The sequence below is a fragment of the Esox lucius genome, chromosome 17, assembly GCF_011004845.1.
Source record: "Esox lucius isolate fEsoLuc1 chromosome 17, fEsoLuc1.pri, whole genome shotgun sequence".
Lineage (NCBI taxonomy): Eukaryota > Metazoa > Chordata > Actinopteri > Esociformes > Esocidae > Esox > Esox lucius.
Window position 1 is genome coordinate 5,098,253 of NC_047585.1, and position 144,179 is coordinate 5,242,431.

Below are 144,179 nucleotides of genomic sequence, written 5' to 3' on the forward strand. Positions count from 1 at the left end.
TCGACACCTGTGCATTAAGGGGTTGGTGCCCTGTCCTGCTGTTACTAGCCACTGCCTCCTGCTGCTCATCACCATGCCAGCCAGGATGCCTAGAGGTCCTGGGTTCCCTTGGTTTTTAACTATGTCCAGTACAGACAGGGAGGGTACCAGTTGTTCTGGCTCAGGTTCAAGGAATCATGCCATGCCTGTAAACCTGCCTCAGAGACCGTTCATCAACCACTGAAGATCCCCTGTGGGTTCTATGGACAGAGTGTTATAGTCATCAGCCATGTACATCTCCACAGACTGCACATTGTTAGAAGTTGATGGCCTTTTCCATTCACAGTGCATGTCTGTTTGTTTACATCCTGCGTTATCCCAACAACTAAACAGGGACCCTTTCGAAAGGGTGGGCAGGATAGAATAAAGCAAGGGTTGGGCCCCATACTGTGTAAAACCATTCATTTTATGGTGTTTCTCATTTGATAATTTGTAGTGGTTACCCTTTATGCTTGTTTGCAGTGTATGCCATACAATATTGTGTGTAGAGTGCATAGTTTGTCATTTCTATGCCTTATTAGCTCATGGGAGGGTAGCCACGTTTGGAAATCTCTGTTGTGCCCACATTGACCGGGGAATATACAAGGATGGCAGTTGTGGAAGGTGGAACATGGGCCTTATGAATTGTTGTACTGTTCTAGTCTAGGACCCATTGGTAATACAATGCATTTTTCTATCACTTGTCATGGTATTGGAGTTGCGTGCCGGAAATAAAGTAATCTGTGTGGTGAAGTCAAGGTTAATCTAAGGGTTAATCTAAGAGTTAATCTAAGAGTTCTTTTGACACATGTTCATTTGATGTTGTGCAGCTCATAAATAGCCAGTGCACCTACATGGACAGATTAATGAGCTTGGCAATTTAACACAATTTCCCAAACCTCTAATTTGATCTGGTCATACAATACAAACTAGATGGGTAAACAGAAAATTTTATTCAGAATATAAATAATGACAGCATTGGAAATGATAATGTTGTCCAAGGTAGTATCCTGGATAATATGTTTATTGGTAATATATCAATTCTGTGTTTGTTTCTTTCTCTTGTTAGCTACACTCACCAATACAGGATAAACTTGTAAACTTTACTATGAGCTTTCTCCGCAGGGTGGCTGGGCGATCCCTTAGAGATAGGGTGAGAAGCTCGGTCACCCGGGAGGAGCTCAGAGTAGAGCCGCTGCTCCTCCACATCGAGAGGGGTCAGCTGAGGTGGCTTGGGCATCTGTTTCGGATGCCTCCGGAACACCTTCCTGGGAAGGTGTTCCGGTCTCGTCCCACCAGGAGGAGACCCCGGGGAAGACCTAGGACACGCTGGAGGGACTATGTCTCCCGGCTGGCCTGGGAACGCCCTCGGTGTCCCCCCGGAAGAGCTGGAGGAAGTGTCTGGGGAGAGGGAAGTTCTTCTGCCCTTTTAATGCTCATCCATAAAAATGACATATGGAAGAAAGAGGACAGAAGATATGTATACAAGATACCTGATGATTCCTAAATTTTGGCTCCTCTTAGGGAGTTTTTCCTAACCACTGTGCTTCAACATTGTTGTTGCTTGCTCCTTGCGGAGGCCAGATTAGACTTTGCCAAAAAACATCTAAAAAAGCCAGCCCAGTTGAAACTAACATCAACTTGTATGGAGAAGGTTTGGAACGGCTCATGATCCGAAGCATACCACATCATCTGTAAAACACGGTGGAGGTAGTGTGATGGCATGGGCACACATGGCTTCCAATGGCACTGGCTCACTAGTGTTTATTGATGCAGCCGGATGAATTCTGCAGTGTATAGAGATATATTGTCTGCTCAGATTCAGCCAAATTCAGTGAAGTTGATCGGATGGTGCTTCACTTTACAGATGCACAATGACCCAAAACATAATCTGAAAGCAACCCAGGAATTTTTTAAGGCAAAGAAGTGGAATATTCTGCAATGGCCATGTCAATCACTTGATCTTAACCCAAGCAAGCATGCATTTCACTTTCTGAAGACAAAACCTAAGGCAGAAAGACCCACAAACAAAGATAGCTGCAGTAAAGGCCTTGCAAAGTATCACAGAGGAGGAAACCCAGCGTTTGGTGATGTCCATGCATTCCAGACTTCAAGCAGTCATTGCTTACAAAGGATTCTCAACAAAGTATTAAAAATTAAAATTGTATTAATGATTGTGTTAATTCGTCCAATTACCTTTGAACCCCTGAAATAAGGGGACTGTGTATGAAAATGGTTGGAATTCATAAACATTTCATACAATTATTTTGTTCAACCCCTTGAATTAAAGCTGAAAGTCTGATCTACAATTGCATCTTGGTTGTTTAATTTCAAATCCATTGTGGTGGCATACAGAATCAGAATTATGAAAATTGTCTGTGTCTAAATATTTCTGGACCTAACTGTATATGCTCTTCCTCCTGCAACCATTAAATCAAGCTTAATCAGCAAACCCTCCTTCCACATCATGTCATAGCTAGTTGACTTCGTAGGGTCCTTCCCTGGCTTCCAGACAGGTACCACCACTGCCCCTTCCAGGATCCGGGTAATTTCTCCTCCTCCCACTCTATTATACAGGCCCAGAACCTTGTCCAGTGCCTCATCACCTAGATTGGCCAACATACTGTAGCACACCTGGTCTTTTCCTGGAGATGTTAACTCGTCTTATCTGAGACTCTCTTCTCCTCAGCCATAGTAAATTGAGCATTCAGAGCTCATGCCCTCACAGTGGTATAATAAAACTGTGTAGTTCTTCTTAACAGGGCCTGAGCCTGTTTATACTTGATCATAAACTGGAAATTGTGTGTCCTTTTCAATAACCTGAAAGCCCTATTCCTTACCTTTACAGCTTTTCCACATTCCTGTCCACCATGGGACTGCTTTCCTCCCTTCTTAGGTATAGCCTCTCTAACTGCCTCCACCAATGCTGCTCTCACCCAATCATGCATCCTATCTACGTCCCCTCCCGTACTACTCAACACTACTCATCATCTGCTCATTTAACCCCTGGAACAGCTTCCACTCCGCCCTTCCGAGCACCCACCTCCCTAACCCATTCACCAAAACCTACCTCTGTTCTCGCCTCAAACATGGTCCACTGACCATTGTTAAGGCACACCAAGTCAGCCACTTCCATTAACTTTTCCATAACCCACCCATTGCCATCCGTCTGTAACTCCCCCAAAGCGTACTGTGTGCATTTAAATCTTCACATCACAACATCTTTCATTTGTCCTGACCCTCCACACTCTCCAGTTTCTCCTGTTCCAGTCTCAGACTTGGGTTGTAAAAATATAGAACCACTAGCACCCTGTCCCTCACCCAAACCTCAACAACAATATATTTCTTACCCGTTTACCAATCATAGTCAAAGTCTAGTTTTTTGTCAAATGCACAAAATTACATAGTTTCATTTGGAGCAGTGAAATTCTTAGGACATGGCAAGCGACATCTACACAGTAGCATTAATTAAAATTAAAAGAAAAAAATAGATAGTGTAGAAAAGGGGTATATGCACAATATGAAATAATTATAAAATATTATAAATATAAAAATAAGTATAAAAAAATAAGTGTAATAGTTGCTATGAATGTGTTAATGTACATTGAATGTGCATAGAAAGTCATCATTGCATTTTGAAGTGTTCATGTGATCAATATGATCATAGATCAATACAATACAACGCCCTTCTTGCTTCAATCCCAAGGCCCTGTCCCTCTGCTCCATATCCCTACATATTATCAGAAAATCTCCGCCTCATAGCACTTTATCACTTCCCCAACCTCTTTATGAATGGCAGCCTTCAATTTCATCGGACTCATCCCACCAACTCTCCCTCCCTCCAAAAACATCAATGTCACTTTGTTCTTACCTAACTTACTTATATATGCCCATTTTCAAGTAAGATGTCCTTAAGTGTTTTGAAAGGCATCCCCCAAATAAGATGTATTATTATTATTATTACCTAATTCATCCAACCCCGGTCCTTCCTTCCAGCTACTCCCTCCATCCCACCTGTGTCACTTTTAACTTCACTGTCAACCTTGTTTAACTCTGCCTTCATTGCCACTCCTTTTCCCACCCCTGTCGCCCTGCCTTCTTTTTGTCTTTGTTTTTACCTTTTTTCTCCTTACCTGCTCCACTATGGTCCATATTTCTGTCACTCTCCTCACCCAGAGATGGATTACTGAATGGGCACATGCCCAGGGGCCAAAGATTTTAGTGGGTTTGTGTGTCTACATCCACACATTGCTGGCACAAACTATGTGGAGATTCAAGTGCTGATCTGAGACTCAAGTCACTGTCCACAACATGCTGGAGCTGCCGTTCAGATTCCACTAGATCACAATGGCAAAAAGGGTTACTACAAGCAGAAAAAAGGGACACACACTCAGAAGCGACTGGATTCGCAATTGAAGTTGGAGATGGGATTTCTGACCACATTTTAGGACACAATATTATCAAGGTTTCAAGCAACTACCACAACTCTGAAGCGAAGTGAAATAGACCTTAATACTAATAATAACTAATACAGTTTGTTGAGTGATTTTGTGGTAAAGCAAAGTTCTTTATGACAGCTTTTAATTTGACCTGGGATTGGCCAGGTGTACAGACCTGACAATATTCAAAGGAAAAAACTCAAAATATTTGCTCATGAGAGTAGATAACAGGATGTTGTGTTTGATGGAATACAACAGTTTCAAGTAGATATTGTTAGATTCTGTCTATTTTTGATCCACAATCAAAATTAATGCAAGTCAGGGCAGAGACATCTTTATTCAGCATGAGTCTACGATGTTGACCTTCCATAGTTCTTACATGTTCTCCAATGATTACAAAGTTAACACAGTCTTTTATCCCAGGACACATGGGAGGTAGTCAGTGGTCATAGCCTACCAATACACAGTCTAGTATCCTCCAATAAGAAATGTTTATCCTACAAAAGACCCTTATGTTCCCATATGTTCCAACCTATGGCCAATGGGCCTTTCCATAGAGCCTATGACAGTCACATGGACAGGAGGTATGGACAGGATGTGTGGGGTCCATCTGTAACAGGCATCACATCCTATGTAGGCATCACATCCTATGTATTGTCGTTTGTTAGTCAGCACATATGCGTTGTGTTAAGTTTCTCATGCCCATTTCCTCTCAAATAATCATTACATGTTGATAAAACAATCCAATTTCTAATGAACTGAAAACGTCCAATTTTTAAATAAAGAAAATTTATTTTTTTTAAATAAAGAAAAATAATAAAAAATAATTATCTGGCCTATGAGGCTTTATTGTTCCTGAAATGAAATGAAAATAACTGACACACCTTGCCCTGACACATAGCACTGTAGTCGTAGTGACCATCGTGATAGATCTTTACCAAACACATCAAGTCCCAGGCTACTATCAGTCTAACCTGTGTGCAACAGAAACAGACCTAACATGACATATTAATGAAATGCATTTTTCATTCCCCAATAAACCCTTTAAACAATCAAAGTCCCACCTTGTCCATATCACGAGTCATGCATCAACATCATACTAATGATCCAACATATCCTGAATGTAACACAACACAAAAAACAAAAAAGATCTCAATGACCAATGTTTGGGTAGTGATCATATGTAGTTCTCTACCTGCCTTGTGAGGAATGAACATACATAAGATATCAAAACACCAGTCAAGTTAGGAAAACTATTGACTGTTAGGAATGAAGCTAGATTTCCATCAAATGTCCTGATGTTCTAGTCTTCAGTCTTCTCTGTCTTGTATCAGTGATGTAAAGTTCCAAAATCAGTTATTGCTGTCAGTGTGATGTGGACCGAGCAAATTGCCTGGTTTTCCTAACAAGTCAGTGTATGTGTGTAGTGGAGTATTTCCAACACGTCATTAATTCAAGATTAACACCACAACAATGTCTTCCACTATGTTGGGACCATGTGACCTTTCCAGTCAAACAGGCCCGTGGTACTCTGACCTGTAGTATGTGGAGTCCTTCAGGACTCAGATGGATTTTCCTCTCATCTCGCTGTTGAAGATTCATCTAGAAATGGAGTGTGAAGCCAGGTGATCTGACCCTGGCATCATTCTGCCATGTGAGTGGTCAGGAAAATGTGGAAAAGATGCAACCAGTGTAGTTGTAGAAATCCTTTTTGAAACATGTTGCTGTTACTCACACACTCAGTTTTCTGTGTCCAGTCAGTGACGTGATATATCATCAGAAAATGGGTTGTGATGTCCTGATCTGTTGAAAGTATAATGGCAAAACAATGATTAGTGTGGTTCAACAGTCCATCAAACTTTCATCCCCGGGGTATAGTTCTGTCAACTGCCAACAATGAAGGCAATAGATCAGTCCTGAAAACTTGTGGATCTCAGAAGTTCCATCATTAAAATTATAGACCTTACGTCAAACAACAGTTTCCATATAAACAAATTAACAACCAAACTACCTTGTGACAATGTCTTGATTAACCTTCTATATTTAAGGAAAATTCTTCAACTTTCATTTTGACCACATCTGTCCATGATTCTATTGACATTAAAATTACTATATCATCAACAATGGGGGATGACATTTGGTCTCTATCCTCACTGCAGTTGGTTTAAAAAAAAGACATTTCAATGTTAAAGCTATTGAGAGGAAAATATATTTAGCTTTTACTTAATGTTTGATTATCCCAAATCTGAATATGCTTATGTTGAGGAAATTACCACAGTTGAGACCAGTCTGAACACTCAACGTTAACCCTTAGTAATAGGCTACCCTGATTTAATGGGAAAGGTTGTTTGGGGTCATCCTAGGGTCATCCTAGAGCCCTTGGCTTTACCCACTTGGGCCCTACTGACATCACACATAAAAAGACAAAACAGGCTGTTTCTTGAATTTCTATTAAAACATGTCATTTACCATCAAAAGTTATTTTCAAATTAATATTCAATTGGATAAGCTTGGTCATTATCAAGGGAAGTGATCAGATTTCCAGAAGTTCCAGCTCCACTCAATATTTAGATACAATACATTTTTGGAAACACATTTTAAACTCTTAATCAATGATTATATAAGCTCACGTCAGTTCCAGGTATTGCCAGGAAATCCTCCATCTTTGATTCCTGAATTCCATACATGGGAAATCTTTTGCTTACCGCTGCTCGGCATGTGGGCAGAATGTCGTGTTCCAACTGTCCGTGCATCCTGTCTTTTTCCTTTGGTTCTTCTTCTTGTGACACTAATTCTGCCAATGGCCAGGGATTCCACAATAATAACATGATCCTGGTTTCTTTTTCAATGGGCTTTGAGTGTCTTTAGATGTTGTTCCTGCTTTCAACTTGTCCAGTTTAGCCTCTCAATAGGTTTAATGCTGCTTTTGACACGTTTTCTCAGAGGCTTGGACCCCACCTGAGGCCTATACTACGAAGCAAGTTCAACATGCTCAGGATTTGTTTTCGTTAGCTGGCTTCACTAAGCCTAACAACTGCTATCCCACATAAGTGATTGTTAAATCAACGCAGGTTTTCTCAATCTACCCACAAGCAGGTTCAAATAAAAGGCTTGGTGTTTGCACCATATCAGCATTCTAATTTCTTTATTGTCATTGTACAAGGTATATAATGAAATTTAGGTGCACTACCTGAGCGGGCTCGTATGAACAAATAAAAATAAGTAATACAATAAATATACATTTATGCAAAAGGTTATATAACAACTAAACCAACGCACATACACCCACACTCACACACACTATATGCACAGGCCTACATATGCACGTCTTGTATTCCATGGAAACATTTTGTTAAATTATAGAATAGATGTAGGCTAGAGGATATACTGTAGGCACAGAGGTAGCTATTGCACAGAGGAAATATTGCACAGAATGATATTGCTTATGAGGGATGTTCAGTCTGGTGATGGCCTTAGGGTAAAAACTTCTCAGTAGTCTTGTGGTGCATGCTTTGATGGACTTGTAGCCCTTTCCTGAGGGCAGGAGAGCAAACAAGTGACGGTCTTTCAAGATGCAGAGTGCTTCCCGCAGGCAGCAGGAGCTGTGAAACCTTCCAGATCAGGCAGGAGTGTATTGGTGATCTAACAGGTCTGGCAGGAGTGTATTGGTGATCTTACAGGTCTGGCAGGAGTGTATTGGTGATCTTACAGGTCAGGCAGGTGTGTATTGGTGACCTAACAGGTCTGGCAGGTGTGTATTGGTGACCTAACAGGTCTGGCAGGTGTGTATTGGTGATCTAACAGGTCTGGCAGGAGTGTATTGGTGATCTAACAGGTGTGGCAGGACACACTCAATGAAGCAGCGGTAGAAGGACTCTAGCAGCGGTTGTGGCAGGTTGGCTTTCCTAAGTATCCATAGGAAATAAAGCCTTCTTAACCAGAGAGTTTATCTTTGTTGACCACATGAGATCTTCAGAAATGTGGGTGCCTAGGAACCTGAAGCAGGAGATTCTGTCCACTCTTTCTCCAATTATATACAATGGGGGGTAGTCATCCTGTTTCTTCCTGAAGTCAGTTACTATTTCTTTCGATGATGGTGTTAAATGCAGAACTGGAATCTATGAACAGCAGCCATGCATACGCCCCACATTGTTCTAGGTGATGCAGAACCGTGTGGAGGGCAATGGCAATTAGGCATTACTGCTAGTTGAAAGGTTGGAGTAGTCCTTACACTTTGTAATGTGCCAAATACCTTGCCATGCATGATGTGGGTCTGAGTTGTTAAAATTACTTTCAATCCTCTGCTTGTAGGCTGCTTTGGCGTCTCTGATGCCTCTCTTCAGGTTGGACCTAGCCGCACTCTGCAGCTCTTTGTTACCTGACCAGAAAGCCATGTTGCGGTCCTTTAGCAAGAGTTGGGAACCTCTGGTCATCCATGGTTTATTATTAGGAAAAACACGAATGCGTTTTGTAGTAGCAAGCAAGTTTATTTATATAGCACAATTCATACATCGAAGCAATTCAATGTGCTTTACAAAGAAAAATATATGAAAACAATAACATAAAACAAATACTAAAATGAAAACATCAAAGCAAATGAATACATCATAATATATTTTTTAAAAACACTGCCAGGGTAGTGATATTGTCAACCCAGCATTTTATGTAAAACAATACAGTAGAGGTGTAGATGTTTGTGTCCTCATCCTCAAATAGAGCCCAGTCAGTGCTGTTAAAACAGTTGTACTGTAGCTGCTCAGAAGCTCCCTCAGGCCCTACTTGCACATTCCTAGCAGCTGGTTTAACTGTGTTGAAAAGGTCTACATGCCGGGCTTAGAAACAGGGAGAGGTGGTCAGATTGGCCCAAGTGTGGGAGGGGTGGCGCTTTGTACCTGTGTTTTTGAGTTGTATGTTTGTTCCCCTCATTCCCCAATGCAAATATTGATAGAATTTTGGGAGAACAGTCTTAAGATTTGCTTTGTTGAAGTCACCTGCTATTATAAATACTCCATCAGGATGAGCACTCTGTTGTTTGCTGTTAGCAGTTAGCAGATAGCTCAAAGCTGCTTTAGTATTTGCATTTGGTGGTATGTATACAGCAATAACTAGAACAACCGTAAATTCTCTCTGCATTTAAAAAGGGCCACATTTTATTGTTAAATATTCCAAGTCCGGAGAGCAATGTTTCTCAATGACATTTCCATTTTTGCACCAGTTATCATTCGTGTATACACAAAGTCCACCTCCTCTGCCCTTACCAGAGTCTCTATTCCCATCGTATCGATGTACAGTGCGGCCTGCTAACCTAATAGCCACCTCCGGAATTTTTGGATTGAGCCATGTTTCAGAAATAATTAGAACACTGCAATTCTGTATGGTTTTCTGCATAGATATGGTAAGTTCCAACTCATAACTTTTCTGGGCAAGTGATCTTGCATTCGAGATTAATGCAAGATCACTCTCTTTAGCCTTTCCCGGCTCGGCAGCTTTTCTTTTGCTTCCTCTCTCTGCACCGCCTTCGTCGCATCACCAATCGCAAACATGGACTACTAAAGCTGCATATTTCACTCAAGAGGAGCAAACAATCATTTTAGAGAAATATGAAGAAATTAAATTATTATCCAAGCTAAAAGCAACACAGTTGTTGCTGCCAAAAGTAGGAAGGAAAGCTGTCCAAAATATTTTTTGCAGACTGTGTAAATGCATAAGTTACAAGGCTTATCAATATCACTGCCCCATCATTAAGGTACAACTAGATCTGACTATAATTACGGTTGTGTACTCCATTAAATTAATGTGTTGCTTATATAAATTCTTATGGTGTGTAAGACAATTTTTCCCATTTTCTTATAGTTGCAACCCTGGCAGTGTTAAGCGGTCTTGGGAGCAAATAAAAATATAAACATCTTAAAAAAAGGTAAGTAGGCTTACTTGCAAATCTTTTAAGGACAACAAATACAATGCTTTAGTGCTCAAGTCAGTCTCTGTTTGGGCACGATATAGGAGTATGCTGCTTTTAATATAACACAGTAAATGTCATAGGATCAACAGTAGGGAGAACAAATATTTGATACACTGCAGATTTTGCAAGTTTCCCTACTTACAAAGCATGTAGAGGTCTGTAATTTTTATCATAGGTACACTTCAACGTTGCCTCTAATTGGGGACCCTATTTATGTTCTATGTGTGGCCACACCCGGTGTGGTTTATTTTGGTTTTGTCTCGTACTGAATGCCCTACGTCAAAATGGTTGCGGCTAATGTTTTGTTTCTTTTTTTTTTTTTGGATTAAAACCATGGATTACTTCCACCATTTTGACTATGGGCCTGTGTCCTACCACAAACACAATCGTGACAGCCTTCCTGTTCTCCACTCATTACCTGTATTAACTGCACCTGTTTGAAGGGATAAAATTGTAGACCTGCACAAGGCTGGGATGGGCTACAGGACAATAGGCAAGCAGCTTGGTGAGAAGGCAACAAATGTTGGCGCAATTATTAGAAAATGGAAGAAGTTCAAGATGACGGTCAATCTCCCTCGGTCTGGGGCTCCATGCAAGATCTCACCTCGTGGGGCATCAATGATCATGAGGAAGTTGAGGGATCAGCCCAGAACTACATGGCAGGAGCTGGTCAATGACCTGAAGAGAGCTGGGACCACAGTCTCAAAGAAAACCATTAGTAACACATTACGCCATCATGGATTAAAATCCTGCAGCGCACGCAAGGTCCCCCTGCTTAAGCCAGCGCATGTCCAGGCCTGTCTGAAGTTTGCCAATGACCACCTGGATGATCCAGAGGAGGAATGGGAGAAGGTCATGTGGTCTGATGAGACAATAATAGAGCTTTTTGGTCTAAACTTCACTCGCCGTGTTGTGAGGAAGAAGAAGGATGAGTACAACCCCAAGAACACCATCCCAAGCATGGAGGTGGAAACATCATTCTTTGGGGATGCTTTTCTGCAAAGGGGACAGGACGACTGCACCGTACTGAGGGGAGGATGGATGGGGCCATGTATTGCGAGATCTTAGCCAACAACCTTCTTCCCTCAGTAAGAGCATTGAAGATGGGTCGTGGCTGGGTCTTTCCGCATGACAACGACCAACCTGAAAAGGGGCATCAACATGGCTAAAAATTACCACAAAATGTGGATTGAGAAGCACTTCAACAACAACTCTGAACCCCAATGCATATGGCATGGGCATCCGAGCCATCACAGACTACCAGCCAAAGAACTCTACCCCGACAGCCAGCGGCATCTCCTTCACCGATGACTTAAAGCAGGGTGAATGCATGCAAGGCTGCTGGTCCTGATGGCGTCTCCGGGCTTGTGCTCAGAGCATGTGGTGGGCTGCTGGACAAGGACTTTACTGACATTTTCAACCTGTCACTGGCCCAGGCAGGTGTCCCAATGTGCTTCAAGACTGCAACCCTTGTGCCAGTGCTGAAGCAGTTTACTGCGTCCAGCCTGAATTACTTTCAACGTGTCGCACTCAACACCATGATCATGAAGTGCTTTGAAAGACTAGTTCTGGACCAACTAGTTCTGGCCCTGCCTCCTCCCAACACTGGATCCCTACCAGTTTGCCTACCAGTCTAACAGAGGATGCCATCTCCACAGCTTTACACTCTGACCTGATCGACCTGGACAAAACCAACACCTGTGAGAATGCTATTTATAGACTTTAGCTCAGCATTCAACACAGTCATCCCCCCTAGGCTGGTCAACAAACTCCATGACCTGGGGATCAGCCCCTCTCTCTGTAACTGGACTTTATACTTCCTAACCAACTGACCCCAGTCTGTCAGGTTAGACAACTTCACCTCCTCCACCCTGATCCTGAACACTGGTGTTCCACAAGGCTGTGTGCTGAGCCTTCTACTGTACACCCTCTTCACCCAAGACTGCGTTCCTGTACACAGTTCCAACACCATCGTCAAGTTCAAAGACGACACCACGGTGGTAGGCCTGATCAGTGACAATGACAAGTCCGACTGCAGAGAGGAGGTCAAGCACCTAGTGGCATGGTGCGCTGACAACAACCTGGCCCTCAATGCAAAGAAAACCAAGGAGTTCATTGTGGATTACAGGAAGTGTAAAGGCTGCAGTCATGCCCTAGTTATAATCGATGGCACTGAGTTTGAGCGTGTGCCCAGCTTCAAATTCCTCAGTGTCCACATCTCCTCTAAGGACCTCTCCTGGACACTCAACACCTCAACAGTGGTCAGAAAGCACAGCAGCACCTGCACTTTTTGAGGAAGCTGAAGAAAGCCCGCCTGTCCTCCAAGATCCTTGTGAACTTTTACCGCTGCACAATTGAGAGAATCCTGACTAACTGCGCCACAGTGTGGTTTAGCGTTTGGTCTGCAGTCGATTGAAAGGCCCTGCAACAGGTGGTGAAAACCACCCAGGACATTACTGGTGCCCAGCTTCCTGCCATTGTAAACCTCCAGCACAACACCAATTGTAACAGTTGTACACTGATCAGCAATAACACTATGACCACTTGCCTAATATTGTGTAAGTCCCTCATTTGCCGCCTAAAGAGCCCTGACCCATCGAGGCTTGGACTCCACTAGACCTCTGATAATGCACCATTTTGCTTTGTGGCAGGGTGCATTATCTTGCTGAAAGAGGCCAATGCCATCAGGGAATACCGTTGCCATGAAAGGTTGCACATGGTCTGCAACAATGCTTAGGTAGGTTGTACGTGTCAAAGGAACATCCACATGAGCTGTAATGAATACATTAACTACTTTGATGAAAAGATCATCACCATTAGAAAACAAATAACTGCAACCTGTTGTGGAAATGTCTCTAACCAGTGTATTCTCATTGATTAAAGGACTGAGAGCCCCTTATACAAATTAGAAAAGGAATGTGGGGGATCTGGTATTTGCCTAGGGGGCATCTATTGTCTGTCCAGATTCTGTAAGAACTCTTAGAATTGAAGAAGTTACCTATGGCAGGAAGGATAAGGTGGGGGGACAGCCCGCCCTTTGGGTAAAGCCTTTGCGACACAAGACAGATGGGCAACAACTTACCACACCCCTTTTCACTGTAATAAATACGGATTGTGCATGTATGGAGTCAGAGACTCCTCAGACGATTATGTTGGTAAGCGTTTGACGCGTCTCTCTTATTTGCAAATAATATTAAAATGGTTAACTTGTGCTTAGAGAATTTTGTCTCTGTACTTCCTTATTTAAGAGTGTCAATCGATAGAATTACCATCACAATTTGGGGGCTCGTCCTCGGTTACTGATCCTGGGGTCTCCTACTTAAATCTTGGCTGGTAATCCGTGCCAGGCCAGATAACCAGGTTGGATGGCTCGTTCTCCTCTGACCACCCGTCACCCTATCCCTTGGAGTTCTGCTGGGCCCCCTTGGAGGCCCACTCGGTGACCCGGCATCTTTGGAGGACATTTCCCTATATTTGATGTAGCCAACCCCACTGGAGGCCATGCTCTATGGACCTTTTCGTTGTTCGAGTCAAGAAAAGTTCCGAAAGTGGGGAGTTGGACACACCAGTTGTACACATCCGTATTCTCCATTGTTTGCAGCGACTGTGACCACAGGAAGGCTACAGGCCTGGGGTTGAGGAAGAGACTTTGCTAACCGCTACGTTTAAATTTATGAAGCTACCACTAGACATACGACTGGACATTGGATTTGAGAAGATACCAGTGGGAATCAAGTCAACGGCTGTACATATGTATTGTTCCTGCAAGAATAGAGACGGGTACACAGGAACACGCAGGAACGCTGAACCGCCTGAGGGAGGGGTGCGGACGGTCAAACAGAAGACGGACCAGAGGGAGCATCGACCGGTGAGATTGTTCCTTAATACGGCTTTCATATGCTTTAGTAAACTATGTGTTTGGGTTATTTTTTAGGGTATTTTAGTTATAGCACCTGTAGTTAGAAGAATATCTGTTCTGTTCCATGTGTTGACGACCATTCCCATGCAGCTAACCTATTGCGGGGCGATTTCGTGCAGGATAACAGTTGGACTGCGGCAGTTGGACTGCGGCAGTTGGACTGCGGCAGTTGGACTGCGGCAGTTGGACTGCGGCAGTTGGACTGCGGCAGTTGGACTGCGGCAGTTGGACTGCGGCAGTTGGACTGCGGCAGTTGGACTGCGGCAGTTGGACTGCGGCAGTTGGACTGCGGCAGTTGGACTGCGGCAGTTGGACTGCGGCAGTTGGACTGCGGCAGTTGGACTGCGGCAGTTGGACTGCGGCAGTTGGACTGCGGCAGTTGGACTGCGGCAGTTGGACTGCGGCAGTTGGACTGCGGCAGTTGGACTGCGGCAGTTGGACTGCGGCAGTTGGACTGCGGCAGTTGGACTGCGGCAGTTGGACTGCGGCAGTTGGACTGCTGGAAAATCTTCAATTTAGGTTGGACTTAAATATGCAGTTGAGGTTGGACCTCATCCTTTAAATATCAGAGACTGTAGGAGGGAGTAGGGATTGCTCCTGTAAATTGCCAATATTGGTTTAAATTAGTTGTTATACTGATGAAGTTGTATATGCGCGCGCCTATTGTGTTTGTTCTGTATGTGGTTGTGGCCCATGTCAGGGGCCTTTGTCCATATTTGGTTATGGTCGACCTCGTAAATGCATTTGTCCATTTTGGTATTCCCTGTGCACGAGGGATTCGATTGGCTGCATTGTATATTCCTTGATATAATTTTTATCTCGTGTACTGAGGTTTGTGTTAACTTGGAAGTTTTGTAATCGCAATGTTTTGTCTTGTTTGGTGTACATTTGGGCAAACACATTCATTGCGTCGTTGTTGTGGGGAGGCCTACTCTTTTGGCTTTTGCCTTTGTGCTGCAATTGCGAAATTGAACTTTGCCTTCCGGTGTTGTGCTGGTGGCTGGCACACATGGAAGTGTTAGCCTGCTAACTTAGGGTTGTATACGACCATGAGGTCCTAAATTTCATTAGAGGGATAGATTGGAAATTGGTATAATGGTGCTTCTCTAATTTGGTTATATATGTTCTTGTGGTTTCGTAATGAGGGGTTAAAATAGTGTTTTCTCTCTCCTTGTATGGGGTAGTTTGGCCAATGTCTTTAATTTTAAGATAACACTCTGTTTTCCATGAAGACTGGATTCGCAGCCAATATAATCATAGCCTGCTTAATAGGGTAAAATGGCCACGGCCCGTTTCTTCCCTGACTAAATAAATCCGTAACATTCGATATCCTATTTAAAATGTTCAATTGGGTTTGGTTAATTGATGTAGTTTCACTTTGTATTTCCAATGGTACCTGGGTTAATACTTGTGTTTTCGGGCCTATGCCTGATGCTTCTTGCTGGCGTTTTAAATTCTAGCCTGGTAAACTGAAGAATGGGGTTGATTGATGTGACTGCGTTTAGAGATCTAGCCTGGGGTATCATGGGGTTCACTCACTGATTGTTCCTTGATTTTAGTGACTTCATGCATCTGTTTTCTGTTAACTTGTCTTTATTTTGAGAGTTTTTCCCCCTACTGTTGCTGTGTTGATAGGATAAGCGATTTATTTTTTTTGCGAACAGCAACGATATTGGATGGGTGGAGCTAGAACTCTGGACTTTTACTTACCGTAGGATATCGGCTAGGTTGTAGGCATGACGTCTTTTACTCCAGGCAGTCTGAAGACCATGTCACATTTTTTGTGTTGGACCTTTCATTGGATCCAGGAAGGGGGGCACACCCCCTGGGGTGGCCTTTGCACTAATGGTTCCATTAGAGTTTTCTGCCTGTCCTCACCTGTGGTAATTTCCCCTACATTACTATGTTTCGTTTTGGGATAATCCAACATTAAGTGGAAGCTACATACATTTTCCTCTCCCTAGCCTTAATGTTGACATTTATGTTTTGAGACAAATTGTTGTGAGGGAGGAGACCTTAAGTCATCCAACATTGTTAATTGCTTGTACAATCTTGATGTCTTTGCATGACATATACATGGAACTAGCGATTTTGGCTGTCCGCCACTATTTAGTATAACATAGACATACATCTAAGTTGAGAAAATTCCCTAGACTTTAGGAGGTGAATTGAGTCATGATGCTTGTGTTGTTTCACCTTGGTTTGGCCGTTGCCTGTGGAAAGGCTAATTTTGATATGCTAATTTGGGAGTTGTTTCGATGTGTTTCCTTCACACAAGCGACCGTGTGGCACAGTTGTTATTTTTGATTTTTTTTGTGGATGTTTTTCACGTTTTCACGTTTGTTTTTGTTATGTGTTCAGTTAGCGACTTTTACTGAATAAATGTTGGATTCCTCCCAACTATCGATTTTCTTTTCATGTCGGTCCTGTAATGGTTTTGCTTTCAAGCTTGGAGTCATTTTCCGTTGACTCTGTCGTGAAAGCAGGGGGGGATTGTATGAAATTATTATCTATGATGAAAAAGACTTGAACTTAGAGTTCAAAGCGAATTAAATAGATATTTAAAGAGTTACGTGAAGAATTTAGTTTTTCTGTTTCCAAAAGTTATAGCAGAAAATTGGCATCTGTTAAAATCAACATCCCTTCACAGTGTTTGTCTAATTGGGTTTTTTGAGAAATTTGTTTTATACAAAATCTAACATGGTTATGGTTGAGTAGAACACATCTTACCATTTTGAAATGGTTTAGCAAAAATAACTAATTTGATGGGATTGTTCAGTTTGTTTGATATTTGATTAGAAGTAATCCTTTTAACCTCATGCATTATGGAATAAGTGGGTAAAAACGTGCAGGGAGCACATTTTGTTATTCCTTACATGTTTACAAAATGTTGCCATGTTTTAATTGATATTGAGAAAATAAGTTATATTTCTAGAAAACCAAGTTGAGAAGTCTTACATAGTCTAAATTGCATAAAGAGAGGTACAGACCCCCTGGAGCGCTCAACTCACTGACACAAAAACTAGTGTGTTGGGTGGGGGGGGGCTGTTTGAGATGGGTTTTTAATTTGTTTGAACTCACTGGAAGAGAGACTTGCTGGTGACATTATCAAAATTGGGTATTCTAATTTAATTTCTGTCCTATTAAAGAATCATTGGAATGTTAATGGTTAACAGATGCTTCTGAGGTGTAAGGTTGCTTGCTATTGTCTGGCCTCAAGATAACACCGCTCTGTCCTATGATGTTGGACTTATTCTTAGGTTAATAGACCACCCCCCACTCCAGGGAGAGCCCTGAGGTGATAAGAAAAAAAAGGGGGGGTCATGATTTATGACAGCATTACAGAGTGTCTTTGATGTGCTAGGATAATAAGAAGAGACTTGGAGAATTCACACTGAGTTTTCATCTTGTAGAGAAATTAGGTTAACAGTTATGTTAGCTGACCTTCAAGATGGTGCGACATGTTTTGGTTTGCAATAAGGTATTTGATCATTTATGTGAAACAATGGTGAATTTGATTGTAGTTCCGATACAACACAATCAGATGTAAATTATATAGGTGAACTGAGAATTGTTCATGGACTACTCTTTGAGAGTGGTACTTCAATGTAAGCAAACTATCTTAACTGATGAGTAATTGAAACAGTAATGGGAAATGGGAAATTGTGTTCTTCTGTTCTTTGTGTTGGTTGTTAAACCAACTATAGAAAAGAGTGGAATTGTTATTTTGCTACACTAGCAGAACAGAAGCACAAGAAATGTTAATGTTTTAACAATACTGTTATTGATTACAACTGTTCTAATCTATTTAGACAAACGAAATAGACATAGGAAATATAGGGTTTGAGTGTTTGATAGTGTTTGGCTCTACTGCATCAGCGAGATGCAACAAGCTAATGTAATGGACATATTTGTGATGATGTACTGTGCAGTTGGAACTAATCTTCTCAAGGATAATTCACACTTCAGGTACAGGACACTTGAAAGCGATTCGGCAATAGAGGACTTGTTGGAGCCCAGATAGAGACTGAGTTTGACTTAAAGGACAACTGTGAGCTACGAGTGGAGTCTACTCTGGGGGCGCCGCACGTCTAGACGCCGCACGTCTACAGGATGCCAGGTTGCTGTGAGCTGGACTAATTCTAGTCCTGACGAATCTGCCATGTGATGGAGAAGGCAACCTCCAACTGAGAGGATGGAGGCAAAGGGAAGCTCAGGTTCTGGACAACGTTTACGGGGGCGCGGAAAGACCAACTGCACGACATCTTGCCATGCTGATTGTGTCCATACCAGGTACATCTCATCTGCTGTCCAGGTAGCTGAGAGAGGAACCTGGGGTCGACGACACACCCAACAGGAGGACTTCTGTGTTTAAAGGTTAGGCACAGTGAATTGAAGTCACTGAGGGAAAAGTGAATTTTCTGGTGCTAGTAACCAGTCACTTTTTACCTGGCCTGCAGCTATAGAGCCTTTATCTAAAATTGGTCATCTTGGCATTCACAAAGGAGAACACACAGATTCTCCTGACCTGATAAAGCAGCTAGAATGAAAACAACAAGAGCTGTGTCTGCATTTGAGAAAGAAGGACAACACCTTGGAATATACATCTGACTTTTACATTCTGTTAAAGCGGCCTGCCAAGACATGGTTCATAACTGACTGTCTGACGTTTGGAGGAGCAGAACATTTGTGATGACTTTGGAAGTATATCTAATTGGAACCATGGAGAGGACTTTTCAGTGAATCAAGTAATTGGCATGAAAGGACTTTGTAACAGCGATAAATTGAAGGATGTATTCAGTGATAGGTGTTTATAATGATGTTAACATAAATGGTTGTGCTGTACTATGTTATAATTCTGTATAATGACCATGTGTGATCTTGGAGTTAATATGAAGGTAATGATGTAGAAGAATGTAAAGGAGGATCCAGACATTTCAGATTTGTTCCGTTCTCTAATCAGTAAGGGTAATGATATTGTCTGGGTCATGTTGTAAAAGAGTACTGCTTTGTTGCAGTCTACGTCCTAATGAGTGAACTGTTTAAGGTTTGATACCAAGGTTTGACATGGTATCAAGAGGATGGATTGTTGTGGAAATGTCTCTAACCAGTGTATTCTCATTGATTAAAGGACTGAGAGCTCCTTATTCAAATTAGAAAAGGAATGTGGGGAATCTGGTATTGACCTAGGGGGCATCTATTGTCTGTCCAGATGCTGTAAGAACTCTTAGAATTGAAGAAGTTACCTATGGCAGGAAGGATAAGGTGGGGGGACAGCCCACCCTTTGGGTAAAGCCTTTGTGACACAAGAAAGATGGGCAACAACTTACCAAACCCCTTTTCACTGTAATAAATACGGATTGTGCATGTATGGAGTCAGAGACTCCTCAGACGATTATGTTGGTAAGCGTTTAACGCGTCTCTCTTATTTGCAAATAATATTAGAATGGTTAACTTGTGCTCAGAGAATTTCATCTCTGTACTTCCTTATTTAAGAGTGTCAATCGATAGAATTACCATCACACTCCTTAAATAGTTATAGTCCCCAAAATCTCAGTTGTCCAGAGAATGTCCTGAACCTCCCTGACAAGGTGTCAATGGGGACACTTGAATTTTTTGATACCACATCGCTCGACACATTCACTAAATTTATAGAGTTCTAAACTCACAAATTGTCAGCTAGACCCAATTCTAACAAAACTACTTAAGGAGCTATTTCCTGTGCTAGGTCAGCCAATGTTGAACATAATAAATTGCTCCCTTTCCTCCAGATGTGTACCAAACTCACAGAAATTAACCCTCTTCTAAAAAAATCTAATCTAAATAATATTAGAAAAATGTGTTTCCCAACAACTGAATGCCTTCCTGAAGACAAGTAACATTTATGAAATGCTCCAGTCCGGTTTCAGACCCCATCGTAGTACTGACACTGCACTCGTGAAGGTAACAAATGACCTTCTAATGGCCTCAGACAAAGGTTCCATATCCGTTCTGTTGCTTCTTGATCTTAGTGCTGCTTTTGACACTATTGATCACTCCCTTCTCATAGAGAGACTTGAAACCCATATTGGGCTACGTGGACAAGTTCTAGCCTGGTTTAAATCTTATCTGAAAGATATCAGTTTGTTATTGTGGATGGCATTTCCTCTGAAAAGTCAAAGCCTCTGGGTGATGTAATCTGGAATCACAATGTCATCTTTCACTGTTATGCTGATGACACACAGTTATACATTTCAATGAAGCATGGAGAAGCCCCAAAATTAGCTACTTTGGAAACATGCGTTTCAGATATTAGGAAGTAGATGACAGAGAATGTCTTGCTTTAAACAAAGAAAGACTTGTTTTAGGACCCAAGAAACAAAGAGCTTTGTCAGCAGATCTTACTGTGAACCTCAAGGGCTGCATGGTCGTATCCCAAAAAACTGTAAGAAACCTCTGCGTTACCCTTGACCCTGACCTCTCCTATGATGAATATATAAAATATCTCTCCAGAGTTGCTTATTTTCATCTTCTAGACTAGATTACTGCAATGTTTACTTTCCAGTTACCCTGAAAATCAATAAATAAACTTAGTGCTGCACACGGCTGCTAGAATCCTAACTAGAACAAAAACATTTGAACACATTACTCCAGTACTAGCCTCTCAACACTGGCTGCCTGTTAGGGTTAGGGCTGATTTTAAGGTTTTATTGTTAACCTATAAAACAATACATGGACTTGCTCCTACTTACCTGGCTGAAATGATCCAGCCATACATTCCTACACGTACCCTTAGATTGCAAGATGCAGGCCTTTCAATTGTAATTAGAAAAATCTTGAATGAATTGTGCTTAGAGATCCACTACTGTGGAATTATTTGCCAATTAAGGTTAGAAATGCAAACTCAGTGCAAACTTTCAAGTGTCAACTAAAGACATCTCTACAGCATGGTCTATGATTAAGTGTAGTCTGGCCCAGGGGCATGAAGGTGACCAGAAAAGCTTGATACTGTCCACCCTTGCTGTCTTGCCAGTTGGGCTCTCATCACCACTGGGATGCCCTCCCGCCAATGTCATTCGGGGCGGGGTCTCTGGCTCGTTGTTGCGCACATGGTGCAATTGGGCTGTACTCTGCTGGCAATACTCAGCCCTCATTCAGGGTGGTTGCGGTTGGTGGGTGTCCCTTTGGTTAATGCTTGGCAATGTGGGTGGATTGATTTACTGCCCGGGGCCTCCCCCAGATAGGACCACAGTATCGCTGGACCCCCGTCTCAGTCCCAAAGTCTTACGCTGCTATATTATTGTGCTGGGGGAGTAGGGTCAGTTCTCCTTCTCCAATATAAATCCTTGTTGATATGAGGAATTTATTTTCCTCCTGTTTTGAACTTGGCTGGGGGACTCTTTGACTTAAAGAGTCCCCTGTCCAGAGTCTGGTTGTGTTGCAGATCAAGACGATGCCTGTCGATTTCAGCTGCCACTGTACTGACCCCTCCCCCGTGTTGTCCCTTTCCTTGTCCATCTGGTCATGCTTCCGACCTGGACTAAGTTTAAATAGACTCAGCCCACATGCATTTATTAATTATTACAATTGTAATCTTAATATGTTCACCTGGCACAGCCAGAAGAGGACTGGTCACCCCTCTGAGCCTGGGTCCTCTCTAGGTTTCTTCCTAAATGTTGGCTTTCTTAGAAAGTTTTTCCTAGCCACTGAAATTCAACACTACTGTTGTTTGCTCCTTGGGGTTTAAGGCCAGGTGTTTTGTAAAAGCTCTTTGTGACATCTGCTGATGTAAAAAGGGCTTTATAAATACATTTGATTGATGAATGGCAGGACCCAAGGTTTCCCAGCAGAACACTGCCCAAGGCATCACACTTCCTCCTCTGGCTTGTTTCCTTCCCATAGTGCATTGTGGTGCCATGTGTTCTCCAGGTAAGCGACGCACAGGCCGTCCACGTGATGTAAAAGGAAATATGATTAATCAGATTAGGTCACATTCTTCCATTGCTCCGTGGTCCGCTTTCGGCAATGGACGGGTCAGCAGGGACACCAACTGTTCTGCGGCTACGCAGACCCATACATAACAAACTGTGTGTTCTGACACCTTTATATCAGAACCAGCATTAACTTTTACAGCAACTTGAGCTATGGTAACTCGTCTGTTGGATCGAACCACACAGCTTTCGCTCCCCACATATATAAATGAACCTTGGCCACCCATGACCCTGTCGCCGGTTCACCGCTTTTCATTCCTTGGACCACTTTTGATAGGTACTGACCACTGCAGTCTGGGAACACCCCACAAGGGCTGCAGTTTTGGAGATGCTCCAGTTGTCTAGCCATCACAATTTGACCTCTGTCAAAGTCGCTCAGATCCTTACACATTTTTCCTGCTTCTAACACATCAACTTTGAGGACAGAATGTTCACTTGCTGCCTAACATATCCCACCCACTGACAGTTGCCATGATAACGAGATTATCAGTTTTAAAAATGTCACCTGTCAGCAAAAGCACACTTATTATCACAATAGCATGGCTCCATATTAAGAGTCTGGGTGCTAAACTGGCCTGCTTACAGTCTAGACCTGTCACCCATTGAAAACATTTGGCGCATTATGAAACAGGAAATACAACAAAGGAAACCCTGAACTGTTTAACAGCTGCAATCCTATATCAAGCAAGAATTGGAATACATTTCACTTTCAAAACTACAGCAATTGGTCTCCTCACTTCTCAAATGCTCACAGAATGTTTTGTGTTCAAAATTTGATATTATTTTCAAATAAGTACAGGGACACATGATTTGCACATAATTGCTTTCTGTTTTTATTTGCATTTTACACAGTGTGCCAACTTTTTGGGAAACGGTATTGTATTAGTGTTAATGTTATTAGTATTATCATATGCACTGCACCATCATGTGATGGCAGTGACTTACTCCAGAGGAACATGACCTAACGCCAAGACATTGTATGTGTATAGTTCCCTAATAATGGTTAAACAAAGAACGTGCCATTTCCTGTCTGAGCTAGAAGGCCAAAGACTGTAATTGCTGGAATTGCTGGAAATGAAGGACAAAAGAAGAACGACATAATTATTATTCCAATTCAAAATAATTATTTCTAACCTTGTCAATTACTATATTTTCTATTAATTTTGCTATATTTCCTCTTCAAACTTTCATTAATGTTTTAATAGAAATCAAGGGCATTTCTATGTGACCCCAAACGTTTGAACAGCAGTGTAGATATAAATATGATGAGATCAGCACACACCTAATTGAAAAACAAGAAACGCACATTTTCTATAATTCCCCCAAACCTCCCCCAAACTATATATACTAGTCTGTTAAATCAAAATGCTTACTGATTAATTGTAACAAATAGATAACTACCAGGGAAGAAAGACAGTAATTTTTCATTATAAGCAATCTATCTTAATTTGTCAGTGAATCACAACACCTGAAGTAATGTCATATTTTGAAGTAAAAAAAAAATAATTATTCAGAGACATATCTTTTTTAGAATGACCATACTGATACTTTGAAAATAACTGGCTAGTATTTGTTGACAGCCAGAAAATGTGCTAGGAGACACAAAAACTGTCAAATCAGTTGATCTAACTTATTTAAGAAATTACCACAAATTCTAAGTTTGTGAATGGATATTGATTTTATAGCCAACACCCATATAAAAACACAGAAAGAGCTTGAGAATGAATTCCCCACAAAAAGTATTTTTGGATAAGAAAAGACAAATTCTTATTTAGTTAATGTGGGACAAAAAATTTAAATTTAGTTATCAAAATCTAAAAACTGCATTCATTAAAAATGTGGAGACGGAGGCACATAAGTGAAAACAAATTGCTTCAAAGATTTCGGGGCCTCCAACTCCGGCCCACAGGATTTGGAAAGAAGCATGAAAAAAATGTCAGGAATTTTCTAGCTTAACCAAAAAGGGAAATGTTGTCCAGAGGGGGAGACTGGAGGAAGCCGTGCTTCTTGTCATCCAGGGGACAACATTGGCGGATAGGATCTTTTTAATCTGCATTAATGTTTGGAACTGTTCAGGAATAAAATGCCTCACTAACAACGCCCCACTGCTCAATAGCACAAGTTTGTTAAATGCTGTACATCACATTTAGTGTCAATTTGCTCCAGGTTGTCTTGCTGAGAGAGACACAAGCTTGAGCATTTCCTTTATTGTGTCTGAAACAGGCTCAGTATGTTTGAGAATTTAGAAAGGTAGACACACCAAATAGCCTGCTAGCCTAACTAACCACATGCCAGTGGTTATGTTGGAGAGGCACAATTTGTTGTATAGCAACCAGGGTTTGTTGTTCTGCAAACCTCAGACAATGGCTTGGCGTTTGTAGTGTTCCATTCCAGGTGTTTTCCATTAGTACCGAATAAGATTCAGCTGTAGATGATAGTAACTATACAAATATTATGATTAGAACCTATACATTACCTGAAATTGTATAATCATGCCCATTCACACAAAACCTTTTACATAGAAATATATATTTTGAGTTAATGCAAAAGCCAAGCCAAGGCCACCTTGGCCACTCTGACAGATCTGGATCCATTGTGTGGATCCAAATGTTTTTAGAACCATGTTACAACTTAATGCTTTGCACAATGACCTGTCTACTAAAGATATATTATAAGATGGTCCTTAAAATGATGTTAACATTTCAAAGGTTAGAAGAAACATGGCTTAGACCTGAATCATATCCAAACACTTTGGCAGATGTAAACAGCAGTTGGTGAAAAGCATCCTTCAAACCTTGATTGATTAGCAGTTTGCAGCCAAAACAGAAACCTCCAACAGAAAGGTGCAACAAGGTCAGTGATAGTAACAGGAAGTGTTTATCTGCAGTTATCTTTCAATTACTAATTTTAACTACTCATATACATTGAGGAAGCATGTAAAACTGTCTGTTGGACAGATTGAGCGGTCATGTCAGCTGAGTCCTCATTTTCCCCATGATAAGAATCTGTGAACGCACCATTAGGCCAATCATTGTCTATCTTCCATTTACTATTACAAACTCTCCTCAGCACAATACGATTCCTGTTAACCAATTAATGTGGGCACCGCAAGGATATTAACCAAATGCATGTCTGTTAAAGCCAGTGATTTACTTGGAATGAAATTTGATCGGAAGTTACCTTTTTCCAAGTTAATCCAATAAACCGAGGTGTAACAGCTGGTCTCAATGACACTGTCATTACTGTATACTTTCAGGAAAGCTGGAATTGCATTTTTTAATGGTTGATGCTATATCTAAAATGATACAAATATTGCACTATATGCAACACATTCTTCAACAATCTTACTAATGCATCATGCAAGCCAATGTGTGACAATTAAATACCATTAACTTTATATCTTTTGGTGATTTCTAACCAACACTTTCCATTCATCTAACAGCATGTGTGCAATTTGTATGCTGGAATTGTAAGTGGAGTGTACATGCATTTCACACATAAAAGATAATGGCTATATTGAAGTGTTAGGCTTTTGGTTGCAGAACAACTGCATGGATTGGAAAGAAGCAGAACACTTTCTCTCCTGAATAACTGGACCTGCTGGGTACAGACTTATGTGGATTCCATCATACACTCCAACTATATATACAGCCAACAGTAAACTTATACTCAATAGACAAAAAATATATATGGTAGGCTAGTCTAAAAAACATGGTAGGTTACTGTAGATGGTAGGATAGTTTAAAAATTATAAATAGGGGACCTTTTAGCACTTTGTCATGTATTTACTGTCCAATATTGCAATATTAGTAATTCCACAGTGTATCAGCTCTTCCTCAATGTTCTTGTGGCTTTATATAGAACATTTGCCAGGGTGATGGACAGCTGGGCAACCATGTCTGTGGGGTTTTTTTCTGGTGTTTTCAAGTGTTGGCTGGGTACTGTCATGTGAGAAAGTAATTACACCCCCGTGCCTTCCATCCAGCAGATAAGGAATCTGGTCTAGACTTCCTGGTTGAGTAAGCATTGTGATAAGAACTGCATCTACATACCTGGGTCATTGCAGGTTCAATATAGTTGAGGATAGTGGCAAGACTTTTTCCCTCCAAGGCATCTGCCAAGCCATTCTACATCTGGAGAGCTGATGGGCTTTTCAAGGTCTTGTCCTGTAGCTGATGTTTACACTCCAATGTGGTTAGAGTGGGGCGCAAAGAATTCACACAGTAATTCTTGTTGTGGATGGTTGGCGACCCTTGATAGAAAATACTACAACATTATAACTTAGAGCTTGTATGTCTTTACAAAACCATTCCCTAATTCAGGAATCAAATAGGTTACTTAAAAGTGAGATGGCTAAGACCTGTTTAGGGCTATCCACAAACTTTCATTGGGGAAGCTTTACAAACACTGCATGCTAGTTATTTCTCAAAGTATACTGTTATTATCCATGTATTTGAGATTGCAATGGTGTCAGATTTATTGCTCAATAGTGGAAGACTGTTTACTTAGGCTAACTGAACAATGAACTAACTAACTTACTAGTTACTAGCTAAATTACTGAAGTATGTTAACGACTAACTCATTTTGCAGGTTAGAGACCTACCTGTGGCTGAAATCACTGAGGTTTAAGTAGTCAATTAACAGTAGTGTTGGCAAAAGAAGTTGAAATGGGAAGTAAATACACCAGAGGTTCCCAAACTTTTTTGGCCGACGACACCATTTTGATATCTAAAAATTCTCACGACCCCAACCATGTGAAGACAAATTATATAATCGTAATATTTTTATTTGAGGCTATGAAAGTCAATTTTGAAACTTTCTCCCCCGACCCCATTTTCATATCAGGTAACCCCACATGGGGTCGCGACCCCTAGTTTGGGAACCTCTGATATACACTCTTCATTGCAGATACTGCAATTACACATCTATTTCTGTGTAAGAGTAGTAACAATGAATAACATTTTTGGATAGTGAACATTTAATATTTGATCCCATAGATTTTTGTAAGTTTATAGCAACAGAGCACCTTCAAAGCCAGGGAAGATCACAAACCTTCAGAGATCACAAGTATTCTGATATCTGAAGCCTTGGCAACATTGTTACAAACATCTTCTTTGTATAGCCCTAAAGCCCTTGAGAGGTTACCACTGTAAAATAGTAAAAAGAAATCATACAAAAATGCATTCTGCAATGTTGAAAATCTAACAGAATGGAGGTCTTATACAACAGAAGTTATTACAGAAAAGTGTAAGGGGGACAAACATTTGGCAGGAACTGTACATAACACTCTTAGTGTGACGTTCATGTTTAGTGCCCAGACACTGGGAGAGATATCATTTCCCATGATTAAATCCTACAACACATGGCCAGATCTACAATAGAGTGGCTTACCAAGAAAACAGTGAATGTTCCTGAGTGGCAAAGTTCCATCAATCGACTTGAGTATCTATGACAGGGGGACCTTGAACGGTGCAGTGGTAAAGTCACTCCCAGTTAAACTCATCATTGCCAGGGATTGAATCCTGCTCATGGATTAGCCCAGGGTCCCCACTGAGAGCAGTGCAATTGGCCAGCAGCATCTGGGTTAGAAGACTCACAGCTGAAATGGCTATGATAAGTATTTCACAGATGTATCGATTCTTTTCATATATCATGTATTATTGATTTCTGTAATTCTTATTTTTGCGTTGAATGTGTGGCTACATTGTGTAGCAATTTCCACTACAAAGAGTCATGACCTAAAGGCAACCAAATGTACAAACCTCAACAAGCACCTCTTCAAAATGATAAAATAACTATTTGTACACTGCATACTTGGGTGCCATTCTACTAAATGTGATATAAATAATGCTTGAGCTAACGGGACCGTCTACAGCCGGGTGAAGACAGCATCATGAGATTAACTACCCACAGTGTTGCAGAACGGCCACAAAGAAAAATCACCATTGGCCTCAGCTACCAAAGCCTGTTCACACTGCTACCTAGGAGACAGAGATGGTTCAGGAGAATCATAACCAGAACAGAAAATATTTAGAAAAAGCTTACCCTCCACCCCCAAAGAAATCCACCTGTTGAACTGTCTGATTTACAATCTGATCTGAACACTCAATCACACATGCTCTATGGCAGGGCTGCCCAACTCTGTTCCTGGAGATCAACTCTCCTGCAGGTCCTTTTCAACCCCATTTGTGACTAACCTGGTTTAGCTTTTTACATCTTGCTGATTATTAGAATCAGGTGTGCTGAATTAGAGTTGGAGAGAAAACCTACAGGACAGTAGATCTCCAGATACGGGGTTGGGCAGGCCTGCTCTACGGAATTGCTTGCTTGCTCACACTCCCACATTTCTCTCTCTCTCTCTCTCTCTCTCTCTCTCTCTCTCTCTCTCTCTCTCTCTCTCTCTCTCTCTCTCTCTCTCTCTCTCTCTCTCTCTCTCTCTCTCTCTCTCTCTCTCTCTCTCTCTCTCTCTCTCTCTCTCTCTCTCTCTCTCTCTCTCTCTCTCTCTCTCTCTCTCTCTCTCTCTCTCTCTCTCTCTCTCTCTCTCTCTCTCTCTCTCTCTCTCTCTCTCTCTCTCTCTCTCTCTCTCTCTCTCTCTCTCTCTCTCTCTCTCTCTCTCTCTCTCTCTCTCTCTCTCTCTCTCTCTCTCTCTCTCTCTCTCTCTCTCTCTCTCTCTCTCTCTCTCTCTCTCTCTCTCTCTCTCTCTCTCTCTCTCTCTCTCTCTCTCTCTCTCTCTCTCTCTCTCTCTCTCTCTCTCTCTCTCTCTCTCTCTCTCTCTCTCTCTCTCTCTCTCTCTCTCTCTCTCTCTCTCTCTCTCGAAACACTGGTCATTTACACATGGTCCATTTATTTTATTTGAGTTTAGATTGCATTTGTAAATGTGTTGGTACTAGTATGGTCCATCTATTATATTGGTTACTTTATTAAAAAGCCTAGGGTTTAGGGGCAAATACACAAGCATTTTACAATGCCCGCAACATCTACAATAACGTGTACGTGAAAAAAGTTAACATTTAAACCAGTTTGATAGCAGCTTTCGATGACAACCAAAACAGCATTGCACAGATCAAAGTCAGTAATGAGCTAGGCTGTAAATGACCAGGCCAAGCCAGTACAAGTCATAAACATGAGGAGCCAAAACACATCAATAGGAGTGACACTTTGGTTACCACAGGCTGCAGCTGTTTCCCATTCACAGGCAAAAGAAAATAATCTTTGAAAATGGTCAATTGTGCAGTTAGGAGCCTCAGGAGAAAACCTAGGCAGCTATGTTAACGTTTCAGCATGTCTAATGACTCACAGGGGGTTTCTTTTGTGTACTTAGTTTATTCCCATCAAATCATCAATACACCCCAAAAGTAAAACAATCACGCCTACTCCCTCATTGCGTCTCGGTATACCAGAAGTACTTTCATATCCACAGTTTTTACCTTGCAGCGTAACACCCCAAAGCGATCGGTACAGTGCATACTTCATATGTTTCAAGGTTTGTCAAATGCACCAAACAACACAGCATCATCCTGCACAATGACATTTTTGTGACATAGCACCCCACAACTACATAGTAAGAGTTAAAAAGAACATACAAGCAAAAGTTTATCAAGTGGCTTGACAGAAGTGACAAGGCGTAAGTTGTTGCACAGAATAGGCTCGCATACAACTTAGGAGCTGTAGAAAAACATATCCCACACTTTTTTTACACTAAATCTGGAAATCTTACAGGTTTCCTTTAATGCATAAGAGCTCAAAATAAACATTGCAAGCTGAATAAATCCAAGCTATTTTTAGATTTGGGGTGTCCGTTCTATTTGAAATGTTGGGGCACATAGTAACTCATGCAATGCATGTGTATACAAATCCTATTCATTGTTCTCCATCCACCAAAAATATTTTTCCCTCTCAGAGATATCCATTTGTGAAAAACAACTGCACACAGCCAGTCTGATAAAATGAGGGAAGGGTTCAGAAGTGAAATTGATAAGTACAGAATATGCATGATTCATACATGGCATGACAGATACAAAGACTATCCAGCTATTAATACCGTTTTAGGACACTAGGGCAATCCTTGACACTAGATTCAGCTACAGGGTCATTTTGGACAAAGGATTAGCGAATGTCAAGAACAAAATAATATACCAACGAACAACCTAAATGCCATAATAACAATTACAATTGGTGTCTCTACATGCTATCTTGCAATTGTTTGCCCAAGTTGTTACTGTAAATGAAACTTCACAATTTCGCTCACCTGGTTAAACAAAATAAAAACATTTATTCATCTGAACATTTGGAAATAGATAATTTTTTGGACAGAATCCTTGAGTTTACTGTAATATAAAAATGTGCTAAGTGTCAATGTCAACTTTTAAATTAGACGAGTGTGAAAAATAGGAATGTTTAAAATACATTAAAAAGGAATAGGGATGTTAGAAAAACAAAGATCATTAGGCAATAATTGTATATGGCCTGTGTAGAAATTAACACCATGGTTTTTTTTAACTCGCCTGCCTGATGTAGTGCCAACCACTGTTGAAACAGGCATGCATGCACTCCTGAGAGTCGTATCCTTCTGTAATGGGGTCATCATATTTGGCAGCTTAAACAGTTCAGGAAAACAAAACGGCTGTCTATATTACAACGGCATTAAATCAGATTTGATTGTCTCAGTAAATAGCAGAACCAAGGTAAGTCAGAACAGGCAATGGTGAATTCAACCCAGCTTTGGAGTGAAGCATGTCAGGAAATATATTGAAATGTTTAAGAAAACTAAATTAATTTGGAGGTCAGGAATTCAGATTGTGAGCTTTGACCTCAACTAAACCTTGGACTTAATCTGGTTCTGATATCTGCAAGGTGATGATTACTTTTGCTTGCTTAAGATTTGATTCATGTTTGGTTCAATATAAGTAACATGAAATAAACCCAATTTGACCATGCATTGTGATTTGGTTTGCCAGTTCTATGAAATGAAAATGCTTTACTTTTTAATACATTCAATCACCTTTCCACAGATTCAACAACAGAATGCTAAGGAAACGTTGATTCTACTGGCGCACCTCAAAAAGACTTGCAATGCATACTGCATAGTTGTTCAGAGTTTTACTTAAAATGTAAATTTAACTGAACTACGCAACCAAGTGCATTGTTGTGCACAGCTACAAAACTGCACCGAAACATTTTGAAATAAAAAGACAATTACAATCCAGTAAAATGTGTTCCTTTATTGCACCACATTTCACAATAGTGCAAGTGCTGTATGAAATACAACACTTAGGATAAACATGATTTGACGGCTATACACAGCAGAAATTTGTCCTGACGAGGCCAGATTCCAGGCTTACAACATTGGGCTGATAATGATACAAAAACACATTAGGGAATCCTTTAAAGATGTTCTAGAAAATAGGACATTTTGTCATGGTGGAAACTGTCATTTAAGCCAGACTAGAACGGCTTTGGTGGTACTTTGGAATTTCTCCTTACGACAATGACATGACACCATGTTAGCACTATATGTCAACTTGAATAGTAGGGAGATTTGGATTTCACCCATTATCAAATAAAAAAGAATGATGCATTAGAAGCCACTTAATGCTTGTTGTTATTTGAAAGGCAAAGGAGATCTGGTTATAATCTATAGATGTGTGGATACAGTGGGTAAGTGTTTGATGAGAAGTTGAAGCAAAACAAACACTCCTGAGAATCTTTCCCTATCCAGACCCACGTGCCCGCACGCCACCCAATACTTCCAGACCCCACCAGGACTCTGGGCTGCAACTTGGCCACCATCAAGACAGACTCTCAATAGCGATAGTGATCCGGCTTGAAGGGTCCATCGCGGGGCAGACCCAGGTATTTGGCCTGTTTATCAGTTAGCTTTGTCAGCTTGACGCCGAGCTTGTCGAGATGGGCGGCCGCCACCTCCTCATCCAACTACAGACAGAAGAGAGAAGGACGTCAAGTTTGGAATAAAGACTCCTTACACTGGGAAAAAAAATGCTTAACACTATTACAGGGCCAAATCATCACTCAACCAAATCACATTTATCCCATTAAACTAAACCAACTGAATTGCCACTAGTGAATGTAGTCATTCCATGTACAAACTAAAAAGTTAAATGTATTGAGCTAATCATAGGGTTTGAATGAACATTCCTAGTTCAACACAAGTAAAACCATATTTTCTTTGGCCAGTTGGGTGCCATTAGGAAGGATCTGGTTTGGAACAAACGAGCAAATCAAACAGGAAGCAATATGTTACTGCTAGTTGGCAGACAAAAGAACCATCCCAGACTTTATTCTTAGCACCTCACACCCATATCTCTTGTGCTCAGCTCATCTTTTAGCTTCAGTTAAACAGGTTAACATGTTCACCAGCAACCCATATTTGCCACTGCAAAAATAACAGTGCAATGCTGAAGTGCAATAAAAGGACCTTGGTTTGGTATACATTATGAACACACATTTTAAAAATAAAAACACGAGGCCTACATAGGCAATGCCAAAGCTATATTGCAAGCCCAAATCAGATTAAATTAAGTCAGCATTTAAAAAACATTTTAACTTAATCTCTGCATTTCAAGCTATCCTGATTGGCGGAGAGAACTAGTTCATTTTGGATAAAAACATTATGGGCCAGATTAAGCCTAGTCTAGAACAACAAAAAATATAAAAAAGATAAAGCTCAATGGAGTTTACTGAACTGGATTTCTTGGTCCTAGACTAGGCTAAATACAAAATAGAGTGTTCTGGTGGTAAGTATACTTGGACATCATGTACATTTGTCAATGTTTCAGGTGTTGGCAGCTGGGGTAGGCGGTTCCTGTTGAGTAGTGGCGATTATAACGTAAGGTCCGGTTTTGCAGAAATGGATTACAGCTGCTCTTTATCAGATTCTGACCAAGTCCAAAATAAAATGAACTACAGGAGCAATTGTATGTTAATGGTCTTGGATATTCTAAAGCAACTGAACTTCCCGGTCACCCCCATTTCAGCAAAGAAGTTGGGAGCCTACACGCTCCATAAGCAAGCCTAAGCAGTCAAAGAGTTGGCCTATGCCCCCTGTGAGGAGATACAACAGATTGATGGATGTCCAGGGATAGAATCTCAGTTACATTACTAAAGGAGAGGTAGACTACCTTGCTACAGGCACAACCTCATTTCTAATACCAAAAGCACATCTGGGGAGCATTCATACAGCCCAACAATAACTTTTAGTCACAGAACATTTCTATAAACAAGCAAAAAGAAGGACCTACCCAAATATGTCCAACAAAAGAGACTAAACCATCAGCAACTAAGCACTTTGTTTGGCAGATTGAATAAACAGAGTAAGAAGCAGCAAACGGAGGCAGCGTCCATTCTAGTATAGGCCTAGCTTACACAATTTCTGTGACATGTTTACCTACGGATTTCACACCATATGGTATTTTTTTTACATTGTTTTTGTTGAGTAGTGGTGTTTGAAATGTTAACACATGGTCATGCTTAAACATGTTTTCTTGAAGACTTTATAATTATGGACAGGTCCTGATCCTAAATGAAAATTGGGTGGCAATTGACTTGGCTGGTAAAATAAACCAATTAATCAAAATTAAATCCAATGCATTAGATTTGACACATACAAATTTTTTAACAACCTTATTTCACCAGGTAAGATGACTAAGGACATTCTCATGTTCAGTAACAACCTGGAAGCATTTAAGGTAAATTGTCTTGATCAAGAATAGAACATGTTGCACCTAGCCAGCTATGGGATTCAATCAAGCAACCTTTTTTACTGATCGGGTGTCCTTACTGCTAGGCTACCTTGTAGACTACAGTGAACACTAATTCCCAAATCAAACAAACTACCTGAGAGAGAATTGCCAGACAGAGCAAAATTGGACTGTCCATTATGAACATCTAATGAAAGTGGAGACCAATAACACGTGTAAGTGTCCAAAATGTACTTTTTGGCTCACCGGCCAACGGGATTTGTAGATTAAAGAAATCCACAAGCCAAGTATAATTTTTACCAGCCAAAATTTGAAAAAATTTGTATTTTGTCACATACATTTATTTCAGTAAATTGAGATAAGTTATGTTGAATACAAACTTTATTTCTGATGACTAATGAGTTGTTTCCACTTTTATCTTTAGCACACACAGAACACAAGTGGTAAGGAGGACCATAAAGTGTGCGATTTAATATCATGGTTACATGGCTGGATAGAATGCCACATTGGTAAGTAAAGTAAAAGTAGAATGGTTTAATTTCCACCCCGTCTTGTATCGTGAAGAAGGAGCTGACAGTGTGGCATTATATATTTGAAAGAACTTTAGTGCGGAGAAGTGACCTGAAAACCAATACTACTTGAAAGCCACTTGTCAGCCTTGTAGCACAATCAGCTGTTCTAACGAATACCCCAGGACCGCAAGATTTAGCTCACGTTTTGTAACCCCATCGCCAGAATAATGCGTTGAATGTTTTTTCACGGAGTGGAGAATTGCTTTGAGAAAAATCATTGATTTAGACTACACTGAAAAATGTAATTTAAAGTCTGTCGTACATTTATGGCAGCACCTCTCCAGCGCGGGTGTTTCAAAATCAAGTGCAACTTTAACAGTTAACTTTCAGGAGTTAATCACACGCACACATTTTCAGCAAAAGTGGCCCCCAAATGATCAGATATGGCCATTGGCTGATAGTTGTGCTAGGCTTGCACTTCCAGCTAGCCAAATTCTAACAAACACACTTGCTAGCAAAACAGAGTGCATGCTTTTGGCAGAGCAGCAGTTATCTTCAGTCTAATGTATTAATGTCAGTCTATAACCAATAACCTTAACATGCTCATAAAAACAAAATGCTGTCTTAAAGTTAACTTTCATTTAAATTTAAATGATCTCAGTTCCAGTACACAGTGACATTACCTTGACTTCATGTATGGAGCCTCCAGCTCATTGCAAGGTGACGTAAGTCAAAGTGACCAGTAGAGGCTGCACAACCATCGACCACTATCAGGGCAAAGTTCTGCTGATAGCAATAGTGTGTAAAACGTCCTATTGGTGCCCATTAATCGACCAAAGGATAAATCGGCTGACCCATAATTTAAATAGTAATTTGTTTAATATACATTTTACCACAGGTTGTTTTCATTTAATTTCTACACAATACACAACCGATCGCAGACTTTTCCTTGAATGCAAAATAAAAAAATTGGAAGTCTTATTGTTGCTGCCAAATCTCTAATGTTGCCTGCATGACGCTAATCCATTGTGGCTATTGGGTTGTGACAGTTTGCTGGCTAGCCTCTTGGGTTGTCACTCAGATGATGGCTAGCCTCTTTATAGCAATGTGACAACCACTTACTGACAGTTCAACACAAACGTGTGTGCACAGACGCACCGGTTACTTTCCTCTGACCTCACTCGCTAGCTTGATCCTCTGAAAGTTGGGTGCAGGTTGTGGCTCTGCTCTAATGCTCGTGCTAACTGCGGTGAAGTTAGTTTTAGATTGGACATTGGACAGACATTTGGTTTTTCAAATCTCAATAGCTCTTTGACAAAGCATTCAACCAAACCAATACTGGTCTCATTGAGATTACAAGCGTATATGATGTGGCAGTCTTTATTTTACCATATATTAACAAAGCATAAAATGAACGAGCCACAGAGAATTAACCGCTGTTTATCGGAGCCGAACCTGAGATGGAAGCAATCTCAGGGACTGTGTTGGTGGGGGGTACGTTCAAACTGCATGGAAATTCAGCGTTCTTCTAACTTTCAATAGCTCTTCCTGATTGTGGGAGGGTGGAGAACAATGCACACTGTTTATTGGATGGAACTTCGTCATTTCAATAGCTCCCACAATAGGTATGCCATGATTATAAAAAGTATATTTTCTTGAACGGGAGAGAGCGGCTAGAAATGTTTATTCCAAATTTTGTGTTTCACAATTTTAATATACTAAAACATTAATTTAGTATGTCATAAAACCATTGTTTTTCTGTTGTGGAGCATCACAACTTAGCAGCACCACTCTGATTACAAGAGGGAAGCATTGAGTAAAAACCATTTACAAGCCAGTGTGGCGGATAGCCATCTGAGATTTACCCTCCAAACATAAAATCTACCTGCATTTGGCGCTTGGTGGGTGTTATTTTCAGGCCCTGTATGTGTTACACTGTTCTGCAAACAGCAAATAGAAGATGTGCTGTATTGTTAATGGAGCATTTTTTGTACAAAATACAATCACCACCACAGGGGGTCACGTGAACACAGGATTCTGTTTAGTCTTTAAAATTAATATTTTCAGGCATATTAATGCTTTATTTCACAGGAAAGTGCAAATAGACGGGAGACGTCTACCTGAAAGAACATTGGGCAGGACTCTAACCCAAGCTGCAGCGTTTGCCCGATGCTAACATTGGATACAATTTTTACATGGTCCTTCAAATTAACTTTACAGGCCAAAGTTAATCCATAGATGAAATCATTGCGTGTAAATTGGTTTGTATCGGACACAAACTTTTACAGGTTAAATATTAGGTTGAGATATTGTGACAATGTTTGGCAATGTTCTAGCTAATGCTCTTCAGTGTCCAGTGTTACCGCTGAAACATTAATCATTTCACAAAATGTTCAGACAATTTCACTGTGCAAAATAACTTAATAGCGCCAGCACCTGGATAACCAAGTAATACACACACACCCATGTCAGGAGAAAAAGTTAATTCGATTTTGGCCTTTTCTCAGTGGCTCACCTTCTTAGGGAGGAAGTATACTCCCAAGGGGTATTTGCTGTTGTTTTTCCACAGTTCAATCTGGGCGAGCACCTGGTTGGTGAAGGAGTTGCTCATGACGAAACTGGGGTGGCCCATGGCGCAGCCTAGATTGACCAGCCTGCCCTCGGCCAAGACGATGATGTGGCGGCCGTTCTTCATGACATAGCGGTCCACCTGGCCAGAGAACGTAGAAAGATTTTGGAACCCATACACGAGATGGAAACAATACTGACTGTATTAGTAGGGCCTAGCGTTGTAAACTAGCGTGACATGCCTTGATTATCATTTAAATTAATTGGATTAATTGCCACTTTCAATAAAATAATACCTCAGTTTCAGACGGTTCAGTACAATCCTCAAACAATTGCATGATAATCTTGCCATTATGTTTATTGTAAAGCAGGTAAGTTTGACTGGACACATTCTCAACTACAACCTGGGAGCAATTAGGTTAATGCCCTGCCTGCTGTAAGAATCGATCTAGCAACCTTTGTTACTGATCAGATGCTTTAAGCACTAAGCTACCATTTCACAGCATACAGAGCCCTTATAATGCACGTAGTGTGTGTGTTCAGACCCACCTGTGGCTTTATGTTGATCTTCTCCGCGGCATTGGCGTTGAGCCAGTTCATGTCGATCTCACAGTCGAAGTGGCCAATATTGCAAACTATGGCATCATCTTTCATGTGCTCAAAGTGTCTGGGGAGAATACCAGCGTGTACATTAACATGCTATAGATACTGCTGCAGTGGCACTTCAAAGAGAATAATGGCGTTGCCCCTTGAAACTGAATTGAAGGTCAGCTTCAAGTTTCCTCAACTAATGGGTTACGACTGGATATTATAAACCAAATCGTTGATCATTCGTTGAAGGTCAAATCGATTCTAAATGCATTTTCCTGTGATGCATCAAATCACAGAATGGATGAACAGTAACTGGAACGACAAGCGTACCTCTGATCAGCAGCAGTTGAATGGAATGTGCATGGTACTCTGCATATTTGTTCTCAAACCACTCCCAACAGTCTGCCAGAATGCTTAATGTTGTCAGAGAGCACTTGCACTTTGGGTATGTAAAAAGTTACTACCTCTAAAAACGTATTTGTTTGTCACGTGCCCACAAATTGTTCAGATTAAGCGACTCATTTGTGGCAGCACACCCATGAAACCCATTAAAATAATAGCAAATAATTGATTTGCAGAATTTTTCCTGAAAAATTATTTGGAAATGTTTCTATCATTCCCAGTTATACAGGTATGTGTTTGTCCCAGGCAATTCTACACAACCATAGACAGGACTTCAGCATATACAGACCTGACTGTGTCATTCAACTATTGAAATCAAATCATCATCGTGAAAGAAAGCAGTTGGCCATAAGCATATTCCTATGTTTTTGCACAAACCTACAAACCATGTCTAAATGGCATCATAATATTCGCAAAGTAAGCTAAATGACTTACGTTAGTGCTGGCTAACAGTGACTAGATGAAACAACTGCAGATCCTAGGAAAGGTTTAAAAACAACAGCTATAACTGACTCCAAAGGAATACCTACTTGCCCAAAAGGATGCCCTCACAGCCAGTGGTGGTCACAAATATGTTCCCCTCCTTGCAAGCCTCCTCCATGGTGGTGACTTCGTATCCTGTAACGAAAAATTTTGACTAATATTAAAATAGATCATTTTATTAATAGCAAATTATCAATTAAACAGCATTTAATAATATAATTCCTATCATCTTTTCTAAGCAGATGGGATAACCGAAAACACACCTACAAACTGAAGTTACTCATCTACCTGGAATTATGCAAATGAATGAAGTCATAGTTGTAAAAACAAAACAATGTTCAAAATAAACACCTTCCATTGCAGCCTGCAGGGCATTAATAGGGTCCACCTCTGTGACAATGACACGGGCACCAAACCCACGGAGCGCCTGAACGCAGCCCTTGCCAACATCACCGTAGCCAGCCACAACCGCCACCTTCCCAGCAATCATCACATCCGTTGCCCGTTTGATTCCGTCAATAAGAGACTCTCTACAGCCATACAAGTTGTCAAACTTGCTCTGGAGAGTAAAAAAGAGGGAGAGACATGGTTTTGAGAGGAGTGAGTGTTTTAAAACCAAATAGCGCTAACTCAAGAAGGTGCAACATTACACAACTATCAATTATAGATGCACAATGGAAAAACTGAATATGCAATTATGCTGGTCGGTCACCCATTGTGGATGATGGAATCTAATGCCCATCTTTTTTTCTTTTAAGAAATTATGAAAGTGCAAAGCGCAAAAGTGCAAGGATCTTATGTAATTGGTTCCGTCATTGGTAACTGCTAACTGAAATTAATAATTACCAAAGGAAGTGTAGGCTTTAGGAGAGACCTGTGTGATATATCTACTGGAGCACAGCTTGCTTTGGCAATAGCAGCCGGTGAAGAGTGTGCTAAGGTAATGGGGGCATTTACTTACAGGGACTTGTAAGGTTGCTACCATTGTGCTGGTATTGTACATTTGACTACTGAAACGCTTTTTAACAGCTACTTGACTATGATGCAAGAATGAAGGATTGGTAGGATGGTCATTGTTAGAAAGGTGTACTTTGCAACGTGGGTGAAGGATGCCTCATGAAACCACCTATGGATTTAACCATGTCAGTTAAGCCATATAGCAAAGTATTTGTAGGGGTCAATATATCCAGAGACAGGATATTTGGGGACCTGGCTGGCTTCTGTTCCAGTGCATACATTTACAGTATACAGACCCCTTAACTTTCTCCATTGTCATTTTACAGTCTCATTCTTAAATTGATGGAAAAATATCCTAATCGACCCACAACACCAAATAATGAGGAAACAAAAACAGGTTTAGAATGTTTAGCAAATTAAAAAACAAGACAGAATTGGTGCATCATCTTTCCATAGACCTTCTTTCAGATGTTTCTACAACTTGATTCAAGTCCACCTGTGGGAAAACATTTTTTTTTGGAAAGGCAAACCTTCTAAACAAAAAGGTCCCACAGCTGACAGTGCATGCCAGAGGAAAAAAAAAACATGAGGTTGACACTCGTTAGAGCTGGCCCCCAGACAAAGAGAGAAAGAACCCAATGGTCACTTAGACAAAGCTCCAGAGTTCCTATGCGGAGATGGGAGAGCCTCCCAGAAGGACAACATCGGCAGCACTCCTGATCAGGCCTTTAAAGGCAGAGAAGCCAGACGAAAGCCACCCCACAATAAAAGGCACAGTTTGCCAAAACGCATCTAACAGGCGGAGCTCAATGTCAAACGTAAAGGCCTATGAACTTTGGTTAATCTTAATTCTTTAAATACATTTGCAAAATGTTCTAAAAACCTGTGCCTCTGCTTTGTCCTTATGAGGTATGGGATGTAGATTGGTAAGGCAAAAAATGCATATAATCCATAAAGCTTCAAAGTAACAAAAAGTGGAAAAAGTGAAGTGGGTCTGAATACTTTCCAAATGCGTTGTAGTTGCTTTGGTATTAAGGAGGCCAAACAAAGCCTATGGGATGTTATTAAAAACAACTTGTACACCGGATCATATCATTTCAGATGCTGGTCATAAAATTAGAATATCATCAAAAAGTTTATTTATTTCAGTAATTCCATTCAAAAAGTGAAACTTGTATATTATATTCATTCATTACACACAGACTGATATATTTCAAATGTTTATTTATTTTAATTGTGATGATGATGATGACGATGATGACGATGATGACGATGATGACGATGATGACTGACAACTAATGAAAATCCCAAATTCAGTATCTCCAAAAAATTACTTAAGACCAATTTTTTTTTTTTTAGAAATGCTAGCCAACTGAAAAGTATGAACATGAAAAGTACTTACTTGGGGCTCCATTTGCCTGAATTACTGCAGCAATGCTGCGTGGCATGGAGTCGATGATATGAGAGCCCAGGTTGCTGATAGTAGCTCTTCTGCATTGTTGGGTCTGGCATCTTCCTTTTCACAATACCCCATAGATTTTCTATAGGGTTAAGGTCAGGCGAGTATGCTGGCCAATTAAGAACAGGGATACCATGGTCCTTAAACCAGGTACTGGTAGTTTTGGCCCTGTGTGCAGGTGCCAAGTCCTGTTGGAAAATGAAATCTGCATCTCCATAAAGTAGGTCAGCAGCAGGAAGCATGAAGTGCTCTAAAACTTCCTGGTAGACGGCTGCGTTGACCTTGGACCTCAGAAAACACAGTGGACCAACACCAGCAGATGACATGGCACCCCAAACCATCACTGACTGTGGAAACTTTAAACTGGACTTCAAGCAACGTGGATTCTGTGCTTTCCAAAGGAAATGCTAAATTTACTTTAATCAAAGAACATAACTCAGCAGTAGTCCAGTCCTTTTTGTCTTTAGCCCAGGCGAGATGCTTCTGGCGCTGTGTCTTGTTCAAGAGTGGCTTGACACAAGGAATGCGACAGCTGAAACCCATGTCTTGCATACGTCTGTGCGTGGTGGTTCTTGAAGCACTGACTCCAGCTGCAGTCCACTCTTTGTGAATCTCCCCCACGTTTTTGAATGGGTTTTGTTTCACAATCCTCTCCAGGGTGCGGTTATCCCTATTGCTTGTACACTTTTTTCTACCACATCTTTTCCTTCCCTTCGCCTCTCTATTAATGTGCATGGACACAGCTCTGTGAACAGCCGGGCCTCTTTAGCTATGACCTTTTTTTCAAGTCAGCAGTCTTCCGCATGATTGTGTTGCCTACTGAACTAGACTGAAAGACCATTTAAAAACCTTTGCTGGTGTTTTGGGTTAATTAGCGGATTAGAGTGTGGCACCAGGTTTCGTCAATATTGAACCTTTTCACAATATTCACATTTTCTGAGATACTGAATTTGGGGTTTTCATTAGTTGTCAGTTTTAATCATCAAAATTTAAAGAAATAAACACTTGAAATATATCAGTCTGTGTGGAATGAATGTATAAATTATACAAGTCTCACTTTTTGAATGGAATTACTGAAATAAATCAACTTTTTGATAAGATTTTAAATTTTATGACCAGCACCTGTAGGCCTAAAAGGTAGATGAGAGTAACTGGCAGCAAGCACAAAAGCATGAATAAACACAGAATAGGAATTAAGTAGAGTTTGGGGTAAACATTTCTGCTTTGAGCTTTTAAAGATTAATCTTTCATCAATCCATTTACCAGCATGCTACAGTGCAGTGGATGTGCATAGTTGATAAACCTACAAGAGATTTGTAGTCTAGCTATGATACTACATGCCAGAAACACTTTGAAAATAGCTATGGCAGATGTCGTGTTCTATGAATCACAACTTGCATACTCATACCGAAGACAAACACCTGTAATAGAAGAGCCTGTCTGAAAGGTATATTTTGGAGTGGCAATAAGGCCACAAAGTGGGGGCATTGACAAAGCTACTGGAAAATTACATCCCTGGGCTAGCAAACCTATGAAATCAATCAATTTATAGGAATTAAAGGTTTAAGACTATTTTTGTCTAGAGCAGAGGTCTCATTCAGGACCTTCAGAAATGCTAAGCCATGGCTATAAAGTTAGAATTAACCAAAGAACATTGTGGGACTCCAGGTGGCAGGATAGACTGAGAAAGTCAGGGCAGGCTTATTGACCCGTTTGAAAAGCTAACTGACAGCAGATTTGAAATCCTGGTGGATTGTTCCTACCTAGAAAAGACATTCCTATGTGCGATCCTTTAGAAGGAAAGACAATGCAGTTTACCTTGGTGACGGAGTCATTGACATTGATGGCTGGGATCTTGAGCTCACCATTCTTCAACATCTTGTACAGGTTGTGCACACCGGTAGTGGTCTCCTCAGACACACCCTTGATTCCTGTTTTGAAAATGTTTAATTAACACCAGTAGATGGCACCAAAATAATGCCTGAAAATGATCAGAGCCACAGCCTTAAAAAAATCAAATATGAAATATGCAGTGATATACCATTAAACTTAGAATTTTAAATCCCACCAAAAGCATTCCCCCTAGTAGCTATAAATGCAGAAACATACTATACAAATACTTGAGGGTCAAAATATGTTTTCAGCTAAATACTGTTATATTGTGAAATTCAATGAGTTAGTCTGATGTCAGACCTCTCCCTTGCTTCTGGGAATACTAAAATGAGCCACTGAGGCAAATATAAGAAAGGCACGCAAACTCCCAATCCCCTGTGATAGACATGTCAGAAGAAACCTGTAACACCTACTGAGAATTGGCCTTTGTTAAGTGAATCAAGTGATAAATTAGGTTCTATGAAGGCTGGAGTAAGTCGTTAAAATTCCAAACCGAAGTAAAGTATTCATTCCATAGGAACTTAATCCCACAGGGACATTTCACTGTTTTAGGGCTGCACACCAAGGTACTTTAGTTCCCCAAATCCCAGTATCCACTCTGGGTAATGCTGCCACCTAGAGTACAAGACTGACAGGCAATTACATTAATAACAAACATGCAAAAGTATTGCCGGTATGTTTAAGGCTGGGCTTCATTAAAATCTACCAGTGCAATATTTTTCTGTCTACACAATATTCATCCTGCGTCCACAGGCTTTAATAGCGAAGTGACAGACCACACATTAAATGCAGCAATTGATTTGAGCACTAATTTTGTAGGTGTTCATTTTTCTAAGGGGGAGTGGACACTACAGTTTTTGCAATAATTTCAGTTTCTGTGGCAATCAGAGGGAGACAGGTAGAGAAACAGGTGAGGAGTATACATGGGAACTGAAACCTAGCCTCCAGCTTGGAACTGGAGCTAAGAGTTAGCTTCTGATTGAAGCAGTGGCTGAACACATTACTTCCAAAACTAACAGAATCTGGATTCAATGGGGAAAAAAAATGACATTCACTTTGGAGGTCAGTGCTCATTGCAATACGGTTAGGTAGGGCCGCAGCAACTAGTCGATAAATAATAAAAAAACAGATTTGGAATTATGGGATGCAGTATTTAAAAAAAAGATAGAACTAGTGGAGGCTATGATCGGAAAGGTGTACTCCATTCTAGACTTTACGCTGAAGACTTTAAAATACTTTTTTCACACAGCATAACAGTGATACAGGCCCAGTTAAGAGAACACATTTGAGCAATGACGACAGATTGAAGAGGCCTCAGCACGATATATTCATCTAAAACAAGGGGGCCTCTGTTGGCTTTTCAGAGTGTTTGTTTCAGTTTGGCTTTAAGGAGTGAGTTGTTCTGAAGTGAGACATTAATCTTGAATTGTTGAGCCCCACAAAACCGATGACCTACTTATGCATGTGGAATTAGTTAAAGGTCAAGCAGCTCTTGATAACAAAAAGCATTACTCTTACTGATGAATCATAAGATTGGTAGAGTCTGAGAATTCTGTATTTCAGAAAAAGCAACTTAAGGAAATTCTCCCTAATCGCTACATATTTTACTGGTTAATTAGCACATCCAGGAAGTATGGATGAATTTTAAAACAATAAATATAACTGGAGAGAAGTTTTATTTAATGGCATACAGTGCAAGATTTGGAAAAACGTAACTTGTGTTTTTAATATAAATCCTGCAGTGAATGCCGGAATGTATGATAAATTTTTTTTTTTAATAATGGATTATCAAAAATATTTGTTAGTTGCAGACCTATAGGTAGACCTCATTTCATATTGTACGATATGCATTTTATTTTTGTTACATCTAAAGTAGATTTTGAAGAGTCACCAATTAATGACACCGGCGTTAATGAAGCTGCAGTATCCAAGATGCCTTGAGAGTTGAGAGGCAGCTAGGTCCTGTACCTGGCAGCAGTTTGGGGTACTTCTTGTGGACCATGTTGGTCAGGTCACCGCCATCGTCAAGGATCATGTTAAGGGGCTGGCCATCCTTCCAGTAGATGGTCTGCTCGATGCACCACACATACTCTTCATCGGTCATGCCCTTCCAAGCGTACACTGCAAAGAGAGAGAATCATGGTTGATAAGCAGCTGCTTTGCAGCAACGTCCAGTGTTGGTTGAGTAGGCATAATGCTGGAGGAAGTTTTAAAACAGACACTACCAACTGATGTACATTTTAAAATGTATACATTTTTGTTCAAGCCAATTGTACCAAATAAATGCAACACACGCAGTGTAATGAATGAGAGGGTGAACAGGCAAAGAAGCCATTTGCATTCCCTTGGCCCCAACCAGAGACTGGAATGGAGCTAGTGTGAAGACAAACCAATGCCCCTATATGGGGAGCTTGGAAAGTCCTTGGTTAGTTCAATATAGTTTAGTGAAAGGTCATTCATGGAGCTTCAAAGCAAATCACTGGGCCTCCGGTAAGCGAGTCACAGCTTCTAATGCCCACACTAACCTTATGTGCACATTGCCTGCTCGCTAGTGCTACAAAGAGGCATGCTCCCATTCAATTCCAAAAACAGCAAGCGAATCTCAGCAACAGGGGGCCAAGCGGTGCTAGGAAATAATCTCATAGCTGCAGCGACAGTAGAGAAATTAAACTTTATGGTCATTTCCAGCAAGTGGGCAGTGACTGAGTTCAGCAACTACCAGTGGCGGGGTAGATGTGCTCTGCATCTTGGAGGCTTTTCTACATGCTAGCTTAAAACATGGATAAGAAATGTATTAGTGTGGTGTCCAGTTTCCCCATTATTTGATGCATCTCTGGCTTCATACAGAGACATTCTAAAAATGAATGCATGGAAGAACGTTTCAGAGATCGTAGGGATCATGGGTGAGTGATACATGCATCCTCCCCAGTGTGCAAGCAAGGGAGGACTCTGACAACTCGCCAGAGTGAGCGATTTGAGTAAGCAGGCAGTGTGTTATGCAGGGCTGCCCAACACTGTTCCTGGAGATCAACTGTCCAGTAGCTTGTCTAACTCCAGTTCAACACACCAGATTCTTATAATTAGATGGATGAATAGCTAAATCAGGTTAGTCACAAATGGGGTTGAAGAGAAAACCTACTAGACAGTAGATGTTCAGAGTTAGCTCTAACTTCAGGGGGGTTGGTGGGTGTCCCTTTGGGTGATGCCTGGCAATGTGGGTAGATTGATTTCCTGCTTGTTGGGCCCTGTCTGAGGCCTCCCCCGGGTAGGGCCACAGTGTCGCCGGACCCCCCCCATCTCAGTTCCAAGGTGTTACGCTGCTATATTATTGTGCTGGGGGATATGAGGAATGCACTTCTAACTTTTCTCAGTCTCCTCCAGTATTACATTTTAGGAGGAGAAGAGGTCCTGGTCCACACCTGCAGAGTACCTGGTTTGAGGGGCCCGTTGTGGTCCCTGTCCTTGTCCACCTGGTCATACTTTTGACCCAGTCTAGAATCAAAGACTCTGGATTTAGCCCAGAGAAATGTATTTATTATTCGAATTGGACTCTTAATATGTTCACCCGGCACAGTCAGAAAAGAGGACTGGTCAGCCTACTGAGCCTGGGTCCTCACTAGGTTTCTTCCTAAAATTCGGCCTTCGGGAGTTTTTCCTAGCCACTGAAATTCAACACTACTGTTGCTTGCTCCTTGGGGTTTAAGGCCAGGTGCCTCTGTAAAGCACTTTGTGACAACTGCTGTTGTAAAAAGGGCTTTATAAATAAATTTGATTGACAACCCAGGATTCAACATCAATCAGAGACACTACATTGGTTCACTTGTTACCAGGTCAGATCACCATGGTAACTTGTACTGCACAAATAACCTGCTCCGGAGAAGGTTATATTTGAAATAACAGATCAACACATAAAAGCACTGCCTAGTGACAAATCAATTCTCAATTGAAAATGGTGTCACCATTCTTAGAAGATTCTCTTAGAAAAGGGTCTCATGTGCAGACTAAACACTGAGCCATGGGGAGCAGAAAATAACTGTCAAAAGACCTGCGTAACAAGGTAATGGAACTTTATAAAGATGGAAAAAGATATAAGATGATATCCAAAGCCTTACAAATGCCAGTCAGTACTGTTCAATCACTTAAGGGGAAAACTCAGGGATCTCGATACCAAGCCATGGTCAAGTAGACCAAGAATTTTTTCAGCCAAAACTGCCAAAAGAATTGTTCAGGATACAAAGAAAAACCCACAGGTAAACCTCAGGAGAAATACAGGCTGCGCTGGAAAAAGACAAGTGTAGTTGTTTCAAGGAGCACAATACTAGTTGAACAATAATTAGCTGCACGGTCACATAGCCAGAAAGAAGTCTTTACTGCACCAATGCCATAAAAAAAAGCCTGGTTATAATATGCCCAAAAACACCTTGACACACCTCATAAGGCCTCTCACATCCACCAGCTCTGTGATGTCGGGCCCAATTTTGATATTTTCACTTTGTACTCACTTTTGTTGCCAGTGGTTTAGACATTAATGGCTGTGTGTTGAGCTATTGAAGGGACAGCAAATTTACACTGTTATACAAGCTGTACACTCACTACTTTACATTGTAGCAAAGTGTCATTTCTTCAGTGTTGTCACATGAAAAGATATACTCAAATATTTACAAAAATGTGAGGGGTATACTCACTTGTGAGATACTGTATACATTTCTAGTACACAAACACGTTTGTACAGCTAACCCCATGGGGAACAGAAAATAGAAATTGCAATTCTAACTATGAAATTAATTGGAAGTTTGACCCCAAACCAAACACCTGAGCCAGAAATTGACGTTTGTCTCACGGGGATTGACAAAAGGTCCCAATGAGGCCAAATCTTTCTGGTTTTACTATACATTTGGTCCCCATGAGTTCTCACACTCACTCTCTGCTAGACTTGTCCATGTTTGAGATTGGTCATATGGTGCAAATAACACCCCTTTTATGTGAATGCGCTCATCGCTAGCCTGGGAAAACATGGGTTGATTTAACAAATTGATCACCAGTGTCATGACACAGCATATGTGGGTGAAGCCAGCAAACGAAAATAAAACCTGGGCATGTTGAACTTCAATCGTTGTAAAGCCCTCTGGTCTAAAGGATGTCCAGGCATGTGTTCTGCTTCAGCTGTGTTTTAGTATTACGTACCCTGTACAATTTCAGGGGATCGACAATACTTGCTGGTATGTAATTATGTGATGATTTGTCACATTGATGCTTTATTGGAATACATCGTATTGCTTTGAAATAGCCGCTACATCATTCCTCTTTTATCCACAAATTGGGGCATCAGAGTCGCTCTCGTGTTATAGTAACTTCTAACGTTACTAACAAATGGAGACCGAATACAGATATCGCAAAGATTTTTCCTACACTAAATCAACTTTTTCTCCCTCAGCAAAGTATAGAGTGGTTACATTTTCCACCGCCTACACAACTAGTACACCAAATGCCAAACTTTCGTTTAATTGGAATTAAAGGAATATGACGAAAAGACAATGGACAAAACTGCCATCAGATAAGAGCCGGTGCCTTGGGCTAAGAATGACGGGAACTTGCAGCATCTGCAGAGCTGCAATGAGAGAGAAAAGCCATTTGGGTTGAACCAGAGGCAAAGGAAATGAATGGATCAGAGGCCATCTGGCCTGATCAGGGCTTAATGTAGCTTCAGGTGCAACAGGGAGCCAGGACAAGATGGTTAATTTATAACAGTGATTCTGCCGTTTGGACTTTACTGGCTTCAGCAATACATAACAAAAGGTTATATACTGACTTCACTTCTGCTGGGATCACTACATTTAGGTAATTTAGATACGCTTGTCCAGAATGTGTAACACTACTGAGTGTATATGTTTTTATACTGGCCCTGTGGGAAAAGAACCCACAACTAGGTGTTGTAAATGTAATTCTCCTACAAAGTGAGCTACATTTGACTCCCGTCTTATGCCACAATCACGGCTACATTGGGTTTTGGTTACTTACTAATTAAATACAGAGTGTACCTTGCAGTGCAGGGTCAGTGATTTCAGTGCAAAAGTATTGTTGCACATAAACTGTTGTAGTTGTGTCGCTCTAGTCCAGTACATTGGATTTTAAATTAATGACTAAGAGGTTAAACTGCAGACAGACAGCATTAATTAATAGACATTTACATACATAAATAACTTCAAATTAAATAGGGTACTACCAGCATAAACAGGCAAAAAAGTAAAATGTCAGGAGGTTTATAAAAATAAAAATAAAGTAATTTAAAACAGGGCGAGCCAAGGGTGTCAACCACCCCATTTTCCCAAGGGAGGCATTACATTGGGAAAATCTAAAGTTGACTTCTGCTTTCAAAGTCTTGTGTAGATGGACAGCAGTGTACCAAGTTAAAACAAGGTCAAGTGGTTTTTAGTGAAGACATTATAGATTATATGCCTAGGATTAAATTCCTTGGCTAATCCAACTACTACTATCGATAGAGGTGTCACAAAATGGCTGCATTGGCACATTCCATTATGCAAGAGGAATGTCCGCTAACTCCCATGCAGGCATGCTCCCATGTTGAATTCTCTTATGCACAAAATTCAGATCCTTGTTATAGAGGAATCATAACATGATTAGCAAAAGGGCATTTAAAAATATTTTTTATTTGAATAAAAGCAACTTGTCAAAATACCAGATAAACCTCCCCCCCCAAAAAAGGTTTTACTTTTGACCAGTAACAATGATAGACATCCAAATCTTTGTACTTTCATTAGTAGACAAATAGGCAAGTAACACTGTTACATGATCGGAGTAGGAAAAAATTTAATTTTCCTTTCAGGAAACTTGCTCAAGTAAACCAATAGAGAATGTCTAATTTGATGTGTATATTTGATTTAAAACTGTCCTCATCCATATATGCCTTAAGGCATTGAAGAGGTCTGCAAAACAACTTTCCACTGATCTAAACACTGCTAGTCTTCTAGCTTTCCCAGAATACATCAGGGCTAGATTGCTGCAAATATCCTCTAGCATTTAACGTGACACATCAGCAGTGGGATACATCCAAATTAGATCCATGTTGGGCAAGAAATAAGGGCCAGCTCCCAAATGAAAAGAAACCAGACTGTGCAATTATCCCTGTTTGGGGACAAACTACAGTTCTGGTTAAACCAGAGTCATAGTTCAATAGTGACGCATCACATAATACTGATCCATTCAGAGTGAAAAGGCTTACGTAGCTGAAGAACTGTCCTTGGGCCTTACCAACCAATGGAGGGGCTGTGTACTTATGGTCCCTCTTATCTCTTGCAGCATTGTGCAAGGCAGAACAGGCTTGAACCAGTTCCAGGCACACAGCAGGCCCCAAACACTTTTCCCCCCAAAACAGTCATACTTTTACCTGGAACACCGGTCTTGGCAATGGCTGCAGCAGCATGGTCCTGGGTGGAGAAGATGTTGCAGCTGGACCATTGAACCTACCAGAAAGATGGAAAACAATACTTGGTTAACAAGTGACTTCTCAATCATCCTCAGCCCCTCACAAAGTCCTTTTTTGTCATTTAGAGGACAACGTTATAGAGATAAGCATTTTAGATCATTTTGATAAGTGAGCACACAGTCACAGATGGCTTTGATAAATCCATGATGTCCTTGAAGCAGTTAGAGGGGAGGAGTACTCCATGTGTCCGGGGAAAACATTGGGATGAAAGAGAAGTGGGACAGAGGTTGTTTATGGATTTTTAGATTAATCTAACTCAAGAGGGATTTCTCTCTTCTGCTGCTGCTATTATCATTTATGACAAGACATTCAATAACACTTTCAAGTTTCAACCTACAAGCCTGCTGGTTTTCGTTGCACCTTATCATTAATTACACCCACCTGGTGTCCCAGATCTAAATTACCACCTGATTAGAGGGTTGCAATGACAAAAACAGACTGGCTTTCGAGGTCCAGAGTTGAGTTTGATAGCTTGAGACCATCAAAAAAAAAAAAAAAAGAACTGCCTTAAAACATGGAATGTCAGTGGTAATCAGTCCAAACCATTCGAAAAAGCACAACATTTAAAGTTGTGCTCATAAGTCTGCATACCCTGGCAAAAACTGTGAAATTGTTGGCATTGATTTTGAAAATGACAGATCATGCAAAATAAAAACCCTGTCTTTATGGATAGTGATCATATGAAACCATTTATTATCCTAGTTGTTTTGCTCCTTTTTAAATCATAATGATAAAAGAAAATGACTCAAATGGCCCAGATCAAATGTTTACATACCCTTGGATGTTTGGCCTTGTTACAGACACAAGGTGACACAGGTGAAGATGGCAATTAGAAGGTGAATTTCCCACACCCGTAGCTTTTTAAATTGCAATTAGTGTCTGTGTGTAAATAGTCAATGAGTATGATGGCTCTCACGTGGATGCACTGAGCAGGCTAAATACTGAGCAATGGGGAGCAGAAAAGAACTGTGAAAAGACCTGCGAAACAAGGTAATGGAACTTTATAAAGATGGATAAAAAGATATCCAAAGCCATGCAAAAGCCAGTCAGTACTGTTCAATCACTTAAGAAGTGGAAAAATTCAGGGATCTCTTGATACCAAGCCAAGGTCAGGCAGCCCAAGATACAGTGGGGAGAACAAGCATTTGATAACCTGCCGATTTTGCAGGTTTTCCCACTTAAAAAGCATGTACTCTACAACGTTGAGTGACGGAATCAAAAACTAAAATCCAGAAAATCACATTGTATGATTTAAGTAATTAATTTGCATTTTATAGCAAGACATAAGTATTTGATACATCAGAAAAGCAGAACATCATATTTTGTACAGAAAACTTTGTTTGCAATAACAGAGATCATACGTTTCCTGTAGTTCTTGACCAGGTTTGCACACACTGCAGAAGGGACTTTGGCCCACTCCTCCAACCAGATCCTTCAGGTTTCGGGGCTGTTGCTGGGCAATACGGATTTTCAGCTCCCTCCAAAGAGGTTCTATTGGGTTCAGGTCTGGAGACTGGCAAGTCACTCCAGGACCTTGAGATGCTTCTTACGGAGCCACTCCTTAGTTGCCCTGGCTGTGTTTCGGGTCGTTGTCATGCTGGAAGACCCAGCCATGACCCATCTTCAATGCTTTTACTGAGGGAAGGAGGTTGTTGGCCAAGATTTCACCATACACAGCACCATCCATCCTCCCCTCAATACGGTGCAGTTGTCCCTTTGCAGAAAAGCTTCCCTAAAGAATAATGTTTCCACCTCCATGCTACACGGTTGGAATGGTGTTCTTGGGGTTGTACTCATCCTTCTTCCTCACAACACGGCAAGTGGAGTTTAGACCAAAAAGATACATTTGTCTCATCAGACCACATGACCTTCTCCCATTCCTCCTCTGGATCATCCAGATGGTCATTGGCAAACTTCAGACGGGCCTGGACATGCGCTGGCTTGAGCAGGGGGACCTTGTGTGCGCTGCAGAATTTTAATCCATGACAGCATAGTGTGTTACTAATGGTTCTTTGAGACTGTGGTCCCAGCTCTCTTCAGGTCATTGACCAGGTCCAGCCATGTAGTTCTGGGCTGATCCCTCACCTTCCTCATGATCATTGATGTCCCACGAGGTGAGATCTTGCATGGAGCCCCAGAACAAGGGAGACTGACCATCTTGAACTTCTTCCACTTTCTAATAATTGCGCCAACATTTGTTGCCTTCTCACCAAGCTGCTTGCCTATTGTCCTGTAGCCAATCCCAGCCTTGTGCAGGTCTACAAATTTATCCCTGATGTCCTTAAACAGCTCTCTGGTCTTGGCCATTGTGGAGAGGTTGGAATCTATTTGATTGTGTGTGAACAGGTGTCTCTTATACAGGTAACGAGTTCAAACAGGTGCAGTTAATACAGGTAATGAGTGGAGAACAGGGGGGCTTCTTAAAGAAAAACAGGTCTGTGAGAGCCAGAATTCTTACTGGTTGGTAGGTGATCAAATGCTTATGACATGCACTAAAATGCAAATTAATTATTTAAAAATCATACAATGTGATTTCTGGATGCGTTTTAAATTATGTCTCTCACAGTTGAAGTGTACCTATGATAAAAATGACAGACCTCTACATGCTTTGGAAGTAGGAAAACCTGCAAAATCGGTAGTGTATCAAATAATTGTTCTCCCTACGGTAGATTTCAGCCATAAATACAAAGAAAAACCCAAAGGTATCCTCAGGAGAAATAAAGGCTGCTCTGGAAAAAGACTGTGGTTGTTTCAATAGGAGCACAACACGACGATACTTGAACAAAAATTTGCTGCATGACCGAGTTGCCAGAAAGAATCCTTTACTGCAGTAGTGCAACAAAGCGTGGTTACATGCCTGACAACACCTTGACACAGCTCACAGCTTCTGGCACACTAATTTGAAGTGACGAGACCAAAATAGAGTTTTATGGTCACAACCATAAGCGCTATGTTTAGGGAGGGGTCAACAAGGCCTATAGTGAACAGAATACCAGTGAAGCATGGTGGTGGCTCACTGATGTTTTGGGGGTGAGCTCTAAAGGCACAGGGAATCTTGTATAAATTGATGCCAAGGTGAATGCAGTATGTTATCAGAAAATACTGGCAGACAATTTGCATTATTCTGCACAAAAGCTGCGCATGGGATGCACATGGATTTTCTAGCATGACAATGACCCTAACTTGACCTGCCAGTGGTTACAGCAGAAAAAGGTGAAGGTTCTGGAGAGGCCATCACAGTCTCCTGACCTTAATATCATCAAGCCACTCTGGGGAGATCTCAAACCTGTGGTTCATGCAAGATGACCAAAGACTTTGCATGACCTGGAGGCATTTTGCCAAGATGAATGGGCAGTTATACCACCTGCAAGAATTCGGGGCCTCATAGACAACTATTACAAAAGACTGCATGCTGTCACTGATGCTATAGAGGGGCAATACACAGTATTAAGAACTAAGGGTATGCAGAGTTGACCATAGGTGAGAGCTTGGGTCATGACCGAAAGGACAAGATCCCGGATACAGACGGCCGAAATGAGCCTTCTCCGCAGGGTGGCTGGGCGATCCCTTAGAGATAGGGTGAGAAGCTTGATCACCTGGGAGGAGCTCAGAGTAGAGCCGTTGCTCCTCCACATCGAGAGGGGTCAGCTGAGGTGGCTTGGGCATCGGTTTCGGATGCCTCCGGAACGCCTTCCTGGGAAGGTGTTCCGGTCCCGTCCCACCGGGAGGAGACCCTTGGGAAGACCTAGGACACACTGGAGGGAGTAGGTTTCTCCACGCATGGAGAAACAGACTCCATGTAAGTGGCATGAGGGCCCGACGTCCTCTAGTGGGACATGTGCTTACAGCCCAGCACTATGCTGCTCAATTGGCATTTGCCCAGAATTGGCAGGCCCCGATCTCGTCACAGGTGATAGCAGGTTCACAAGGCGCATGTGACAGACGTGAAAGAGTCTGGAGTTACCGTGGTGAACGTTATGCTTCCTGCAAAATCATCCAGCATGACCGGTTTATTACTGGGTCAGTGATGGTCTGGGAAGGCATATCCTTGAAAGGGCGCACAGAACTCCACTTGCCAGCCAATGGTACTCTGACTACTGTAAGGTACCAGGATGAAATCCTCAGACCTCTTGTCATATCTTACGCTGGTGCAGTGGGCCCTGGGTTCATCCCGCTGCAGGACAATGTCCAGCCTCATGTGGCCAGAGTGTGTTGGCAGTTCCTGGATGACAAAGGCATTGATGCCAATGACTGGCCCTCACGTTCCCCAGACCTGGAGGAGATCCCCCAGGACACCATCTGCTGTCTAATCAGGATCATACCCAGACATTGTCAGGAGTGCATACAGGCACGTGGGGGCCATACACACTTCTGAGTCATACGAGTTTCCGTGAGGAAATTCACACAAATTGGAACAGCCTATGATTTCAATTGTTTACTTTGATTGTGTGAGTTTAAATCCAGCCCTCAAATCGGTTGATGATTTTGGTTTTCATTTACCATTGTTACATCATTTTGTTAAACAAATTACACAATGTACAGTGAAGACTTTGATCCTTAATATATTTTGTTCATTGAAACTCTGTGATTTAAGTGTTCCCATAACTTTTTCAACAGTGTAGTAACAAAGAAGCTGATTGCACTAAAAGGCTCATGTCTAGTAACAGTTCAGTTCAGTCTTGCCAAGGGTTTAGACTCATATTTTAAATCAGTTTTGATTGCCTTGACGCAATGTTTAAAAATGTGGTTCAAAACTGATACGACATTTCCAAATCAACTTTTTGGGCTGGAGTTAAAAATTTAGTCAGAACCTAGACACTAATCATGACTTCCTGACCAGTCCCTCTCAATATTTCACAATATGAAATATATAGACCTGTTCACATATGTATCAACTGTTCACAGTCCAAGTTTGACAGAAGCCTGTGTTCAAGCACTGTGCAGGAACGTGCATGGTTAACCCTGGGTAGGGAGTAGGTTGCATGGGACAGGTTCTCTAACCTCAGCGCCCAGGGCGGTGAGGGTCTCGATGAGCACAGCGGTCTGCAGGGTCATATGGAGGCAGCCTGCGATGCGAGCTCCCTTCAGGGGCTTGGACTGGCCATACATCTCCCTCATCTTCATCAGGCCGGGCATCTCATTCTCTGCTATGTCGATTGCCTTGCGGCCCCACTCCGCTAGACTGATGTCAGCTACAGAGGAAAACAGTTGAGTCAATGAACAACCTGAACAGTTTCAAGCAATAGTTTATCCCCCAAAACTAAGTCGGTCAGACATTGTACAGAACTCAAAGGTAGTCAGTCATCCCACAACATGGTTAGTATAGTTATTCAATAGAATGCACTACCTGAATGTCTAAACTGAGTGAATACCAGAGTACATTTATTTTTTGACTTATTATGGATTGAATTGACAACTTACAGACAGTGGAGTATTTAAACAGTGAACAGGTTTTGTGGTTTTTGATCTTTAGTCCAGCGCACTCAATTTAATATTAACCAATTAAAGTGCCAATTGTAAGATTGCATTTCAGTGTTGTCATATATGGCATATTCTTTACATATGTATCCCATAGCCATCACCAGACACTAGGTGGCCTCCCAGGTGATGTTCTGCCTGGCCTGTAGAGCAGCCATCTTTAGTTCCTGTTTGATTCTGGGCATTTTTGCCTTCTATCTTGTAAATGAAATGCTTGTTCAATAGGATTCAGGTCAGGTTATTGACTCAGCCAATCAACATTCCAGTTTTTGGTGGCCCTGAAAAACTGACTGCTTTAGCATTTTGTTCAGGCCCTCTAACCTACTGCAAGGTGAGGGGCCATCCAATGAGTTGAGGTATTTTGTGCTATCTGAGCAGACAAGACGATTCTGTACACTTTGGAGAAATCAATGAAGACAAGTGAGCCAGTTCCTGTGGCAGACATGCATGGCCAAAAAATTTAAAATAAAACTCCACCTGATTTCAGAGATGGGTTAGTATACTTGCAAAATAAAAAAAGTAATCACATTGGAGCCATTATCAGAGATTAAGAAGAGGATCAGCATTATGAGGTCAATCCGAAAGAGTGCCATTGTCCGCTTTTAAGACCTTGTTGTAAGTATGTTGCATGGCATGCGTTGTGTTGTTAATTAATGTTAGTACCACCAGTCTGTTGGAGTGGAGACTTTACACAGCCGAGTAGTGGTATGCTAAGCATTCAATGTTACTAATTAATCATGCATTGAATGTCAAAGCAGATAAACCCACTTTCTATAAAACCACTGAACAAATTTCAATACGTATAAAACATCATTAAACTTAAAAGGATAGATCATTCGTTCATTTTATCTCCACTTCGTGCACAAAAAAATGTCCCGTCTGCATTAGAAAGTTGTGAACTTTCTAATGTATACTGAATTTTTGGGGACTTAGTCGCTTACCCGAACAACAAAAATAAAGGCACCCGTCTAGCAAGAGAGATAAAAAGCCAATTATGTTTGTTACCCTTAAGGGGAGGGACTATGTACAAAATCATGATCTTTCAACATGGTTCATCCGATAAGGATTAAAATCGACAGTCTGTCCTTTAACAGTTTTTCTTGAAAAAGCAGTGGACTGGACTAGAACTGCACATGACAATTGACTTCAACTGACTCATCATTCATGGTGAGTGGTCACCTCATGACTGATAAAGATCAAGCAGGGACTTTGTAGAGACTGGCAGTGAGCCCGAAAAAACCTGATGTTGAATATAATTTAGCATCAAGAACCAATGACTGTTTGGATCAAGAGGTATCCACTTAACTGTTGTCAGTCATAATGACTAATTAAATGATTTTTTTTCTCCACAGGACTGTAAAAATTAACATTTCAGCACCTAATATTCTGATACCTCTCACCAGTAGAGCATCCAAAAGGACCAACACTGGTGCAGCGTATGTTTGAATGGCGTTTTATTCAAACGTAATGCTTGAAAAAACAAAATTCCCAGATCCAAAATGTTCACTTGTGCCCAATGTTGAATTAAAAAGAGAAGAATCTACATCAGATTTAAGCCATGAATGAGTAAATTTGTCTTAAAGGTAGACATTGGTAGCTGCCTATAACAGGCTGAACTCAGAAGAGTCAGTTTCACAGTTACAAATTTCACAGACAACTGGATTGTAACAGCTGCAATCAAACACTGCACTCTTCAGATGTGAAAATTAACCTTGTGCTCCAGTCAGAAGGACACACCCAGAATGTGTGCAAACTGCAAACACAGCATAACTGGTTTTGTCCTGCATACCAAAAGGTTCAAAGGGTAACGTTGTTTTTAGATTATGCAATGCAATCCATGCCCATGTGACAGAAAACTATTATGATGTTAACCAGAAGCAAATGTCATTCCCGGACATCAAATAATTATAATTTACAATAACAATTAGACTAGTTCAGAGATTCCCAAACCTCTTCTCAGGGACACAGAATATCCAAAAGGGAGCCCACACACACCACCACACCATTCTGAGATTAGAATTAGACCTTTTTTTAAGGTGCTACATAGAGATACTAGTTGTTTTCTACCTTAACTGTTACATTATGAACCAAACTTATCTTAATTATGTTAAAATTTGTTTACAAATTCCAAATTAGCAAGCAATGTGAAAATTCATATGGGAAACATTTGTTGTTTGACATAATATACCATAGAAGGGTTTGAAGTGAGAGTATACTTTTTGATTCCAGGGCTAGCGTCACTAATACAACTAATCAACCATTCAAGCCCTTGAACAGTCGAGTCACATGACCTAACTCAAAGATATAAAGGGGCATACTGCAGCGATTGTAATGCTGGGGATCACTTAGTACTCCCTTACCTCACATCGCAAACTCACCAAATGCTGTGTGCATGCTGCGTATTGTCAACAACCCATGGCTAGTGGTTTACCTTCTCGTTCACGTGCCGCAAATCATGACCTCTGAGACAGTCAAAATGGGAGAAGAAACTGGATTGCTGCTGAGAACGGCCATTGTGAATGCAAGGACCGCTAATCAGGATTCAAAAAAATTTGCTACAGTTTTTCTGGGGGGAATTTTGTTAACTGCATCTTATATCTAAGCTACGTGTTGTAGTTTTAGAAATCGGGGAAAAACAGGCCTTATTTTAGGTGTCTTTTTCACCCTGGCTCTTCCTATGAATCGTATTGAGCCCTGTGGCACCGACTTGTCTTCAGAACCTGTTCCAAATCAAAACAAAAACCCCACTACTGCTATGCATACTAGCACAAGGAGGACAAAGAAGTTGTACAATAAATCATACATGTCATATGTATGCATCTTTACTGAACTGCTATTTATACTTTTCATTTAAAATATAATCTACAATCAGCCTTTGGCATTTCATAAAATACCAATACATTTTTCTACACTTGCTGCCATTGTAATCCAATGGGGAAAAAATTGGATGTGCAGACCTGCCTGTGTAATTTATGCCATTTCTCTCATGTATAATTGTGGGGAGTTATCAAGTTGCACACCAATTTAAATCAGGACAATCTCAGCTTCATAACTAAATACATTTAGACTGTGCCATTCACTGTAATCCAGTGCTACTGCCTAAAACCCTTTTTTCCCCATGGACCTCTGAGCTTATCCTATTGATTTCCAATGGACAGGCATGCTAGTCTATTTAGGCAAAAATCTCAATGTATATACGTGGGGCATCATTTTAATGAAGAATCTCTTTTTAATGAAATATGATTTGGCCACACTATACCTTGTAATCAAACACTAGACAATAAATAGAGTTGTGATTTTTGTAATACCTCCAGGTTACCCAGATGTAATCACAATTCATACAATAGAGGATTGAATGTTTACTTTCTACATCAGACTTTTTTCCAGTTTCGTCTTAAGAAGCGACGGTAGGAGTAAAACAAAAATGGGCACATTAGTTGGTGCCATTTCGTAGGAATGGAATTATTAGTACTAATCATGAGAGGCCCAGCGAAGGTTCGATTTAATTAATTTGCTATGGCCTAGCAGCAGTGTTCCAACTCAGCCAGTGTTCTTAAGTGGTTTTACAGGTGTGGGTGAATTGTGAAGCATTCTATAGGCTCTGTGCACAAGCGTATGGACGAACCTCCGCTTTAGCCAGATGTCTGCATATCATTTTCCGGTTTACTTAAGGTGATCACCCGCGTCGCCCAACATTTCAGTTTTTAGTAGAGGTCTCCAAGACCTGCCTGAAATAAGCATTAGTGATGTCCATCGAATTGTTGCTGCCTGGTCCCCTGCTCCAACAAGCAAGCAGAACAAGGGAAGCAAACTCTACGTATCGAGTTCTGTACAACTACGAGGGTAAGTAGTTTACTGTGGTGTGACGGCCGGCTATCGGCTAAGCTAGTTAGCAACGTGTTCCTTTTTAGTGTAGTATTAGGCAGGACAATAGAACGCATAGAAATTCACCCTAACCTCAAAAACGGCAAAGGAACGCTAGCACATCCCCATAGCAAGTGAATTGAAACAAACCTTCGTTCAGCCTCTTCTAACCTGAATTAAGCTTAAAATTCCATAGCCTCAAAAAAACACCAAAACAGGTCTCTCCTTTTATTTTACTACTGTAACCTCATTTCACAACGAAACTGGAAAAAAAAACTACTGGCATAGGAAGTAAACATCTGGTCCTATATGGTATTAATTGTGCTTAAACCTGCGTTACGTGGAAGTATATATATATATATATATATATATATATATATATATATATATATAAAAATCGCCTTTTCTGACTATTTTTAGTCCAGCATTTGAAGTAATTGAATGGCACAAGCCATATTTTATTAAAAAGAGGACATTCTCCTGATTAAAATTATGCCCCACTTAAATGAGTCACATACATTATAATTATTTTTTCCCCATACAACAGCATCACTCATCTTGTTGTGAGTTTAGGTGTTTACTAATGCAGATGAGTATTAGTAAGTAAACCGGAAACTGCAATACCGACTTCTAGACAAAAGCGCAAGTTCGTCACTACGCTGGTGCACAGAGTCTATTGTCCAACCTAGTATGAGCAAAAACCAAGAGCCTATATGTAGAGGACCTTTAAGTTGGTTGTAAAATATCTAGGGCCCCCAAGAAGAGGTTTGGGAACCACTGGTCCGACTGAAAGAATATTGTGTAGTAAATGATACATTTCTGTGGGACAAAGTCTAAGCCAGCACATGCCACTATTATGCTATTGAGTAACTTGACCTTTATTCAGAAAATCCCTGTCAACCTGTAAATTGACATGCGAGGTTTCCGATATAGAATTCTAACAAGTTGAAGTAAAGTTATTTGCCCCCAACCCCGTGAACAGTAACTACAAACAATTGTAGCTATTCATTTCGACAAGTCACAAGTTCAGTTAAGCATAAACAGTCGAATATAACCCTCTAGCCAAGTTAAACCATCAAAGCACATAAAGCTCGGATTTAGTGCACCACGTGTACTATCAACAATAGTTGTATTTTCCTGTGTCCATCAATCAAGTAACGCTGGCGACGTTGCGCACTGACACGTAGGAAATGTAGTTTGAGTTCCAAGTACCGCTTAGGAACGAATCTACCAAGCTCGACTAAATGGACTACAACTACCAAGACATTAGAACTAAGTATTCAGAATAAAACCATGCTTGATTTTGGGTGTTACGCGTGTCGACTCGATTCATTTTGCAACGTTACTCAACGCAAAGCAAAATCTTACATATGACCACATATACATTATGTTGAAACTAAAAATGCCGGTATGCATGTTAGCTCATTTTAATAAATAGGGAAGCCAAAAGCCGCTCGGTAAATAGACCATGCGTTCCATCCGGTATGGTTTATTAAGTGTTTAAAGCCAGTGCGCATTATAGAAAATGTTTTGTCATCTAAAATGTCCCAAAGCAGGAAGCTGAAATGTAGCTGAAAAGCTAGCAAGCTACTTAGCTAGTCAACTCTCCAGGCCAAAATCAGTGTTACGCTAGATTTGCCGGCTGTCGCCTCTCGATGCATTACATCGATTCGAAGCTCGCGTGCACGAACAATGAAATGTGTAAATTAATACTGACCGACTTTGAAGGGAAGTTTCTCAGACATGGTTGTTTTCTTTTGGATGTTATAGTCGTGTTATATGTGGTTGTTGCTGTCTGGCTTTGGAAGGAAGGGAATGAGTGATGTGAACTTGAATATAAGTATGCGTCAATTTGCTTTCCGGTAATATTCATGAGGTTTCCGTGCCAATAGGATCTCAAAATCAAGAGAGTGGCAACCAATAGGAACCCAAATCGCAGGGTAGGTGTGTATTTGAAACACAGACGTCACAGCAGAACAGTATCTCACGGTAAAGACAGTGTTGCCAAGTCCGCTTATAATAGGCACATTGGTCTTTTTTTTTATGAAGTCTTTTGAAATTATTACTAGTTGCGTTTTTTGGGCTTGTTTTGAAAGGTTTGGTCGCTTGTTAGGAAAATCTGAGAAGCGACTTCGTTTTTGTACATTTATGGTAGCTACTTTCCCTAAATGCATTGATTGACACTGTCTGCTCACAGCCTCACAATAATGTAAGTGCTGTAGTGTAATTCGCTCTACTACAAATCCCCACGTGGATCTTTCCTGCCCCTAGCTCCCTCTCTTTGGCGAGAAATCAAGTTAGAATTCCAAGCGATGTTACAATTTCAACGTTTATTTGTCAAATGCACCGAGCAACGCAGCGTCATCCTGAACAATTAAATTATTGTGACAAGGCACCCGACAACTCCGTACTGAGTGTTAAGAAGAATGTATAAGCAAAAATATAGCCAGACAAAAAATAAAGCAACACTATACATAACACTGCACATTAGCAGCAGTTTAAAAGTGTGTACTGTCAACTAGTAGCAATCTTAGCCTATAATTGATTATACATATAGCTAGTAATATACATAACAATGTAAACTAGCAGCAATTTGGTAGAATTATTCAATATAATATATGAGTGTAATAAGCTAATGAATGGTGACATAGCACACTACAGCTAGGTAGTGAGAATCCAGAAGAAAAATATATACACAGCAAAAATATAACAAGAAGAGAAAGCAATAATATACATAACACTGTACACTGGCAGCAGTTTAGAAAGAGTACTGTAAACTATCAGCAATATTGGTGGTGGTATTGAAATTATAGATAATAATATAGGCAATAATATACATAATGTAAACTAGCAGCAATTTTTGAAAGAGTAGGATGGGGAGTATGAACAGTATGGTAGAAGTATTGAGTATTATAGACACTTACAGCAGTGATGATGAGTCATCATTCATGACATTAGATGACAGAGCACTAGATACATTTCCACAAACGATGGCGCCAACAAAGTGGTCCAAGTATGGCAAAAAGTACAACAAAGACTGTGTACATCAAGTGGTCCGTGATGACAGTAAAGCTCTGTGCAGATACTGCAAAGCAGAATCTATTATTACAGTTTATAACAAAAAACAAGCATAACATAGCATAATTGTATATACAGTATCTCACAAAAGTGAGTACACCCCTCACATTTTTGTAAATATTTGATTATATCTTTTCATGTGACAACACTGAAAAAATGGCACTGTGCTACAATGTAAATTAGTGAGTGTACAGCATGTATAACAGTGTAAATTTGCTGTCCCCTCAAAATAACACAACACACACCAATTATTGTCTAAACTGCTGGCAACAAAAGTGAGTACACCCCTAAGTGAAAATGTCCAAATTGGGCCCAAAGTGTCAATATTTTGTGTGGCCACCATTATTTCCCAGCACTGCCTTAACTTAACCTTCACCTTAACCCTCACCAGAGTTCACCAGAGCTTCACAGGTTGCCACTGGAGTCCTCTTCCACTCCTCCATGACTACATCACAGAGCTGGTGGTTTTTAGAGACCTTGTGCTCCTCCACCTTTCGTTTGAGGATGCCTCACAGATGCTCAATAGGGTTTAGGTCTGGAGACATGCTTGGTCAGTCCACCACCTTTACCCTCAGCTTCTTTAGCAAGGCAGTGGTCATCTTGGAGGTGTGTTTGGGGTCGTTATCATGTTGGAATACCGCCCTGCACACATGCTTGACACCATCTGAACCAAATCTTGGTCTTATCAGACCACAGGATATGGTTCCAGTAATCCATGTCCTTAGTCTGGATATGACGCTGGGCACGTGCACTCAACTTCTTTAGTCGACCATGGCGAGTCCTATTCTGAGTGGAACCTGTTCTGTTAAACCGCTGTATGGTCTTGGCCACCGTGCTGCAGCTCAGTTTCAGGGTCTTGGCAATCTTCTTATAACCTAGGCCATCTTTATGTAGAGCAACAATTCTTTTTTTCAGATCCTCAGGGAGTTCTTTGGTATGAGATGCCATATTGAACTTCCAGTGACCAGTATGAGGGAGTGTGAGAGCGATAACACCAAATTAAACACACCTGCTCCCCATTCACAACTGATACCTTGTAACACTAATGAGTCACATGACACTGGGAAGGGAAAATGACTATTTGGGCCCAATTTGTTGCCAGCGATTTACATTTCTCACTTTTGTGAGATACTGTATATATAAAAATAATATATATATAGCCTACTAATACTAGATACATATGGTACTAATGTTTTTTACTCTGCCCCTTAGTGCTCCTGACCCCTCGTTTTCCATCTCTCCTCTCATATTCTGCTCGCAGGTGATCAGAGATGAGTGGATGGTGCCTGCCTTTCATATACGCGCTGTTGACGTTTGATTGTTTTTTGTAAATCATTGTTTGCTTGTTGATGTTAAAATACATGTTTTGCGTTTCAAACTCTGAGTGGCTTCAGTTTAATATGTTGCTGGCTCATTCATTGACCGTAACATGCTATAACAGTATTGGACTTGTTTTTGAAGCTGCGGTTGCTTGTTTGACCCGTGAGAGTTGGCAACACTGGGTAGAGAGAAACTAAAGCGGTTCGCATCTTCCTCAGTGGTACAAGAGTTTTGACAAATTCGATCTTATGGAGACTTTTTAAGAAACAAAAAAATATTACTTTCTACGCAAACATGAACATTCTGATGTTGATATGACAGTCAATGCAAACTGCATTCTCAAGAAAGCTCAGCAGACTATAATTTGTGAGGCTTGAGCACCAAAGCTCTTCTGAATTTTTATTACTGTACCATAGAGAGTATATTGACAGGCTGTAACACAGAGTGTGCAGGACCGTAGATTTATACAGGGGACTGTAAAAACAGCAACCACAATTATTGTAATTGAACTACCCCAACGTCATTACATTTACACTATTCGCTGTGAAAGGAAAGCCCAAAATATCATTAAAGACACCAGCCACCCATGCTTTGTTCTCCCTCCTCCCATCTAAAAAAAGATACCGGAGCATTAAATAATAATAGCTGTCTTTATAATAGCTTTTTTCCACAAGCAGTTAGGCTGATGAATAGCTGTTGCTGTGTATTTATTGTACTGAATTTATAAAATGTTATTGTTTAATATTTAATATTTATTATATTGATTGAATGTAGTGTCCCTAAATGTTGTGTTTTTGTGAATATGTGTCCTTTATGTAAAGGCAGAGAGAGCCAGAGCACTAGTATTTCATTGTATTTTAATACACATGAAAATAAGGTTAAACTTGAACTCATGTTTGCTGTGAATTCATAACACCAAACAAAACATTATAATTGCAAAACATTATTATATCCTTATATTAAAGAGGGAAAACCTTACATTACAAAACATTATTATATCCTTATATTAAAGAGGGAAGCCTTATTTGTTCCCCCCTTGTGGAATATATCTGAATTACTGTAATAACACATTCAAACTAACAAACTAAGTTTTACTTTCACTTTTGGTCACCTAGCTTAGAAAAGATTTAAGAACTAAGATGACCATACATCCCTGTTTGACATCAGTGTCGAAGAGCATGAGTCAAGTGTCAGAAAGAGGCTGCACAAACTTAGCCTACATGGGAAGTCAGGAAGAAAGAAGCTTCTGCTCTCAAAAAAGAAAAACTCTGTGTTGTTTGCCAGAAAACACATAGGTGAAGACCTAAACTACTGGAACAATGTGATCTGGATAGATGATTCAAAGGTGGAGTTGTTTGCTGAACTGAACATGAATCTTGCAACAGGGCAATGATACAAAACACACAAAGCTACAAACAGAATAAATGGAGGGTTATGGGATGGTGGAGTCAAAGCCCAGATCTCAATCATATATAATGCTGTGGGGGACTTGAAGCAGGCCGCACATGCAAGAAAGCCTTCAAACATGACATAGTTGAAGTAGTACTTTTGGGCAAAAGTTCCTCCCAGTCAATGTAAGAGACTGATAGACAGTTACAAGAAAATGCAGCATGAAGTTATTTCAGCCAAAGGTGGCAATACCAACTATAAAAGCTAAAGGTTTTTCTGAACTATGCATTTCTGTAGATTTTTATGAATCATTTATTACAAAATGTAATTTTTCAGTGTAATTTATGAAAATAGGTTACCTTTATCTGTCTTACAGTGAAGATTGCAAGCTCAGGATAGAAATGTTAAGAAAAAATAAGTTGGGAGTTTGATGTGCTGCTTCCTTTTACATCTGTACCTCGTTAGTGAGTTAGAGTCGAAAGAGCTGTCAGTAAAACTGAATGACATAATAATTGTGCAATTGTTAAACTTTTTTCAGGGAGGTCTCTAAGAAATAAAAGCATGAGAAAAAACTGTCTAATTTAAGCACATTAAGCTAAGGGGATGACTGATTTATTTAGCGTAACAAATTCAGTATTGCACAACAGGTCTATAATAGATTAACGTTATTATATAACATTTTCACGAGGAACTCTCTGAGATTATATGACAATACAGTGAAAAATGTTTGGTGATGTAAATAAAAAAATGTGTTGCATGTAATACGTCACAGAAATATAAATATCAAAATGTCCCAGATTTTCAACTTAGAAAACCTTTCACCTTAGTAAAATAATATTATTCAGTGCTTTTTTTTCTCACATGAAAAGAAATTGAGCGAATTCTGTAGGATTGTATCAACAAACAAATGATTGAGGGATTTCGCTTGCCGTTGTCTGCCATTGCTCGTTTTTGGAGAAATAGTCACGTCTCCGGGACACGGAAAGGGGATGCCTCTTTTTATTTGACAATTGAAGCCACACTCTGCCTTCGGTTGACCAATAGAAAATATATTTTTTAAGATGGACTTTTCTATGAATCTGGTTAGTAAATTTTGTGAAACACTGTTATTCCACCAATACACAGCAGATATAATGGATGCTATTATGCTAGTATTATACATGTTTTCTTGTGTTATAATGTGAACATTCTACATAATGTCCCTTTAAGTTAGGTCCTTTCCCATTTAGTTCTGTTTGACGAAAAAGGCAGGGACTACTTAACAGTGTCCAATAAAACATTTAACAACTAAAGCCTTGTGTTAACTGGAATAAATACAGTTGTCATGCTTCATTTCAGAAAACACTCTGCAGTGTTACCAAACCAAATGTGAAATTAATGTTTCACTATATAATTTCAACTAATTGTGTGCGAGTGGGACATGTGTCATATATTACACACCAATGCGACCAAGACATCAATGAGGGTTGTTACGAATATGACTTAAAACATAATTACAGTGTATGCTAAATACATGCAACTTTCAGTGGAAGTATTTAAGGAATGCATTGAAATGACTGTGCACTCTCATGGAAAGACTGATCAGTGCCACTTCAGCAAGTAATTGGAAGCTCCTAGTTAGTTCCCAGTGGAAAATTTCATTTGGAATTAGAATTTGGGGGGAATTTTTTTTTACACACAAAGTTTTACCACTGATATTTAGCCCTTTCAACCACACAATGACATTACGTTTTTGAAAAATGAACCGCATCAACAGACTTAAGCACATGAAAACAATGCAGACTTATCACTTCTGAAAAACCTATTTTTGATTATGACCTGAAGCTAAAACTCAAATAAAATGTTTGATGACATAAAAAATATTTAATATGTAAAATCTTATCTGTATAATAAATGTTTGCCAGTCTAAATGCGATATGCATCTGGTCTGCGATAACCGCGTAAAAAAGGAAGTTTGTAGAACAACTATGTGAGCTTTTCTCATTTTCCTTTGAAAACATTAACTCTTGTCAAAGCAAAACAGATAACATGGGTGGATTTGTGTGTCTAAATGTCATTTGTGAGTCACAATAGTCTTGGAACACCAAAAGAGCTCTATTTCAGCCCCACTTACAGTGGATATAAAAAGTCTGCCTTTAATGTGACCTATAACTTGAACAATTCAATTGAAACACATACGGAAATCTTTGAGGGGGAAAAATAAAAAATAGAAAACTCACAATAACCTGGTTGCATAAGTGTGCACACCCTTAAACTAATACTTTGTTGAAGCACCTTTAGATTTTATTACAGCACTCTTTTTTTCTGTCTCTTCTTTGCAAAACGCTCCAAATCTGTCAGATTTGTGCACAGCTCTTTTCAGATCACCCCACAGATGTTCAATTGGATTCAGGTCTGGGCTCTGGCTGGGCAATTCCAAAACGTTAATCTTCTTCTGGTGAAGCCATGCTTTTGTGGATAGGGATGTGCGCTTTGGGTTATTGTCGTGCTGAAAGGTGAACTTCCTCTTCATCTTTCTAACGGATGCCTGAAGGTTTTGTGCCAAAATTGTCTGGTATTTGGAACTGTTCATAATTCCATCCCTGACTAAGGCCCCGGTTCCAGCTGAAGAAAAACAGCTTTAAAGCATGATGCTGCTGTAATGGTCCCAGCCTGAGGGGACCGTTCCGCTTCGTGTTTTCTGTTTGTCCTTGGCTTGTCTTATCCTTGTATGGTCTTTCCTGTTCTTGTTTCAGTTAATCGGTCTATTCCTTTCACCTGTGTTTAGCCCCCACCTGTTTCTGTTCCCCTTGTTAGTCTGTGTATTTAGTTCAACCATTTTCTCCCTGTCGGTCATGTTTCTGTGTTCCTGACACCTGAGAGTATTTCGTAGTGACCGGCACGCTGTTTTGTTTCTCTGCTTTTGTGTTTATTAAAAGACGCCTCAAATCTCTGCGCCTGTCTCCTTTGAAACGTGACAGAATGACCGACCTAACCCAAAGAAGGCAGCAGAGTTGGATGGTAGGGGAACTCCTCGAATGGCCAGATTCCGACTCTGAGGAGGAGGACCCCTGCCAGTAACCTATTAGAACGCTGGCTACCTCAGTGGCCGTCCCAAGCCAGAGGCGTCGCCAGCGTCGGCAACGGGCCACCCTGTTCCTCAGCCTCCCCTACCCCGTGTGGGCTGGCCAGGCTGTAGGCCGGTCTACCGGCACGCCCCTGCTCCGCGGCCTGCCGTCGCCCCTGCTCCACAGCCTGCCCATGCTCCGCCGCCCCTGCTCCGCGGCCTGCTCCTGCTCTGCGGCCTTCTGCCGCCCCTGCTCCCACGTTCTTTTGGCGGATTTCATTTTGCAAACTTCAGCTAGGCATGGATGTTTTGCTTTGTAAGAGAAGGCTTCTGTCTTGCCACCCTATGCCATAGCCCATTCATATGACGAATATGGGAGATTGTTGTCACAAGTAGTACACAACCAGTAATTGCCAGAAATTCCTGCAGTTCCTTTAATGTTGCTGTAGGCCTCTTGGAAGGCTCCCTGACCATTTTTCTTCTTGTCCTTTCATCAATTTTGGAGGGACTTCCAATTCTTGGTAATGTCTCTTGTGCCATATTTTCTCCATTTGATGATGACTGTCTTCATTGTGTTCCATGGTATATCTAACGCTTTGGACATTTTGAACCCTTCTGACTGATATATTTGAACATTGAGATCGTTCTGATGCTTTGGAAGCTCTCTGCGGACCATGGCTTTTGCTCTGAGATGAAACTAAGAAAATGTCAGGAAAATCCTACTAGAACAGCTGAACTTTTAATTGTGATGAATCAGTCACTTTAAATGATGGCAGGTGTGTACTGACTTCTATTTAACATGAGTTTGAATGTGATTGGTTAATTCTGAACACAACCACATCCCCAGTTATAAGAGGGTGTGCACATTTATGCAACCAGGTTATTGTAAGGTTTTAATTTTTCCCCCTTGAAGATTTCAGTTTGTTTTTCAATTGAATTGTTCACATTATAGGTCACATTAAAAGTGGAAAAAGGTATGACATGATTTATTTTTGTCAAATTTGTCTACATCACAAAAACCTGACAGGGGTGTGTAGACTTTTTATATCCACTGTACATAGAATATATGGAGGACAAAACCTGCCAAAATATGAAATAAATGTATCAAATATATTCATTCAAAAATAGAACAAATGTTTTAATCAACATTATTTCCCTATTTATTTAACTTCTTGATCATTAATTTCTGTATTTAGTTTTTTTTTTTTTCATAATCTTATGTCTGTATATATTTCTGAAATCTTTTATTTCTGTACTTATTTCTCTATTCTTTTAGTTCTATATTTCCTTTTCCTTAAGCTTAAGGGGTAGGGTTCTTCCGGCGGTAGTTTGTGATGGCTTGGATGCCCTGCCACATGCATTGGGATTCGGAGTTGTTGTTGAAGGGCATGCAGTTTGTGGTCATGTTTAGCCATCTTGATACCCCTTTTCAGGTTGGCCCTGGATAAACTGTAGGCCTCACTGGATCTGAAAGCAGCATCATGTGCCTTAAGCAATGGTCAGACCTCTCTGTTCATCAAGGCTTCTGGTTGGGGAAGGTCTTTATTATTTTATGGGGTGTGACATTGTTGATGCAAATGTTAATGTAATCCAGAATGGAAGAAGCATATGCTTATAAGGTCTGTATGGGTGTCTGGGGTTGCTTGAGTGGAAATAATCCCGTCTGTGTTAAAACTGGTGGTTCAGTAGTGAGTCTGCCCCCTCTGGCCACAATTTGACTAACCCCACTGACCTGTCCAATATTTTTAACCCTGTAGGTATTAAATTGTGGGAGACCTTACCGTTTTTCTTCCTACCGCTTTGGTATGCTGTTATTTTTCAAAACACTTAAGAGTAAAATGTCAAATTGATCACACTTGTAACACAGCTAGCTTTACAGTGCCCTCCATAAGTATTGTGACAGTAAAGTCAAAATTGCAATTTTTGCTGGCAATTTTGGCATATGAACATTTTATTAAAAGTTTAATAAATAGTATTGGGACATTTGGCTAACAGGTATTTCAAACTGATTAGAATTGATCAGGTTTCCTGTGGCATTGAATCTTCACACATAAAAGAGCTGTGAATTTGTAGTCTCAGCTCCAGCCTCTGCTTTGCCTTTTGAGTCTGCGTTTGCTGTTATGAATGTACAGCAAAAATAGTAATTTGTACTGTCCCAATACTAGAGAAACTATTATTTTTGCACTACACTACCTCACGACCAAGGTTGTGGTTTTCAATCCCAGAGGACCTTAGGGTTGTCATTCTGTACTTCTGAATATAGATGTCAAAACGATGTCAAATCTATATACTAACAAAACAGTGAAGATTAAGAGCAATCAGTGCTAGAAAACAGTACCTTAACAGTGGGCAGGAAAATCCTTGTATTATCATGTACTTCAATGAGAAACATGTCTATCTAGATAAAACATTGTGTGATTCTTTAATCTTGTGTGATGTAGTCAGTCAATTGAAAATATATCTCTTGTATTAAGAGTTCTGAAAAATGACTATGTGCAAAAATAGTACGGAAGCCATTAAAAAAACCTGTAATCATGTCTCTTGATGTTTCATTTTATTTCTGGACACCCACAACAGCACATCAAGTTGATAATAAAGCAGAGCAGTTCTAATTCCACCTCAGTATTGTTGTGGATAGTTTTGTAAGTAGATAGATCAGTTAGCAGCTAACAGTTTACATGACCATTAATTCATAATTAAATTAACTCTGTTGTGGGTACCTTATTTCACTAGCATATTACATCGAAATGCATTAGACCCTGACATTCAAAGATTTCATGATATTAGCAGTTATGTCCAAAAAGTGAAAACTATAAACTTGTGCAATCCCTCAAACCTATTGTTTTTAAAAGGGATTGACCTTTTAAGGATTTTATGGACATAATCTTTGTTAACTCATAGTTCCCACTAAGAAAGCCTTAGAAATCAAGGTTAACAAAATCAACCTACCATTGTGGATGCACAGTAAACAATAGTAACACTACAAATGCCATTCCAAACCGTGATATTCCATGATTTTAAAACCATATTTTTAACACACAATCCAAGACATTGACAGCACTTCTGGCCTAACCCAAATTCATGACAGCATAAACTCTGGCACTCCCAATAGTATATACTCACTTTTGCTGACCAACAGGAATGCAGATGGCCAGGAACTGACAGCTGGCTGATTTGAATCCCTGATCCAATCATTGCTGCTTTGCCCATGAACAAAGCCCTTAACCCGAATAGATCACGGGTCACTTTGGATAAGAGTGCCTACTAAACAAATTACATTTTAAAATGCAGATATTCTTGTACAAAATGAAACAAAAAGGCACAACTTGGCAAAATGTTTAATTTAGGCGTACCATTAGAACAAGGGTAAGTTGTGAAAGGCAAGGTAGGAAGACAGACCAAAGGAAACAAGAACTAGACTGCCAAAGACAGTCATACTTCAACACACAACCTATATTAGAGCATATAAGACATAATGATGCTTTCATACTACAGGATTTCTTTCCCCTTTCTGGAGCTAGAATTTAGACAGAAATATACATTTGAGGGAAAATAGAAAAATTGTAAAAACATCTGAAGCAGCTTGGTGAAATACAAAATAGTGGGGAAGGTCGACAAAGTTGGAAAAGCCATGATGCTAAATAATTCTGTCTGCCTGTGACTTGAAGTCTGAATACAATCAATTCACATAACAGCATATCATAAAAATAATAAATCTTAGAACTCCAAAAAGCTCAAACCCTAAACCATTTTTTAAACCTTTAGTGTTAATGGCTTTTAAAGATCAAAATGAACAAACACACACACTCACAGAGGCGTGCATACTCTTACAGTCACTTCAATTACACAGAACCGACATTTCAAGAGAAATGTCAACGTGTTTTGCAAAATGTAAGTAGTTGGAGGTAAAGTCCTTTCACTTTTCAGTGACTGTTTTAACAATCTCCCAGAGAAACATTTCAGGGATCCCATGTGGACTTGTCCCTTAGATATTTGCCTGTTTTAAAACGCCAGAGTATTTGGAAGAATGTTCATGATCTAGTGTAATAAATCTAGCCAAAATCAAATGTAAGCCCAACACCAATAGCCCAAAAGACAGGAATCAAACCTACCTGCTGTAAATTGCTAATAATAATAATGTAGGTCTATTCTAACTGCATATCTTGATAAACAGATTGACAAACAGCTGATTGCCATGTGAACACATGACACTGATGAAACAAATGAATGAAGACACATGTAGTGTAGAAACAAATGAATAAAGAGTATTGCAGTATCTCTAAGTGTAGGGGCATTAAACATGTGCGGTATGAGGTATTACACATTTTTGCAACATGGAAGTTTATCAATGTGGAGGAGTCATTTTTATACTTTCTTTAAAATATATTCAGTGGACTAAGAAAAAGGGGTGGAAGGAGTGCAGCAATGCTTAACAGAACAACCATGTGTGTGACGCACAGAAAAGAAAACATTTTTAATGAGCCAATTTAGTTTGGTCGCCCCAAATCATGCCATTGCCTCTCAATAGAAGGCTGAGCGGGACAGTAAGCGAAAGCTTGTCAAGTTGATGTTTTGTCTGTTTTTTTGTTGATTTTCTAAAGTCTCTGTATATTCATTAATTTTTCACTATCTTTTCCCAAACACAAATAAATCACACTAAACCGCAGTCTTTCGTTTCCACCTGTGGCAGGTTATCAGTGGCTAATTGGCGGCCCATGCCTCCAGATCCTTCATGTCATCCTCGTCTTCCTCTTGCTTCTTGTGTACTGTAAGAATGAAACACATTTAACAGAGTTAATGATTATTTTTATGAACCGATATAGCAGAATAATTTGCTAAAATGTCTCAAAAGTTATATAAATAACACTACCTTAGTTTTGTTGCATAACAGAGTTAGACCATATTATTTATGCTTTATTTGAACACAAACGTGGGATGAATTTAGTAAAGCTGCTACCTCCCCAGCTTCGTATCTGCATTGTGTGCCCAGACAGAATTTTATAAACAAGTGCTGTGACTGTCAATTTAATTACTGGCAGTGGTATTTGTATATGTGGCTAGGTTTAAAACTGGCTAAGCTTCAGTGGCAAGGCCAATAGATCCATTACCTGCTGGCTTTGCAGGTAAGGAGGTAGATGGTACATTTGGCAACGGTACATTCTCTGTGCCAGCGATTTCCAGCAGGTTATTGTCTAGTTCCTCTTGTTCCAGTTCTTCCAATTCTGCCAGGAGATCATCCTAGATGGAAACATTTTTTTTTTTTTTTACATGCAACCATATGCTTATTTACAACAACAAAAAACACACAGCCATGGTTAACCTCACAGCGAAAAGTTAAAATTGTTCAAATTTTTTCCACATACTAATTACAAAGCATACTACTGTAGAATTCAGCTTAAATCTTGGCCCTTTTCGCACTGGAATAACAAGGACTGCTGCTAGCTAGCTCCTGCACAAACAGACCACACAAAGACTATACTATAAAGTAGCAAAACTAGCAATCGGGGTCTTCTCACAGGCTGTACTTCCCTAGATGAGAGCATTGTTACCTATATGTTGGTTTCTGAACTGTGTACGTTTTCTGTTATTTTCTGTTAATGCAGCTTTTCTGAATGTTTTGTTATTATCTTGTTATTATTACTACAAAGTAATTTACACTGAGGCTCACTGGAGAAGAATGCTGTGGACTTCAGAATCAGGCCAACTGCCCAATAGATACAAACAAGATATCCAGACACCTGTTACCTAAACAGCTGCACTATACTGCCCCCAAAACACTGCTAATCTCTGGATCTGAACAGCTGAAATAACCTCTTTCCCAGACCATGGCTCGCCAGTTATACTATTGGGTGAACTACAGATAGGTCCGGAAATAACTGGTCACTGACACAAATTTTGTTATTTTGGCTGTTCACCAAAATACAGCTCCGGAAAAAATTAAGAGACCACTACTCTTTTTTCTTTCCTTTCCAAAAAAGTTGAAAAGGAAGGTTTTGAGTGAGGACCAGAAGCATTCAATTTGCAGTGGTATCTTAACCCTTCTGTTCCTCACTCAAAACCTTCCTTTTCAACTTTATTGGAAAGGAAAAAAAATAATTACAAGCTGCATATTCAAGTTACAGTTGTATAATGAATATGGGCTTTAAGTGCAGTCTCTCAGCTTTATTTTGAGGGTATTCACATCCATTGGAGAAAGGGTTTAGGAATTACAGTTCTTTAATATGTGGCCCCCTCTTTTTCAAGGGACCAAAAGTAATTGGACAATTGACTCAATAGCTGTTTCATGGACAGGTGTGGGCTATTCCTTTGTTATTTCTTCATCAATTAAGCAGGTAAAAGGCCTGGAGTTGATTCCTGGTGTGGCATTCGCATTTGGAATATGTTGCTTTGAACCCACAACAAGCAGTCAAAAGAGCTATCAATGCAAGTGAAACAGGCTATCCTTAGGCTGAAAAAACAAAATCTATCAGAGAGATAGCAACATTAGGAGTGGCAAAATCAACAGTTCGGTACATTCTGAGAAAAAAAGAACGCACTGGTGAGCTCTGCAACACAAAATAGCCTGGACGTTCATGGAAGACAACAGTGGTGGATGATCATAGGATCCTTTCCGTGGTAAACAAAATACCCATTAACTACATCCTTAAAGACTTCACTAGAGTAAATACAAAGGGTGCACCACAAGGTGAAAACCTTTGTAAGCCTTGTGAATAGAAAGGCCAGATTACTTAGCCAAAAACAGGGTTTTTCCTGGCAGAATGTGTGTCAAAACCAGACACTCCTATGTGATAAACTTTATATATCTAGCCACAAAGAAAACTATTATAGTGTAAAATCTGCCCTGTTGTCCATGTCGACTTGAGCAGCTAATGCACACTGCAATGTCCTCCCTAATACAATAGCAACCAAAAAACAAGCAATATATCTATTCTTTGCATATGAACGTTACACACATACATATATGTGAACTCTACTGAAAAGCAATCTGTGATTCTAATCTGTGATACTACTATCATCTGAAACATTAACAAATGTTATGCGGATCAGATGTAGTTTAGGCGTTAAGTTTTATTTAAATATTTGTACATGCTTGGGTGTAAAAGGTCCTCAAAGAGAAAATATTTGATTGTAACATTTTCTCTTACTTTGAAGCCTCATTTTTACTTTCAGAACAACTGTTTTTGATTGAAAAGGAAAAAGGTTTGCTCTTGACAAAAAGACACAAATGTACGTTTACACTACATGTGCGGAACTGACAAAAAAACTGAAGATCTTGCACAATGCTGTGTAAGACCCCTTCACAGATCAGGGCAAACTGGCTCTAAGCAGAATATAAAGAGGAGTGGGAAGCCCCGGTGCATAAGTGAGCAAGAAGGGAAATACATTAGTGTCTAGTTTGAGAAACACGACTCACAGGTCCTCAACTGGCAGCTTCATTAAATAGTACCTGCAAACACCGGTCTTAACATCAACAGTGAAGATGTGACTCCGGAATGCTGGCCTTCTAGACAGAGTTGCAAAGAAAAAGCCATATCTCAGATAGGCCAAAAAATGTTGTCCATGTCGACTTGAGCAGCTAATGCACACTGCAATGTCCTCCCTAATACAATAGCAACCAAAAAACAAGCAATAAATCTATTCTTTGCATATTAACGTTACACACATACATATATGTGAACTCTACTGAAAAGCAATCTGTGATTCTAATCTGTGATACTTCAGAAGGACCATAGGAGGGACATTGACACTGTTTTTTTTTGGATAGTCAGAAGGGGGAACTGAACAGGAATCAAAATGTTAAGTTTGCATGTCAAAATCAGGAGAGTTAAAACTAGACCATAGAATCCTTTAAGGTTTGTGGTACTTGTATAGCTGCAACTATACAGAATCTAAATATTGTGCACAATTATCACTGTCTTCACCCACGCAAACTAAAGTGTTCCTTTGGTATTTGCGTTGTTTACATTGTTTGTATCCATCAGCTTGTTCAGTTTCTTTACAGATGTCCCAGCTAGCTTGAAAAAGTAAAGGAGAGCTCCACACGACTGAAGTAAATCTCTCTGTGTGCCACAGAAATGTACAATCATACTATAATACTGTAACAAATGACCCCAAACTTTTGAACGGAGAGTGTAATTCAATAACCAGCAGATATTACATAACATTCCCTGTAGTGAACACAATTAACATAAGTCCAAGTGATGACTCACCCAAGGGGGGAATTGAACTCGTGTTGCAAGTGATGAAAAATATCAGGGACTTAGAGATTGAAACTGGGATCCAATTGCCCAGCAATATCTGCAAGTGATTTAGGCTGGTGCCTGACAGTTCTTAAAAAACTTGAATAGATATTGAATGTAACAGCTGACCACATTATAGTGACCCCTGGTGTTTTGTTCACCCCAAGTACATTATAGTGACTGCCCTGTACAACTGACTAGTGTGTACATATTAATAAACTGAATTTCTCCCCAACTCTTCTATAACCAATCTGCAGACTGCCATCATATGGAAAACATTCCCTTCACTCAGCTTCTCAACTTCAGCTTACCTCATCAAATTCCTCTCCAAACCCTACAGGTTTAGAAATAGCGTCAGAAATTTCTTGAGCAAGCTCCTGCTGCTCTGTGATGTCCTGCATTAAGTCATCCACTTTGTCTATGTCCCTGTGAACAAAAAAAACAATGCAATTTAATTACCATGGAAACTGTATTTAGGAAAGTGATGTGCAACACCATAAGTGACCATTACACACACACACACACACACACACACACACACACACACACACACACACACACACACACACACACACACACACACACACACACACACACACACACACACACACACACACACACACACACACACACACACACACACACACACACACACACACACACACACACACACACACACACACACACACACACACACACACACACAATTATCGTGGCCAAAAGAATACAGGAAAACGATATTATCGCTGTATCTATAAAGAAAATTGGGGGGGGGAAATATTGCTATTATCAGTCAACTACAACTTTGTTTAGTGTGTTCGCTCTCTTTTTTGGCAAATTAATTACACTCCAAATACGAGTGTAGGGAGGTGGAGAGAAAAGCAACCAGATGAACTGATAAAAGATTCACAAGGCCTAACACCAAGAGGAGTTTCTGGAAAAATACAGATAATACAGAATACGATATCATCATGTGTATTATTAAGATGATCTCGGTATGAGATAATTTTTAATTTTTTTAATGATTATCGTCAATACCAGTATATCATAACACCCCTGATATATAGAGTATGTACAGTTGTGCTCAAAAGTTTGCATACCCTTGGAGAATTGGTAATATACGTACCATTTGTAAAGAAAACATGAATGAGCAGGCAAAACATGTATTTTATTTCTTAAGGATTTCACATTCAACATGAACAGTGGATATAAAAAGTCTACACACCCCTGTTAAAATGCCAGGTTTTTGTGATGTAAAAGAATGAGACAAAGATAAATCATGTCAGAACTTTTTCCACTCTTAATGTGACCTATAATGTGAACAATTCTACTGAAAAACAAACTGAAATCTTCGAGGGGGGAAAATGGCCTTGTGCTTAGGGTCATTGTCATGCTGGAAAGTCCAAGAACGTCCCATGCGTAGTTTTCTTGAAGAAGAATACAAATTGTCTGCCAGTATTTACTGACAACATGCTGCATTCATCGTGCCATCAATTTTCACAAGATTCCCTGAGCCTTTAGAGTTCACACACCGCTAAAACATCAGTGAGCCACCACCATGCTTCGCAGTGGGGATGGTATTCTGTTCACTATAGGCCTTATTGACCCGACTCCAAACATAGCGCTTATGGTTGTGACCATAAAGCTAAATTTTGGTCTCGTCACTCCAAATTAGTGAGCCAGAAGCTGTGAGGCGTATCAAGGTATTATCGAGGATATTGTAAACAGGCTTTTATGTGGCACGGGCGCAGTAAATACTTCTTTCGGCAGCTCATTTATTATTATTCAAGTATCGTTGTATTGTGCTCCTTGAAACAACCACACAGTCCTTTTCCAGAGCAGCCTGTATGTCTCCTGAGGTTACATGTGGGTTTTTCCTTGTATCCTGAAGAACAGTTCTTCTGGCAGTTTTGGCTGAAATCTTCCTGGTTCTACCTGATCTTGGCTTGGTATAAAGAGATCCCCGAATTTTCCACTTCTTAATAAGTAATTGAACAGTACTGACTGGCATTTGCAAGGCTTTCATCTTTATAAAGTTTCATTACCTTGTAAAGCTTGTCTTTTGACAGTTGTTTTCTGCTCCCCATGGCTCAGTATCTAGCCTGCTCAATGCATCCACATGAGAGCTAACAAACTCATTGACTATTTATACACAGACACTAATAGCAATTTAAAAAGCCACAGGTGTGGGAAATTGACCTTTAATCGCCATTTTCACCTGTGTGTGTTACCTTGTGTCTGTAACAAGGCCAAACATTCAAGGGTATGTAAACTTTTGATCAGGGCCATTTGGGTGATTTCTGTTATCATTATGATTCAAAAAGGAGCAAAACAACTATATGATAATAAATGTTTTCATATGATCCCTATCCATAAAGAGTTTTTTTTGCATGATCCGTCATATTTTCAAAATCGATGCCAAAATGTCACAATTTCTGGCAGGGTATGCAAACTTATGAGCACAACTACAGGTGCTGGTCATAAAATTAGAAAATCATCAAAAAGTTTATTTCAGTAATTCCATTCAAAATGTGAAACTTGTATATTATATTAATTCATTACACACAGCGATATATTTCAAATGTATATTTCTTTTAATTGTGATGATTACAACTGACAACTAATGAAAACCCCAAATTCAGTATCTCTGAAAATTTGAATATTACTTAAGACCAATACAAAAAAAGGATTTTTAGAAATGTTGGCCAACTGAAAAGTATGAACATGGAAAGTATGAGCATGTACAGCACTCAATACTTAGTTGGGGCTCCTTTTGCCTGAATTACTGCAGCAATGCGGCGTGGCATGGAGTCGATCAGTCTGTGGCACTGCTCAGGTGTTATGAGAGCCCATGTTGCTCTGATAGTGGCCTTCAGCTCTTCTGCATTGTTGGGTCTGGCGTATCGCATCTTCCTCTTCACAATACCCCATAGATTTTCTATAGGGTTAAGGTCAGGCGAGTATGCTGGCCAATTAAGAACAGGGATACCATGGTCCTTAAACCAGGTACTGGTAGTTTTGGCACTGTGTGCAGGTGCCAAGTCCTGTTAGAAAATGAAATCTGCATCTCCATAAAGTTGGTCAGCAGCAGGAAGCATGAAGTGCTCTAAAACTTCCTGGTAGACGGCTGTGCTGACCTTGGACCTCAGAAAACACAGTGGACCAACACCAGCAGATGACATGGCACCCCAAACCATCACTGACTGTGGAAACTTTAACCTGGACTTCAAGCCACGTGGATTATGTGCCTCTTCTCTTCCTCCAGACTCTGGGACCTTTTCACAATATTCACATTTTCTGAGATACTGAATTTGGGGTTTTCATTAGTTGTCAGTTATAATCATCAAAATTAAAAGAAAAAAAACACTTGAAATATATCAGTCTGTGTGGAATGAATTGATACATTATACAAGTGTCACTTTTTGAATGATATTCTAATTTTATGACCAGCACCTGTATATGGCATCTTGATGAACAAAATATATTAAAGATCAAAATGTTTACTGTACATTGGGTAATTAGTTGAGAAAAAAACAATGTAACAATGGTCAATGGAAACTAAAATCATCAGTCGATTGAGGGATGGATTCAAACACCGATCTAAATCTAAGTAAATATATGAAACCACAGTCTGTTCGAATGTGTGAATTTCATCATGGCGGCTCATAATGAGACTCAGTAGTGTGTGTGGCCCCCACGTGCACTCCCGACAACGCCTGGGCATGATCCTGATGGGACGGCGGATGGTGTCCTTGGGGGTTGGTGTCCTCCCAGACCTGGATCAGGGCATCAGTGAGCTCCTGGACAGTCTGTGGTGCTACTTGGCGGCGTCCGGTGCACCGATACTTAATGTCATAGGTTCTCAACTGGATTTAGGTATAGGGAACGTGAAGGCCAGTCAATGGCATCAATGCCACATGATGCATTGTCCTGCACCAGGAGGAACCCAGGGCAAACTGAACCAGCGAAAGGTCTGACAATAGGCCTGAGGATTTCATCCCGATACCTAATAGCTCGTGCAGGTCGGCGCAACCCTTCAAGGATATGCCTTCCCAGACCATAACTGATCCACCGCCAAAGTCACGCTGGATGATGTTGCAGGTAGCATAACGTTCACCACAGTGTCTCCAGTCCCTTTCAGGTCTGTCACATGTGCTCAGTGTAAACTGCTCTCATCTGTGAAAAGAACGGGGCGACAGTGGCAGAGGAGCCAATTCTGGTGTTCTCTGGCAAATGCCAATCAAGCTACACAGTGCTGGGCTGTGAGCACAGGTCACACAAGAGGACGTTGGACCCTCATGCCATCTTTGTGGAGTCTGTTTCTGACAGTTTGGTCAGAAACATGCACATCAGCAGCCCACTAGAGGTCATTTTGTAGTGCTCTGGCAGTGCTCCTCCTATTCCTCCTTGCACAAAGGAGCAGAGACTGGTCCTGCTGCTGGGTTGATGCCCTTCTATGCCCTTGTCCAGCTCTCCTTGTTGTGACGGCACGTATGGATGTGGCATCTTGGAGGAGCTGGTCTACCTGTGCCACCTGAATGGGCTGCAGGTACGACCTCATGCTACCAGTAGTGACAAGGACACTAGCAAAACGCAAAAGTAGAGAAGAATCAGTCAGAAAGGATAAGGAAAGAGCAACTGTCTGTAGCCACCACCTGCAAATCCATTCCCTTTTTGGGGGTTGTCTTGCTGTTGCCTCCAGTGCACCTGTTGTCACTTTCATCTGCACCAAAACTAGTTGACATTGATTCACAATCGCTTATGCTTGCTACCTGGACAGACTGATATGCTGGAAGTTCAATTGACTTGGTGTTATACTGTGATGATTGTTCCCTTAATATTTTTGAGCAGTGTATATCACATATTTTACATGATATTACTGAATATCTTCAGGAAATGCACTTCAGTGAGCGCCTCATAGTTAGGCTAAATAGAACATTAGGACTGGAGCCAAACATTCATTGACATGCATGGCAAAAACCATGCATTTAGTTATGCATTGTTTGTTTGTTTTTCCATCAAGCTAGCTAGGCTCTCTCTCTTTTGCCTTTATGTCAACTGAATGCAGTTCAGATGGCAAAACAATTAACTAAAATGTGCATTAGAAGCCAGGGGGTTGTAGAATTCATGTAGGAAACTAGGCAAACGTGAATGATGTACTGCTTAAAGGAGAACATGTTCGCGCATACAAGTTAGTTGTGAACGTGGCCAATTAAAGGCGTGAACATATGCAAATTAAGGAATACAACATGTTATTATACTGAATGGAGCGAAGTGTTAACTAACTCCTAAGTTTTTCTCCACACCACTTCTGCTGTTATTTGTCAACTAGTGTGGATTATTGAGATGCACTACTAGTTGAGGTGTTGCAATCGCCATGCCCAAGATGATGACTTTTTCTGCCCTTGCAAAGGTTTGACATAAATATGTGGCGTGTGCAATTATTTTTCAGTGCAATCAATACTGAAAATGGACATGAGGTACCAAATTGGAATGACATTTTTGATTCTCATGACATCCTTATTTAGAACTATAATTTCAGCCTGTGTCAACAGAGGCAATTTCTTTTCATCTTTGATGTACATTATGTGCATGACTGTGTATTTTATGTAAAGTTTCTGAAAACAGAAGTAGCAGTGCCCCTTACATGTTTTCGTGGGCCGCCTTCATGGCCTTGGCGGCGAAGCCCATGTTCTTTAGCACTTCAGTGTTGGTGTTGGCGTTCTCTAGTGCCTCCCTCTGGAACTCGATAGTGGACAGTGTGCCATCGATCTGGCTCAGCTGCTTCTCGTACCGCTTCTTCCGTTTCAAGGCCTGCAGAGCAGCTGGAGAGGAGAGGAAAACGTGTTGACTAAGGTGTGTGTGGAGTAGGAGAGTGCAGCGTTAGCATATAGCCTGTATTCACAGGAAGAATCTGAACAGGCTTACATACTTATAATAAGAAGGCTTACACCAAGCTTACAAGATTAACTTAATTAAGATGAGACAAGCTGTGAAGACTTAGAGATACAGTGGGGCAAAAAAGTATTTAGTCAGCCACCAATTGTTCAAGTTCTCTCACTTAAAAAGATGAGAGAGGCCATTAATTTGCATCGTAGGTACACTTCAACTATGACAGTCAAAATGAGATTTTTTCCCCCAGAAAATCAAATTGTAGGATTTTTTATGAATTTATTGGTAAATTATGGTGGAAAATAAGTATTTGGTCAATAACAATTATATACCCTTTGTTGACAATGACAGAGGTCAAACATTTTCTGTAAGTCTTCACAAGGTTTTCACACACTGTTGCTGGTATTATGGCCCATTCCTCCATGCAGATCTCCTCTAGAGCAGTGACATTTTGGGGCTGTCGCTGGGCAACATGGACTTAACTCCCTCCAAAGATTTTCTATGGGGTTGAGATCTGGTGGCTGGCTAGGCCACTCCAGGACCTTGAAATGCATCTTACGAAGCCACTCCTTCGTTGCCCGGGCGGTGTGTTTGGGATGATTGTCATGCTGAAAGACCCAGCCACGTTTCATCTTCAATGCCCTTGCTGATGAAAGGAGGTGTTCACCCAAAATCTCACGATACATGGCCCCATTCATTCTTTCCTTTACACGGATCAGTCGTCCTGGTTCCTTTGCAGAAAAACAGCCCCAAAGCGTGACGTTTCCACCCCCATGCTTCACAGTAGGTATGGTGTCCTTTGGATGCAACTCAGCATTCTTTCTCCTCCAAAAACAACGAGTTGAGTTTTGACCAAAAAGTTCTATTTTGGTTTCATCTGACCATATGACATTCTCCCATCCCCTTCTGGACCATCCAAATGCTGATTTTTGCTCACCGTTCTTGTGATGAATTTGACCCCACGGGGTGAGATCTTGCGTGGAGCCCCGGATCGAGGGAGATTATCAGTGGTCTTGTAAGTCTTCCATTTTCTTATAATTGCTCCCACAGTTGATTTCACAGTTGAGTTCAAACAGGTGCCATTATTACAGGTAACGGGTGGAGGACAGAGGAGCCTCTTAAAGAAGAAGTTACAGGTCTGTGAGAGCTAGAAATCTTGCTTGTTTGTAGGTGACCAAATACTTATTTTACCGAGGAATTTACCGATGAATTCATTAAAAATCTTACAATGTGATTTTCTGGATGTATTTTTCTCATTTTGTCTCTCATAGTTTAAGTGTACCTATGATGAAAATTACAGGCCTCTCTCATCTTTTTAAGTGGGAGAACTTGCACAATTGGTGGCTGACTAAATACTTTTTTGCCCCACTGTAAGATGGTGTTAGTGTGTTGCTTCTAGGGTTCTGCATTTTATTTTGGACTCCCTGATGAGTCCAGATATCTTAGTGTTGGTGTAATGTACCTCAGAGTACACAAGTCTATCAGTTGATATATTTGTAAAAAAAAAAAATTTATACCAATAGATACCATTTATTTCTTCATAACATAAAATCCCAGAATTATCCTTAGTGTGCTGGTCAACATATACACACTACTGGTCAAGAGTATTAGACCTATATTCTGATTGGATATTTTATTTATCTTGGAAATTAACTCTTCTTTTTCCAACACAAACTGAAGAAATTCAATAGGAAGATCACTACAACTAACCAAAAAAAATTGTAATCAATGAAAACAAAATTGCAAATTATAATATATAAAGATATATACAGATTTGTATCTATCCTTAGGCCCTCTCTGATGGTTCTGTTGTGGCTTTAGGTCTGGTAGACCTCTTCCCGTCAGAGTTTCCTCTAGTAGCTTATGATGGTGTAGAAAATTTTACTCCAGGGCTCAATGTAATATTTTATTTTTTAAACTTACTGGCCCCAACAAAATGTTTACTGTTCCTCCCACCAAAAAGACCTTTGTTACTTAACATGTTTAATCCTTTATAACATGTGTCTTGGATATATAAAACATTAAAAATAATTGTCAAATTCAAATTTCTAATTATAAAAATGAATAAAAATTTTCTCCAAAACATTAGACTTTCAAACAAAACATACTAACTAATTAATCTCCTTGGGAACAAGGCAAAAGGCTGGTCTGTCTTAGTAATGTAGTATGCACAGGGTAAGGGCCAGTGCTCAATTTCCCAATTCAAATTCATAGTATCGCATTAAAGCGTTTGCTTGTCATCTTTTCCACGGCTTCATTTTTCGTTTGTTCTCGCATTTATCCTTAAGTTATGTTAGGGTCAAATTGACACGTTTTAAGACTTTCATATGTCTGAAATACCATTTAGGTTATTTTGATCTGCATGAAACTGGATGATTTCCTTAAGATTGTGTTTATGAACATATAAAACAAATGGCAACCAAACTTAACACTTTCAAAGCCTCTAAAAAAATAGTTACATTCATAATGTTAGGGTCAAAATGACCTGGTGGCAGAGAATTGATAAAAATGCTTGTTGAAAATCCTGTGTGCAGATAGAGAGTGGAAACTACACCTCACTAAAAGTCGCCTCAATTCACACACACAAATCATATTTTTCTAAACATAACCAACGAGTATGTAGCAACATGAAAAATAAGCACCCAAATGAAAAAGAGAACACCCCTTCCAAATGGTTTTGCCTAACTTGAAACTTATCGCGCACCCTGTGTTTAATGCTCTGCCCACTGGCTGGTTAGCAGCTTGGCTAGTAAGTCTGTTTCAGCTACGTGACATTACATCGATTATCAGCATATGAGCAGCCAGCCAGCTAGCTAACATACAGCATACACTGGTTTACTAGTGAGCGCGTGAACCAATTATTCCAGCTGCTGTTTTCGCCCTTCTTGTCTGACAATTTCTAAAGTTAATTCCCTAACAATTAAAATAGATATAAATACTTTTTAAAAAATCGCTGCCTACCTACCTAAGCTTTAGTGGTGCGAGCTTGGAATGTATTGCTTAGCAGCAATAGTGCATTGCTACAGTAGCTACATTAACTTAAGAAATCTGTAACGTTGCTAGGGTCAGCTGGATAACATTCTCTTGGTAGGCAGACATCTCAAATCCTCTATTAAATCTCAAACTTGATCCAAAGCACATAATTATTCTAGACCTATAAATGTTTCAATAACTGTGCTTTTCTGGCCAGCAAATAGATTATGACAAACATTTTACATTAAATAAACTTCAAAATCCCTATTTGGGCCTTGAACCAAAAGTTTGGCCACCCCTGCTTTAGGCTGTTATGCAAACTATGCTGCTGTGCATTAGTGACCCGATTTTGGACATCAGAAAGGAAGGAAGCTCAGCTAACTTATTGGCATATAGTGTGTAAAAACAATACTTATTGTTGTTATGCATTAAAAAGTGTGTCTATTTCTCCTGCGTGTGTAGGTATTGATTTCTTAAATTATTATATATATTACTTTTTTAATAGGCGGTGGTGCCCTTTTTTGGGTTTGGCCCCTGCCCCTCCAGAAGTCTGTGCACGGGACTTCAGTCAAACAACTACCCCAAGTACTGTATGGCGCCATATTTATTACCATAAATATATTAACTCTTTTTTATTTACATGCTTTTAGGTCACATCAAATAAGCAAGCATCTTCATGAAAAGATGATAATGGTACTTATAGTAGCTAATTTTTGATAGCCATTTATTAAAAGGTAATGATGTGAGTTGCATCATATTTATGTAAACAGCAATTGCTTGTATTAGATCTCATGTCTCATGCAAATATGTGGTATAAATTAATATTCTGATGATATTTACATACTCTATATATGTAAAACCCAATTATGTTTGTTTTTTTATACAGTTGTGGCCAGTAAAAATACAGTCCGGGCCAGTAGGTCTCAGACCAACTTAACCACCTGGGCCAGTGAGAAAAAAAGTTAGCTTTGGAATTATTTTTGCCACTGAGGTAAAAACGTGCGCATTCGTTTGAACTCGTTATCCTTTGTTGCCATCTTCTTCACTTGAGTGACTCACCTGAATTTTATTTTTATTAATTAAAAAAACTATACACATCGAATCACCTCTCAACTCCTGATTTGCCGACAGCACGGGCAAACAGCTGCAAGGTACTTACTAGTGCATGTGCCAGATTAAAAACAACTGAAGGATGTCAAGTTTATAATTCAATAATTTATTTTCAATCTCCAGTTTTTCTGCAATGACACAATTGGGACAGTGAGTTGCTAGTTTAATTAGTCCCGATTTGACTTTTTACTGGCCCCGGGCCATTGTTATTGTCGAGACCAATTTCTCTAAAGGAAAGACATACTTTTAAAGGTTGTAATGGTCTGTTGGTCTTCCTTTGTTAATATTGGTCGCCATTATGATAGCAATATACTACTACTTATACTACTTGTACTACGTACAATACTGTCCAAATAATGCCTACGACTGTGTAGTAACACAGTCTGCTCCATCACTGCTCTATACAGACACTTGTAGGAACTTTCAGCATTGACTTCCACGGTTTTTCTTCCATTGCTGCAGAACAGTCTTTTTATAATACTCTGAAATATTTTTCATTAGTTTTTTCCTCTGGCAGGTTATCAATTACCTTTCTACCATTTCAGGTTATTCACTGGGCTTGAACTGCTTACATTTCAATTAAACTGGAACATTTTTCTGACAGGCAGTAGTAGTGTAGGTCAAATGGTAGCTGCATAAGTACCGTCATTTCCCATTTAAAACCACAGCTTATACACAGATTTTACCACAGTGGTTAATACTGTACATGGGTGCAGCTAATACACAAGCTGACATTTTTAAATTTTCAACCGTTTCAACCAGCAACATTTTTCACAGATGAGAAGTCTCAGACACTCATGTAGCAAATATGATACAATTGGCATTACAGGGCTTTCAAAAACATATTTTACAAATCAATTTTGGTAGAGCACTATGACAGATGTTTAATAATAACATACAATGTATGTACGAGTCATAATTGACATTTCGCTAAAGCCCTGCCTATCTTAGTTACTGTTGCTATGCACATCAAGATGCGCTTCTTTGTAAGCAGCAACTACTGTAAACAGCCAAGCACAAAGGGGAAAAGTTGCATATAACTTTTCCCTCTTTTTGGAGTAATACCTCTGTGATATCCTCCAGATTGAGGCATTGCAATATGCAGTTGAGAGATTGCAATATGCTGTGGATGGATATGTTCAAAATATTCAGATAAACAAGGAAGAGGGACACAATAATTAAAACAAGCATACCGACCTCAACCAAAGAATGAGAAACCCCATGAACTCAGATATGACCAGCACAGAGTTGTGGACCAGTCATGCTCTTGCACTGCCAGGTAAGTTCTGTTTATATAGCAATAATTGAACTCTTATCAGTCAACATCATCCTATCAAATTCATCAGAAAATGACCTGTTAAAGTTAAGCCTACGAGAGCCCCAACATAACAAGCTAAAATTAGACGTAGCTAGCTATCTAGCTCACACAATAGTAGTAGCAAGTTATAGTAGTCGTATTCACGGTACATTAGCTGGCAAATGCCGGCTTTGACAATATCACAAGCAGTTGACCAAGAGTAAGACATTACGGAGTGTTTGGTCATGTGACTAAGCGTGGCGCAAGATTCAAAAGCCACACACTCTGGCAGCAACTCCAGCAGAAAACCCAGCATATGAAACCAAAATGTCAAAGGCTAAGCAGACATCCCTGGGCCGGTTGAAAAAAAGTAACAAGCAATGTTGCAACTGAGGCCAGCAAGACCACAGAAACATGGTAGTTATATGAGATAGCATAGTTATTTGAAATAGCCTTATGTAGGAAAACGTGTTTCAACATTTAACACGCAATGTGAAAACATTTTATTGTGCACTATCTAAATAGGAAATGAGGTTGGAAATGACAATTTGATTTATAAACCCGATTCCAAAAAAGTTGGGACACTGTACAAATTGTGAGTAAAAAAAGTAATGGAATAATTTACAAATCTCATAAACTTATATTTAATTCACAATAGAATAAAGATAACATATTGAATGTTGAAAGTGAGACATTTTGTAATGTCATGCCAAATATTGGATCATTTTGGATTTCATGAGAGCTACACATTCCAAAAAAGTTGGGACAGGTAGCAAGAAGAGGCCAGAAAAGTTACAGGAACAGCTGGAGGACCAATTTGCAACTTATTATGTCAATTGGCGACATGATTGGGTATAAAAAGAGCCTCTCAGAGTGGCAGTGTCTCTCAGAAGTCAAGATGGGCAGAGGATCACCAATTCCCCCAATGCTGCGGCGAAAAATAGTGGAGCAATATCAGAAAGGAGTTTCTCAGAGAAAAATTGCAAAGAGTTTCAAGTTATCATCATCATCTACAGTGCATAATATGGAACCCTTTTATGTTTGTACGTATTATTATTATTATTATTATTCTCCAGAGCAATTTTCAGAGGTCAATAGCTCGGTCCCCTCAGGTTCAAAACACTCCAAACATTGCCTGATTGTAGACGGCATGGTACCCATACTCCTCATGGTGGCGCTGTAGCACTCGGTCGAAAATGGAAAAAGTGAATCTCAGATCTCATGAACCGAATGTCGTAGAGACATGCAACCAAGTTCCAGATATACGCCATCTCATGCTGACCAAAAAAGTCTCTGGGGTCTTTCAAATTCGCCCCTTGAATTTTCCTTCATTTTGAATTTGGTGAAAAGGACATCTCCTCCGAGACCGCTGAACGGATTTGCATGCTGTTTGGTGTGAAGGACCTTTGAACCATTATCTTTAAAAATGATATAAGGAAAGTTGATATCTCAAATAGTATGGCCGAAATCAGCGAATGAAATTGAGCTGGGCGGGTCTATGAATTTACACGTCCATTAATCCCAAATGAAACAAAACATACTAGTACATGTGTCTGCTAGGAATGGACAGGAAAACTCCCATACAGAAATACCGCATGGTGGCGATATAAACATAACCGATGTTTCTCACGATTTTGCCATTGATAAAAACACATAAACGACATTTCCTCCGAAACAGCTGAATGGATTTGGATGACAAATGGTGTAAAGGACGACTGTACCATTGTTTTTAAAAGTTATATTATTGTACATTTTTCTGGTGGATTTTCTAAATATGCATCTGTGTGCTATTTCAGGTATTATAGATCACATCCCGATGAGACTATTCAGTCTGCCAGCCGGCCCTGTGGTGTAGTGGGAACATCCTGGTCCTTCAATATTGTGATTCCCTTCTCAGACATTCCAAATTCTATATCTCATAAATGCTTTTCCACTCCTTTCCACAATACATATCTGAAATAATATGATTTTCATTTATTTGCGAGAATAATTGTATTACGTGACTCTTTTATGCTGTTATTGTTTTCCAAAGAAAGGAAACAGCCATGGAGTGATTGGAGTCATTGATTTTGTTATAAGTAGGATGTATAGCTATTAGCTAGCAGTACAGCTTAGTTCCATTACAAATATTTTGTTGCCAACTTTATCTCAGCAAAATTGTAATGGCTGGGGTAAAATGTACATTTGGAGAGGATAGAGAGCTGTAGGGACAAACAGTAGCCCCTTTGGTGTAATGGGGACCTGTTCTGCAATATTCTGATCCTGGTTCAATTCCCCTCTGAGATCTTCCAAATATTGTATTTCAGAAATGTATATGCACTTGGTACCCTTCACACAACAATATATATCCCCTCTGTAATACCATGATTCTCATATGTTTAGGAGAAGAATTGTTTTACGTGACCCTTGTATACTGTTATTGTTTTCCAAAGACACAAATCAGCCATGAAGTGATTGGAGTCACTGTTTTCGTTATAAGTAGGATGTATAGCTATTAGCTATACTATAAGACTATTCTTTAGTTCCGTTAATAAATGTTATTTTGTCCACGTTATTTCAGCAAAAATGTAATGGCTGAGGTAAAAGTTGCATTCTGCTGTTTAAATAGTGTAATGATTAAAGACAGTCTGCCACATAGAAAACCAGGGATTGAAACCTGCCAGCGACAACATTATTCATCCCTCCTAATCGACTGAACTAGGTTTGCCTGGTTACTTTTCTGGTTTCAAGGTCTTTTTGTTTTGTATTGATTTCCTCTCCTTCGATTGGACATCCTGACTACTAGCGGCATTGGGCATTTTTAAATAGCAAAAACATTTCTCTAGTGAGAGCATGCAGTGAGATGCTTCCTGTGACCCGCTTTGCCCCCTGAAACGCTGCTCGCAACTTTAATTGCATTCTGTTTTTATTCACAATTAGTCAATATTTTACACATGTTCGGGTGTTTTTTTCTTTTATCAATCAGAGTTGATTTGATAAATAAGCAATTGAAACGTGTTCGTCTATTAAATAATATTGTGTGAAATTAGGCTACATTATGATTCATTGCAAAACAACTCTGAACTAGATTTAAACAATCCTAAACAAGTTTCAGTAAATGATCTGTGTCTATTACTTTCTGCAGAGCCGTCAAACGCTCTGAAGGGATGAATGTTGTTGCCGTCGCTGGATTCGAACCGGGGTCTTCCATGTCACAGGCTGAGTCTTTAACTACTACGCCACTAAGCTATATGTGTACTGAGTGTCAGTATAGTGTCTCATTATTAGATCATTTTGTCACACATTAACGTCACGCCAAGTTTGAACATTATGCTAGACACCATTAAGCATTGTGTTGACTAATGTTTCTTATTACGTTTACTTTCACCAGCATCTATTAACTGTATGGCTTTTGCCACTGGCTGTTTTAACATCTTATTAGCCAGTAATAGGCCTAGTAGTATCTACTAACTTACTACTTGGAACAGTCATAATAATTGAGCAATTGCTAGCGAGAGTGAAGAACTTCACACTGACAAAACTATTTCATGGCACAACAACGTTTGTTTCTCTTTCATTCGTGAAAGACACTGATACAATAACTATCAATATAAGTGACGATAACTGACTTCTTCGTCAAGTGAAAAGACGAGAGAATCGTGGAAACCCCTCCTCTCCTAATCTACTGTATATTAACCCAAAAAGTATGCATGGATGCAAATTTCCGAAAATCCACCAGAAATAGTCGCAATATAACCGTAAACAGTTTTATTTTAGGCTTACCATAATGTAGCTAGTGAAATATATCCAGAACAAATCCTAATGCATAATTTGTTTTGACTGTGACGAGGCTCGAACACGGGTCCCTTGCATGGCAGTCCGCCTTCCTAACCACTATGCTATTTAACAAAGTGTAGTCAGTCAGTCACGCAGTAAGAGACATTCGCTCTTTTTTGTCAGCGCTGCCTTGACATATAAAAAAATTAAATAATGGAGCCTGAACTTTTTCAGAACTACCCATGTGAGGTTAAAAGGTGATGCAGAAATCTATCAAAAACTGACAGTTCAATGCAATTAAAATCTATTACTAGATGCCAAACATTTACTTTTCTTGTAATTTCATTTAAGCAGAGCCATGAAATTAACTGAAAGACTGGTAATGGCTGGTGTAACTGCAGTTCTAAAGCAAAACAATTTCATGTTGTTCACCCTCTGATTAAGAGAGTAAACCGCTCGTTGACTTGACCATTGTAATGTCAACCTGAGATTCTAAAAATAAAATGAATAATATCTAAAGAAATATTCCTATATTTTCCTATATATTCTACAGTTTTGTAGAGCATACTTAATTTTGCTTGTGTATGTAGGAAAATGATTGGCCATTGCAGTGTCTCACCATACCATGTACTATTTAGGACAACTGTAATTCACCAATCCTCAAGGTACTACGTCTTCTGCTGACCAGTTCCAGACGTCAATACATTTCTCTAATAACCTCTTTGGCCAATTAAGCTGTTCTGTTATGACTGCTTAATTCTTGCCCCTCTTAGAGTTAATCTACCTTCCTACATTTTCAATGATTTAGAATTCGAATTTTGTTGTTAGATATTACATGTAGCCATTAGGATTTAACAAAAGAGAGCATTGCTGACATTCCTATGAAATGGATTGCTGAGACAACAACTTGACAATCCGGTTGTAGCTAGGTCCATTGTCTATGGGTGAGTACAAGTTTCGACTGCACTACAGGAACACACCCTATTTCTGTGGTGGAAATGTCAGTTAGTGTCTGGCTTGCTCCACTGCCTGGGCTAAAAAATGAAGAATGATAGAGCACCTGCAATTAAAAGAAACTTTTGAGACTGACTATAAATACCAGCCAAAAGACCTGGTTTCCCATGGATTTTTTTGGGTTGTGAAATTGCCTCTAAGAATTGAGTTACCGCATCTTCATAAAGTAATATTTAAATTTCCCTGGTTATGGTGGTAGTAGTATTATTGGGTGCAACTGCAGAAATAATATGCTCAATATCTTGTTTAAAATCTATTAAGTGCCATAGGAAGAAACGTTCTGTACTGACAGTGAAACAGTAAAGATATCTGAAGCAAGAGTCTGAAGACTAACATTAGCTATGTTGTCTATACGTTTAAAAGTTAGATATGGTAATGCTGCCGCCAATGTTTTAGTTTTGAGAAGAATTAGACAGGTAGCTAGATAATACTTTCATATTTTGCATGTGAAACCATGCAAAAGGCAAAAATAGTGTCATTTTGAACCTCTCAGAAGAGGTCTACGTATAGAGTAGGAGGAAGCTACGTTAGCAAGGTGACCAAAAAGCCTAAACATCTCACTAATAAATCGTTTTAATAAAATGTTAAACAAAGTAATAGTATCTCATTCATTTCAATAACCCCCCCCCGTAACAGCTTTATACAATTCAAGTATGTTTTCCCTTATGGATAATGAATTGTAAACTAGTGAGCTACTGACTGAAGCTAAGGAAGAGGTGCTGGAGGAGCAGGCTGAGAGAAAGCCAGCAGGAGTTGGAACAGAGTGGCCCAGTGCGTAGTGAGACAGGGACTGAACCAACAGCGTTGAGCAAGAAAACTGGTATAAAATCCGGACCAATGAGCATATATAGTATACATTCTTAAAATGTGTGTAGGTAGTGTAACAGGATGGTCAAGGGTGCATTCAAGAACCCCAACATCCACTAGAAATCTGAGTTTATGTTAACTTTAATTTCATTGCGGAGACCGTGGCCCGTAGCTTTGCGTTCTGTGCTCTACAGATGCACTTATTCAATAATTCACAATTTCTTTTCTGAATCACACTAAACAGTACAACACCTGTCAGACTTTTAAAGCTCACAGTCTTTTTACCACCACCACCCATGGGCTCAGCAAAACCCCTCTCCTCTTTAAAGATGGCTTACTGCCTCTCCCGGTTCAGAGGTCAGACACCACAAAGAGGGTGTTCTCCCCCTGAACTGGAAGATGTGCAGCATCCCACCTCCAGCAGTTTTCACCCACTATAATAGCAACATAAAACCAAAACGAACACATTTTCAAACCACAACTATTGTTGCAAGCCCACTCCACCAGTACTGTAACTTTGCAACTGGTTCAACTGTCACCATAGTCATAGTCTTTAATAGATATATAAATCTGGGGGCTTTATTATGGTATAAATTCAATATTTTCACTACTAGTTTTCCTATTAGTAACCATTATACCCATTTCTTTTATCCAACCTGTAGGAAAACAGAGCGAAAGTGGATTAAGAAACATGACTGGCTTGTAAAGACAGTGGAGGGAATGATGCATGTAGTGTCACGTTAGCATGCCAGCTAGGGCACTTTATTTATATCACCTGATGAATTTGTTCAATATTTTCATATTTTACACTTTAAAATGATTCATGACATTGTTTTGATCAGCATATTTCAGGCCAATGCTGGAAGTGAACTTATCCACCCATTTGTTTAGGTTCATAATAACGTAAATGTAAATTACTGCATAGGAGATGGATTTCTGTAAATTATCCAAAACAGCATGTAATTTTGCTGATGAGCTATTCTCTGAACATTTTGTTGCCACAATAATTATATAAGATTATACAAGCATCTAAAATGCAGAATGTGTATGCAAGGCTGGCAGTGCTATTGTTCTCAGCTTCATGTGATTTCAAGAAATTGTTTTAAAATAATATTAAGTTAGGGAGGGGTCTCTAAAATCATACAATTTTGAGGGGTCGCCTATCACTTGGCGCCTCGCTATGCCCCTGACCATGTCCACCAACTAAGAACCCTTTTTAATCCAGAAAAAACTGACATGTGGTATGATTGCTGGTGCCAGACATATGGTTCCAGTATCTCAGAACTGTTGATTCTAAGAGCTGTTCTAGTATCCCATCAGATACTAGATAGAAGGCCCCTGAGAGCAATAACCAGGTTATTGTGAGTTGTTTATTTTTTATTTTTCCCCCTCAAAGAATTGAATTGTTCACGTTATACACTCACCTAAAGGATTATTAGGAACACCATATTAATACTGTGTTTGACCCCTTTCGCCTTCAGAACTGCCTTAATTCTACGTGGCATTGATTCAACTAGGTGCTGAAAGCATTCTTTAGAAATGTTGGCCCATATTCATAGGATAGCATCTTGCAGTTGATGGAGATTTGTGGGATGCACATCCAGGGCACGAAGCTCCCGTTCCACCACATCCCAAAGATGCTCTATTGGGTTGAGATCTGGGGACTGTGGGGGCCATTTCAGTACAGTGAACTCATTGTCTTGTTCAAGAAACCAATTTGAAATGATTCGAGCTTTGTGACATGGTGCATTATCCTGCTGGAAGTAGCCATCAGAGGATGGGTACATGGTGGTCATAAAGGGATGGACATGGTCAGAAACAATGCTCAGGTAGGCCGTGGCATTTAAACGATGCCCAATTGGCACTAAGGAGCCTAAAGTGTGCCAAGAAAAAATCCCCCACACCATTACACCACCAGCCTACACAGTGGTAACAAGGCATGATGGATCCATGTTTTCTCATTCTGTTTACGCCAAAATCTGACTCTACCATTTGAATGTCTCAACAGAAATCGAGACTCATCAGACCAGGCAACATTCTTCCAGTCTTCAACTGTCCAATTTTGGTGAGCTCGTGCAAACTGTAGCCTCTTTTTCCTATTTGTAGTGGAGATGAGTGGTACCCGGTGGGATCTTCTGCTGTTGTAGCCCATCCGCCTCAAGGTTGTGCGTGTTGTGGCTTCACAAATGCTTTGCTGCATACCTCGGTTGTAACGAGTGGTTATTTCAGTCAAAGTTGCTCTTCTATCAGCTTAAATCAGTCGGCCCATTCTCCTCTGACCTCTAGCATCAACAAGGCATTTTCGCCCACTGGACAGCCGCATACTGGATGTTTTTCCCTTTTCACACCATTCTTTGTAAACCATAGAAATGGTTGTGCGTGAAAATCCCATTAACTGAGCAGATTGTGAAATACTCAGACCGGCCCGTCTGGCACCAACAACCATGGCACGCACAAAATTGCTTAAATCCCCTCTCTTTCCCATTCTGACATTCAGTTGGGAGTTCAGAAGATTGTCTTGACCAGGACCACAACCCTACATGCATTGAAGCAACTGCCATGTGATTGGTTGATTAGATAATTGCATTAATGAGAAATTGAACAGGTGTTCCTAATAATCCTTTAGGTGAGTGTAGGTCACATTAAAGGTGGAAAAAGTTCTGACATTTTAAAAGGGGGGGTGTAGACTTTATATCCACTGTAGCTATAGACAAAGACAGTAGTATATCTGCAACAGGTAATGTTAACTATTTTAGCAATAAAAAATAAAAAGCCACAATAGAATTCCTGGCTTCCCTTTTAAAATGGTGAGGCGATGTACTCGAGACCATCTTAAATCTCAATTTAGGTGACCCACCCTTCCAGTTTGTGATTCGTAATACTGGTGAAATTTAATTCAAACTAGATTAAGCTCAAAACAAGCAGCACACAGTGACTAGGCAGTGCCCCTTATGTTATCCAGCATTGGAGTGGAGATGCACAACACCCGACACCCACAAAGCACACATTATCTGTTGAGCTGCGAAAAAAAGTGTCTTCGGAGCAGGCAGGTAATTAGGCTCGGATCCTCTTCAGCTCACCCTCCAACAGACTACATATTACACAGCAATGTCTTTCTACCATTCACAACCAGTCCCAAACGAACTATCTACTAGCTTTGCGTATTTAAGAAAAACAAGCTGCATTGCATATATTAAAATACTAGTAGTTGTTGGTGTCTAACTGAATGTCGTTTTGCTCTTCTCTTTTCCCTCCCAAATTTCAAATATATACATTTGCAAGGTTTGAGATCACTAATAAATGTCCATGTTTTCCATGAAATTAGTTTGAATAGGAAATACTTCAATATGAATAGGAAATATAGTCATTGTTATGGCATTGAAAAAATGATGCAATAGCCTTCCTTCTTCAAGATAAGGTTCAACATTTGATATGTTGTCTTTGTACTATTTTTTATTAAATATTCAGATAAATGATTTGCATTCATTGCATTGCATTTGATCATTGCATTCTATTTTTATTTGCATTTTAAACAGCATCCCAAAGTATTTGGAAACAGGGTTGTAGATCTGTCTGTCCATGACACTTTTCCAAATCTTCCTCTGTCCAATATCTGCCTTCATTTGCCCATCTTAATGTTTACTTTTTATTGGCCTGTCTGAGATATAGAATGTTCTTTGCAACTCTGCCTAGGCCATCAACCCACTGTTTCTGCCTCTTCACTGTTGAAGTTGAGACTGGTGTTTGGAGGATACGATTTATTGAAGCTGGCTGTTGAGGACTGAGAGGCGTCTGTTTCACAAACTAGAAACTCCAATGTGCGTCCTCTTGCTCACTTGTGCACTGGGGCTTCCCTCTTCCTATTCTGCTTAGAGACAATTTGCACATTGTTGTATGAGAGCTTCAGTTTTTGGAAATTTCTCACATGGAATAGCCTTCAGTTCTCAGAACAAGAATAGACTGACACATTTCATAAGAAAGTTCTTTGCTTCTGGCCATTTTGAGCCTGTAATTGAACCCACAATTGCTGATGTTCCAGATACTAAACCTGTTAAACAAGGCCAGTTAAATACTTATTTAAATCGGCACAGGTTTTCGCTGTGCTAACATAATTGCAAAGGGTTTTGTAATGATCAATGAGCCTTTTAAAATGATAAACTTGGATTAGCAAACAACATGCCATTGGAATATAAGAGTGATGGTTGCTGATAATGGGCCTCTGTACGCCTATGTAGGTATTCCATTACAAATCAGATGTGTCCAGCAACAATAGTCATTCACAACATTAACAATGTCTACAATGAATTTCTAATCAACTTGATGTTATTACAATGGACCAAAAATGTGCTTCTCTTTCGAAAATGAGGACATTTTTAAGTTACCCCAAACTTTTGAACGGCCTTCAGACTCAAGATTTAATGACTCAACAACTACACTATAATACATTATAATTGTTAGTGGGAATATAATTGTTACTCAGTAAACTGACACTTTCATGGGTGCACAATCTCCAGTTGATGTCCAATATTTATGCTCATTACCCAAAATGGCTAGCTATTTAAAAACCTATAATAGGCGCTAGGAGGTTAATGTTTGTGAAAACTGTTTGCATTGTATTCTATGAGTGTCACTAAATAAGCTCATAACCATTTAATGGGCACACAATATTAACCTTAGACAGCACAGTCTAATACATGCAGGGTTAGGTAGGTGACTTTTTTAATGTAATCCATTACAGTTACATGTCCACATTTTTAATCAGTAAAATTACTTTTTGAATACTTAAACTCAGTAACGTAATCTGATTACTTTGAATTACTTTTATATAACTTTTATACTAAGAGGCATTGGAAAATAGGAATAACGTATAACCAACTGAACACCTTTTGCGGGATCGATCAATCAATGTTAGAGTTTACATAGTTGTCCAAAAACAGAATTCGCATTTTACCATAAACCAAAATCTAACGATGCTTAAGCCTGTTCTGTTAATGTGTTTTATTCATGTTTTTAATTGCTTCAAAACATTGTTGAAAGTAAATGGCAATTACTCGAAAAGGGTATTGACATTGATGTATATAATAATTAAGATATCCGTTGCTTGTCGCGCATAAACTAAATCTGCAGTAGTCTGATAATGTGCTCCCCAACCAACATTGTCAAAATGGTGTAGAATCCCCCAGCACGCGAATGCACGTTTGCAATCGTGAACACCCGCATAGAAATAAGATTTACCCGCACGAACGTAACCTGAGATTATTATGGCCAACAGTGATGGATTTTCAAATGCAAATGAAAGAAAATAACTTTGATTATAAACCTGCACTCTGAGCTTAAAGTAAATGAAGTCAGCAGCCAATGATAACCAGTGAACACAATTTTCAGAGATGCAAAGCAAGCAGAATCACATGGCCTACCTGTACGGATGGCCATCCTTTCCCCTCAAATTTTGTGGTGAATTCCATATGTAGCTCTTCCTCCGTCACTAAACTGGTTAGGCGCGTCCACCATCGCGCAATTCATATTTTGGTTCAAATAACGATGTTTTTATAACCTTAAATAATAAACTCAAACATACGACGTGACATAATTATTTCTCCTAACTATTCTTTTTCAACTGTAGTCATCCAAAAAAAAGTTTTTTACAAAGGTATATGTAATCCGATTAAAATATTTTTGTTGCTAACGTAATAGATTAGTTACTGTTTTTTGTAACAGATTACTTGTAGTCAGTTACTCCCCAACTCTGAATACATGCCATATGATAATTACTTATTTGTATGCTTTCAATGCAGATATGCAGTTTAAATCCATTATCTGTTCAGAATGTATCGTCTTAATATAACATTTTCATAATCAATTTAAAATACTTTCAAATTGGTCACTTTTATTTTCAAGGCGAAACATACGATTTTTTTGGGATAGGTTCTTATACATTGGGAAGCTAACTAATAGCGGCGAAGTAAAGTTAGAGATTTTTATCTAAATTAACGCCCTGATGTCTCACGTCAATATATATCCCGGCGGTGGGCAATCTGGCAACTTGTCTGGGTTTGTGACCAGCATTACAGCTAAAGCTAAATTCGTTAGCCAGATGGAGCTAGCTACTATCAACTTCCTGCCTGTGTCAAGTTCTAATGTTCCTGGCTAACAAGTTAGCAAGTTGGCTAGCTAGCCGATTAAGACCACATCTCGACATAGGTCATACCTCTTTTGTTTTTTGTGCCATTCTTCTTCGCAGTGAGCAATTCCAGTTCAATCTTTTTCTCCAGAAAATCCTGTTTCTTCGTCAACATTTCTTCTGTCTCTCGAAGTCGCTGGATCGCCTCCTGAGGGCTAGCAGATTTCCCACCTTTACCTCCAGTTCCAAATAACTTCCCGAACAAAGACATATTTGCGCTAAGTAATAACAACGATTGATACTCGCTATCTACAACTGCAACCGCAATGAACAGAATTCAACAATTTTAACAGCTAGCTAGTATCATATATTCTCTCACTGTCACTCGCCCAGCGGAGCTGATGTTGTTTTTATTTCTTCTTCCTATTCCCTGTCAGGCCTCGTGATGTCATCACGTCACAAGGGCGTGAGTCACGCAATGACATCATGAGAAGAAAATAACACTAATCATAGCTTAAAAGCATAGATGGAAAATATAATTATATTTTTTACGACCCATATAGTATATATATAATAGTAATTCAGAACTTATATTATTATTTTTAACAGGTAAAAAAATAACACATTCACAAATGGTGTACAATACAATGGGTGATATAATACAAACATAAAAGTGTATAACAGAGACAATTTAATAATTTAAACATAAATTATAAATGTTTATGGCTTTTACATTCATAGAGACTTTTATTATAAAAATATTGTGTTCAAAGTGCTCCTGAAAAAATGTAATGTTGGGCTTATGGCAGGCAAATCTGCACTGGTGAACACTTGGCTAAAAAAGTTGTAAAGAAGAGTGCTCCATTGTTACCGGTATTGCTATCAGTTAAACCATCGTAGCCATATTTTACGTTCATATTAAATACTTTAACTAAGTTGTTTCTAATCAAATTAGACAAATCAATCCAGAATACCTTGGAATAAATACAATCCCCAAAAATATGATTCACACATGTTACAAAAAGAACAGTCAGAGTTAATATTAGAGTTGTATTTCACTAATTTTCTTCTTGAAGGATAACACTTGTGAATGTTTTTATATGATACTTCAAATATCTTAATAAATAATAAGAATTTCTTATATAAAGTCCATGTTTTCCCCAAAATAATGTCATCATAGATGCTGTTCCATACTGATATTACAGCAGGTTTTGAGATCAAATTCCTTAATAAGGCAGATCGTATCTTCTGATTACTCGTTGTACTGTGATTCAATAAATAACCATCATCAATGTATATATCCTTTGACTTAAAATATGGTATTATACATATACGGTTGTTACCCTTTACTCTTTAAAATGTATTTCCAGGAAGACAGTACTTGTTGCTGGAAGATAGTAAAGTTTGGCTGGAATTTTGTTAACATCATAATTACAGTGGAGCAGATAGTGTAAGCCACCCAAAGTATTCAAAAGACTGTTTGGAATAAAATTCTAAATCGATGTGGGGGTTTTAAAAACATTTTTGATCAAATAAATGTTAGACGTATTGTTTAAAAAGGATAAATCAACAATATTTAGGCCGACATCCTTTCTATCTGTAAACAGATTTCTTTATAAGATTATTTTTAATTTTCTAAATAAAGTCCAGAATTATTTGACATATTTTCTTATAGGCTAACTGAGGGACAACTAAAGCTATAGCTGGGACAATCACTAGCAATAAACCATCAGTTTTTGTTAATAATAATCTCCCAAAGATGAATGGTCCCTTTGTAACCAAGAATTCACTTTCTGAATCTGGATTGGAGTTACTTTCATCTCTTGAGATAATTTTAATACCAATTCCAAAATATCAGTTTTTATAGGAATATCATTAATATGAAGATCTGAATTTAAACCTAAAGGTATCTATGAACAATCTATGAACAATCATGTATGAGGCTGAGGTGCTTGAAAAGTCCTTCATTATCTTAACAACTTTTGGAATTTGATCACTAACCTTTAAGAACTGATAGTCCTATCTTCAATTAATATACCTTCTACGTTTTTATATGATTAGACTGAAGCTGCATTGCTAAGAGAAAAAAAGAAGGGGAAATTGGGCATCATTAATGTATACCTCTATTAATGTCATACCTTTGTCCCATATTGCAGTTTAATTAAAGAGTTGCTTTCCTTATAAAGGGTTTTAATTGCAGTTTGGGCCAAAATCCAATATCTCAATAGCTTTAAACATAAAGGGTGAAAAGTCAATCCTCTTAACAGTAATGAGAGAAACACAGAGAATATGAAAACATTTACTCAATATGGATGTAAGCTAGTTAGAAATAAAAAACAGATATTTAATGTTCATATAGAAATGTTTTCACATATTGTTGGAAAAATATTTAGCTGCGCAATGTTTTGGTGTATGGGTGCATTGAAAAGGGAAATTAGGCTTAATGTAGGCTTAAAACATTCAGAAAAGTGGATCATACCTCTTGAAAAAGCAGGTTAAACAGACTCACAACTGAGGTGAAAAGTGCAGTCATTGAAGACACAAAATTCTTTACACACAAAGGACTAAAATATATATATTTCATTTGGGGCCTAATCTCCCCTAGCGGCCGGGGGCCCTAAGCCATTATTTATGTCGCTTATGCCTGGAGCCGGCCCTGTCAATCCTTATATTCAAAATAATTTTAAATAGTAGCAGACTCATTTTTAACTGAGTTGAAATCTTATATCTTCCCAAAAGTGGATTGTCTCTCTGTTGTTCTGTGGATGAACATCATAACCAGGGAGGGGGTATGTTTGCTATCAAGGATGTCAGAGGGGGCATTCATTAGGACAAGTTGTGTGAGTATGTCCTGTGTCATTGTGCTCTGGAGCCAACTTTTCTGTCTGTGTGGAGCCGAAAATGACCTCTACCACCCAGGACCAGAAACTCGTGAGGAGAGACAGCTTCACCACTGTTCAAATGTTTGGGGTCACATAGAAATGTCATTATTTTTGAAATAAATGTCCATTGAAATAACATCAAATTGATCAGAAATAAAATGCAGACTTTTTTAATGTTGTAACTGGAAATGGCTGATTTGTAATAGAATAACTACATAGGCATACAAATGCCCATTATCAGCAACCATCAGTCCTGTGTTCAAATGGAACATTGTGCTTTCTAATTCAAGTTTATCATTTTAAAAGGCTCATTGATCATAAGAAAGCCTTTTAGCAATTATGTTAGCACAGCTGAAAATCTTGTGCTAAATAATGCAATAAAACTGTCTTTCTTTAGACTAGTTGAGTATCTGGAGCATCAGCAATTGTGGGCTCAAAATGGCCAGAAACAAGAACATTTCTTCTGAGGAGTTAGAGGCCTAGGTACACAAGAGAGCAAGAGGTCAAATACATTAGAGTGTCTAGTTTGAGAAACAGACGCCTTACAAGTTCTCAACTGGCAACTTCATTAAATAGTACCCCCAAAACACCAGTCTCAACATCTACAGGGAAGAGGAAACTCCGGGATGCTGGCCTTCTAGGCAGAGTTGCAAAGACAAAGTAATATCTCAGACTTGCCAATAAAAAGAAAATATTTAGACAGGCAATGTCAATGATCAAATTTCCTGTTCAAACTAATTTCATGTAATGTGTTGTGAGGTTCTGTTCCATTTTGTTTTGCCATGTTATGTTTTTGCTTGTGTTCTTTACCATAGCCTGTCCTTATTGTTTGCACCTGTGTCTTGTTTCTCCTCGTTAGCTCCTCGTTTAATTTGCCCTCTTCTGTTAGCCCTTTGTCAGTCATTGCATTATGTACATTGTTTGTTTGTCTCAACCACCAGTCCGTGTTTTCCCTGCCATCCTGTTTTCCTGCGATTTTCCTGTATGTTCCTAACTGTTTCCCCATTAAAAAAACCTTTTGTTGCACTTCGTGTTCGTGCTTGAATCCTGCAAAATGTAAATCTTGACAGAATGACTGACCCTACCTTGGACCCAGCAGACCTATGGAGGAGACTAGAGGACCAACAGAGGCACCTTAACAACCTGGCCCCGCTCATCATGAGGGTCATGTCTTCCCGCCAGGGGGTTACCAGCTGGCCATTTCGGCTCTCTGCCCGGAGGCCTTCCCAAACAGTTTTTTGGGGGGAGCTATGGGGGAAGCTGCCGCGGAGGGCCGAAGAGAGGCATGGCAGCGCCCCAGAGCCAATGAAGCCTGGCAGCCCTGAGCCGGGAGAACACGGCAGCCCTGACCCAGACCCCGCCTCGCAGGGCCCCACCCGGTGTTCCTGCCTCACCGGCCCAGCCCAGCATCCTTGCCTCGCCAGTATTGTAAATATATAAAAACATTTAAGAACACCAAAAAGAAAAGGATCCTGGATCTTTTAGGATTATTTTATTTTTGTATTTGAGGTGGAGAGGGGTTTTGGAACGCTAATGTGTAAAACTTGACTTGCGACCGAGGTGTAAAGTGACTACTTGATAGAAAGTACAAGTTTCTGTTGCTATTTTATCTTGTTACATTTAAGGTGTTGTTACAGCAATGTAGTAAACATTCTCAAATATATTTTTAGTCTACTTGCGGTATAGGCAAGCCATAGTCATGAGTAATTTATGCAGATTGGCTTCTATCAATTTCATGATTTATGACCTTTGCTGGCATGCCCCATCAAAATTTTTTATGACAGGTGGGCGGGACCTCCAGTGTGGTAAAGTGGAACATCCTGTGTGACATATGATAGGGTGGGACTTGCTATGTGACATACGATAGGGCGAGACTTCAGTTATATCCAAGCAAAACTTCTTGTGTGGTGTATGATAGGGCATATTCACGTGTGGTGAATGAAATATGTTAGGGGTGTGGTTTGACTACATAACAGAAAGCGTATGCATTGTGAGTTAACAAGTATGTTATTTTTTTTGTGTTCATAGATGTTTTACAATATGTGTCTGGGTTTTGGCATTTTTTTATTCCCAGAATTTTATGTAATAATAAACGTTATAACTACTGCATGGGTTTAACAACTGGTTATAATGTTTTACAATATGTGTGACAGAGTTGTGCATTGTGTAATTGATGACATGACTTGGATCAAGTATTTCATATGTGATGGGTATTCATATAATATTTGTATTTGTAAGATTAAAAGAAGGGGGAAATTTCAGACCAAATCTTTCTAGCTGTAGTATGTTGTTAATCCACACATTTTAGCACATATGATATGGATATGGGATTATTAGGTTCATGAAAGTATTTAATCCTAATTGATATTTTTCTTCATTACACCCACCAGGTACACCGATAGCCTTGAACATCTTTCCCCATACCACTTTTGTTACATTTGAATATTACACAGCTCTGGAAATCCAGACACCACAATGATTAACTTCTCCCCCAAGTTGGTTGAAGGAAAGATGTATGGTAGATTGTATGGAACTTTTCACAGGGATACTGCTGACAGGAGGAACAGACACACCTTTTCTGACTGGCTATCGACCAATGCAGGCTAGCATCGTTCATTGTTTTTCATTGTCAGTTTTTCAATGTTGGTTGTAGGAAACATAGTATGTTAGGAACCTTTCACAGGGATTCCGTGGAATGGAATGGACACACTAATTCAGATTGGCTATCGCCCAATGCCGGCTAGCGAAATTTGAGGGAGCTCTATATTCCTGCGCCTTCCATAAGTTACTTAAATATTTAGAATTTATGTTGTATCTGCTAGTGATATTTTAATAATCAAATAAGTATATGTCCAGGATATCATAATCTTATCAGAATGAATAAAAATATTTGATTGCATAATTATTCACTCCTTTTAGTCAATATTGGGAAAAGACCACTTTGGCAGAAATTACAGCCATGAGTCAGACATGATGTATTTGGATATGTCTCAGTTAGTCAGGTTAGCACATCTGTACCTAGGAATTTTTGTCCATTCTTCTTTGCAAAATTGCTCATTTCGTCAAGTTGGATGGGGACCTTTGGTTAACTTCAATTTACAACTCTTTCCATAAATTCTAAATTTTATTGGGCTTTGACTGGGCATTCACATGAACATTCACAGACTATCATTTACAGTCACTCCAGTTTTGTCGTGGCTGGGTGGTTCGGGTTGTTGCTGTGCAGAAAGATTAATCTTCACCCCAGGCAGAGTTCCTGTGTTCTCTGGATCATGTTTTCTTTAGTAAGGACCTCTCTGTATTTAGCTTTGTTAATCCTTACCTCAATCCTGACCAGTCTCCCAGTTCCTACCGCTGAGAAGCATCCCCATGACATGATGCTGCCACCACCATGCATCACAGTATTGATGGTGTTCTCAGGGTGGTGTGCAGGACTTGGCTTGCGCCAAACATAGCACTTAGCATTGAGGCCAAAAAGCTCTACAAGAATCTTCTTTCTCTTAGTCTATTAACCTACACATGCTTTTCCTTTCTTTTCGCTACTCTTCAATGAAGAGATATTTTGTGATGCACCCAGGTATTGTTGCAGCATGCACAGTGTCTCCCAGCTCAGCCGTGGAAGACTTGGCATAGGCCTCTTGTTTGCCTCCCTGACTAGTGCCCATCTCGCCCATAAAAGCCATATTCTCTCCATTTCTTAATAATAGACTTTACTGTGCTCCGGGGGACATTCACTGCCATGGAAATGCTTTTATATCCTACCTTGATTGGTGCAATTGAAAACAATTTGCAGATGTTATTTTTCTTTTTGATGTCATGGACTGTTTTCTATTTATCAGTGGCAAAAACTCAATTATATCAATTTTGATGTCATGTTGTAACACAAGAAAATGGGAAGGTCCAAGGGGGTTAAATAATTTTGAGCGCCACTCTGCAGCATCCACAGCAAAATGATTAAATTGATCCTGCTTAAAGAGATACTAATGATCTGATTTGTGACTTTTGCCCATCTGCTAATCACCACACTTTTTTTATGGCTTAAAAATCTCCTTGAACTATATAATTAAATCTGTGCTTGAAACGTTCTTGACATACAGATATAGTTAGAGGAGTAGGTATTTCAAAATAAATGTAAATCTCCTTTAATTCACAGAATGAGTCCATGATTGTTTTATTATTTATTATTGTTTTAAACATGTTTTGAGTTTGTTTACATTTACGCTGTACAACCAATTCAAAGTGGGCATATATTTTTCAAGAAACAATAAAATGTCTCACTTTCAACATTTTATATGTTGTCGGTGTACTATATTTTAAGGTATTTGCACATCTTTGCATTCAGTTTTTATTTACATTTTACTACATTTTATGGTGTCTTTTAAAATTTCAAAGAATATTGCTATTTGTGTAATTTAAATTTATGATGTAAGTGTTAAGTATACCTAGCCTACTTATATATCAAGCATCTACAAATGTTGTGATAATAACCAGCATTTTCAGAGACCAAGAAGCTGAACAGAACATACTTGATTTAAGGGCCTGGTAGAATAATCTATTTTTTTTCATCCACTAGATGGAGACATGTGACACATTTTATACACCCATTTCTTCTATTAGTCTTCAACTGATGAAAGCTTTTGAAATAAAAAAATATTAATCCAGGTCTGATTATTATGCATCTAAAAGTAGGTATTCCAATATAAATTTACATTTTCCATAAACACTATGAATAAGATCACATGGACAGGGAAAATTGACACTATAAACACTTCGACTTGCTTGAGGTATTAAGAGACATCGGTCCATTATTTTGCGGCTCTAATGGTTTGAGATTACATGTGTTGTTTTAAAATACATTTTTTGTCAATTTATATTTTTGGTGGAGACAGTGGTGAAAGATAGTGGAGAGAGGTTTGGGCTTTATTCTATCCCATGCTACAACAGTACATGTGCACCAGAGCTAACGTCTTATCCACTGGACATTACTTTTTAAACTTGTAGAACTTTGGCAGATGATAAAGACTAGAATCCAAACCATACTTTGTAACAGTTTCTGTTTATTTGTTGCAATATAATCCATTAATAATTTAAACGAATGTGGGGCCTGATGTGATACAGCAGTCCAAGACCTCTCATGTAGATGCACTGCTGCATCATGTGTTTGAATCTGACCAACATTACTTCACTACTTCTATCTTGATTCCAATGTATCATAACCATGCCTAAAAAATATTAGAAGTTTTTTTTCTCTGTGCCAGTACAATGCTCAAGTACCCCTGTGGTGAAAAAGGCCTTTCTGCTTTTGAACTGATCTCTTTTCCCCCTTGGTTGCCATCTTGCTCATCACAATCTTCACACTTCACAGACAGACACTGCTAGCAGTCCAGAAAAGGGAAAAATGCATACAAGCCTCCAGGGAGGAATGCTTTCACTACAGTTCTCCCTCCTCATATGGCAAGTGGCATAAGGAAGGTTAAAAAGTATCTGCAAATAATACCTTTTTCACAGGAGAGAGGTGTGTCAATTTGTCCCAAAATGGCACCATATTTCCTATGAAACATTCTTTTTTTACTAAGGCCTATAGGGCTCTGGTAAAAATAGGTGTGAACTACTAGAAATTCTCTGTCATGTTGAAAGGACCTATACACCTGGGACAAGTGTCAGTTTCTCTAAGTCTGAAATGTTGGTTAGTCTCTTGATTTTCATCGTAGCTTTGTTGCTACATGTAGCTATTTTAAATGTAAAAATGTTTTATCTGCTAATTAGTTAGTTGGTTAGTTACTTATTAAATGTACATACTATAGCTACAATCATATGAAAAAGTAACTGCACCCCATATTTAATTATAATTCCAATCACACTGACAAAGGAAACCAGTTTAACTTTTAAAATAGGCTGTAATTTTGTGGAAAAAAACAAACAAGAACATGGTACTGTATATGAAAGGCATGGGTACATAGGCAAAAAAGTATGACTGAAAGGACAAACCCTTCAGAAAAACGCTACATTGATTTTATATGCTAATTCAAACCATGCCTTTGAAAATATATGCTCCTGTGTCTACGCCCATAGTGCCTGTCTGTGCTGCTGCATGTGAGACTGGCTCTGTGGCTTTCTACGTTTGGGCAAGAGCCATGGGGAGAGATGGTCAAGAGCCATGGGGAGAGATGGTCATGGCATCTGTGCTGTAACGAAAGGTCAGTGCGGGGACAGGCCTACTAGTGACTGTGGATACCACCTCATCTTAGCAAACTGGGTAGAATGTGTCAGTGGAAGAGTCACTGTGCGGTCAGACTAATAACAGGGCAGTGTCTGTCTGTCTGCCAAACTGCCAATCCATTATAGCACAACACGTGGCTCTGTACCAATATCCCTTCGAAAAAAATACTTTGAGTAATGTCTTGGTCTTTTAATGTCTTAATGTACTCTGAAATGTACACTGTTGCAGTAGTTCCCACAAATGTGTTACATTTTTGTTCATCCCAAACCAACTAGATGGGGTTTAAGTCTGGAGACTGTCCTGGCCATTTCATGACTTGCAGCCTACTGTCTTGTTAATTTCTTTTAAGGTAGTTTGACATAGCCTGGAGGTATGCTTTGGGTCATTATCTTGCTGAAGGATGAACCCATGACAAACTAGACATACATCAGATGGTAATGCTGTGGTAACCGTTTTGATTCACATTGTCACTCACACTGCGCAAGTAATTCTGTCTCTGTACAACACCACAATGAATTTGAAATTAAACAACCGAGATGCAATTGAAGTGCTGAATTCCAGCTTTAATTCAAGGGCCTGAACAAAAATATTGTTTGACACATTGAGGAATTGTAACCATTTTCATACACAGTCCCTTTATTTCAGGGGCTCAAATGTAATTGGACAAAATAACATAATCAGAAAGAACATTTTGATTTTTAATACTTGAGGTGGTAGGTTGAATTTCAATACTCGAGAATCCTGTGCAGGCAATGACTGCTTGAAGTCTGGAATGCATGGACATCACCAAATGCTGGGTTTCCTCCTTTGTGATGCTTTTCCAGGCTTTTCACTGCAGCTGTCTTTGGTTGTTGTTTGTTTGTGGGTCTTTCTGCCTTAAAGTTTTATCTTCAGCAAATGAAATGCATGCTCGACCGGATTGAGGTCAGGTGATTGACTTGGCCATTGCAGAATATTCCACTTCTTTACCTAAAAGAATCCTGGGTTACTTTCACAGTATGTTTGGGTCATTGTCCATCTTTAAAGTGAAGCACCGTCCAATCAACTTCACTGAATTTTGCTGAATCTGAGCAGACAATATATCCCTATACACTTTAGTATTCATCCGGCTGCTTCTGTCTTCTGTTACATTATCAATAAACACTAGTGACCCAGTGCCTTTGGAAGCCGTGCATGCCCATGCCACCACACTGCCTCCACCCTGTTTTACAGATGATGTGGTATGCTTTGGATCATGAGCCGTTCCAAGCCTTCTCCATTTTTTTTCTTCCCATCATTCTGGTACAGGTTGATCTTGATCTTAGTTTCATCTGTCCAAAGAATGATGTTCCAAAACTGGGCTGGCTTTTTTATATGTTTTTTTGCCAAAGTCTAATCTGGCCTTTCTATTCTTGAGGCTTATGAATTTCACGAGTTTGCACCTTGTGTTGAACACATAGTATATGCTCTTGTGAAGTCTTCCCTTTATGGTAGACTTGGAAAATGATATGCCTACCTCCTGGAAAGTGTTCTTCACTTGGCTGGATGTTGTGTAGGGGTTTTTCTTTACCAAGGAAAGGATCCTACGATATTCCACAACCAGTGCGTTCTTTTTTTCTCAGAATGTACTAAACTGTTGATTTGGAGAGTCCTAATGTTCCTACTATCTCTCTGTTGGATTTTTCTTTTTTGCAGGCAAAGGATGGCCTGTTTCACTTGCATTGAGAGCTCCTTTGACCACATGTTAGGAATCACAGCAACAGCTTCCAAATGCAAATGCCGCACCAGGAATCAACTCCAGACCTTTTACCTGTTTAATTGATGAAGAAATAACGAAGGAATAGCCCACAACTGTCCATGAAACAGTTTTTCAGTCAATTCTCCAAATACCATTGTGTCCCTTGAAAATGAGGGGGCTACATATTAAATTATATAACATTATATAACATATTCATTATTTAACTGTAACTTGAATATATTTTGGTAAACAAAATAACAAAACTTATAATAACAAAAATACTTTGGAACCTAAATGTATGTGTAATTATCAGTGCAGCTGTAGTGGTGCTCAGTGTGACAGTGTCATATGTACTGTAGTGATGGGTAAGGCATGCAAGAATGAATGTGCTCTGCAAGTCTTGAACACAAAATAAACTTTGTATCAAAATCCTAAATTAAAATGTTAACGGGACATTCTCTGGTTGCAACATCCAACTTTTCACTTGAGTATGATGTATTATCATATGATTTTACAAACCTGATCTCTCAAGCTTACATCCCTGAAGCCAAACAGAATGTGGGCTTGCGAGATCAGGATGGTACAAGGCATTGCTATTGATTGTTGAAGAATATAATGCATAATGACCATAGATCATCTGTTGCATGCCACCCAAAGAAAGAACAGAACCTTGTTTGAAGGTTTTGGAAACAGATTTCCAAGGTTTTGGAAACAGATTTTACATATGTGAGTATTCAGCACTATTGACTTAATGATCTAAGGTGCAAAGAGAATATCCTATTAATAATTAGGTGATATTCAACAGAACTACAAATTCAAGTAATAAAGGAATACATAAAGGAATAAAGGAAAGTCACATGATGAATAATTTGAAATATTCACTGTGTTAACATTGCCATAAAGTGGGAGGAAGGTGTCATGTGGCAAAGGATTTCTTAGCTGCAGGCATCAAAAGCCCAGCCCATTTCCTTCAGAAAGCTCTTCTTCCCACACTGGACCCTTCCGTAGCAATCCAGCTGCAACCCGGGCACAGCAGAACGCCAGCCAATCAGAGCCTGGCTGGTCTGTGGAACTGGGGGAGAAGGCCCCACCTGCAACACAGACCTCAGTGTCACACACAGCAGCCAACATTTCAATCTGGTTCCTAAACTGAACTATATTCCCCACATAGTGTTTTTATTCATTGTTTAACCCTTCCAGTGTTGTGAAGTCCATTTCATGCACATGGTCTTGCTTCATAGCAGCAGATCCTATCAGCGGCATCTAAGATCCAAAGTGCATCAAGACTGTTCTGTTTGGGCCAGCATGACTGCCCAACAACAATTATTGAGCTTGTAGGGGCTTGGACAACCCTGATGAGTCGCTAGAACACAGCAAGGCAGTCTTGTCTAACCAACCTTGGATGGTGCTGTACAAATTTGCACTGCCCTCTGCAGGTTTAGGTCCCATATTGCTAAGTAACTACAACTACCTTGTGATTCTCCAGACTTATTGAATGCATTTTCAGTTTTGCATGTTTTTTGGGTTATATTTTACCCAATAGAATAATGTATGGTTTCATTTTGGAGTTACTTTTTAAAATAAAATACTTAAGTGGATTAAGTGATAATGGAGCACTTCACCTCCATCATCATCATACCCACCACCCTAGACCCACTACAATGTGCATTCTGGCCTTGCAGAACAATGGATGCTGTTTAAAACTATGAGTTTGAACACCATATGTCCCTAATAGCTTGTCAGGAAACTGGGAGACCTGTGACTGGAGCAAGACCTGCCAATCCGGAAGATTGTCTTCCTGACAGACATGGCAACACCACCTCCTCCATGCTGACCCTTGTTAGAAATCAGTCATTTCGTATAGTGGTTGAAATAATGATCATGTACCCGGTCATCAAGGGAGAGTGTACTTCAATTATTCATTACAGCATTTGATAGTCTATTGTTCATGAGGTTACAGACTCGGTCTTCATACTCGATCTTACAAACTCGATCGCATCTCAAAGAACTTCCAGTTGTCCTCTACTATATAGGCATTGCAACCTGGAACACACATCACAGTACCTTAAGCCCATTTGCTAATTACTGTCGCACTTTGAATGAACGTCACTACCTGTGTACAGATAAACCGATGGTCTGTGGTCAACTAAACTTATGCTTCAACAACCTCAACATGAGAGACTCCCCAAGCATGCATGCTCAGCCCCTTCCCTTACTCCCTGTGCGTCCATGACTGCTGGGCTGCATTCAACTTCAACTAATCATAAATTATTTAGATGACACGACTGGGGTGGTAGGTTGTATTTCAAACAATGTAGAAACAATCTATAGGGAGGAGGTTAGAGCCCCTGGTAGAGTGTTGCCAGGTAAATAACCTCCACATCTGGTGGAAGGGTGCCAGGTAAATAACCTCCACATCTGGTGGAGTGGTGCCAGGTAAATAACCTCCACATCTGGTGGAGTGGTGCCAGGTAAATAACCTCCACATCTGGTGGAGTGGTGCCAGGTAAATAACCTCCACATCTGGTGGAGTGGTGCCAGGTAAAAAAACATCCACATTAAAAAAGAGCTTATCGTTGAAAGCATGAGAACACTGACACTGTGGTTAAGAAGGCACAACAGCATCCAGGTCGTCAGATTTTCTTCCATGCACGTCGATCTGAACCTTAGAGCCTGCACCTCTTTCATACTCACACATTAATACATACATTCTCAAACTCATCTATGTAGTTTGTATGGGCTCACCTGGATGAATTTTCCAGGTGGGGTAGGAGGTTGAGTTTTAAGATGAGGCGGCAGTTCTAATTTTACTGCTTCCTTTAGCTTTTGGCTTGCTTCCTGTGTCTGTAAACATTGCATTTCATGTGAACATTTGAAAAAAAAACACAGTATGTGATTTCAACTTATTAATGATTTAATTGTTTTGATTTAAATAGAGCCCTGTTAGTTTTATATATATACACATTCTGCATGATGTTTCACCACAGGCTTACTTCCTTATAGGACTTGGTTAAGAATCCCCATTTATTGGGCCAGACTTTGGCAGACTCAAGCTCTATCTTTACATGGACTTTCCTGCAAATGAATCAAAGACATTTAGAAAGCTTTTAAAAGAGTATTGGGCTGACAGAAAAAAATAAAAGGGCTGCTAAATCAATTTACGCAGCTCAGGCAACCATGTCATTCCAAAATAAAGATAGTACAGAGTAGGATAAACCCCTACTGACTTTTACTAAAATGAATCTGTATTAAATAGATTAGAAGTATTTTAATACTTATGCCTCTTCCAGCATAATTGCTGTTAGTATCAGGATACTGTTTTGAGTCCTACTACTAAGATTATTACTACTGCCACTACTTCTACTATTAGTTTACTACATAGCTGCTACTACAAAACCATTACTACTTGCCTTTTGCTACCACCACTATGAACTATAACCCACCATTACAATAGCTATAAAAAATTATAATCAACTTAAATTAAAGTGACAAACAAAATGTTTTCTGTTGTAAGGTCATATAAAACTTTAAAAAGGACAGTTTACCAGATTTCATCTTGATCCACAAAGCTGAATTCTCTCTCCGATCCATGTGATTTGAGGGCTGCCATCTAAGCCAGCATGCGTGTTGGTGTCTGTGTGACTTACCTTTCAGTCTATGTAAGTTATACTGTTTACCATCACCATAGCAACATAGTGCAGTGACACTATCCTTTGTATCCTTGGATACTATGCTAAATATTAGATCACATCAAAGTGGTCTGTGTGTATAAATATAGCAAGCGAAGGGTGTTTTAGCCATAGAAATTAAGCATTTTCTATGGTTCTAGCACTATATGGTAGCATGCAAATGAAGTCCATCACTCCCTTTTCATATTTTCACATTTTGCTGACATACAGCTCCGGAAAAAATTAAGAGACCACTGCACCTTTTACTTTCCTTTCCAAAAGTCGAAAAGGAAGGTTTTGAGTGAGGAAAAGAAGGGTTAAAATTAAGAGACCACTGCACCTTTTCTTTCCTTTCCAAAAGTTGAAAAGGAAGGTTTTGAGTGAGGAAGAGAAGGGTTCAAATTAAGAGACCACTGCAGATTGAACGCTTCTGTTCCTCACTCAAAACTCACTCAAAACGTTTGGAAAGGAAAGAAAAAGGTGCATTGGTCTCTTATAATTTTTCCAGAGCTGTACATTTTAAGATTTTTTTGCAAATTTAAACCAGCACTGAGATTGGAGTACAGTAAAACTTAACACTTAGATATCCATTAGCTTGTCTGTTACAAGTGTTCCTGTAACTAGATGCTGCCCACACAATACAATTATGTGGTTTTACATTTGATAACTACAGTTCCTCATCAATGGCAAAACAGATTTTTTCCATATTGTGTTACTTTTATCTTAAATAGTAGAGCTGTTTTGATCTGACTGCAGAACCCTAAAAAGACTGATTAGACAAGAGGCATCCAAAGGGACGTTTGAGAGTCAGCAGTAGAGCAAAAGTGAAAAAAACATGAGATGAGATGTAATAATATAAGAAATTGCAGTTTTAGAGCATTCTGATGCTGAAAACACTGCATGCATTGCAGAAAACACTTGGATCATAATACAATATTAGTTAATGTTAAATGTTATCCCCCTCAATATGACTTAATGTAATATCTGTTTAAGTCCCAGACAGTTAATGGCTTTCTGTCTTTAATCAACACTGATCTGCGTACCATGTGTTCTCCTGCCCCAGTCCTCAGAGTTTTTGGTGGTGAGGAGATACCAGAACAGAGACACCTGGTATCTCCTCTTTCACTTCCTTACATTGTCATCAGATCCATTGTGTATATAAACATTATTTTTGCTGGACTGCGTAAGCTGAGCCGGTCAAGAAGAACGAATGTCTCTTACTCAGTGAGTGACAGAGTGACTGAGTCACTGACTGACTGACTAGCCCTTGTAAAATAGCGTAGTGATTAGAGACACAGACTGCCATGGCGGGTGACTGGTGCTCAATCCTCACCATGTACAGAACAAAGTATGCACTAGGATTTGTTCAGAATAGACAAAACCGTGCTGGCTACAAGCTTCATTGGCTATGTTACAGTAAACCAAAATTAAAACTGTTTATTGTTATATTGTGACTATTTCTGGTGGATTGTTGAAGCACAGTTCCGTGCATGCTTTTTGGAGTAATATAGACCACAACCTCTTGCAGAGTAAAAGAGGATGGGTTTCCACAATTCTCTCGTTTTTCACTTGATGAAAAATTCAGTTATCGTCATCTATATTGATAGTTATTGTATCAATGTCATTCACAAATGAAAGAAAAACTAACATGTTGTGCCATGAAATGAAATAGTTGGCAGTGTTAAGTTCATCTTCAATCTTGCTAGCAATTGCTCAATTCTTATGACTATTCCAAGTAGTAAGTATATACTAGTAGGTCTATTATTGGCTAATAAGCTGTTAAAACAGCCAGTGGCAAAAGCCATACAGTTCATAGACGCTATTTGTGGTGGAGGTAAAATTAACATGAAATGTTAGTCAGTTTAACACAATGCTTAATGATGTCTAGCGAAATATTCAAACTTGGCGTGATGTTAATGCGTGACAAAATGATCTAATGTCGAGTCGCAATTTTCTGACGAGATAGTGAGTCTGCGAAGTACGTACTTGTAGTACATAGTTTGTAGTATGCGATTTGAGATTCAGCCAATGCGTTCAATTTCCTTGTAGTTCACATAACGTAGTGGTTTGCTATTCAACTGTTATTATATGGACAACCATCTACAGTAATCTTTGTACAAGAATACACTATCGTTTCATTAATAAATGTTCTGTTACCAATATTATTTTAGCAAAAATGTAATGGCTGGGATAATAGTTACATTTGGAGACAATACCGAGCTGAACTGAGTATCAGCAGGTTGTGTGGCCTTGTGGAAATATCCCTGACCTTCAATTTTTTTTTACCCCAGTTCCATTCCCCTCTCAGACGTTACAATTTTTGTCTCTCAAAATCATCTATCCACCCGGTACTTTTCAGCTGTCGCACAACAATATACAGCTCTGGAAAAAATTAAGAGACCACTGAACCATTTTCTTTATTTTCCCAGAAAGTTGGAAAGGGAAGTTTTGAGTGTGGAACAGAAGGGTTAAAATTAAGAAACCACTGCGAATTGAACGCTTCTGTTCCACACTAAAAACATTCATTTATTTAACTTTTTTGGAAAGGAAAGGAAAAGGTGCAGTGGTCTCTAAATGTTTCCAGAGCTGTATATCCACTCTGTTATATTATGAATCTCATATATTTAAAAGAATAATTGTATTACATGACCCTTTCATATTGTTCTTGATTTCTAAAGACAGGAACCAGCCAGGGAGTGATTGGTATTGTATACAGTCATAATAGGTATTGTATACAGGGTTCCCACTCTAAGTTAATTGTCAAATTCCCTGACTTTTCCCTGACTTTCACTGACTAAAAAGCTGAATTTCCATGACCTATAATGAACGGAAAAACAAGCAGCCTTTGTGCAGAGCACTGAGCAGACAAAAACCGGCCCACAGTGTTTTAAACACATCATTTTGCAAGCTTTATTTACTAGTTCACTGCTTTCAGTACAAAACTACATTTTCACAGCTTAAACATACACCGATCAGCCATAACATTATGACCACTGACAGGTGAGGTGAATAACACTGATAATCTCATTATCATGGCACCTGTCAGAGGGTGGGATATGTTAGGCAGCAAGTGAACATTCTGTCCTCAAAGTTGATGTGTTAGAAGCAGGAAAAATGGGAAGCGTAAGGCTCTGAGCAACTTTCACAAGGGCCAAATTGTGATGGCTAAACGAGTGGCTCAGAGTATCTACAAAACTGCAGCCCTTGTGGGGTGTTCCTGGTCTGCAGTGGTCAGTACCTATCAAAAGTGGTCCAAGGAAGGAAATTGCTGTTAAAGTTAATGCTGGTACTGATAAAAAGGTGTCACAACACACAATGGATCGCAGTTTGTTGCATATGTGCCTTCAATGGGCACGTGAGCATCAGAACTGGACCACGGATCAATGGAAGAAGGTGGCCTGGTCTGATGAATAATGTTTTCTTTTACATCACATGGATGGCCAGGTGTGTGTGCGTCGCTTACCTGGAGAACACATGGCACCAGGATACACTATGGGATGAAGGCAAGCTGGCAGAGGCAGTGTGATGCTTTGGGCAATGTTCGGCTGGGAATTCATTCATGTGGATGTTACTTTGACATGTACCACCCACTTAAGCACTGTTGCAAACCATGTGCACCCTTTCAATGCAATGGTATTCCCAGATAACACCCAGTCTTTGAAGTCATCATTATGTAGCCAAAGCTCTTGAAATGTAAATTTTCCTAGAATTTTTCCCTTGTTAGCAGGTACAGGTGACTGAAGTGGTTGCCAGTTGATGAGCGGGAAGGAGATAAATGGATGCTGAAAAATTAAGTAGCCTAACCGTATAACAATACGCAATACAGGAAATGCATGAAACAACCTATATAAAGAAGAATACTGAATGGAAAATACATTTGGATAAATGGCATCTGCAGATTCAGGATGACGCCTCCTATGGCTGTATTTGACACTCATGGTGTCACTTTCCATTGACTTAATGAAGTGAAGGCCGGGTGGGATGTATGACATGATCATTGATTATGATTGGAAAGAGCAGAACTGAGAGTTCAAAGCAAATCAAATTCGTACTTTCATGTGAATGTTTGTTTCTCGCAAGACGTGGGAAACTCTGTACGATGGCAATCCCAATATTGGACTTATTTTGTGATGATACTTAATGATCGACATTATGACAGCTATCATTGTATGTTTGGATAGTGAATCCTTCCCTATTAAATGTGGAATTGGTCCCTATTAAAGGTAAAATCTTTCCCTATTTAAAGGTAGAATTTTTCACAGGTACAACATGATATGCATGAGTCTTTTATATGATATTGTCAAATGTATCATGATATGGACAAGGGGGGTTTTGATTGTTCAATGGACTTTGGGCAAATGTATTAATCATGAGTTTATATTTTCATCAGATTTTCTGCTGAACACCGTTAACACTGATTGATGTTAATATGTTTATGTGTCAGAGTGTGGTGTGTCAATTGTGTCTTGTTTACATTAATTTACATTTGAGGAACAATAAGACCTCATTGGTCACTCACTCCTTTTTGTTGCTTCGTCTTAGTCATTTGTAACATAAGTGTATGGGCCTTTTCTTTTCATTAGGAATTGAATTGTCCTTTTAATGTTTAATCAAAAATGTACAGTTTTTTCTTACGTGTGATAGGGGGGTGTGTGTTTAGTTGACAACAGAACATCTGTTTATGTGTACACAGGACATCACGTTCAGTCAAAGCGCAACAGTGATTAGCTAATAGTCTATACAGTAGAGGACAACCGGAAGTTCTTTGAGATGAGATCGGGTTTGTAAGACCGAGTAACGAGTGTCATGTAATGTTTTTTCTTACATGTGTGAAAGGGGGGAGTTTTGATGTGTATGCTTGTTAGGTTCAGTTTACAAAAGAGGATCTGTTTATGCGTACACAGGAAGTCATGTTCATTCAAAGTGCAAAAGTAATTAGCCAATGGGCTTAAGGTACTGTGATATGTGTTCCAGGTTGCGATGTCTATAAAGTGGAGGACAACCAGATGTTTCTTTGAGATGAGATTGAGTTTGTAAGAGCGAGTAATGAGTCTGTAACCTCATGAACAATAGACTATCAAATGCTGCAATAAATAACTGAATTACTCTCTCCCTTGACAACCAGGTACGCAATCATTATTTCAACCACTATACGAAACGGCTGATATCCAACATTTCCAATAAGCAAGACTCAAATCAATTGCCATTTTCACAATAGTAGCTAGTTATCCATACTTAAAAGGAGTAGGCTTTATATTTTAAGTGACTTTCCAATAAACAGGTAAGGGGCAACAAAGTGTCCAACTTAAGTTGGGTCTGTCGTTTGTTCCATAGATGAGAGCCGAAAGAAACTAAAGGCAGCCTTACCCAGCTCTGAGGAGAGCAGTGCAATTCACATCTGTGATCTGGTTTTGTGGCTGCTAGGAATTTATATGCAGAGACCTGTTTAATTTTAGAACCATCTAAGCTAGTAAATTCATATTTATCATAATCCACAACAAGTATATCCAAGCTTTTAAAATCATAATGATTAAAATGGAACAAATAAAGATCATGGGATTTGTTTTCTTAGCATTTAAAACCAGTTTAAGCTCTATGAATGATCTCTGTACTGTCTAAAAATCAGACTCCAGCAGCATCAAGGCATCTCTATAAAACATCACTGTGTTTAGGTCTAAAACCAGATTGTTCGGTACTAAGTATACCATTTATGTAATGATGGTGCAGTGTTGCAGGAGTATGGAACCAGGTGCAGGCAGAGGTAATCAGTGTAGTTCTTTAATTTAAACAAAAGTAATACAGAGCACAAAAACAACAAAAGAAAAGGCTGACTTCAGCAGCAAAACGAATGCAAGCAACAACATACGGTACTTACATAAAACGGCAACACACAAGCCATCCAAACTCAACAACAACAATGATCCACACTGTGGGGAGCAGAAGGGAAACATTTAAACACATACAAATTAGTAGATAGGGACCTGGTGTGCATGATTAAGACATGTGACAAAACAAGTCCGGGATGTGTTCATATGTGTTGGGAATTAAGGGTGTATGGAACGGTAGCGCTGCTGCTCACCATACCATGACAATTTAAAGACAGAAATAAGTGTAGCCGCTTGTTCCAGAATCTTTGGCTAACAAGAGAGCCTGGAAATTGGTTGATAATTATCCAGATCACTATTGTCCCCTCCCTTGTGCAGTGGTAGGACAATAGCTGTTTCCCAGGCTTAAGAAATATTTCCTGAGATGTTAAAATGTGTGTTACTGTGCCAGAAATCTAAAATGTCAAATCTTGAAGATTTTTGGTATCTATGATGAGCAAAGCAGCTAGGACATCAGTGCCTATGAATAAATAAATAAATAAAAACAGGAATATTCTTTATTTTCTGCATCAGTTGGGTGGCTGAAAGCAAGAAAGACAATCAAGTGCCTGGCCAGGGTCATATTTAGAATGTTTTCTTTCAAATAAGAAATCAGCAAAGACAAAGCACTTATTGAAGGCATCACATATTTAAAGGTTTTCCATAATGATGTGGTAATCAATGGTTTCCCAGAATTTAGAAGGATTACCAGCTGTCTGTCAAAGCACTAAGGATATAGTAACATTTAGCCGTTTTGACAACTACAGTCTATCTATTTCTCAGTTTCCTAAAAAATTACTATTTCACCAGTTTTTCTCACCCCAGGCCGGGCTTGATTCTTCTTTGGAAAGAGGTTTGATAATTCAGAGGAGAACCATAGATTGATCAAATTTAGTATTTTGTACTTTTTCTACAGATGTGGCATATTTGTCAGCCAAGGAGGTAAACATTTATGGAAAGTACAATAAGTGCTAAAACAAGATCTGGTATACAGCTAGTGGAGATAACCTCTGAAAGAAATTGATAATGAAAGAATGAGATATTTATTATTCCTATTTAATGGTTAGAGTTTTTCAGTCACTTAACACCAATAGGGCAGTGGTCATTGATATCGTTAGCAAATACTCCACTGGCTGTAACTAACTGGGGTGTTTGTTAGAATAATGGCTATTAACGTAGGTTTTTCAGGATGTTTAATGTTGGGAAAGGTTGGATTAGTTATCAGCTGAGTATGATTCAGCTCTTTACAAATATATTTTAACATATTAGATCAACCAATCAAGATCACTCAAAATCAAGAATTCTGATATTGCATATTTAGACAGTAAATCAGATAGGGTACATGGAGGAGCCAATGGAGGGCGATATACTCCCACTTGAGTTAGTTGTGAATTTTTACCAAGTGACACTTTGAGAACTAGACATTCATATTGCAATTCATATTGCAATACCCCCACCTCTGCCAACTATCTGCTCCATAAAATAATGTGCAGCCAAAAAAACTGTCAAGTACAGCTTCAGATATAATCATGTGTCTGAGTTGAACGAGTCGGTACACTAAGGTTTGACAATACAACATACTCCAAAAGACTTGTGACAGGACAAATAATAACTCACAAAGATAATAACAACAAGGTCTAAATTAAATAGGCAAGAGATGATGGGAACAGGTGGTTCAGAAAACTGGTGAACCAAATGAAGGTGATAAGGGGGCGTGGGTAAACAAAATAATTGAGCATAGATATACAAATCTCGATCTAGACATATGACTACAAAAGAATCAGTTACAGGAAAACATATCAAATGAATAACAGACATCAAACAGACTAAGGAAACAAAAAAAACTGAATTAATATCAGATGGTGTATCCAAACGAAACCTTCAGTGGATGAACAGTACTGTACATATTTGTGGTACTGGAGATTAACTTAACGGGGACAAGAAGTACCATGATAATGATCTACTAGATTAAGAAAAGACCAGATAGGTTGTTCAGACAACTTGTTCGTTCATCTAACATTTAAAAGGTCCTCATGAGAATGATAGAAAATGCAATGTGCATCATAAACACCACAAGTACTAAAAAGATAGAGCACAATATTTTAGTAGTTTGGAACAAGAAATTATTGTTACCGCCTACAACAATCATGTAGATGTTTTCTCCAAAATAATTTGTATGATGTTCATATATTTACATAGTTTTTATCTTTTATCAAGATATGTTTGCTATCATGGGGTAACAACTATAGAAAGCACTTGTTAATATGAAAAGCATTCTATTGGTATTGGCTAATCAATGGGCCCACTGTACCATTGTTATTGTGTCATACTGGTTATAGGCATCACTTATGAATACACTCCAATATGGCTTTTGTGGTACACTGAATTACTTGAGCAAAATTGCTAAGCAATTAAAAAATGATTGAGTCAAAGCAAAAGTGGAAATGTATGGGGTTGAGTAAGTTGGCCAAGTAAATTATTGACTGTGTCAAACAATGCTAACGTTAAAAAACAAATACTTTTGAATGGTCTGAAGGATATACAGCGCTGGAAAAAATTAAGAGACAACTGCACCATTTTCCTTACTTTCCAAAAAAGTTGAAATAAAAAGTTTGAGTGAGGAACAGAAGGGTTAAAATTAAGAGACAATTGCACCAACAGTTGGGTATGGTTAGTGATGGGTCAGAGTTCAGAAGGGTTACAGTAGTAGGGAAGAAACTGTTCCTGAGCCTGCTGGTGCGAGAATGGTGAGACCTGTACCACCTGCCTGATGGGAGGAGGGCAAACAGCAAAGAAAACCAAGGAGCTCTTTGTGGATTACAGGAAATCTGTAAGCTACAGCCACGTCCCAGTTCTTATCGATAGCACTGAGGTGGAATGTGTCCAGCTTCAAATTCCTGGGTGTCCACATCTCTAAGGACCTCTCCTGGCCCCTCAACACCTCAGCTTTGGTCAAAAAGGCACAGCAGCACCTGTACTTTTTGAGGAGGCTGAAGAAAGCCAGCTTGTCCTCCAAGATCCTTGTGAAATTTTACCGCTGCAAAATCGAGAGAATTCTGACAAACTGCACCAAAGTGTGGATTAGCTGCTGCTCCATAGCCAGCCAGAAGGCTCTGCAACGGGTGGTGAAAACCGGCCATCGCAAACCTCCAGCGGAAGTGGTGTCTGCGCAGGGCGTGCGGGATCATCAGGGACCTTTCACATCCATGCCACAAACGGTTTACACTCCTGCCATCAGGTGGTACAGGTCTCTTCTTTCCCGCACCAGCAGGCTCATGTACAGTTTCTTCCCATCCACTGTAACCCTGCTGATCTCTGTGACCCATAGAACTCTGTGAACTCTGTGATCCATCACTTACCACAACCCTCCCGCCTCTCAGGTCCTTTTTGCACTACCTGATGTCCTTTTTGTACCCTGATGAAGACAGCGTGTCTGTTGAAACATTGGTCTTATTAAAAAACGTATATGCATTTGAGTTTAGAGTGTGTAGCTTTTTCATTCATTTTGTTTCCATTCCGTACCCTTTAGCCAGCACCTCGTCAACTAAGGTGTGCGTTTCTTCTACTTTTATCCTTTTTGCACTACTCCCTACTCCCTTGTACTTCTCTGCCACAGCCTTGCAAAGCCTGATAATGGAAGTTTCTCAGTTGTTGCAGGTACGTGTCTACCTCAGGAACCTCACCGCAGCTATCCCTGCATTTCAGTATCACATGCACATTGTACATTCAATTAGCCTCTTTGCACATTAAGAATTGCCATTGTGCTTGCTTATTTTTTGGTACACATCTACCTCAGGTACCTTAGTGCAGCTATTTCTGCATCCCAGTTGTTCATGCTACCCCACATTCCTTTATTTGCCTTGTTGCACATCTAGAATGCCATTTAGAAATTGCCATTTGTACCCGAACAACTATTATCCCACTTGTAACATACACTATACCTACCACTTTCTGCCCTCTTCTATTTGCCTTAATTGCACATTTAGTATTGCCATTTGTACTGCATTTGCCTTCATTGTACATCTGCACATTCCACTTGTAATATACAGTCAAGCCCAAAAGTATTCATACCTATGACAAATTTTGAGCTTTAGTGAATTTTTATTTGACCAATAGGTTTCTTCTGGCTGGAAATGATATAAACAAGTGACAATACACGGTAAGACATTGATGCTAATTGCATTTCGTTGTACTGTACTTGTACTGTTCAATGACAATAAAGTTTAATCTTTTTTGTGAGATGATTCTTATTTATAATGATGTAGCAGTTTCAACACGATTTTGTGATTACAGAAATGGACTAATTAGAAGTTGAAACCTGGATTAAAGAAAGCAAATAGATAGGATTTTCATGATGTGTTTCTAGGGGTGGATTATCCCTTTAAAATAATAATTTTAGTTTGTCATAATTGTAAATAATTAACTCGTAATATGTCAATTTTCCTGTCATGATGAATACAATGTTGGAAATCCATTATTAAGAAGTTATATACTAATGTACAAAATATCATGACTGTATAAGTCTCCACCCCCATTTATAATCCTAAATGCAACAAGGTATAGACTTTCTAACTGGAGTCTATCTGAAAATTGTTATAAGTCTACATTTATTTATCTTAAAATGAAAATTGACACAGGAAAAGGTCATCTGTGTTACAGTATTTTCCATAGTCACCGTATGTTCTGGAAATGATATGACCTGGCTAGCTAATGAGATGTCATGCAAAGTACCTTCTGTGTGTTTCTGCTTTATTATAATGACAAAGACAAGTGTGATGTTGGAAAACAATAGAATGCTCATGATTTCATTGGAAACTTCACACAGCATCATGACTATGTCCACAAAGAAAAGTCTGCAAAACTATTAAAAAGAAGATAAAGCATGCTGGTTGTTTTCTTGGGGGAAAAATATTATTATTCTGTGTGAAAAAAGTGAAATACTATTAGTGAAACCAGTGGTGTTTTTATATGTAAAAAGATTTGTGGGGCACAAACAATTTCAAAATATAGGATACATACCAGTAAAGCTACAAAACTCCCTCTTGCAACTGATCAACAATCAGCGTGGCTCCACAAAACACTTTTAACGACAGAGCGGTTTGCTTCTACCAGGTGTTGTAGTACACTTACTGGACATAGAGATAGAGATAGAACTTCTTGTGTAATTGCTCTCTTTCTCTCTCACACACATGTAAAATTACCACTGTAACATTTACAAACCTTAATTAGGAATGCAACCGTGCTCAGAACCAATGTGCCTACAGGGACACAAGTGAACAACAATGAGCTCAAAACCACGAAACGGAAAGACAACTTTTTAGGGATACAGATCCATTCTATGACAACAACCTTAATAGATAAGCATGGACACACTGACACTCGTCACCATCTATATCAATTGATCCAGCACAAAAATATGACCAATGCACAGACCAGCACCACAAAGGCAGGATGATAAAATGTGCTTTCACTCAACAAGGCTGAGGGCTCACTTGAAGAGAAAGGTGGCATGGCGGTTATTCCTCTGGGCAAACTTTTGGGAATTAAGTCATGTAGCTGCTGAATCAGCTGGCTTTCGATGAACAACATGGTGGAAAAGTTCCTCTCTTACTCGGATGTCGTCATAGTGTTGTTATGATCATTTTCAGGAGAGTGATGGTCTCAGCCTCTTCTAGGTTGTTCTCATGGATGGATCTTAACAGAGACAGGGCCCTCTTATCAGTGTGAAGCTCAGTGTGCCGGTACAGAGTAGTAAGATCAGACTTCAACTTTTCCTTGTTTCCTAGAGGCCATAGTTTCAACGCACAGTCAAGCTCAGATGTAGGAAATGACAGGACAAATTGTGGGAAGAGCAAGCTGTCAACGAGTTTGGCAGCTATCAGGTGGTCACTTTGTGAAAACCTCTGCTCCACCTGGGAGATAACTGTGTCGCATGCCTCCTTCATCACCGGTGCTGTGTTGGTTAATTGTCGGCCTGGTTCGTCTGTTCCATCATAAACGGGGTGCTGTGACATTTACCCTTCCAAGTAAGCCCAATTTCACAGCATTGTCCAGATGACGCCCCCTGTTCTCATGTTTTGCAATCCTCTCAGAAAGATGTTTCAAATCTTTGTAACCCATCCTCGACCATTAGCCACTTTTTCTTCAAAAACCACTCCATGTTAAACCCACAGTTACTTTTACCAGCAGTTTGAGTGATGACAGTATCCCGTGGCTGATGGTCACCAAGTCTGTAGTGGGGCTACCGGCTGTCAGCCCCACTTGGCATCAAATTGGTGTCATCTACATTGATCAATCAATCAATCAAATTTGTTTATAAAGCCCTTTTTACATCAGCAGATGTCACAAAGTGCTTTTACAAAACACCTGGCTTTAAACCCCAAGGAGCAAACAACAGTAGTGTTGAATTTCAGTGGCCAGGAAAAACTCCCTAAGAATGCCAAAATGTAGGAAGAAACCTAGAGAGGACTCAGGCTCAGAGGGGTGACCAGTCCTCTTCTGGCTATGCCAGGTGAACATATTAAGATTACAATTGTAATTATTAATAAATGCGTGTGGGCTGAGTCTAGAGTCTATTTAAACTTAGTCCAGGTCGGAAGCATAACCAGATGGACAAGGAAAGGGACAATACGGGGGATGGGGAGGTGTCAGCACAGTGGCAGCTGAAATCGTCAGGCATCATCTCGATCTGCAACACAACCAGGAGGACTCTGGACAGGGACAGCAACGGGTCCCCCAAGCCAGGCACTCCGCAGATGTGGGCCAGGACCTCATGCCCTACTAAGTTCAAAACTGAGACTGGGAAAATTCTGAAAATGCATTCCTCATATCAACAAGGATTTATAGTGGAGAAGGAGAACTTAGTGGAGAAGGAGAACTGACCCTACTCCCCCAGCACATTAATATAGCAGCGTAAGACCTTGGGACTGAGACAGAGGGCCCAGCGACACTGTGGTCCTATCTGGGGGAGGCCCAGACAGGGCCCAACAGGCAGGAAATCCATCCACCCTCATTGCCAAGCATCAACCAAAGGGACACCCACCAAACGCAACCACCCTGAATGAGGGCAGAGTATTGATCACACTAACATTCTGAGCATGTGTATTCATATTTTCACACGTACAATGTACATTGCATTGTAAGAGAGGGGCTAGCCCCAGATTCATGCTTAGCCTATGGCCTATTACTGCGAACTTGAATCGGCAGAACGCAGTCAGAAGCAGCAAGGCAGGGACCAATGAACATTAAGTAAAATCTGTGCTCCACCTGCCCCTAATGACCAGTCACCCTCGAGTAAAACAGCAGTGAAACCCTTTTGAAACAAGCTGGATTAGATCGCTGTTAGAGTGAACCAAGTTGATAGGAACAGATGTTCAGGATATTGGATATTCTGCCAAAATGGAGAAGACAAAAATGGATTAAAAATGAATATGTAAACTACGTATATGGCAAGCTAATCCCAAGATACAACACATGCAACATAGGGCCCTGGACAGAAATAGTGCCTAGGGAATAAAATTCCAGTTGGGACAAAGAGAATGAATGAGCAAGAAAAGGAAATGATTAAGGAACTTTACCACACACTGTTGAATCAGAGGGAAAACAGATCCACAACAGCGGGAAATTACCTTGGAGAGCGGATATCCAGATCTCCAAACAAACTCAAAGTCACACAGCATTCTGACAGTTCTATATTCAGATGTAGCCTGTTGGGATTTTCAATTGCAACCAGATGGATTGTAACATCCCATTGTGTTTTCACCATTTATCAATGCATCCCTTCTTTCATCATCCTCAACAACAGTCATAGAAACCAATGTCTCTGTGGAACCTATGATGGCAGCCATGTGGCTCAAAGACAGCACATCTGAGACGCAGTCACCCCAGGAAGGTGGCCTGAGCTGCTGTTGCGGAAGCGACTGAAGGGCACTGGTTGGCTGAAACCCTGTGGAGACATGCATCTGTTTCCTGTCCTGGCTGGCTGCCCACTGCCAAGAGTTCTAGGCAGGAAGGGGAGAGGGTGGGGGCCAAGTTTGTACAGCTGCACCGACCCCCATGTGAGAAGACAGAAAGAGAATGAGCAAAGTTGATTTGGCACCCTGTGATAATCATATGTGTGTTTATTTTGTACAGCAGACTTCTGCTTTAAAACCAAACCAAAATGTTATTGTAATATCAAGGTATGCTTGCTATTAACCAATTTTCATGCATGTCTTATTTCCCTGTCCAAAAGCAATATGCTGTCAAACTGAAACATACTTCACAGGTTAACTAGTCTCATATCCCTGATCTAGTGCTAAATGCCAACACTGTGACTCAAATGGATAAAGAGATAATAATTGGTTGTTATAGCGCTACCATGTGTGGTCTGTCTGAATGTGTTTGCATACAGTTGTGCTCAAAAGTTTGCATACCCTTGGAGAATTGGTAATATACAGCTCCGGAAAAAATTAAGAGACCACTGCACCTTTTTCTTTCCTTTCCAAAGAAGAGGAACCGAAAGGGTTAAAATTAAGAGACCACTGCAAATTTAACACTTCTATTCCTCACTCAAAACCTTCCCTTTCAACTATTTTGGAATGGAAAGAAAAAAGTATGGAGCTATATGTACCATTTGTAAAGAAAACATAAAAAAAACATGTCTTTTATTTATTATGGGATTCTCATTCAACTGTAAGTCATAACAGAATGGCACAATTATAAAACAAAACATGGCAACATTACAGGGGTTTCACACTTCTCAGCCTCCCTAAGTTTACGCCAAGGTGCTGGAAAGGAGGGTTTGGCAGATAGTCGAACCTCAGATTAAAGAGGAACAAAGCAGATTCCATCCTGATCGTGGAACAACCGACCAGCTCTTTACTCTTGGAAGGATCCTGGAGGGGGCCTGAGAGTATGCCCATCCAGTCTACATGTGTTTTGTGGATCTGGAGAAGGCATATGACTGGGTCCCCAGGGATATACTGGGGGAGATGCTGCGGGAGTATGGGGTGAGGTGGTACCTTCTTGGGCTATCGAAATCCTGTACGTCCAAAGCGAGAGTTGTGTCCGAGTTCTCGGTAGTAAGTTGGACTCGTTCCAGGTGGGGGTTGGCCCCCTCCAAGGCTGTGCTTTGTCGCCAATCCTGTTTGTGATTTTCATGGACAGGATATCGAGGCATAGTCGGGGTGGGGAGGGGTTGCAGTTCGGTGGGCTCTGTATCTCATCGCTGCTTTTTGCAGATGATGTAGTCCTGATGGCATCATCGGTCTGTGACTTTCAGCACTCACTGGACCGGTTCACAGCAGAGTGCGAAGCGACTGGGATGAGGATTAGCACCTCCAAATCTGAGGCCATGAAAATGGCAACAAAGTTCTTAATACTGTGTATTTCCCCCTTTAGCATCAATGACAGCATGCAGTTTTTGTAATAGTTGTCTATGAGGCCTAAAAGTCTTGCAGGTGGTAAAGCTGCCCATTTGTCTTGGAAAAGTGCCTCCAGATCATGCACAATCTTTGGTTGACATGCATGAACCGCATGTTTGAGATCTCCCCAGAGTGGCTCGACGATATTAAGGTCAGGAGACAGTAATGGCTACTACAGAACCTCCACTGGACGGTCAAATTGGCCTTATGCTTAGGGTCATTGTTGTGCTGGAAAGTCCAAGAGCGTCCCATGCCAGAAGCTGTGAGCTGTGTCAAGGTGTTGTTGGGCGTATTGTAACAGGGCTTTTTTGTGGCATTGGCGCAGTAAAGGTTTCTTTCCGGCAACTCGACCATGCAGCTCATTTTTGTTCAAGCATCGTCGTATTGTGCTCTTTGAAACAACTACACCGTCTTTTTCCAGAGCAGCCTGTATTTCTCCTGAGATTACCTGTGGGTTTTTCTTTGTATCCTGAACAATTCTTCTGGCAGTTTTGGCTGAAATCTTTCTTGTTCTAACTGACCTTGGCTTGGTGTCAAGAGATCCCCAAATGTTCCATTTCTTAATAACTGATTGGACAGTACTGACTAGCATATACAAGACTTTGGATATCTTTTTATACTTTTTTATATACAATTAACTTGTTATGCAGGTCTTTTGACAGTTCTTTTCTGCTCCCCATGGCTCAGTATCTAGCCTGCTCAGTGCATCCACATGAGAACTAACAAACTCATTGACTATTCATACACAGACACTAATTGCAATTTAAAACACCATGTAGGAAATTCATATTTAATTGCCATTTTCACCTATGTGTGTCACCTTGTGTGTCTGTGACAAGGCCAAACATTATGGCTATTTACATTTTTGATCAGGGCCATTTGGGTGATTTATGTTATCATTGTGATATAAAAAAGTACCAAACAACTATGTGATCATAAATGGCTTCATATGATCACTATCCTTAAATAATTTTAAAACAATTGCATGATCAGTCATATTTTCTAAATCAATGCCAAAATATCACAATTTCTGCCTGGGTATGCATACTTATGAGCACAACTGTAGTGCTTATGATTGTGATCACAAAGCTAAACTCTAGTATTTTCACTCCAAATTACAGTGTGCCAGAGGCTGTGAGCTGTGTCAAGGTGTTGTCGGGCATATTGTAACCAGGCTTTTTTGTGGCATTGGCACAGTAAAGGCTTCTCTCTGGCAACTCGACCATGCAGCTCATTTTTGTTCAAGTTTTGTTGTATTGTGTTCCTTTGAAACAACCGCACCGTCTTTTTCCAGAGCAGCCTGTATTTCTCTTGAGGTTACCAGTGGGTTTTATTTTGTATCCCGAACAAACTCATTGATTATTTATACAAAGACACTAATTGCAATTTAAAAAGCCACAGGTGTGGGAAATTAACCTTTAATTGTGTCTGAGACAACTGTATGTGGAGTCTTGACAGTAATGGAGTCGGATGAGTACAAGTGGCATAGATGGCAGAACTAGTGTTATTGGCATGGGTCCATAAACTTCTCTAACTTCTACGTTCTACAGCTGCACCACTGAGAGCATATTGACTGGCTGCATATTGTCAGGTTCAAGAACACCAATCAGGGGTGTAAAGCACTGATTCTGTAAAGGTTGTGAAGGTAGGACACAGGCGCAGAGATGAAAAGATGGAAGTAATCCATATTTAATCAAAGAATCAAAAAACAAAGCAGCAACCAGTGACGTAGGGCATCATGTACAAACATAAAACCAAAATGAACCACACCGGGTGTGGCCAAACATAAATAGGTTCCCCAATTGGAGGCAACGATCTATACTTGCCTCCAATTGGGGAGACCAAACTAGGTAGACATGCCTAGAGGCACCACCTTCTGTCCGGTCCTGGCTATGGCCCCAGCCCAGCGCAGAGATGGCTAGGGGCATAGCCAGGACGTGACAAATTCACTAAATATTATTATTTAGAAACCAAACTGAACCCAAACTGAACCCACAGCGAACTGGTTTTAAGCGTTTATTTCGAGAATTCTGATACAACTGGAAAAACACATACATTTAATGTTTTTTTTCATGTAGTACTAGCCCATGTATATAAATAGTTGCACTTCATACATTTTTTCTCTTAAATAAATTTTATGGTGTATTTCCGTGGATCCTAAACAATCCCAGAGGACCTGTACTCTTTATTGAAGTATTCTCTGATGTAATTTCTTAAATCCCTTTGTTGGATAAAATTGTAATATAGTATACATTTATCAATATTACTAGAGAATTGTGCTTACATGACTAACCTTTGATTAACTTTGTGAGGAGCTTAATGTCACCCATACATAAGGCTTGTGCAAGAACTGACATTTACTAAATGCTGATGTTTGTCTCGCTCCTGTCCTATTTCTCTCCCTTCATATTGGTTACACAAATGCTAAGACTGTTTTAATGTGACACCTGGGGTTGCCCTGTCTCTGACGTTTTTCTACTCGGCAACATACATGGAAATCAGGAAACACGTGAATGAAACAAGAACAAGTATATGTAATAATCACCCTGAACCACAGCTGTTTTATTCTAGAAAGTTCTTCAGACAGTTCATCAGACAGTTCGTCTGGTCATTTCTACTCTTAGTAATGTTTAGCTTAAAGCCAGCGAATTATAGGAAACAACATCAGCATTTAGTAAATGTTGGGAATTTTGGTTCACTCATCTATACAGTCTCCAGATCTTTCAAGGTTTCGGGGCTGTCGCTGGGCAATACGGACTTTTAGCTCTTTCCAAAGATTTTCTATTGTGTTCAGGTCTGGAGACTGGCTAGGCCACTCCAGGACCTTTAGATGCTTCTTACGGGCCCACTCCTTAGTTGCCCTGGCTGTGTGTTTTGGGTCGTTGTCATGCGGGAAAACCCAGCCTCAACCCATCTTCAATGCTCTTACTGAGGGAAGGAGGTTGTTGGCCAAGTTTCTTTTTTTGGAAACAGGGTTACATCACTCTGGGTTTAGGCCAGGGCTATAATGTGAGATGCAACCACACTGATTGTAAGTTATATTACAATAGCACCTGTGATGGTAATTCCATCGGTCAGAACTTTCTAAGGAGGAAGTACAGAGACAAACGCTTACAGAATAATCATCTGAGGAGTCTCTAAATTAATACAGGACAATCATCAGTACTTATATGGGGAAAAGGGGTGTGGTAAGATGCTGCCCATCTGTCTTGTGTCACATGGATTTTACCCAAAGGGTGGGCTGTCCCCCCACCTTATCCTTCCTGCCATAATATTTACTGTTGTGTTTACCTAAAGAGACCAACTGCCCCTACTTCCCCCCAAAGGCCACATTCCTAAGGAACAAAGGACTGATACCATTCTTGGGTTAAGCAGATAAACATGGTCAGAGTACCTAATAATCCTCTGAAATTGTACAGATGTGTGTCACAATCAAAGAAAATAGTTACATACCAGGCAATAGACCGAAATTTCTCAAATGTACCTTAGTTAAAAAATGTCCACAACACACCAGACAAAAAAAACATGTGCTGCTTGGTTTATCAAGGCCTTTGACACAGTACATCAATCACATTTAATTATCAAGTTTAGGTCATTAGGCTTAAGTGTTATTGCCTGTTGTTACGGAAAGACTACAGTCAGAATTTCTTGAAAATCACAAAGGTGTGCCACACGGTTCGATTTTGGGTCCCCTGTTATTCTCAGTATATACAGTGAGGGATAATTTTTTTTGATTCCCTGCTGATTTTGTATATTTGCCCACTGACAAAGAAATGATCAGTCTATTATTTTAATAGTGGGTTTATTTGAACAGAGAAAGAATAACCATGAGTGAAATGAGTGAAATAAGTATTCGACCCCTCTGCAAAACATGACTTAATACTTGGTGGCAAAACCCTTGCTGGCAATCTCAGAGGTCAGACATTTCTTGTAGTTGCCCACCAGGTTTGCACACATCTCAGGAGGGATTTTGTCACACTCCTCTTTGCAGATCTTATCCAAGTCATTAAGGTTTCGAGGCTGACGTTTGGCAACTCAAACCTTCAGCTCCCTCCACAGATTTTCTATGGGTCACTCAAGGACCTTAATGTGCTTTTTCTTGAGTGACTCCTTTGTTGTTTTGGCCATATGTTTTGGGTCATTATGCTGGAATACCCATCCACGACCCATTTTCAATGCCCTGGCTGAGGGAAGGAGGTTCTCCCCAAGATTTGACGGTACATGGCCCTGTCCATCGTCCCTTTGATGAGGTGAAGTTGTCCAGTCCCCTTAACAGAAAAACACTGCCAAAGCATAATGTTTTTACCTCCATATTTGACGGTGGGGATGATGTTCTTGGGATCATACGCAGCATTCCTCCTCCTCCAAACACGGTGAGTTGATGCCAAAGTGCTCGATTTTGGTCTCATCTGACCACAACACTTTTACCCAGTTCTTCTTTGAATCATTCAGATGTTAATTGGCAAACTTCAGGCCTGCACATGTGCTTTCTTGAGCAGGGGGACATTGTGGGTGCTGCAGGATTTCAGTCCTTCATGGCGTAGTGTGTTACCAATTGTTTTCTTGGTCACTATAGCAGACATAGCAAAAGATGAACAGGGACATTGATTAGCTATAGCAGACAATGTAGTTGTCATTATCAGCACAGAATTGTTTTTATAATCATTTACTGTTAACATAATTCTGAATTTATATACAGGTGTTTTTATAATTTTACTTTAGCATTTAGTAGGATGAATCCTTAGATGACTAAAACAGTCTTAACCAATAAATTGTTTTCAAATTCCACATGCTTGTTGTAGTAACAAGAATTATAATTTAGAGTTTGCAATTGGTAAATTCACTGCCACAAGTACTTACTCATTACTGAAGTTACAATTTGTGCACAAAGGACTTCCATTTTATATTGAAAATTAAGCAGTTCAGGTCCAGTGAAAAACCTGAAATGGTACAAATGTAAGAGCTAAACTGCCCAAGGTTAAAAAACATAGTTTCGGTTAATATACATTTCAGAGTTATGAAAAAGGCCTTTTTCAGGAAAAAAAGTAATCGGTTAACAACTTACAGCTGTTCTACAGCAATGGAAGTAAATTAAGCCTTATAAGTTGATGCTACCAATTCCTATAGGTGTCCCAATTTTCGTTGATTGCTTACAAACCCTGTCTGAATAAAAACAGTGTGTCATGGTATGGTGAGCAGCAGCGCCACCGGTTCCATACATCTTTAGTTCCCAACTCACATGAATGCATCCCGGACTTGTTGTGTCACATGTCTTCAATTATTGTTTACACCAGGTCCCTGTTTGCTAATTTGTATGTGTTTAAATTAGGGCTGTGAAATGATTAAAAATGTTTATCAAATTAATCAGAATTTTCAGTGGATTAATCAGGATTAATCACCATTTGCAATTACACCTGAATCCTAAATTTTTTTTCTTTCTGAAATGCATACCAAAAGATAAATAACAGGACACAGATACATAATTTTCATATTATGTCTTTATTAACACAGCCAAATAATGGTGGTTTAAATCAAGCTGAAACATACTACTCACCATAATATTTGTCTTTGTAATGTCCCATCGCTTCCTCTTTGGCATTCCTCTTTAACCAGGATGTACAATTTACAGTATTCAATTGAACAGAAAGCAATAAATGTAGTCAAATCATAACAGTGGCCTACCACATTTTTCACAATTTGAGTCATCTGTTGCGTTTTTATGTGGAATATTTTTTTTTCAATAAAACTTTTAAATCAAACCAAAGAACAATCTTTTACCTTTTCCTCCATTCTTTAATCCAGTTGCTCAAATCCAGTTGCTAACTACTATAACATGTTGCACTGAAACTGGTCTTTTTGTTTAAACATCACCTTTCAAATCTACTGAGCTTCATCATCTTTCAGCCAGTTGCTAAGGCAAACTAACTTGTTCACATTTTCTGAAAGTAAAGCTGACCTTTTCTTGTTCACAATGTGACCTGCAACTGAGAAAAGTCGTTCACAGGGAACAGTGGTTGTAGGAGTGGCTAGATATTTGTGAGCTAGTGAGGCCAGCTTCTCATGGGCTCCTGAATGAGATGCCCACCACCTCAAGGGGCAGTCCTCCAATTTAATGGTGGGCTCTGCTCTGTACCTCTGTATGGCAGGTTGGACCTCTTCATCTTCTGATTCTGAATCTGAGCCCATTTGCAGAAGGCTGATTTTCTTCCTGGGTGGCCCATCATCATGTGTCTGTGAAGACCTTCTGGGTGATTCTTGTTGCAGCATCCCTTCAAGTGTGGTCCACACCTCTTCCCTGTCTGTCTTGGGCAGGCATTTCAAGTCTTTGAAACGAGGATCCAAAACTGTAGCAATCTGGAGCCATGCATTGTTGAGCTGTTCTTGACGGGATGCTAGGTCCTCCTTGAACTTGGTCTTGAATCTCACCACATATGCAGGGTCCTCATCACAGGCTTCCATCTTGAGACGCAAGTGGCAGAGAGAAGGTAGTACCACAGAACAGGAGACATAGGCCTCTCCACCCAGGAGCTCAGTTACATACCTACGCACACAAACACACACATGCACACAGAGACAGTGTATTATTAGAACAGTGGTTATCAACATATTATTAATCATGATAATAATAATAATTATAATAATAATTTATTATTATTATTATTATTATTATCATTATTATTATTATCTTTATTATTTTTTACATACATACATGTTATTGATATTTGACTTGGTTTAATTAATTCCAGAAAATAATCAAAGCAATGTTATTTGATAAGTTACTGACTGATTTACCTGCATGGCTCTAGAAGTGTCTCCAGCCTCTGCAGTTTATCCCACTCTGCTGCGGTCGGCAAAACGAGTTTGTGCTCCTGATTGTCCAGGGCTGCGATGACAGCCTCTTTATTTCTGCTCACGCGCTTGACCATTTCCAGCGTTGAATTCCAACGTGTTGGAACATCCTGGACCAATGGCTCTTGCTTCTTTCCCAGGCTGACTTGTTGTGCTTGAAGCTCCGCTGCATTTGCTGGGCTGTGCTTAAAATGACCGACAACTTTGCAAGCCTTGGCCAAAGCATTTACAAAGCCTCTGTCAGCAAGACTCACTGTGACACTTCTCTGCACCATGTGAGCGACACAGTTCATGTGTTCATAGCGTGTAAGTCGAATTGCGGCAACCATGTTGCGTGCACTGTCAGTCTCAATGGTTGTCGTCTTGCCCTCGATGTCCCACTTACGTGCAACAGACAGGAACTGTTCTTTACAAGCCTCCGCAAAATGACGCTCCTCAGTTTTTAATATAGTCAGCGCAAAAGACTTCAGTTCCCACGTGTCACTGATGAAATGTGCAGTTACTCCGAGGTAATTGTTGTTACTCACTGATGTCCAATGGTCTCCTGTCAGGGCGATATGATTTACTTGAGCCAAGACCTCTTTCCTTTTTCGTTTTCATAGAGCTCGTGGATTTTCGTCATAACTGTGGCTCTTGACAGTGGCTTATAGGATGAGTCTTGAGACGCCACTTGCAAAACATCAAGGAAACCTGAGTCTTCTACAATGCTAATGGGTCTACAATCCTTTGCAATCCATTTTGCTATTGTGTTGGTCAAATTATCTGAGGTTGATTTTGTTAATGGCCTGCGATCATTCAGCGTGGTCTGGCGCAAACGACTTGCTGAACCATTGGCGTTGACATGGTACCTCAAGCTCAGCTCCAGTGAAATTGAAACTCCTTGTTACAAATCTTGCAAATAACCTTGTACTTGTTAACTGTACCATCATCATTCTTTTTATATTTGAATCCGTCAATAGGCCCACTTTGCTCACCTTGCTCCATCTCGCCTCTAGCTCCCAACTGTAATGAGTATCTATTGTGATGAGTAATGATTTATGCCTGCAGTTGGCAGTAATGTGTTGTATAAGATGAAGTGCATTCCCTAGAGGAAGAGGTTGTAATGGAGACATGCATTGTGTGCCACATGGAATAAAGACGCCAGTACCATCTATTCTTTATATCTTTATTTGTTGTCTCTGGAACAATACATGGTACATGGCACTTTCCTGACTTTCCTGACCTGAATAATTTGTCACACGTCGCATGCCTGAAATGCGTAAAAAAAATGTACGTAATTAACAACAAACAACTAATTAACGTTGTTAACGCGCTATTTTTGACAGCCCTAGTTTAAATGTTTCCCCTCTGCTCCCCACAGTGTGGATCATTGTTGTTGTTGAGTTTGGATATCTTGTGTGTTGCCGTTTTATGTAAGTACTGTATACCCGTTGCTTGCATTTGTTTTGCTGCTTTAGTCAGCCCTTTTCTTTTGTTGTTTTTGTGCTCAGTGTTTAAAGAATCAACACGGACTACCCCTGCCTGCACCTGGTTCCTTGCTCCCGCAACACTGCACCAATCATTACAGAATGATCCACCAAACACGGAACCAGCAGGCTAATAGAGAGGAGGACATTATATGGAACCGCCGCCTCCTCGAATGTTTGCTCGGCTTAGGGCGCTACCACCAAATGGAGCGGGAAGCACCCTTGACTGAAGAGCGCATCGAGCGAACACTAGTGGAGGTGTGCAGACTACGGGCCATCACCAGGACCAAGAAGCTGCTGGCCCGGTACCCGTTCCGTTTGGGGAGGGACATCTTCCCTTCGTCTGGGAGGGCCCAGCCGAAACGGGCAGCACCGCACTCTGGGGCGAGGTGCCCAACACCCGGTCCACGGTCCCCTCCTGAACCGAGGTCCCCCCAGGAAATGTTTAGGGGGGGGCTGAGTGAGTGCCTGAGGGAAGTCCCGATGGCGCCCCCTCTACGTCCGGTGCCTGCACCTTGGCGCCGACTGTTCCCTGCTGCCCTGGAGCCCGTAGAGGAATGGCCCGAGCCGCCTGAGCCCGTAGAGGAATGGCCCGAGCCGCCTGAGCCTGAGTGGCCTGCACCGCCAGAGCTTGCCGGTATCTGGTCACCGCCCCGGCGACCTCTCCTGTCCCGGCCGCCCCGGCGCCCTCTCCTGTCCCGGCCGCTGTTGTGGACATTCTGAAACCTGATGCATTCTTACTTTTTAAAGGACTGAGTCCCATTGTTTGGATGTGAAGATGAGTGTGTTAGAGAGGGACCTGGTGTTAGTCCTAGGGGGCATTCTTGATTGGTAACAGTAGATTATAGGGTTAATCGTAAATCTCTAGGTTGTCCAGATGAAGTCCCCCTCAAGGGTTGAGAAGGTTAACCAGATGGGGGAGGACAACATGTGACTTGTTTGAAACCTAGGACATGTGATAGAACAGAGGGAATGTGTTTCACTGACAAGGCAGATGGGCAACAACTTACCACACCCCTTTTTCTATGTAATATATACGGATTGTGCATGTATTGAATTAGTCTCCTCTGACGATTATGTTTGTAAGCGGTTGACGTGTCTCTCTTATTTGCAAATAAATAATTAATAAACTGTTAATTGTGCCAAGAGTATTTCGTCTCTGTACTTCCTTCTTAAAGAGTTCTGATCGATAAAATTACCATCACACCGTCCCGGCGCCCTCTACTGGCCCGGCCGCTCCGTCGGCTCTTCCGGCTACCGACCCTCCGTCGGCTCCTACGGCTAAAATTTTTTTTACCAAATGTTGTTTTCAACAAGTAAATACACTAAATGACAATACTTTTATTTGGGAGTAATGTTATCAGTAGTTTATTGAATAAAACTAAACATTTTACTCAAACACATACAGTGGGGAGAACAAGTATTTGATATTTCTTTGCAGGTTTTCCTACTTACAAAGCATGTAGAGGTCTGTAATTTTCATCATAGGTACACTTCAACTGTGAGAGACGCAATCTAAAGCAAAAATCCAGAAAATCACATTGTATGATTTTTAAATAATTTATTTGCATTTTATTGCATGACATAAGTATTTGATCACCTACCAACCAGTAAGAATTCCGGCTCTCACAGACCTGTTAGTTTTTCTTTAAAAAGCCCTCCTGTTCTCCACTCATTACCTGTATTAACTGCACCTGTTTGAACTCGGTACCTGTATAAAAGACACCTGTCCACACACTCAATCAAACAGACTCCAACCTCTCCACAATGGCCAAGACCAGAGAGCTGTGTAAGGACATCAGGGATAAAATTGGAGACCTGCACAAGGCTGGGATGGGCTACAGGACATTAGGCAGGCTGCTTTGTGAGAAGGCAACAACTGTTGGCGCAATTATTAGAATATGGAAGAAGTTCAAGATGATGGTCAATCTCCCTCGGTCTGGGGCTCCATGCAAGATCTCACCTTGTGGGGCATCAATGATCATGAGGAAGGTGAGGGATCAGCCCAGAACTACACGGCAGGACCTGGTGAATGACCTGAAGAGAGCTGGGGCCACAGTCTCAAAGAAAACCATTAGTATAACAGTACGCCGTCATGGATTAAAATCCTGCAGCACATGCAAGGTCCCCCTGCTCAAGCCAGTGCATGTCCAGGCCCGTCTGAAGTTTGCCAATGACCATCTGGATGATCCAGAGGAGGAATGGAAGAAGGTCATGTGGTCTGATGAGACAAAAATAGAGCTTTTTGGTCTAAACTCCACTCGCCGTGTTTGGAGGAAGAAGAAGGATGAGTACAACCCCAAGAACACCATCCCAACCATGAAGCATGGAGGTGGAAACATCATTCTTTGGGGATGCTTTTCTGCAAAGGGGTCAGGACGACTGCACCGTATTGAGGGGAGGATGTATGGGGCCATGTATCGCGAGATCTTGGCCAACAACCTCCATCCCTCAGTAAAAGCATTGAAGATGGGTCATGGCTGGGTCTTCCAGCATAAAAACGACCCGATACACACAGCCAGGGAAACTAAGGAGTGGGTCCGTAAGAAGCATCTAAAGGTCCTGGAGTGGCCTAGCCAGTCTCCAGACCTGAACCCAATAGTACATTTTTGGAGGGAGCTCAAAGTCCATATTGCCCAGCAACAGCCCTGAAACCTGAAAGATCTGGAGAAGGACAGAATTAAAAAAACTGGCCTTATGTCGCATGTCACTACTTTTCAGGAGAGCCGTTTGTAAGAAGAAAAACATGTTCCGGGGACATTTTGTATTTTTTTGCATAAATGCCTTCTTAAACATGTGAACTTTAATGTGACTTAATAACAAACTAGTATTGCGAAGTGTAAATGCGAATAAAATGTAAAACTAAAACCCTTGTTTAACCTGCAGAAAATACAGGACTTTCCCTTCCATTGGCTGAGATAACGAAGGGGCTGGACATGCTGACATAGTGAGTTCTGATTGGTCTATCATGTGAACAGCTTTTGTCATAACACACTGCTTGTGTTGTACCCCTGAAAAGGGGAGAAGATTAATACACAAAACTCGCACACTGTTTTTCCACTGCAAGCTTTATGTAGAATGGAGAAAACCCACAAGCTCTCCCCCTAGTGTTAACACAGACCAGAACAATCGATCGTCCAACTTATCGTGCCCATAAACTGATCGCAGATAAACTCAGTATAACTATAAACAATTTTTTTTTTATAGACTTTTCTACGTATTGAAACTAATGAATCTAATTATATATCACCATGTACACAGACGTGCATTTTTAAAATACATGTTCCTTTTCAATCTGTCACACACTTCCCTACAAAAATAAATGTCCTCTCGACATTCTCTTTAAAGAGATTCTCAGTTCCTTTTGTAAGTTGCATAAAATAAAATACATTTTCTGGTGCAAGAATTTCTATTCAATCTTTTCACAGTCCATGGCTCGTCCCAAACTTAATAGTTAACTGCATAGAAAAAAAAAATCAAGAGCATATCGAGAATTACAGTCCATGAGTGTTTTAAAGTGCAAAAAAAAAAAAAAAAGTTCAAAGAGGTTCAAAGATGAAACAACAGTCCATATTCCTTTTTGAGTTCAGGAATAACAGCCTCTCAAGCCCACAGTCCATAAGGCAAACAGCCCATTGTTATTTCCAAAATGTCAAAGTTCAAAACTGTTAAAGGCAATATTCCTCAGACAAAACAGTCCATATTTTGCTCAAAGTGCCAGACCGTAACAGTCCATAATGCAAAGGGTCTTCTGATTTCAAGGTCACCATCTCGTATGAACTTTAACCGTCCATGGTCCTTATTTAGTGGATTGTATATACCAAAGGCAACTGGTATCAGTATTGCTGAACAGGTGGCAACCATGTCAACAAGCACTGCGCAGGCATGTTGTGGTGTTTGCAAGATCCCATGTAGTTGCTTGACATCATAAGACAGTGCACCAAATTCATCATAGGTTAGTACTCTTGGTGGGTATCTTTTCCTTTTAGGCAACTGGTACATTTGCTCTCTTTGACTCTCCTGGTCACTTTCAGCAGGCGACATAGGAGCAGGAACTTGTTCATCGGCAGGTAAGCTAAACTCTTGTTCTGCACTGTTGGTCCCTGCCGGTGGCTCTTGTTCCTCTTGGTCATTTTCCACAGAAGACATGGACTCAGGAACCTGTTCCAGGGCCTCATTTGGGTGCCCATCGGCCTCTGAGGAAAGTAGTGGTTCAAAGGTTTCAGGTTCATCAACATAGCCTGATTGAATCACTTGTGGAGACACATAATGAGTCCAATTCATCTTCACTCCCCTCCTCAGACTCCGTATCATAACTTTGAGGCTTTGTCAACTCCCATTTCTGTCTGGGTTTTGGATGCGGAGCAGTTTTGAGAGGTAGGTGGTCACAAGGAATTAATAAATTGCGATGGAGGACCCTGGATCGTCCCTTTCCCCTTTCTGGCAATTTTATATGCCTCTACCATTCCATGTTTCCATTTTTCTACATACTCTTTCTGGTTACAGGAAGGCATTTCTGAATTCAACCCAAACAGCATGTCAACAGGCAGTCTCGGAGACCTCCCATATAACAGGTAGAAAGGAGAGAAACCCTGTAACTTCTGAGCGGGTACAGTTGTAAGCATACAGTAGCTTATTCAAGGAGTCTTTCCAGTTAGACTTCTGACTTTCTGTGAGTGTTCTGAGCATCTGTAATAGTGTCCTATTAAAACGCTCGGCTTGGCCATTGCCTTGCGGGTGGTATGGGGTTGTTCTGGAGCCTGTGATGCCGCAGTACTTTTGGAGCTGTTCAAACAACTTATTTTAAGGCGAAATCATTAAAGATGCGATCTGCAGCAGTTTTACCTGATTTGGAAGTAGTGGCGTATGCTTGGGCGAATCGGGTGAAATGGTCTACTACCACAAGAATGTATTCAAAACCTCCTTTACAGCGGTCTAAGTGCAGAAAATATATTGAGATCAATTCAAAGGGCTGGGTCATAACAATGTTTGTTAATGGAGCTCTTGTCTCATAACAGGGCTTCTTCTGCTTTAGGCATGTGTATGTTTTTGTGACATAATGCTCAATGTCTGCCTGCATGTATGGCCAAAAGAAACGTTCACGAATGAGTGACAGTGCGCTCTGTACCTTGATGGCCCATTTCATCATGAAGCTCTCGCAAGACTGTTCCTTTATATTTCTCGGGCAGGACCAACTGTGTGTGGGTGGGAGTCGTTCGGCAGAGGACACCATCCTTATCAATGGTAAGTTTTCTCCATTCACGAAACAGGCATTTTGTGGTTTTAATTGTGGTTTTAACCCTTGTGTCGCCCTTGCGTTCCGCGCGTACCCCCGTGTCCTGCGGGTCAGATCGCACCTTGCAGTGTACACGCCAACTCGATCGTGTCAGGGAGACCCCAGGGGCGAGGGCAGGGTACTGTCTAACGGCGGGTCGGAGAGACCCCGGGGCGAGGGGAACTGGTTTGCTAACCGTGGGTCGGGGAGACCCCAGGGTCAAGGGCAGGGTGCTGTCTAACGGCGGGTCGGGGAGACCCCAGGGCGAGGGCAGGGTGGCGGGATAACCGTGGATGGGAGAGACCCCAGGGCGAGGGGAACTGGTATGCTAACCGTGGGTCGGAGAGACCCCAGGGCGAGGGGAACTGGTATGCTAACGGCGGGTCGGAGAGACCCCAGGGCGAGGGGAACTGGTATGCTAACCGTGGGTCGGAGAGACCCCAGGGCGAGGGGTGCTGTCTAACGGCAGGTCGGGGAGACCCCAGGGTCGAGGGCAGGGTGCTGTCTAACGGCGGGTCGGGGAGACCCCAGGGGCGAGGGCAGGGTGCTGTCTAACGGCGGGTCGGAGAGACCCAAGGGGCGAGGGGAGGGTGCGGGATAACCGTGGGTCGGAGAGACCCCAGGGCGAGGGGAACTGGTATGCTAACGGCGGATCGGAGAGACCCCAGGGCGAGGGCAGGGTGGCGGGATAAATCGGTGGGGTCCGGGGGACCCCCGGGGCTGAACAAACACCCCGCGCGCCCCGGGTCAGTCCGTCTCTTCTTGTGTAAACCCCCAGTCGGCGCACGTGGGACAGTAGGCGTGCGTGCAGCGTTTGCATACGTATCTCTTACACCCGCTGCACACCGTGTGGGTTTTACAGTCTTTCTTGGGCGGGCAGCTCTGACACCTCTTCCTCTTACTGGCAGGGGCAGGGCCAGGGGCACGGGCAGCGGCTTCCAGGCCCTCGGGGCGAACCCCGGCTCTAGCGCTCTGCGCGGCTTTCACGAGCGCCGCGGACGAGTGTGTGCGCGGGATACGCGCCCTTCTTTCCATGAGCGGCGTCACGAGAGCTT

The 144,179-nt window shown here is 40.2% G+C and overlaps 4 protein-coding genes across 4 annotated transcripts in view; all 4 read right to left on the minus strand.

Annotated features, from left to right (window-relative positions):
• Nucleotides 1–31,509: 31,509 nt before the first annotated feature.
• On the minus strand, nt 31,510–61,582 carry ahcy (adenosylhomocysteinase). The gene is made up of 10 exons (XM_010902926.5): nt 61,454–61,582; nt 55,396–55,586; nt 50,296–50,371; nt 44,859–45,011; nt 42,816–42,928; nt 38,933–39,140; nt 38,629–38,716; nt 37,655–37,772; nt 37,053–37,247; nt 31,510–32,241 (listed from the first exon to the last, which is right to left on the minus strand). Exons 1-10 carry the CDS (start codon nt 61,479–61,481, stop codon nt 32,110–32,112), a joined length of 1,302 nt encoding a protein of 433 aa, XP_010901228.1. The 5' UTR covers nt 61,482–61,582; the 3' UTR covers nt 31,510–32,109.
• A 10,309-nt stretch (nt 61,583–71,891) lies between these two features.
• chmp4ba (charged multivesicular body protein 4Ba) lies at nt 71,892–100,222 on the minus strand. Its single transcript, XM_010902927.4, has 5 exons — nt 99,867–100,222; nt 82,457–82,634; nt 77,121–77,235; nt 73,678–73,807; nt 71,892–73,335 (listed from the first exon to the last, which is right to left on the minus strand). Exons 1-5 carry the CDS (start codon nt 100,048–100,050, stop codon nt 73,271–73,273), a joined length of 672 nt encoding a protein of 223 aa, XP_010901229.1. The 5' UTR covers nt 100,051–100,222; the 3' UTR covers nt 71,892–73,270.
• Nucleotides 100,223–110,838: 10,616 nt separating this feature from the next.
• Nucleotides 110,839–114,246, minus strand: LOC105029528 (uncharacterized protein C20orf85). Its single transcript, XM_010902928.3, has 4 exons — nt 114,144–114,246; nt 113,592–113,673; nt 113,344–113,442; nt 110,839–111,689 (listed from the first exon to the last, which is right to left on the minus strand). The coding sequence occupies exons 1-4, from the start codon at nt 114,206–114,208 to the stop codon at nt 111,534–111,536; spliced, it is 402 nt and encodes a 133-aa protein (XP_010901230.1). The 5' UTR covers nt 114,209–114,246; the 3' UTR covers nt 110,839–111,533.
• Nucleotides 114,247–143,653: 29,407 nt separating this feature from the next.
• LOC117592905 (piggyBac transposable element-derived protein 4-like) overlaps nt 143,654–144,179 on the minus strand; it is a 2,518-nt gene continuing 1,992 nt past the window's right edge. Inside the window, 1 exon segment of the mRNA XM_034287193.1 lies at nt 143,654–144,179. This exon segment is cut by the window's right edge and continues 693 nt beyond it. Within this exon segment, the coding sequence (XP_034143084.1) occupies nt 143,872–144,179 (308 nt within the window). The 3' untranslated portion in view covers nt 143,654–143,871.

Excerpts from the sequence above, each read along its gene's own strand:
- ahcy (XM_010902926.5), bottom strand. The coding sequence starts at position 61,481 with ATGTCTGAGAAACTTCCCTTCAAAGTCG. Across the intron at positions 50,372-55,395 it reads TCACCGCCCTGGGCGCTGAG|GTTCAATGGTCCAGCTGCAA; the intron begins GTTAGAGAACCT and ends TCTTTCTGGTAG. Across the intron at positions 32,242-37,052 it reads TATACTTCCTCCCTAAGAAG|TTGGATGAGGAGGTGGCGGC; the intron begins GTGAGCCACTGA and ends TTCTGTCTGTAG.
- chmp4ba (XM_010902927.4), bottom strand. The coding sequence starts at position 100,050 with ATGTCTTTGTTCGGGAAGTTATTTGGAACTGGAGGTAAAGGTGGGAAA. Across the intron at positions 77,236-82,456 it reads AAGGCGGCCCACGAAAACAT|GGACATAGACAAAGTGGATG; the intron begins GTAAGGGGCACT and ends TTTTGTTCACAG. Across the intron at positions 73,808-77,120 it reads TTGGAGAGGAATTTGATGAG|GATGATCTCCTGGCAGAATT; the intron begins GTAAGCTGAAGT and ends GTTTCCATCTAG.
- LOC105029528 (XM_010902928.3), bottom strand. The coding sequence starts at position 114,208 with ATGGCAGCCCTCAAATCACATGGATCGGAGAGAGAATTCAGCTTTGTG. Across the intron at positions 113,443-113,591 it reads TAACCAAGTCCTATAAGGAA|ACACAGGAAGCAAGCCAAAA; the intron begins GTAAGCCTGTGG and ends CAATGTTTACAG. Across the intron at positions 111,690-113,343 it reads CACCTGGAAAATTCATCCAG|GTGGGGCCTTCTCCCCCAGT; the intron begins GTGAGCCCATAC and ends TCTGTGTTGCAG.